General features: G+C 40.5%; 2 protein-coding genes across 6 annotated transcripts; both read right to left on the reverse strand.

Moving 5' to 3' along the window:
• Positions 1-8,721: 8,721 nt before the first annotated feature.
• Positions 8,722-81,520, reverse strand: FAM53A (family with sequence similarity 53 member A). Of its 5 annotated transcripts, none has more exons than XM_074865560.1 (5): positions 81,476-81,520; positions 59,360-59,606; positions 51,882-51,936; positions 48,796-49,595; positions 8,722-9,907 (listed from the first exon to the last, which is right to left on the reverse strand). In XM_074865560.1, exons 2-5 carry the CDS (start codon positions 59,435-59,437, stop codon positions 9,584-9,586), a joined length of 1,257 nt encoding a protein of 418 aa, XP_074721661.1. In that variant the 5' UTR covers positions 59,438-59,606; positions 81,476-81,520; the 3' UTR covers positions 8,722-9,583. The 5 variants fall into 5 exon arrangements, with proteins under 5 accessions (XP_074721661.1, XP_074721657.1, XP_074721658.1 ...); XM_074865556.1 differs by having other exon boundaries at positions 48,796-49,598; XM_074865557.1 differs by having other exon boundaries at positions 48,796-49,598; positions 81,368-81,491.
• Positions 81,521-120,066: 38,546 nt separating this feature from the next.
• LOC141942068 (histone RNA hairpin-binding protein-like) lies at positions 120,067-128,331 on the reverse strand. The gene is made up of 8 exons (XM_074865022.1): positions 128,199-128,331; positions 127,487-127,615; positions 124,903-125,007; positions 124,312-124,371; positions 123,931-124,062; positions 123,188-123,337; positions 121,772-121,856; positions 120,067-121,026 (listed from the first exon to the last, which is right to left on the reverse strand). The coding sequence occupies exons 1-8, from the start codon at positions 128,240-128,242 to the stop codon at positions 120,910-120,912; spliced, it is 822 nt and encodes a 273-aa protein (XP_074721123.1). The 5' UTR covers positions 128,243-128,331; the 3' UTR covers positions 120,067-120,909.
• Positions 128,332-131,437: the final 3,106 nt, after the last annotated feature.

Consider the following 131,437-nt stretch of genomic DNA (forward strand, 5'->3'; position numbering starts at 1 on the left):
ATCCAAGACTACCTTCCTCCCCCAACAAACATCTCACCATGACAAGCAGCTTCCCCCCAGTCCCCCATGAACCCCCATTACCTGTTGGTCCCTCCTGACTTCCCTGCCTCCAAACAATGCAGTTAAATGTTCAGGAGCCCAATAATTTACATGACTAATTGCAGCTCAGAGTTTGCAGGAGTGGATTTCCACACTGCCTGAAGTCCCAGCCCCTGAAACAGTGCTCAGCCTTCAGCCAGATGAGTCATATTTTTCCAGCCCCACTCCCACCTCTGCCCAAAAGAAGGATGCAGGAAATTCACGTGACCGATGCCCTGGCTGCACAGAGGACAGAGCATCCTCACCTCCCACCCTTGGGCCTCCCATAGCACCACATATTGGGGTTTTGATGGCCACAGAGATGCATGGCATGCTTTCCAGGAATGGCTTTTACAGGAACCATGTGTTTCACAACCACGCAGGTGCGATGGCGAGGTGAGAGGTGCTGGTTCAGTCCATCCACCCGCAGTGTGCAGCTCTGGGGAGCTTTTGCCATTGGCTTTAAAGGGGGGAGTTCCTGGGCACCAATGTGTGTTTGGCAAAGGATGAGAAACTCAACCAACATCTCTGCAATGACTGATGGGGATCCAGCAAGCCCACAGCAGATGGGTTTAAAGGGACCCTGTGATCCTCCCTGCCCCCTCATTTCATAGGGGTCACTCCTGATGCCCTCCTGCCTCTCAGCCCTGCGTGACTGAGAAAGCTCTGGGAACAGGTAGGAAGGAGGGAAGGGGCAGATGTCCTTTGTAAAAGGTCTGTGGGACATCCTGGCCCTGTTTCAGCCCAGTCCAGGGACATCAGTCCCTGCCTCAGTGATGCTGTAGGATGCCAGACTGCAGCTCTGCCACAGCTCTCCCCACCATGGGCACCGCAGAGCCAGGACAGACATGCAGGCTGATGTCCCACCCCATCCCCACACAGGTGCCTGATGCCCGGGGCTGCCTTACTCCCTGGAGGCACCCAGCCCTTGCTCCCCAACATGCATCTCCAAACCTGAGACCCCATTTCATAGCCCAGCAGTGGGATTCAGCTGCCCCATGCTGGAAACCCCTATATTCCCCGTGGGAGCTGGGCTGAAGCCAGCCAGCATCAGCTGCATCGCGACCCACACAGTTGTCTCCCAAACGAGGTGCAAATCTGGGGCTTTCTACCCCATTGCAGAATAAATCTGACACCAGGGCACTAAGGACAGGTGGGTACACCACCCCATGAACCCCAGAACATTGTCAGAGGGATTAAAATGGGGCAATGACACAGGGCCAGCCAGCCCACTGTGGCAGAGCCTGGATGCTTCTTGAAACCACATTTTTTTTATACCTCCATGCTCATTTTCAGGCAAAACCTTCCTCACTGCACTGAAGAGATAAGGGTGGGAGGGAGAAGGAGAAGAGCCGTGGGCTGGAGGAGTTACCCAGACTGCTTTACAAAGGCCATTTGCACTGACCTTGGGGATCCAGCATCCCCCCCTGCCTTAAACAACTCGAAGCTTTTGTGCATGCCTCACCGTGGGGCCGAAAGTAAAGTTTTGGCTGGCAAATGGCAAGTCCCATCCCAAAGCATCGCAGCTACACTCAATGGCCCAGCTAATGAGCAAGCCCACATTACAAAACCCAGCTTACTGCTTCTGCCGGTGGCCCAGCTGCCTTCCTGTGCCCCCCCTCCATTTGCATAACTATCCATGGGGGGAGCGGGGCAGCCCCGCAGCCGAACAGCTGGCCATTGGCAAAATGGATTATATCACCCTTTTGTCCCCACGTCTGGCTGGCTCCACTTGCATATTCAAGCTTTTCCCCCACACGGGCATCTCCTGTGCTCCCAGCTCGAGGTGGTCCTGGCTCAGCCCCTCTCCAGCAATTCAGTTTGTTCAGGTGAAGAAAATGAAATCAGATCAATTGGGGTAGAGCCCTTAGCGTGAGGGAAGTTGAAAGGAGGGTGTGGAAATGAGGTTGGATGTTACCATTTGCAATTGGATTTAGGAACAGGTGAAACTCTGCCTAGCAGGGTGCGTGAAAACACAGCATTAGACAAATTAACTAGCAAAAAAAATCCCAACATTTAGGAGTCACTCTTTTCCTGCCTGAGAGCCTCTAGTGTCACTGCTACCATTCTGAACAGCTCTTACAATGCAAGAAACACACGTCTTCAGGAGTTCAAGGTCTAGATAGCTTTGTTTATGCACAAACAAGACTTACAGCCCCCATCCTTTCCTGCTTACGGGCTAAAATCACATTCTTTTCCTGAAGAGCAATAGTTTTAGGAAACTTTCCTTGGCGAGAACTCAAAAAGACTGGTGCCTAAGGACTATCCCAGCCGTTCCCACTAGCCCTAACTAAGGTAGACTGATCGAAATGCCTCCCTTTAGAAGGAATATGTGCCTCAGATAAAAAAAAAAAAAAATACAGGGTAGGAATACTTGTATTTGCTACAGTTCTGACATTGTGCCACAAGCCTTTTGGTTTAAAAAATTATCTCCCATACTAAATTTTTTTTCTATTCAAATTTTTCAATTTCTGTTGATTTCCAGGTTTTTTCACTCTTTGTTTCTGTCACCATTTACTCATTTGCCCCAGATAGACTCCAATATAATGACATTGGAAAGCAGAACATTTACATTAGACAAACAAGTCAGACACACTCACTCTGCCCTAAATGATGGAGCAGAGCTCCAAGATCAGGTCACCCAACATTTTCCATTACAAGATCCTGATTTTAGACTTGCTTCCAATGAGTTAAAGGTGTTCACAGACTGAAGTTCTTCCATGTCAGGTATTTGCTTTAGGTTGATTCCTTCCATTTGTTAAAAAAGAAGCTAAATTGGTTCAACATTCTTTGCACAAAGATAAGAAAAAACCCCACTATGCTTAGCTCAATAAAAAAAACCCACCACAAAACAAACCACCAGTCATCTAGCCAAGAAGCCTTAGCATCTATAGGGACTTTGTCAGGGTTACTGTGATCATCACAAAGCTAGCGTTACAAATCAGCATTTGTGATTCCTGTAAAATTTCATCCAATTTTGACCTTGCTTTAACGGCTAGAAAAACACACCAGTTTGTAAACTCTTAAATTTGAGATTTGAGACTTCAGCATCTCAACTCTAAACGTTTCCTATGCACAGAGCCTGTGCCTGCCATCCCAGCTCCCTGCTGCTGCCTGCATAGCCCACACATCACCCAAACCCTTCTGACAAACCACCTCTGGACATGAGTTTCCAAACTGAGAGAGGGTGATGGATGTAACGGAGCAGCACGGGGGACAGAACAGCCTGATGGGGATGGGGAGACATTAGGGATGCTAATGAGTCAGAGGGGAAAAAGAACTAGATCATCTTGCAATAGCCAGACTTAAAAATCCCAGAGTAAAACCTATGCTCCCTAGGCACGGACATTGCTTTCTTGGTAAATAAAAACCTATGAAGACATCTGCAAAACATGCATCTTATTTCCCCTCTGGTGGATCCATGTTATCAGACACTAAACAAAGCAGTAGGCTGTTATCTCGCATAATGAATGACTTTGTTGTGGGCCTTAAGATCATGACAGTGCCAATGACCAAATCTGGAGAATTAGTATATTTTTATATCTTTTTTCAGTGGAGGAGTTGCATCACAATGTTTTTAAATCCACGTGTTAGAGGGAAATGAAAATTACTAAGTCACTCAGAAATAGCAAATAGCAGATGCAAGGCTGCCTACAGACTCATAACTTGCTCTCATGCACCTTTCTGTATTAGGCAAGATTCTTCATTCATGTAACGATGTGCTCTGTATTCCATGGGAACACGTCTCATTCAGTGCATGGAAAGAGCCATTGGGAGGATGAAGCAGGGTCACGCAGCAAAATCAGGTCATCGTATGTTGGACTGAAGCCTCATTAGCGGCAAAAAAGTAAAAGCTGCAGACAGTACAGGGCCATCCTCTGACTCTCTTTTCCAAGATCTCCCTCTTCTTCTGCCTGAGAATCATACGAGAATGGATTTTGAGGAATATCTGCTTCCCTGAGATGTGAGCAGCCCTGTATTTTGATGAGCAATCCCATTGCTACTGCATATATCACAAGGGCTACAAGAACTGAGCTTTCCCTTGCTGTAGCTACCTAGCCATGAGCTCTGACACTTCCAGAAACTCGTTCAGACAGTGTCTCAAACTCTCACCTGATGTAGAGTAGCTGTAAAATGAAGCAAGGAAGAGCAAAGAAAAAAAAAGAGAAGGCAGCTGGGGCAGTTGAACATCACCCCAGTCCATAGTTGAGTACTCTGGGAACACGTTCTCACTCCACACTGTTGCAGGGAGGAGTTCAGCCAAGTCTGTTTTGGAAAGTGGGACACGAGTTTTGAGTACTCAACAGAATAGCCCTCACTTTAAATTCACATCATCACTCACATCAGAAGAGCTTACCTGAATCAGGGCACCACAGCTCTTTGTCCAAACTGAGACATCATAAAACATTTAATCTTATGGTTTAAAGAGTTTAAGAAGTGAAATGCTGCTCTAAGAAAGTTTTAAACTTGTCTACATAGAGTTTGTGCACTACTTCCTTGGCTCAAATCACTCACATCATAGATCTCTAAGTCACTTTACAATAGCAAAAAATAGCATAAAAGCAGTACTGCCGGATGAGTCTGAGAAGTTGCAGATAGTGAAAGCACTGTTTTCCCCTAGTAAATACCAGCCTTCAGCATACCAATGACTGTAGTGCTGACCAGATGGTGGTGGGAGCAGTAACTTAGATGATGTTAATTACACAAAAACTCCAAAACAACTGATGTCAAAACTCACTTTGAAAACACACCAAAATGGGCTCCTAAGCATATGGCAGCAATGCTCCTCTAAAACTGTATTTTGTGTGTGTTAAACAACTAACAAGCTCCGCCAAGGGGTCTGAGGATAAGCAGCCATAGCAGCAGGGTCCTAGATACCGACTATTTGATGCTTGTCCCTTTAAAATGCTGAGGAAAAGGTACAGAGATGTGGTAGAAGTGGCAGCCATGAGCTCCTGGACCAGGTCCTTTGCAGGGTCAGCACACACAACATGTGCCACCAACACGTTCTTAAAAGAGGGGAGCTGGCTAAGACCTTGAAGGAAACATCCCAGGTGATCTGCTGAGCAGCACTGGATGATTTCTAATGAGAGGACGAGCCCTGCTGTGAAAACCCACCATGCAAGCACACAGACCTGTACTCCAGTACTTTTTAAAATGAACACTGTGCAGTTTGCAAAATAAACACAGTGAGCAGATTGAGAAAAATTAGTCTGGCATCTGCCAACCACCGACGAGGACTTCCCCAAAAGCCTGTGTGTTTTCAGAGGTTCTGCAAAGGCCAGCTTTACACCAGCAGATATCAGCATCTTTACCTGCAATTTGGAAGTAAACTCACTAGGCACCACCCCACCAGAATGGACTTGGATACAGACAAACACATATTATTTAGAAAGATGATTTAGCCCAAGCTTACAACTTAGGGGCCTATATTCTAGCAAATGTCAACTCTGAATAGGATCTGTAGATTACAGTTGAACCATTCACTGGGAACTCCCACCTCTGCTCCCGTGTGCTTTCCTTGATACGTTATTCTCAACTTCTCTTCCTCCAGCAGTTATTTACTGTGTAACTTTTAGCCTTGCTTGGAGATGCAAAATCCCAAGGAAAATGGGATGGGAAAGGACCATGGGAAGTCAGCCAGCCTTTTCCCCTGCCCCAAAGCAAGCTGAAATGTAGCTGTTGCTCCTGACAGCTGCTTGCTCTTAATATATCTCCATTTGTGGAAGAGCTACTACCACCTCCCCACACATCTGTTCAATGATTCCCTATCCTTTGGCCTTAGAAGAAACTACCACTCATCCTAGCTACAATTTAAGCCCAGCCTACAACATGATTTCAAGCCCAGTTCTTTCAGTGCGTCCTCACGAGTGCATTTTCCCACAATTTCAAGATATCAGTCACATCACTCTCCCCTGCACCCTCTAGTCTGAAGTGCAGCATCTCAAGCTGCATACCTACAGGTGCTCCTGTGAAGCACAGGACTACCTTGAGTCTCACCAAATATATCACTGTTTGTGAACCTTAGCCTGAAGCTTGCTTTTCCGCCACCAGCAGGACAAACTGCCAGATCACTTTAATTAGTTGGCCCAATACTGAACTTGTGTGGTTTAACCCTATCTAAATTTATTGTCTTGCTGAAAAGGATCTTGTCTTTCCCCACCATCTATCTCCTCCTTGTTGAAATCAAGTTGCCAAGACTATTTTGAATTCTAATGCTATCTTATCTTTCACATCTGTTCAGCTTCCTGTTGACTGCAAATTTAAAGTGCATACTACTTTGTTATCCAGGTTGCTAATAAAAATGAAAGATAAGTGACCTACAGCAACTCCCACAGCCCCATGCAATACGGTCTTCCGTTCTGGTTCTGACACTGGGTGCAAGACGGAAGGAAACCACTCCCAGAGCAGAGCTGCTTACAGCCTAGCTCAGCCCACTTCCAAATACAATTCAATCTCTGAAACCACGCTTTCCCTTTTTGCAAACCACCTTCTGTACTTGCCCAACAGTCACTATAGATTTTTATCCTATAATCAAGTGCAACAAAGGTGCCAAATTAATCATCTGTGAATTTGTTTTGGAAGAGGACTTCAGAGCTTGTGGGGGATGCAAAGCCAAATAAGTTTTAACCAGTAATTCCTTTTACTCTTGGCTCTCAGGGGGATTACATTAGCATCTGCAGACAAAGTGCACAGATTCCTCTCAGCAGATTTCTTCATTTGCCAGTGTTACTGCACAGCTGTTCAACTACTTATTTTCCTGTCACCCACTAATAAGAGCCTAAACTAGGTAATTACTACTTCCTACTTTCATGAAACTTGTTCAGTATCTAAGCCCACTGCTTTCTGTTTATTTCCACAAAAGGGCTATTTAGAGTTTTAACAGCTGGCTTACCAGGAGACTGAGGCTTTGTAGCCGTAAATAAACTTATCTGTACCTTCACTTGGGAAACCCCTTCCTACCCTAACCGTGTGGGCAGGAATACGGCTTTGTGTTGACTGAAAACAGTGCACCTACAGAAGGGAACTGGAGAACCTTGCCTTCGCAGCCAGAGAAGTCAATTCACCGAGATTACAGTCAGACCATGTTTCAGAGCAAGAATAAATATTATCTGGTCTTCTACTCTTGTCTTTGCTCTGTTACCATCTCTTACTAATAGTTTCAGTTCTTGGTTTGTTTTTTTTTTTCTTGGCAAAGTACATCTTACCTTTTATTCACACCCTCTGAGGTATTTTCTTCTTTTGCTTCTTCCAGGAGCTTGTCTTCCTTGGGGGAGGAAGAGCCAAATGGATTGTCACATTAGCTTTCTCATTCCATGCCATCACACTTAACTAGAGTGCTTTCAAATAGGTAAATTAACTTTTAAGTGATCCCAGTTGTACTATTGGCCTTTACTACAATCCTACATTAAAGCTGATTCAATTTTACTTACTTCTACTGCTCAATTAAGAAGAATACACAAAGAGAAGTGTAGTTCTGCAACTAGTAATTGCAGTCCAGCAGGGAGCTGCATTGTTCCGTCACCCACAATGACTGATCACCGCAATATAGCGCATTTCCCATCTCCCCATGAGAGGAACTGGCTGTACCTCACTTGCTGCCACGTGAAGTAGCTATTTGAGGAAGGAGCAAGAATAGTGATCCTCAGTTGCATAAGATTATTTCATATAGCTTTGTGCATGTGTATGCCATCATCTGTATGGTCGGTGCTACACCGGAGCAAATATCTGTGGGGCGAGATGTGAAGTTAACAGGAGCTTCTGAAGGAACTGGAGTCTTTGCTCCAACAGCAACTCCTTTATTTACTCATCTAGAAAAAGAATGATTTTTGTCAACAGTGATCAGTGTCACTTTCTCACATACAATATATATTAACATATCAAGAGCCCAACAGTGTTCTTGCACCTTATTACACATATTACCAGTATCAATACCACAAATCATTGCCCCTCATAGTTGTAAAAGAAAAGAATTTAGAGCTTCTTAATGGCTACCCAAACTTTTAAAATTTCGTATAGATATTGAAGTATGTAAGCTAGTTCAGTAATTAAAGGCCAATTCTCTTTATCAATTTCTCTTTATCAGATCAAAGGCTGACCCTAATCACAAGGCTGGAGCCTCTGTCATACCTTGCTCCAGCCTTTGTCATATGCCTCAAGGTATTTTTTTTTTTTAAATCGCATTCCATTAGCTGACTTGAAATACATTGCTGTATTTTGGTTTTATGGCACAAGTTACAGTAGGAGTTGGCTCATTTAAGCTCACTAACATGATGCACTGAAATGCCATAATCTGAGCTTCCTCATTTCTATCCAATTTAAAACCATTTCAAGATTAATTTCCCCCTTGTTCAGGAAAATCCTTATTGTAGCTGAACTAACAAAATAAGTATGTGTTGCAATAGTCTGCAATGAATACAGTATTACATTTGAGATGATTAGAGTATGTAATCACTGAGACACACTTTTGGTATCTGGCATCTGTTACTCCCCAGCTCCCCAGACTAACTTGATGTCACTTTCTTCTCAGATGACCAGAAATCTGCCCTCCTCCTCCACCCAATTCTACACATAAGTAGCACATTACAGTATCTGCCACAGACTACACATTTTCCACTAGTCAAAGTCACAAGCAGACACAAGTGCAAAGCAAAATGTCATTTTATTTAATTCAAGGACTATTTTCCTTCTAGTATTGCTGAAGGGATCACCTCCTGGGGAATTGATCATTACAAAGTCCCTGTCTAAAAGTTCAAGTGCTCTTGTTGTACATTCTTTTGAACCACAGAAAACATAATGACCAAGTAGGTGGGCAGCTACTTGCAGGTTTATCCCACCTAAATTAGCATTGCTTCAGGCTAGAAAACAATTCAAGTAGTAAAATAATGGAAAATGTTAACCTTTAAGGTCACTACCATATTTTGATCAAAAAGTCCTGAATGTATGAAAAGAACATTTGTACATGTTATGAAGGTTTTTTTTAACCAGACACTGTCAAAGATGGCAGTTAACTATTTTGGACCAGTTGCCAACCAGATATTTAAGAGTTCTATCTGAAGGTTTATTATCAATTTCATTATGCAATTCACTTTTCACATTAAGCTCTTTAACAAAAGCAACAATACCCGCACCAGAATCACTGTAGACAGATTTAGTTTTATAGAATGCCCTTCTGAAAATTCATTTCAAAATAGAGATGCTTTTTCTCCAGAACTGTAAAAGCCATAAAAATGCAAAATATCTGTTAGGAAATTTTTAATCAAAATTATTCCTTAATGTTCAAAATAACATTTAACCTCCTACTTTTTTGTTGTCATCCACATATTGATCAATAGACTAAACAGGTAACAATGGTTCACATTTTTCCCCCACCTGAAACATTTCTTCTAACACAGGCCCAAGATAGGCAATACAGAGAGTCAGGGACATGGATTATGCATGGCAAAGGTAATCCTCTATCATTTTAATTTAGAACAACTCTGATTCTAGCACACAACTTTGAGTCTCAGTTGTTTTCAATCTGCTCTAGGTCCAAGTCCCCACAGTCTAGAGGAAAGATGCCTTCTTCGGTGCTCTCACAATCACTTGTGTCCTCATCACTTTCACATACTGCAGCTGCTTTCTTATAATCCCTGGTTTTGAAGCTACCTTGGCATGACCCATGATGCCTTACTTCATCCAGCTGTTCTTTCATCGGACTGGAACCAGGGGTGATGATGTTCATAAGATCATTTGAGTCACATGGAGATGACACAATTGTCTTCATTTGTGTGTCATCATCATCATCTTCATAGTCAAGGGAGCAAAGACTTTTGGAATTTTTTAAAGTCTGCAATTAAAAAAAAATCATGAATACATTAAACATGACTGTACAGGAGGAGAGGAATAAATTTCTTAAGTTCTTGAACGTATGCAACATCAGAGTTCCACATGTTTAAAGTGTTTGAATTTACTTACTAGGCAATCTGGTTTTGCACAGATATTTTGCCCTTGCAGATTCCCATTAATGAGAAAAACTACCAATCTCCTTTTTAATGCAGAAAGATCCAAAATCCTAGCTTTAGACAACTAAATGAGGAACTATAGGCGCCCAGTTTGATGTATTAGCTTTGTGGCAATCCAGAATATAACATTTAGGTCAGCCACACTGTAGCCTAGTCAACAATTAATTTCCCCAAGTTCCCAAGCCTGAAGACAACATGCCCTTAGGCATCACCTCACAAGAGTCTGCAAGATAACTGGCACATATGGGTAACCTCAAAACAGGAGAAAACCAAGCTTCTACTGGAAGCATCTTGCTCTAGAGTCATCTTAGTTTCTCTTACATTTGGGTACCATTTGAACAAGACCTCAGGAATTTGAATTATTCCGTTTAAATGAAAAGTATATTAAAACCAGAGGGGCACTCACCTTTATTTAGACAAAGGGAAAAAAAAAACTTCAGTACATGTGCTACCTCTGTCCCTCAGATAAGGAAATAAAATGCCTAAATTCCTCATGTAAGGAATCCTTGACTAGAATCCAGAAGCAGCATTTCAAGAAAAACAGAACTACACAGACACCAGAACTTAAGATTTTAGTAAGTGAAAAACTTCTAAATTTCATCTCATACAAGCACACAGTGAGAGGAGGGTGAAATAAGTCAGGTCTCCTCTCAGAGGTGTTAAGAGCCAGCAGAATAAAGTTGTGCTACCTTTCAATATCTTACTGGTTAAGTGACTCCAGTCTCTCATGCACAGGGCAATTGCTTTATTACAAGTAGATCCATGGGGAACAAGACCAACTTTCACACCCATTTTCAGCTTCCTCCTCCAATTTGTCATTTCTTAGGTATTTTATACTTGCTGATATATTCAGATGAAATAGGAACATTAGGAACATTGCAACATTCCCAGTGTGCTTTATTCCAGATGCTCTTCCAGAGCACTGGATAATCTTTTCACTTCAGCAATGCACGTCAGCAGCCACAGGAGCTGTTTATGAGTATCTTTGGGTGTTTTTTAAACAAAACTTCACAAATTCAGAAGAAATCTGAGTTAGTCAGCCTTGCCTGTATACAGGAGGAGAGAAGAGTAAGGAAACCTCACTGAGATGAAGTGATTTGCCTGATCCCTTAGGGTCAATGTTACATGTGGAACATCTTGCAGACAAGTCCACTGCCACTCTACAAGTTCATACAGTTCCTTGGACATCCCTACATCAAACCTACAGAGAAAGTTCATTTGAGGGAAAGCTTGGGTAAAGGTAAAAAGCAAAACACTTGAGTTCTGGAGTTCAGTCATAGCACAGCTAGCCTGAGGAGTGAACAGCAGTACCGGTATGGGATGGTGGTTCACCATTGTTGGTATTTCTCCATAAGACAGACACTGCAGCAGTATTCCCAAGGCTGCACCACGTGAAAACACTTCAGTCCAACACTCTTCACTACTGATCAGGTTTGTTATGCCTGTATTGCACACAGTTGTTTTTGCTCAAACAACTTTCATACCTTATAATATATATTAGATGACTGGTTAACAAGTCATAGGTTTCAGGGCAGAAAGAACTATAAGGGATAAGTTTGCTTGGACAGACACAAACAAGACTTCATTCAGGAGCCAATTTACACAACTCCAAGACCTGCATCCAAAAATCAATTTTCAGAAAAAAAAAATGACTTGACCATAGTTCTGTCACTAGGAATTCACCACAGTCTTTGTTAGCTACAGTTAAAACCCACGTCCAATTTTGCATGTGACTAACATTAACAAAATTGATAACCTTGCCTGAGCAAAAAGCTTTCTATTTCCAAATTTCAATCCCTTAGGAAAACAGTTTTGGTATAAAATACATTGTGTTTTCAAAACATTTCTATATAGCTCACTTACAGCTAATTCAAGTACACACATTTAAGCTCCTTTTCATGACTAAGAGGTGTGAATTTCTCTCATATTTACTTAAAAGCAAAACAGTATATTTTTGAAGCAGAAATTGTGAAAGGATATTTTAATCCTAATTCTATCTCATTGCTTTGAAAAAGAACACATTTCCTGTTGTGTATCTCCATATAGGGGACAATATTTTCAGTTCTTTAAATCTTACAGTAGGCACTGGGAAGGAAAGGGATCAAATAAAGGAAAGCTTTGAAAGTTCTGCTTTCAATGTTTTAGAAAGGAATTCCCGAGTCCCCCTTCAAAATATCTTTTATTCAATTTACTGCTAGAAATTAATCCAACCACACAGCTGTCTTTCTAGAAGGTTTGTGTACATAAATGGAAAATTGCCTGCTAGCTGTACTGTGCTGAAACCACTTGAATGGGAACTTTTAGCCGGTTTCAACACAACAGCAAGTGCATTCAACTGGTTCTTTGTTCACCCACTTGTCACAACCTCACCGAACTAAAAATAGGTGGATTTATTATCTCACAGCACAATCCCACTTTCACAAAGCAAAAGGTAGAAATTGCAATGCATTCAAGCCCTCTGAACTGCAGCTTTACATGTTACACTGGTACAGTACCACACCTTTCAAGCACAATTGTGCTCAGTGGGGAGCCTGCGAGTACTTGCTCAATGGTCCTCATTTTATAAAGGATGCTGGACTAACAAGACAAAAGAGTCCACAGTTGGCAATGGATAGAACTCAATCAGCTAAAAGTATTCTTTTGTGTGATAGAAAAAAAAAGAAAAAAGAAACTCAGAGTTTTAAAAGAAGTGAGGCGATAAAATGTCTGAATATTAAGAAAAAAACTTTGTACCGAAAACAATGGCGGGGAAGGAAATAAAAGAAATCTCTCTAGACCCTTGCCATACAAAGCAAACAAGAAGGGCCCAGAGCAGCTTGAAAGGAAGCTAATGTCTGTACTCTTTACTAAACCTCCAGTTCAGAAACCCATAATACATCACTTTCCAAATATAAAAAGCAATAAAAAGGTTGTTTTTGTTTTACTAACAAAACTAGAGCATTTGCTACAGTAGTCAAGGGAAAAATAAGACATTTATGTGCATGAAAACCCAGTGTATAATGGGAGCAGCAGTTCTCATGCTTCTTCCCCATGCCCCCATCATACACCAAGTCCACCCATTTCCCCCTCAGTTTTGAATGGGGGTGGAAGATACAGCTGCTCTGAAGAGGTGCAGCTGCAGCAGCTGGCACAAAGCAAAGAGCAGAGGAAGCCTGAAACTACCAGAAGCCCTAAGCCCATCTGACTGCTTCTCAGCACTAGTCATCGCAAGAGGATGGGCTGCTCCCTAAAGCCATAGGCTTAGGAAGAGAGGAAATTCAGACTAATTAGACTAGTTATCTGGTTTGCTTTCTGTCCCATCCTGAGACTTTTGCCTATGATTGCAAACCAAGAGATACTGCTTTAAAAGATATGGGCACACAGGGTTTCTTGACTGTCAAGGTCTCTACCAGGGATATGAAAGATGTGGGTGATGCAGCGGTCCTCACAATTAGGAGATCCTGGAATATCAGCAACCAATCCAAGCATAAAACACTGAAGAGGCAGCCTGAGCATGGAGCAACACATGGCTTTTTCTGTTACTACCCTGTACCTAGCCAGTGGATGGAGATGGAACAAGTCAATGGAGTAAGTTAGATGGGCTACATTTCTCCCTTTGAGGGCTTCACAAGTCCTTATTTCACTTCCTGGACTTATGTTTCCTATAGATCAGCCAGAATGGCTCAAGACCAAACGCCTTTACTGTTGGTAACTCACGTCACAGTTACATTTTAGATCAGAAGCACCACGTACAGCATGATGTGTTCCTATCTCAGACACTACCCTATACCCGAAGAGGTTACAGTTTGGCCTCCACAATAATGAAGTCCAACCATGGTACAAGATACTACCCTGAAGAGACTTCATTTAATGAAGCTAAGAGGGTGACTTAAGGACTTTAAATTATAAAAAACTGTCATGAAAGATTGCTCCTAAGCAGCTCGCTGAATCATGTTGAAAATGGCCTTCTGAACACACCATCACCTGACATCACATCCTACCACAAATAGATGTCAGTGTCCCTCCCTGTAAACTGAATTTTCACTTCATGCACCTAGTTACTTGCATTAATATCATTACCTGTGACAATTCAAGTTGGAGACAGGTACAGTGTTTATTGTAAATCATTAGAAATGTCAGCTGGTTGTACAGATTAAAAAATATACCACCACAGTCCTAATCCTTGCATCTTCTACTAGGCATAAAGTGAAAAATAATAAGAAAAATGCTATGTTTATGTAACAAACTTAACCTTTCTGTGGAGTAAAGCTCCTGATGTTTGACTGTCTTTTCTGTCTTGAAGAGCTCTGAGCATTTTGTGAACACTTCAGCGTTCACAGATAACCTTAGCTTTAAGAAGCGTGAGTTGAGAAGCAATACTGCTTCAACAGTACGAAGTAGTGCTGACAGGAGGAAAAGAATATATTATTCTTCATAATGTCTATATGCTTGAGGCTTGCTAATACACTCTAAAAGTTAAAAAGCAAAGTTAACTCGGAAGGAATTTCTCTCTGCTCCCACGAGAAATCAAAGGTACATGATTACTTTAAGTTTTTAAACTGAAATGTCTAAAAAATACTTCAGGTCAAAAACCATTGCATATGTTTAAACTGTGCATTTGAAATAAACCAAAAAAGAAGTCTTTTTTCTTGCATTGAGCTACAAACCAAGTAGTTAAAAACATTTCTATTATTTTATTTTGTGGAAACAGAATCAAATCCCTAGAAAATTCCTGACATCCTCATGAGCAAAATCTAGTCTCTGATCAAATTCACTTTGGGAACCAAACATGCTGTTCACTTTTTGTAGCTCTGCAGTTATCCCCCTCATTTTCCTGGAAATTTGACATGTATTTTTATATTCAAAAATGCAATGCTTATTTCATCATCTATAACTAGGACGCAAAAAGCCATGGAATACTGGACAGGAAGAGAAAGAGCAACCTCCACCATTGTGTCATGTAATTAGACACTTAACTATAATAACCATTCCTTACATCAGAGATAAAGTTACTCCTGCAAAAGATAGTCAAATAAGGTAAATCCTACTTGAAAAGCCAAAGACCTAGTTAAAAATCAATACAAGCTGACATGCAGCAATATGGCTACAACTAGAAACAAAAGTTGTTCAGTACTTTGTCTCTGCTGTATCTTCAAAGGTTATTTTAATTTTTTAGATGTAGGTGCCCAGGAAGACAAGTAAAGTAACATCAACTCATTTGACATCAGATGCTAAACAGCATCATGAAGTAACAGGCTTTCATCTTCCACTAGCCAGACTGTTCTAGATTTAAGCATGCAGTTTTCTGGTGTAGTCTACCATGAAAGTTGATCTATTTATTGGCCTAGATTTTTATGCTTATATTTTGAATTGTGCCACAGTATCCTTATAAGTTTTGTTTATGAGCTGTAAGAACTTGTGATTTGACTTGGTTTTTTATTTAGTGCTAGTAGTTGAAAAAATACTATGGCTTAATGAAATAGAAATATTTAAGTGAAATGCTGAATTTGTCTATACCCACATATGCAGGAATACAAGGCTGTTCATCATGTGAGATAACTGACAGAAACCACTGGAATAGTTAAAGGTCTACAAATGAGAAAAACAAAATGCACAAAGACTGGAGAGGACTGGGGGTCCAGTTCTCTGCCTGAGCACCACTGCAGTCCACACATATTGGTCACTCATACCAGTGGGGAGATTCCAGGAACAGACTCATGCACTGCCATCTCCAGACCCATACAGCAGCCTACTTGTTTAGCTAGGAAACTTTGTAAGACCCAATTCAAATCATTGCTACCACACCAAATTCCAGATAGCCACATGTGACATCACAGGCATGGCAGATCCCATGGCAGGGATTACAACTACCACAGATTAAGTTCAACCTGAACACCTGCTTCGCCCTTGCCCCCAAGTTTGACATATAAGTTATTCATGATAGGCACTCCACATATGAAATCAAATTTCACATTCAAACTAAATATCCTCTCCGCATCTTTTCACTGTAGTGGTTTGCAAAGATCATCTAAACAACTGAGGAGGCCTGTGGATTTTTCAGTTGTTTAGGTGATCTTTGTAAATTAAAGAAAAGAGTTTGTCAGTCTAAAGGTGTTTCTCTAAACTGAATTTAAGCAGACAACACACTACTGCTGTTTTTTATTTACTCCTTTCTAAACTAAATTTTGGTCCGATAGGGACAGTTTAGTACAGAGCTAACATACGCTTACAGGAAACTCAGGTGCTGGGATTTCACAGTTTCTACCAGTCCAGGACCATTCATCACAGGGGTTAACTTTTTTGTTCGTTTTTATAGACAAATTGGAAGCTAAGTGAGTTAATGCAGTAGTTAATGTAATACAGTCAAGAATATGATTCCACAGCAATACTACTATGAAGGAAGTGAACAAATACGACAATTTTCCCCTTATATAAAACCCAGGCCAACATTAAACTGCATTTTAAAAAGTTTACAGTATGGAATTTTAAGATGTTAGTGTCTTACATTTTCTGATTCAGTGAATTTGCAAACTGCAACCTTTTACCTTTCCTGATTGAGTACATATAAATCAGGCAATATTTTATTATAAGAATGTAGAATTACATTCCACAAACATCAGGCCTACATATTTTACTTGCATGTAATTAGGTAGAAAAAGTTTCAACTATTCTTAGTAACAGTCCAGCAAGCATAAATACCTACACATGCTATGAATTATTCCATTAACAGAAGAGGCTCAGAGTATATTTAACTGTTCTGAATTGGCTGATAATCAATATAGTGTCAAACAAAGTGGAACATAATGACATTTGCTTTGTTCAGCTGAATAATACAGTACAAGACTTTGGCCAGGGAAAAAGAAGATTAAACCAAACAAGACGACTACTAGCAGCAGTGTTCATTCAAAATGCACTGATGCATTAGAACAGAGGCTTCCTCAAAGGGAAAGCAGCACCACAAAAAAATACTCAAAAGAGCACTGAAATAGCAGGAAGAACGGCCTGGAAGATGGGTTCTAGCTCTGTTCTTGCTTAGGTAGCAGTTGCAGTCTGGGGTCTCTTGCAGGACCAAAGCAATTGCTCTGCCTTAAGGGAAACAACTGTGTTTGCATACCTTCATCTAGTTATTTTCCTACTCCCTGCTTGACCCTAAGCACATCTCTAATATGGATAATGGATTGATCCACCTTATGGATAAACTGAAGAGCTGGACAACGTGGAACTGGGCCTCTACTGTGCTTGAGCTGGACAAGCTTGAGAGGCTTCAGTCTGGCAAAATCACATTAGCCAACTGCATTAATGAGTGATGGTGTGATGAACAAACAGCTGCACCATTTGTGGTCATACAGAGATGAACACATCTGTTTTGTAGTAGAAGGGCACAGAAGGAAACAATGTAAGCACGTGCTCTCTCCCAACAGAAATAATTCATGTTTTGCCAGAGTAGTTCCATCTTTTCCCATTCAAGAAGTTTAACCTTTCCTTTCAGAAAAGAAACAAGAAACAACATAGTGCATATTATGATCTTCATTAATAGTATGAAGAAATTATTTTTGTAGTTTGTTTAATGTCTAATTCATACAGATTTTAGAAAGATGCATCTAGATTTTTGCATTTTAGCCTGGGAAATAAGGAAGCACACTCACATCATTAACACGAGCTACACACACATCCTTTCACATAGACATAGACTAACATACTTCACAGTTGCTCAAAATGAGCAGTATAAGAAAACTGCCTAACAAGATCACGACTGCAGTAACATCTCTCAGTATTCAGCACTCAGGACCCAAACCCAAAGACCACCCTGGGTTGCTAAAGCCTTCTAATGTATTAATCCTAACAGGCAAATTAACAGACTTGCATACTACAATCAGCTCTAAAATGTAAAGAAAGTTACCTCCAAACGCAGGAGTTTTACTAGGTTTCTAGATTTCTAATTAAATGCATTCAAACAAGAAGAGAAGTTGTAGCTGTGCTTCCACAAAACTCCTAATAGTCACATTTTAGTTTTAGTCACATTTTTTAAGTACACTTTACCAAGCCAACTCTATTCTCAAGTAACAGGGTTTAAGTTGACTGATTATGCACCAGAGTAACACAGGACAGGATTTGACCCTTGTGGCTTCAAAACATGACCATACTGGCTTCATTTCCTGCCATTTATGTGTCATCTATTTTTATAGAGAACTTCTATTCCTGAGCAGTTTAGCCAAGGACTTATTCCTTCATGACTTTGCTATGAGCTGCAAACAATTACTTTCACAACTGAATCACATATGCACTGATTTTTGCAGAGTACACCCATATACCAACTTCTTAAAGTTCCAGCATGTTCTTTTTTTTATCCTCAGGTCAAATATTAAATTGATACGATGGGTCAAATTTCTCAGAAATTAGAGAAGTAAACTCCAAATCCTGATTCTAAGGCTGCCCTCATTAGTTACTGACAGATGTCAGCCTCACCTATATTATTGGGTTATGCTGGCACTCCATCATAACTAGCATTTTAAGGGATTCTATAATTGGGCCATAAAGTTCACTTCTGCCAGGGATGGGGGATGGGAGCGAAAGGGAAACACGACCTCAGCTTGGGAACAGTTCCCCCTTCTTTGGACCAATTTTCCACTACAGAAATACTTGTCCAAAACAAAGCCTTAAGATCTTGTTATACAAGTGCACACAGGCACGCATGGGTATATACACATGCAGACAAAGTACAAGTGCTGTTATGAATCTTTTGCTCAACTCAATGCAAAAACCACAACAATAAATTCTTGTAGGAGCATTAATTCAAACTGTAGGTGGACTCTCGCCACTAATTATTTCCAGAGACAAGTTGAACACAACACATTTGTTTAGAAAGAACAGAATTAGCACTGTTCACCTTCAATCTCTGACACATATACTGCTTTTCCAGCTTAGTATCTGATTTTGGACCATTTTGAATATTTCTGAAACTATGTTGGTCAGGAAGTGTTCTTGACATCAAGTGGCAACCCTGCTATATATTTTTAATACTAAGTCAAGTTGTGCTAAAATTTGTTTGATAAATACAATTTGGACAAGTTTGTTTATTGGTTCAAATACCAAAGCTGACAACACTTCAGCAGTTGATACTCAATATGTTTTTTTAAAAAGGTTGAGTCAGGAAATCACATATGTGGTCCTTTATCCTTGAGCTACACTGAAAAACAACGATATGTTTTAAAATACATCATACCAAGTCAGAAGAGAAGCAGAGCACAAGCAACTTCTGCGTAAGACAGTCAGCATTCAAAACCCTAAAACATTGTGATAACACTAAAATGGAGCTCGGCTTTTCATTGTATGGCCAACTTCAGTTTTCCTCTGTTTTGTAACAAAAAAATCAGAGTTTGCATGAAAAAAGCTATATATTCAAGTATTACACACGCTTTGTTTTAAAGACTGAAATTTGTTTATATTACCAAATTTGCAAGCTTCCTAGCATACCATAAAAGCCTTTGAAGTTTTAGTCACATGGTTACTACTATAACGTAAACTGAAATCGGGAAACTTGTCAGAAGTCTCATTTATTTAAAATTCAGTTTCTGGTAATACTTAAGTTTTATTACAGAAGCACATGTCATCATTAGCACAGCTATTTGATTATTGCAGCCATCACCTCCCAGATCACTTACGCAGAAGACATCTGCTTATAACTGTACTCTATTAAAAGCTGCATCTAACAGCATCTTAAAAGAACCACCACAAACTTCTCTTCAGTTTGTATACACCTGAAAATGAGCATGTAAACAAGTGTGTACTTCCCATCCTAATGGAAGAACAAATTCACATCACTAATGGATCTACATAAATTCAAATCAGTTCATTTTCACATGCCTGAGATGTTTCGCTTTTTCTCACAGCTACAGTATATACATGCAGCAGCAACTGATCTATGCAATGCAAGACTAACAAAAGACAAAGGGACAGTTAAACTTAAGACTTCTCAAAGTGATTTTAATAAATATCTCTGTGGAAAAAACCTCAGGTGAACCAATTTGATTTAGGTCTCTTTCAGAAGATGATGCATCAAGTCAGAAACTGACTGTCAAAAAACAAGGGAAGTTTCACAGCAGATAATATTCAGAGTATGGAAGACCAAAGCCTAGTTTCAGAATGAAAAGTTTTTCCAATCCAGTACTATAAAGATGCACTAATCTATTGGCTTGATTGCCATGTTATTACAAGAATGCTGAATACTAAGAGAACCCCCCCTCTTAAAATTACCCGAGAGGTATAACTCATTTGCTAATAAATTTTTAAGAATTTAATTAGGATTTCATTTTTCGCCAAGAGATCTGAAAAGAAGTTCCCACATCGGTGATTAAACACTATTCAAATCCTCTGCTGCCACCATCTCTTGCCATTTAGAACAAGGAAAAAAAAAAACTATTCCCCTGCCACCTGCCAAAACCCAGATGGTAAAACCTGAGAAAAGTGTTCTCACCTCTCTTTAAACCCTCTGGTGCAGCTTAGGCACATTAACTATAAGTACCCTATATATAACACTGAACCATAGCTCTTAACTCAATATTGTATTGTATTCCAAACAACATCACCAATAATTTCAGCATAATCCAGTTTTATGACAGGCTAAGTAATAATTAAAAAAGAAAATATCCACAGCTGGCTGAAACCTGGCTTGAGAGTTAATAGATGGCCCCTTTTCTCATAATGTCAAATGCAGCTGGTCTGGTACTCATTAGCTCTTTCAACAACCAATACTTACTTGTACATACAGGAACTTGCCAGAAAGGAAAAGCAAATCTGCAGCAGATATTAAGCTGCCTCCTCCTCTTATTAGCACATTGCTTACAGAAAAGTACCATAAACATATAAAACTAGTTTCAGGTATGACAAAGCAACACAGTGCTAAACAGCTCTGAGAAGCTCCGGCTATTTGCAAAGACATTCGTAACAGGGTGCCATTTACAGAGGAGGGGGGAAAAAACCTCTATCCTTAATGAGATTTCCTTTCCTTCACTATCCTCAGGACTTATACTCCCTCACTGTCAGAGCACAGGGAACCTCCAGCACAAGGGCTCACTTCATTACATGCCATTTCAGGCCTAGTTTCACATTGTGACCCACTCCGCTGATGTAAAGAAAGCAAAACGCCAGATGCTCTCTGCGCCTACTACCTCAGTAGCGTTTCATTCACTAGTCCAAAAAACTTCCAGGCATCCATTCAAAACCAAGTACCCCCAGCCTAGTCTGTCCTGTCACAGGACAAAGTGCTGGCTTGTCTTCAGCTCACTTTTGATGCTTGCCTATCATCTCCCAGCCCAGCCTACTCCTATCTCCTTTCCTTCTTCCCAAGCCTGCTGGAATTTGAACTTTAAATGGACGCCCTCTGTGGCAACAATAGATAAAAAAGGAGCCTTTGATTGTTCATGCATTGCAGAAAAGAAAGGAGGAGATTCATCCTGGCTGCGACCTAGCAGGAACTCATCAAGCACGGCTCCCCTTCCATTGCAATGGGATGCCTTAGCCTATAGCTACTCATTCAATCTCCCTGCATCTATGTTTCCATTCAAAGAGGATGAATTCTTCATGTTTCCCCTGTTAAGGAATTAAATGTTGATCCTATGAATGAAGGGCAACACCAAGTTTGGAAAGCTGCCAAAAGGTTCTGTAACACTCAGCAGTTTGGATTTAATTCAATACTTATTGATATCTAGCAGGATTTATAGCTGCATTATTTATAAGTGAAAAAAAATCAGAGCCATATTTAGACCTTGGTAATAAACTATTTTTAGCACCATCTGTTTTCCTAGTTTGTTCCCTTGCTTAGGCAAGAGCATTCTTTCACCCAGTTCCCTCTTCCTTGCCCATTTAAAAGAATCCAGAGCCTAAACCAAAGCACAAGTAAGGATCACACTGAATACTTACTGTGCAGCAGCCCTCCTAATCATGTTTTAGAAATCAAAATTGCTGACTAAGGACAATCTTGGGCTGATGCAACAGTACATGTTGTCTTCAGTTACAAAAAGTGAGCAGATTTTTTTAATGCAAGGGGCAATGTGCTTCACAAAAAGAAGGATACTATCTAGAAAGAAACAATTGATCATTAACTGCATTAGCCATCTGAAAAGCGTTCACACTTCTGGCAGTGCATTTCTGGGCAACACATGCCAAGTTTCACCCTCATTAAACCCACAGATATTTTGTCTCAAGTACATTCTGCCAGGCCAGGCTGCTGTTAGGGGGGAAGACACAAATCATAAGCAGCTGCTGCAGGCACCTTGCCTCTCTGCAAGATGAGGTGTTTGAAGCCGCAGCTGCCACCCAGTCAAAAGCTCCCCTAAACTTCAAATTACCCTCTTCAAGCTTACATTTACACTCTGCTTTTAGTATGGGACACGACACTGGTGGCATGAGAAGAGGGATGGAGTGAAGGGGTTGCCGGTTCCCTGCAAGAGAAGCATGGCTTTGGGTACTTGCATGCTGATTAAGTTCTCAGAAACACACTTGATGGCAGCAATATATTAATCTTATCCTCCTGACTCACAAAAGTTTCCTTTTTACTCAAAACAGTAGCAGAAATATTTGAAAGCTTTACTGTTAATTGTGTCACATTAATAAATTTTACTTTAGGCAGAAAACTTATCTAAAATATGAACTCATGGAGTTCTTACTCTGCAAAGGGCAGCAGCAGTAAGGGCTGCAAGCTGGTTTATTAGGGCTTGCAGCACAAGTTAAGCATTCCTGGGAAGTGGAAGACATGCAGCAAAACACAAGAGTACGTCCCAGCACATATGTCAAAACTGAATTCTACAAATGCACAACAGACACATGCAGCCATTATAATGGATTCCAAAGAGTCTTGAGGACTTTGAAACTTTCAAGCAATCAATATTATTGATTAATATAACATTCATTTGGCACTGGCATTATGCAACAATAATTTTAGTGTGAAGGAAATATACTGTAACAGTGCTGTCCAGCTAGCAGCCCTTGGAATGCTTCCTTCCACTTCACTTTTTTCAGTGAAGAAAACAGGACACAGCACTTAACAGCAAGTACAACAAACTGACAGGTAGATGGAAGGACTACTTGGCAGTGTGATACAAAAGTGGGCCTCTCCCAGGATCAGAGCCAAGATGCTGAAGTCTGCTCCCAGTGAGAAGCACCTCCACACACCTTAGCAGCAACCGCTGTGCCCCATCTGCCAGACAAAGCTCAATGGCTGCTGCTACCAACTGATGTGCCGAGTGGTCCGTCTCTCTCAAGGGGAAAAAGCTCCAAATCTGTGCTATTCTGGCAGGACACATTTCAAAGGACAGTCTGCCTCAACTGAGAGTTCAGTAAAAATCTGTTCAATGGAGAGAATCAAGGTCTGCTCTACTTTCAGTGGCCATAATAAAGCACATGGATAAAAGCCAACACACACAGTAACTGTCACAGTAAATTTAAGAGCTATTGCCTAGTATGTTTAAGAGCAAGAAGTAAGCTTGCAACTGGTAGTTCAATTCCCTAAGGCTGTTGCATAACCTGCAAATACATTACAACATAAGAACAAATTAATACTGGTGATTAACCAGGAATGTAATCAGAGGATCTGGAAGTCTTCAAAATGCAGCTTGTTGCAAGCATTGTACCAAAGCATCTACCTTTCAAATGGGCAAGGATGCTCATTTGTTTGCACTCAGTATCAGTCTTAAATATAAGCACGCACTTCTACACAGATTTGGAACGTGTAACCTACCTTACTCCTTTTACAAAGTTCACTTCTTATTACCTAGAACATATGCATATTTAGTATGATTATGCATTAAGACAGGACTATAGGGACACATGAATTGCAGTCTTGGAAAGCAACTGAAGATGATGGCAAAAAGAACCAGGATAAGGCTTATTATCTGCCCATTCACTCTTCCCTTACACACCAGAGAGCCATGGAAAGACAACAGTTATCTGTCCTTAAAAATCAGTGATCACAAAGAAAGGACTTTGTGATTAACTCTCAAGTACATACCCATCTGAGATGGCTGGATGCCAGTGAAGAGAACTGTTGCAAGTCAGAAGAGTATGTATAAACTCCATTTATATCCTAATCCATAGTGCTCTCTCCCCTCAACGCCTATGCCTGGAAGGGGTCTAGACAATTGTGATCCACAACTCCATCACTGAAACCCTTTCTCAGCCAATGTTCTTACATAGCAAGCCTATGTTAGTGATCTACATCTGGTTCTAGCTGTATCAAATCATATATTGGCAAAAATCAGAAACCATTGGGAGATTTGCAATTTAACTTAGTTAAGTAGCTAATATTCTGTAAGTGAAGTCTGAGTTTACCTTCAACCCCTGATTTTAAAAATAATGTTCCAAAAGCATCAAGGTAGTTTTATCTAAGAATGTGACTTTAAAAGGGTCATACAATAGAAGCAGCAACCTCAATAGGCTTGTTGCTGCTACTTCGCATTTTGAACAGTATTACTTCTGTTCTCATGATGATCACCATTCAGCAACATGCTTCCATGTCTAGGCCTCCAAAAGCAGAGCAGAGGGGGAAAAGGTACAGAAGAGTCTTTTCCTTTACTTGTGTGTATATATATGCTCTTTAACCAGCCACAAACAAATCACTGCCTCCTGAAGCTAATTAGAACAAACACATCAATACTAGCCCACAAGGTCACTTATATTTTGTTCAATGCTAACTCCTAATTTGGAGTGGTACCACCCTTGATAAAATGCTTCTACTAGGAACATGACATGTACACAAACTTCCTTGATCATTTCCAGTAGTTGACCATTTCCTACAATTGCTGTATTTTCGTAAGAACACGCTGGCTTACGTCCACTACAAATGTTTGGAGGCCATTTGAAGAAGTTTGTATTCAAGCTAAAGTTGGGATTCAACGTTTTTAGTGGTTAAGAGTTAAGAAGTGGATGCATACTTCAGGTATTTTAAATATGCATTTACACAAGGATTTTTCCTACCCCCTTAAACAGTCAAGAGTATGATCTTCTTACTAGATCTAAATGTACCATAAAATTTAACAAAATTGGTTCTGAATCGGACTCTTATCACTCCAAGACACAACAAAAACATTACACTTGACATTCAGGTACCCTGCTGGCTTGAGGAGTTAATTTATTTTAAAACAACTGAAATTTCTGCTGTCTACTTTACCAAGGAGAAGATACCACCTACAGAGCTCAAGCACCACAGTGAAAAGGTAAGTTAACCTGAATTTGGAACAGGTTTTTTCACATATAAGGTAGCAGCCAAATAGTTTGGATCTCAATGAAGAATTTAATAGCTCCTCAAAAGACAGGGATCAATTAAGTTCTTTCCAGTATACTCAAGCCACTTAAGATCACTACTTAATACCTAGGGTCTATGCTTTCTGCAGTTAAAAGTAGCTTGAGCTCAGTAACAGAGAAGACAGAATTCTTACTTCTTCACACAGTTATTTGAACTCTCCAGAAGGTGTGTCCTCTCCCTAGGAGATGGGACAGCAGTTCAGTTATTTTAGAATACAAATAGCAGAAGACAGTATTTGTCAACATAGTGTATATATTCTTTAGTTATAAATTTGAGGTGACTCTAGAACTTAAGACGCACTCCACTGCGTAGTTAAATATTCCTGTATCATATTAAATCCCATTATTCCATTCCTACTCACCTGACTTCATATACAACACAAGCACAAAGCACTTGAATTTAACAAGCTTAAGAGCCATTTACGAACCCTACTGCACAGTCACATGCCCTGAAAACACATCTTCTTGTGCCAACTATATAAGCTTTACAAAATTAAAAAAAACAGGGTTTTTGCTCTGGGAGATGCAATTTTAACAAGCCTTAGAAATTCAACTTAAACTGAATTCTGTTTCTGTAGTAACACACACACAACTTACAAGGGCCACCCTATCCAAATAATATTTCTAAATGCTTAATACAATGACCATTGAGCACTTACAGCAGTATACAATCACTTTGAAATCTTGAAGTCCATATTTTGATTCAGGTAAGTGTCCTTAAAACAAGCTCAGTGAATAACATTCTCAAAAAAACATGCTTAGGCAAGCTATTACGCAAAAGTAAACTCTAATTGAAAGCTGAAAGGAGGGAAGGGAAAAAAACCACACACTAAGGTTACATTTTGAAGATCTAGAGCACATCAGGAGTCTTGGCCTCTGGATCAATTTTTTTATTGTGCACTAATGAAGAATTTCCAGAGAGGCTCTGTGTTGACAATGCTTCAAGCACAACTGACTCTTGTAAGCACACACACTGTAACAGTTACAAGTAACTTGAAACTTTACAAAATAGGACATGACAGTTAAGCCACAAGGCACCTGTCCTACGCATTTTAAGATCTTTCATACTACTCATACATCATAACACTACTTCCTATCGCTTAATTATTTTTAACCTACTATTTCAATCTAAATACCTTTATAACATATATCATTTTAAAAGGACAAGTTTTAACACACTAGCTGAAACTGAGTTTGCCTAGCATTAGCTGAAGTTTGGAAAAATTTTACTCCTGCCAAACAATTTACGCCACTGTATTCTTGTTCAAATACTGCAAAGATCACAAAGTTCTCCTGCTTCTTACTGTTAACATTCATTAGTCTAGAAGACAGCCAAAGTGCATACCGATCAGTGTAAAATACAACTGAAAGCTGTTACATTTTAACTAGAAAAAGAAGCTTCATACAGTATCCTGACAAATACCTGGAATTTGCAAAACCCTTCCCTAGAAGGACAGCACCTTTGCAGGCCTTAAACTGCTCAACCCCTGGCTTTAAAGGCTCTTTATTAACTTCTGTGTTCATAAAGTGTGTAAAGTGTATCTGGCAGCCCAAGCAACTACGTATGGAGTTTTTGAGTTCTGACAGACTAGTCTAACTCTTGCATGAGAAAAGGGGACACATAGGCTATGTACCTTCTAGTTTTAGTAGTCAGGCTAAGCTGAGGCAAGAAAGTTTCTTTAGCAGGTCAGAAGCTAGGAACAAATATTAATGAACGTGGTACTGGAGCCTCCTGCTACATACATCCTTCTTGGGTAAGAACAGGGTGGAAGAAGAGACTCATACCTATAGACCCACAGCAGGTATCAGTGACTTCAGAGAAGTGCTACAGCATACAGAAGAGGGGACACACTGAGTCAGGCCCCAGCACTGATGCAGACCTGAGTATCTACATAAGTCTTGAGATGTACCATTCCTCCCTCCTCTTACACTGACATGTATAGCATGTTCTTTGCCTACTGCATTGAATCCTGTGCAAGAAACACCATATCCTTTTGGAAATAAAATAAAAGCTAATCCTTTTTACTGATAAAGGCAGTTACATAAAGAGGCAGTTATACACAAAAAATTCTGCGTGTAAAATTTCAACTCTTTGATATTTCTGCTTAAGACAAACTATGTAATGATACCTGGAGTGCTGGGGTATTGCAAACACTGAAAGATTTTAACAATTTTCAACAGGCCTCCAAAATAACTGAACATTTTACCCCACTGCATCATGAAAACAGACCCACCTTTGTGCTAGAGATACTTCACTTTCAAACATTCTATTGATGTGAGCAAAAGGCACTTTTTTTGTATTACCGTGAGATGCTCCCTCTCCATTTTTAGAGGAAAATGGACATTACTAAGGGTTTGCACCTACACAGGAAGAACTGATGAAAACGGTCAAACAGGAAAAAGGCACTAAGAGTGTCTGCATTCAGTATTCTACAGTAGTTGCCCATCAAAACTCACACCTTTCCACATTTGATAACTGTGCTACACAGGCAAGCCTCAACTTGCCTCACTCATACATATGTTTGGCCTTGCTACAACTTGTCCACTTAAAATAATGGGTTGTCAAATTGACAGTATGATTAGGGGAAGAGACCAAGTTTCCTCTGGTGATACTGCACAATCATTCGTGTGAAAGAATGTTAGTGCTGTTTTCAAATTAAAACCAGAGGGTGTTTCCCTACTACAGAAGAAAGACGTTTGACAGTCTAAAGATATCTTTTGTCAATTTGTCCTGTATACCTTGCAATAATTAAGCACAACGCAATTAAACACAAGTTTAGTTCAGATGAGTTCACTGGCTTTCATGCAGCTGGAAGTAATGGTCCCAGGCCAGAAGATGACAAATTTGTCCAAGAAGTTACAAAAAGTTAAGTAAATTGATGCTCCCTTCTTTCCCAGTTTCTGAAGTATTTTGCATTTTTGCTTCCCCATCATCCTTCTTGATAATGCCTAGAAGAAAGGATTATGGATCAAAAAATAAAATTAACTGGCAAGAAGATTAGCTCTGAAGTGTTTTAGTTACATTAAAAAAACTATTCATTGAAATTATGTTTTAGTTTAGATCAGTTTATCAGTTTCCATACATAATTTGAGCACTTTGGTACTTTGACATTTGCCTGAAGTTTACAACCTTGCCACATTAATAATGAAGTTATTAGCACACCAGACCCCAGCGTTGGATGCTTAGTATGCAGCTGCAGCAAGCAGAAACAATTTCATCCTCAGAACTGAGGATGTGTCTGCTGTTTTCTCAAAGTTATGTAAAGGCAGTTAAAAAACTAGAAGTACTATTAAGCATACATCCAGATTGATGGAACAATCATTTCAAAGTGCACCAAATGAATGAATTTCGTTATTTTTTAATTACTGCAAGTTCAAGATTCTTAGAAAAGGCTGTGAGGTGGATGAAGTGTCATAAGTCAGTACTGCAACTTAAACAGTAATGGAAAGCTACCTGGGCTTACATTTCATACAGGGTGCTGCAATTTAGACTCCAAAAACTCTTACACTAAGACAAGCTCTTCACATTTTTGCAGTTTTACTGTTAAAAACCAAAGTACTAGTTTAGCTATTACAGGTTTATCAAAGATACACTGTCAGCAAGATACATCTTTTGACCTGGCAAAATTACGCTTAATACAGAAAGACATATCTACTACTTATCCTACTGATGACTTTTACTAGAAATTGTATTTCACCTCAGACTGCCTTCTACTATACTTCAGAGTTGAGAACTCCTGCTCAGGAGATGCATTTTGTTCTCCATCACTTCATTATTACAACAGATCTAATCTCCAAGGTACCATCTTATTTGCTAGTTAATGCAAATATTTACTTAAACTATTTAATTGCATGTTTAAACTAGACAGGTGATGCTTGATCAAAGTATTTTCCTGAAAGTCAGATACACAATGTAGCAGATGGGTTCACGTGGCAAAGCAACCTCAAAAATCTATGGTGTCAACTCCAGTACTGGGAAGAGTGCAGAGAAACTATAGCCATGACAACAGCTAGTCACCTAGAAAAAAGCTGCAACACCTCCTGGTATCAAAACAACACATATGAGTCCTAACTGTGTTGCCCAAACACAAGCCGTATTTTTCAACCCAAACTGATACCTTTAATCTTGATCTCTGAAGAGCAAATTTGAAATCAGCTCCTTCTGTTACACATACATAAAAAGGAATTAGATTAGAGAATTATACAAGTAACTCATTTTTTGGTCTCTGCTTGTACAGAAAGGTGGACAACTCCCAACACCTAGGTAGGAAGCAACTAGCAAGATTTGAAAGACCTTTAGTCTCATTTATTCTTCTTTTTCTATTATACAGACTTGCCTGGAAATGACCATGTTGATTTATGCTATAAGAACTTCAACAAAAATGTAATCCTTTGCTTCAAAACGCACAGTAAGAACCTCATTTATCTGACCACTCGATTACTGGGAAATCCCCACATGGATTCCAGAAACACTGGAAAACCTAACCAATGGACTGCACACTAGCACTGGGTGTCCTTGATGCTCTCTCCCTTCCACCACACCAAAAAAAAAAACCACAACCCAAACTTTAGAGGCCTTCTTGATACTTTCTATTTCCAGATAATTCTTCTAAAATACTGAAAAGATTCCCCTTGCTTTTTGCAAACTTAAACCATTCGCATTTTAAAATGGAAATTCCCCTTCACACATACACATAAGTCTTCACCCCTGTAATTTTAGCAACAAAAACTCATTTCATATCAGGACTGCAGCTGCATTTATTGTAAGCCAATTTTATTTTTTCACCAAAAATCCACAGCAGTCATTTGTATCTGTAAGACTAAAGTTGGAAGCAAGTTACTTTCTCTAATGTGTTTATGTATCACACTGAACTCAAAAAGTCTTTCTGAACATCAAAAACCTCACAAAAAGATGAGTTTTCTGCACTCATCCAACTAAAATCTAGGACCTCCTTATCTTCTTTCTGTGTGTACTGCTCTCACAGGAAGCTTCTTGGGTGGAGACTTGAAAAAGTTCTAAAAAGCCTATGAACTGTATCTGAATTACTAGTACTAGTTCAGTTTTGTTGCACATGCCCATTTCTGCTGTACAAATAAGCAGGCCTAAACCAGAATATGGTTCCAGAGAAAAACCTCAGCCCTGGCACATCTTCAGCCCCTTAGAGCTGAAGAGATCACACACCCCACTCAGCACTGCAATTAATTGCAACTCTTCACATATTCTACTTACCCATGTTGACATAATCAAAGCAGATTAAAACACTTTTCCAGAAGCAAGATAGGCAAGGCAGCTAAACGACCAGACTTCAGTCCAAAGGGGCCCATAACAACAGCATGACACAACTAGTCTTGGAAGTTACGCCTTATCCCAAAAGGAAAAGGGTTAGTTCTTTAAAACCACGCTATGACATACCTCTTGGCATAAAAAGTCAAGATATAGTCTGCATTAAAAGCCCTAATAGCAAAAAGTTGAGCTGCCTATAAAAAATAAACTAAGCATTGAACCTCAATTGCTTACTCTACAAAACTACATAGAAAAACAAGTCCAGAGAATAATTGTTTCTTAAGCATTCTCCTCAACATCCATCCAGTGGTCATCATGATCAGATAGGTTTATAAGCATGTACAACTAGAAGAGCTGTATTTCTTAACAGCACTGTCACGTTTACCTTAAGTGTGGCACAAACCTGCTCTCAATTCTTACACTATCTACTTCAATGACCAGCTAAAACATCATACATTAGTTTTGCCAGACATAGTGCAGCAATACCAAGAACCTCATATAGAAGTGAGACCTAATCAACATAAAAAAACTGCACAATGATGGAGGTGACCACCTGTAGACAATGCACCTGAAGAGTGGTTAAAAGGGAAAAAAACACCCCAAAGAGTACATTATACTAACACTTCACGAGTTGAAGTTGAGTGGCATCAGCCACATAAGGGAAGGCTGGAATATTCAAGAACTTGATTGCAATGATATCATGGGCACATTTATAGAAAAGCACAAGGACACACTATCAAACTGCATCATGAGGAATTCATCAGTTGGAAGGGTCAGAGCAGGACAAGAAAAACAAGTGACTGCAGTCACCAACACAATACAGCCATAAAAGGACACAGAATAAAGCAAAAGCAGTCCCAAAGCAGAAAAAAATCACCATGTTTCAAGAAAGGAGTCGGAGGTAGGAAAGGTTCACAGAACGGCTACTTCAGAAGGGCCTGGTTTACTTAGCATGGGGAAGAGGACAATCAGCAATAACCATTCTCTAGATCTACATGCTGTAGAGGGATCAACTGGAAAGGAAGGGCTGAAGAACCAGCTCCAGAGTACATGCTCACATAAGGACGAGTGATATAATCAGCCATGAATAAGTTTAAGGGATCACTCTCACAACTTTATGTTAGAAAACCAGTGGGAAGAATAAGTCAACCATGTCGGGAATGAACAATAAAATCCAGTTCCAGTTAAAACCCATGTTAGGTGGTGCTTACACGCTAATCTTAGAGAAACAAAACACACCAACCTCTGCTTTATTCATTTGCCTTTTGCAGTAAATTGAAGCCTAGGAACCTGTGTAATCTCTTTCAACAACAGACATAAGCTTGGCTGTACATCTGACAGCTATTACTTTTTGGAGATTTTGATGTTTCTACAATACTTAAGCCTAACCAAGAAGGTTGCGGAAGAGAAACTAGTAGGGTGGGGAGTGTTACACAAGAACAAGCTTGTCCAATCTCAGAATATATTTTAATAGGTCACAAAAAAATATTTTGAACACAAGTTGGTCAGTGAAGGGTGAAAGCAGCCTAGTACAAAATAAAATATTTTGAGAGCTGTATCTTAAATACAATAAAATAACAAGGAACCAACATTTAAACAGCCTTTGTGACAGACTAGCACTTCTAGGCAAGATTTCTTTTTAGAAAAAAAAATGAACCTGTCCCAAGTTTTCTTCATATGTATGGAGTACAGCAAGAGGAGAAAACTAATAACTTAAATGAAGTAACTAGGAACTAGCGTGTTTAGTTGATCAACAAGCTTCCTAAAGGAAGGAAAATGTACCAGAAAACACAAGGAGAGAAAAGGCATCACTCAGTCATTCATGCATACTCAACTCTAAGAAACAGTCTGGAATATCTTACTGGTTTTCAGGCTTCCAACACCTAAAATTTAAATTGAAGTAGTGAAAAACTCAGACACTACAATCTAATTTTTTTTAAAAAAACACCACCTTTAAACAAATTAGTGATGCTCAAGCCCTTTACCTTACTTAGGGACAGAAGTATCATCTTATGCCTTACTCTATGCACACAAAGCCTTTTCAGATGGAGGGGAAAAAAAAAAAATATTGAAGTAGGTATGAATCACATTAAAGAATTTAAATACTACACGTCAATTCCAGATCAGTTGAAGGGGAAGGTGCTTTAATGCAGAGGGAGTTAACAACAGCATTCATAGTTTGCTAACAGTTCCACTGAGGTTTGTTCTTACAGATTAGAGGTTATTACAAATATGACTGTTCACTAAAAATGTGTTTCAACATCCTGCCATTCCTCTTCATTTCCTTCTCTGTAATCCTCAGTTCTACAGTTTCCAAGCATGAACTACAAGGATCAAATTATTTCTGCTGTAACTTGAAGGTAAAACTACTAATATGCATTACAAACTGTATTATCACAAAACTGGACTTGACCCCCACTCTGAATGGATATACATCAAATGATCCCCCATGGAAGGCACAATATGAAGTCTGTTTCATAATAAGGGAAGGACTTTACCACAACAGGAGGAAAAAAAAAACAAACCAAAAACTGAGTACAACAGCAGCTAAAGCAGCCAAGCAGGATTGTTTGCAATATTTCCTGTAAGATACCAAAGCAAAAAGAGGTCTTTTTTTTTTTTTAAATAAACAGAGAAGAAATTCAGAGTGTCCCAAACCTGTCACTCATTATGCTCTGCAGACAGTATGTTGTAGCACTCCTTTGAATCTCTTTCCTATTTAGGTCACAGTTCCTGCTACTCCTACAAGTTACTGTGGTACTCTGACTGGGACAGAAAAAACACCTCACATTGCCACTATTAGTCACAGTAAACGTGGTAACATTTTGTACATATTGATTTTGTAAATATTGATTTTTGCTCTGTATTACTGGCAACTACCACTAGTACATCACTACTCAAGAGAACAAGAGTCTGAACTGAAGTTATTTAGCAGGTGCACAAGCAACTCTTAAGGTAGAAGATCCAGCATGTAGCAGTATACTCATACCTGAAGAAGAAATACCATTTTGTGCTTAAAAAGGCATTGGAAACCAGAGTCCATCTCAAGAACGTCGGTCTTACAAATAGTGCTGCTCAAGGAAATAATAATTGGAAGAGACAGGCATTGAGAGCTATTCATAGACCTAGAGCATAAACTAAAAAGGCTGCAGAAGACAGATTCCTTCCTTCCCGCCTCAAATGCCAGCACCCCATCCTGAAGTACAAAAGTATGCTTTTTTTAACCCATAGCTTCAAGGCACTAACTGCCAGATTGTCAAACTGCTGACAGTGGTAAAGAAAAAAAGATATCCCCAAATTCTGTTTGGGAACAGAACTTTTGGGAAGTTTTCACCCTTTTGTCACCATCATCTGGTTGCTGACTGTGTCATACATCCTACTTGTGAGACTTGTATCATAGCTCCCCAGAGGTCTTCATATTTTTCAGAATATGCACTAAGACAGAAAAAGCCAGAACCATGCTAAGTGGATTACAGTTTAATATGGTAATGTTAAAGATTCAGAACCACAGTCGCTGTGGAAGTAGGTTCACTAAAAAATACAAGCCATAACGAGTGCTATTTCAATAAGTGATAATCACATTTCAATACAGATAATCACATTTGAGCCAATTTAGATACTGGAAGGATGACCCTTTTGTTACAACAGCAGTGTCTGGGAGGGAATTGTGGGTCGGGATGTTGAGGGAGTTCACGTGGCTGCACAGATGCTTGATACTCCCTGGTCTGACCCTCAAACATGCTATGGCTACACTTGAGTCATCCAGCAAATGTCAGGGTCACAAGATCCCAAGCCTAACTAGTCAGGGAACACTTCAGTAATCTGCATATGGCAGCTTCTACAGTAGCCCAAGATGACCTTAGTGTGTTTATATAGGAACCGAAGATGCCATCAGTTGGTCATGCTACCACACAAAAGATCAAGGAGAACTCAATGCTACTGGATCTTTCTGGTATAAGGTATAGAATGATTCTTACTGCCATAATGAAAGTGGAGCAGGATGTAGTGACGCTCAACACCAGGAGGCACAGCTGGTTTTCTGGACAATTATTCTCTACAAAGGAATCTAAACAAGATTTTGACACCAGACCAAAGAACTTGAAAAATCCCTAAACAGAAAGCAGCAAAGCAAGGCAGAGCAAAAATTACTCAGAGCAAAGCCAAAAGGGACTTATAGAACAGTAACATAGAAGAGGCAGAACCTGAAGAGTAGCAAGCTGTGTAAACTACTTAATTCAGCACATGCCCTGGTCTCACACAGTAATATAAGAAGAATTATTCCTGCTTCCAACATTCACTTCCTTCCTTTGAGGGAGGACAACAGAGCTTACAGCAGCAAATAATAGTCCATAACTTCCTTATAAAACATAAGCACATGCAGGCACACACAGATCCAGTAACAGGGAAAGAAGCTGGCAACACTTTGGAGGAAAAAAGTTTTTAGACCATGTGGAATTAGTCAGAAGACCTCATGCTGGCTTGCCAATTTCCAATAAACACAGACATGTATTTTGTAAGGTTGCTTAACTGTCATTTGACAAAAATGTTGATTCCCAGTAGAACAGTTCCATATTTTAAGTTTGTACCATGTAAGACTCATCCCAAAAGAAAGAGACTTACATGCCTACAGGAAGATTTGCTTTCTCAAGGTCTGTTACTGAAGGAGCTTTTTAAGTTCAAGTAGCTACATTTTTAAACTTTTTTTTTTTAGAACACAGCTGGGCAGAATAGCATCCAAATTCAACGGTAACAGAGGCAGAGACTAGAGGCTCTCCAAACCATGTGTCAAACCAGACTAACCTCTTCAGGCAACAATGTTCAAGGTAAGAAAAACAGTAATCTGTCTCAAAAATAACTAGGTCAAGAAAACTCTCTGCTGTGGTTAGAAAAAAACACAAGGCCACTTCTTAACAAACTTTATGACCTGTACAACTCTGCTTTGGAATGTAGTTATCAGTTATGTTTCAGTACAGAAAACATAAATCTGTTCTTGACAGAAAGATCATTTAAGGTACAAGATCGGAAAAAACGTTCCCCTCTAATACTGCTCAACCTCAAAAGCTATTTCTAACAAATTAAGGACTTCATTAATTAGCAATTAGAGCTATAACTAAAGGAGCTTTTTCCTCATAATGAAGGGGGGAATTACACAATATCTGGATTATCCAAGATCTGAAGCATCTGAAATGAAGCCCTAGATGGACAGCAATCCCCCCCCCCCCCCCTTTTTTTTAAAAAAAAGTTATCTAGGTAATTCATCTTGTTTGTGGCAGGAAGAGGTAAAGGCATCAAATTTAATATTTGCATTATCTCCAACAATTTGGCAAACTGTGGGCTCATCTTCAGGTATTTGTACTAACACCATAAAACAAGTCTAGTTAACTGGGCCTGTTTATTAGAACAGGACTAGAAAAATTAAGAGCAAGTTAAAATTCAAGCCTGGCAAAGGTTGAAGGTATCAGGACAGCATCTGCTGGTCCTGCCTGAAGGATGTCATTGATATCAACACTTGCTCCCGTAAGTCTGAGACTACACAACAAGCCTCAGATGTGCCCTACAGCTCTCAGGAAAAGCTCTCCTGCTCTAAGACACCTAGACACCTATTTTGAAATGCCTTCATTCTCAAAATGGCTGTTCCTTGGAAAACTTACATAAATTAACAGCTTTGGTGTCATAACTTCTTCACCAGTAACAGAAGACTATGAAGGAATTTTACTAGTTTTATACCAACCACAGAGCTATACATGAAGAACATCAGATGCACTGAAATAGCACGGATTCAGAAGACCAGTCATGTTCGGTAGAGACATTAAGTGCTATAGGCAAGACTCTCCCATTTAACAGAACATGTGAGCTCTGATGGTTAAGAATCCCAAGCTGCTCAGAAGAAGCCCAATACTGCTAACTGGAAACTTCTAGCTTGCTGAAGTAGTTATTTGTAATACTTTTAAACTAAGCTAAAGCTACATAAAAGTTAATTATCTCAAAAATAATTAGGTGACCCTAACTCTACTTCAAGTTTAAAATAATCTTTACTATATCAAGCATACTTCTACTCATCTAAAATATGAAGCTAGAGTTACATGCACACCAATACAGGCAAAATGTATCACTTGTCTCACAACTATAATAATTACTTTTTAATAGATGAATTTCTGCTGCCCTAGATTAAACTCACAAGAACTAAATGAACAAAAAACCCAACAGGTAACCCTGTGAAGAGCAATTCACATTGCTTTTGTACCATGATATAAAAAGCTGGCATTTAAAGGCTTCATATACTACATCAAATTATAACCTGAGTAGAAAAGGTTTCTCCAAACCATCCCACTAAAAGGCAAAATACCCGTCAGGTACTAAAGCTTAGCGGGAGCAGGACACTAATTATCTATTACTCATTAGTCATCCCACAAATCTGTTATTGCTTCCTCATATGGAGAGTTCTTAAGGACTGTCATATTCTGAAGCTTGGCAGTCAGAAGATGACTCACTTGCTTTGAGACAAAACATTATTACTAAAATATAATGCCTGTTTCATACAGACATTGTAGTCACCATTGTATTTGAAAGAGGAAAACAAGGAAAAGGAATTCAGCTTCCCTTCCTGAGTTCTCCTCATACAAAACTCAAACCACAGGGGTGGCAAGGGGAAGGGAGTGAGTAAGGGGAAAAACAAATACTAAGGTGGTTTCTATAACCAAAACCTCCATAATTTCAAAGCAGACTAAATGACTGCATAACACTAACACGCTACAGGACGACCACAGGAAAGCACAGCTTCAGAAAAGATAATGCATTATCACCAATGCCTTGCACACTGGGATTTGCTTAAGGATATCATCAAAATACTAACATAAGAATTGAAGTATTTGGAGAACCAAACTTAAAATTACACAAGAGTGGATGTGAAAAGAATGAAGTGTTCTACAGTTAGCGCATCTTCATCTATGTGACAAAATAAACAGAAGAAAACTAAAGTGATGAAGGAGGACCTGCAATTCAGAAAGAGGAATGACGTTTTAACACAGTTTAACTTTTTTTTTCTATAGAAAAATTTTTGGAAAAAATTAATTCAAGTTCCAAATAAGCATTTTGTTGAACAGGACAGGGAGGACTGTCAATCTCAATTACATCCCTGATTCAAAATAGAATTTGGAGGAAGTTGACAAGTCATTTCAACATCTCATTTTGTATTTGATTAAGGATGCCCTTTTACCCAGCTGTATTCAACTGTGTAACGTTCTGAACTGTAAAGTTCAAGAAACTGATACAGCAAACATTAAATGCTTCTAGATGCTTCTATTTTATGAAAAAAAAATCATTGTTTTTATAAAAGAAAAGAAGAAATACTGAAAGTCTTGAAAACCAGGCATCCTTTCCAGTTTCATTCGTTGGACTCAACATGTATCATCAAGCAAAGAAGATCCAAACTCATCAACCCAGTCAGCCACTAAAGAGTCTCCTACATCTCGCTTTTGTAGTAATTGCACTCTTAACTTAGCATTGTTCTGCCAGGAAACCCTTACATCTTACACAATCAACTATACATATTGCAAACATAAAGGTTCACACAGACTGTTCAAAAGGAAAGTTAATTCTACAGGGCAGTGTCTCTGACAATTAAATCCACAGCATTTTTTTTCCCCCATTTTGAGCCGAGTTGCATGTTACTTATATGCACTTGGATAAAGCCCAGAAGTTTTACATGAAAAGCTCAGACAAGTCAGTTAAGTAGCTACACACCATAGCACCATCTGGTATCCTAAGTCTTATGAGATCCATTGTCAAATTAAGTTATAACTTGACCTGCCTTTCTTATAGCCAAATTCTGGAAAGGTTTACACAATGTTTACCTCTCCCTGAAAGAATGGTATAATAAAGAACTAGAAACCATACTTAAGTCTCTGCACCTCCCCATCAACACTAAAAGCTCCCAACATTTGCTTTCCAACCTGCCCTTTAAAGTTAGTCATGGCACAAATGTTGTCTTTAGGTAATGCTACTACAACAGCTACTACTCAGCTCTTTGTACAAGAGTAATTCTGATTTCACCTGGCACAGTGTCTAAACTTATTCCAAGAAGTTAAAACTTAAGAGTTATTGTATTGCTTTGTTAGTTATTAAGCATAATACCCAGATTTTAATAATAATAAACAACTCAAATTTTTCATGCACTTCACATTAAAAACCATCAGGGAAGGGATGGGGGTAACTTTGCTTATAGTAAATGAACATCAGTTTTCAAACACCACAGTGTTAGTAAGAATTATGTAATTATAGATAAGCCTTTTAGTTGATGTTAACAAAGTCACTCCTGAAATAGAATAATTTAGAGACTTCCTACATTACTTTCACACAACAGATGTGCAGCTCATCTATTCAGGTTTAGGAGGATGAAAGTGTCATACAACTATGCCTGAAATGACAAAATCCAACTGATTGTCAGATAGTAACATAAAGCCCAGTGGAAAATCCAGTTTTCTAACAAGGTTAAAAAACTGCCTTTAAACTTAAGTGAACTACTTATGCCACAAATGCATACTCTACAAAAATAGTTTAATACCTCCCTGAAAATACTATTGTTATTTAAGCAAGTTCCTGCTCAAACAGACACAGCAAGGGACAAGCACTAGATGCTACACATGATTAAGAAGTTAAGAATGCTAACAAGTACAGGTATATTTAAGATACATGAACTAGGAATTTGTTCCTATATTTGAATTCGACAGACCCAACATATCACACCCCAAGCAGAAGCACAGAGCTAGCAGAGGGAATAGCTTGCACTCCTCAAGTCAGAAATCAGCATTAGCTTTTGTGTGTCAAGTTAGTGCTCCTTCCCCTTGGGGAATCTTGTTTGAGAAGGAAAACACCATTTGAGCTAGACACCTCCCCATATAACCTCCCCCTGCACTGATTTATAACAGCGAAGAATAAAGCTGTGTTGGTTTCAGGTTTTTTGTTTTTATTTTTTTTGTTTGTTTGTTTTTTTAAATGTTTGGACTTTAAGCCCACTTATTAGCTATGCATATCTTCACTGCAGATCACAGGTATACAGGCTTTTTGTTCTGATATAGTACAAGTTAAGGAATTTTTTTTTTGTTTAAGTTTTGGAAATAGCAGTTGTTTTTGACTTAAGAACTTCAACATAGGAAGTAGCATCTGTATAACAATTCACAAAGAATAAATAAACCTTAGGATGACTGAAAAGGTTCATCACTTTCTACAAGAAAGCACAGTAATTCCTAACATTTTCACAAAACAAAAAGGAATAAGTGGATACAGATTCCTAGTCTCTAGACACCATCCTTAATATCTGCTATCCCTTCTCCCACTCCTGCTGAAGTTGCTTTCAAATAGAGACTAAGGGAGCTCATACGTTTTCACTAACCAGAGGACCAGGAAGCTCAATTTAAAGTTTTATTTCCATAAAATATTATCACAGCAGTAGGAAAGAGATCCCAAAATACATGCCACTATCTTAAGTGAGTCTGAATGAGTTTTATAGCTTAAGCAAAACTGCCTCTGCTTCCCACAAAAGGCTCTTTATCTGCTAAGGAAACCACATCCCTGGAGGCATTTAAGAGGCTACAGTGGACCAAGTACTGAAAAAATATATACTGTGGGAAGTAATCATGCATCAACAGAGAATTAGACAGGATGATTTAAAACATCTTTCTCACCTATGATTTCCACAACTGGTTTTTAACAGATAGTAAGCCAAATGTAGGTAGTCACTCACACAAACTTCAACTCAAACTGCTGTACGTTATTTTTCATTTAATTTGAGGATATGGGAGGCATAACCACACTACATAGGAGATGCATATTGCTCAGCTTCAAAGAAGCCAGTTTAACCTACAATCCAAGTCAAATATACTTGCAAGTTTACTGGACATCTGTTATCCAGAGACAGGTGCAAAGAGTTCAAGAATATCTGTGCTGTTTCACCAGTGCCAGTGGTGCTGGGACTGTAACTGGCTATCTCTGAAGTTTTCTCAAAGTCTCTCCCTTTCATAGAAGTGGCATCTCAAGAAACTGTTCCAACCTTCTACATACCTGCTCCTCTCCAAAGAGAAGTTCTTCCAAATCTTAGTAATTCTCTACTTTCTAAACTAATTTGCAATGAATAAATATAATAGCTTGACCAATCTCTAGCAGATCAAAGTTGACTTGCATTTCATTATTCAAAATCCTGCAGGTATAGCAGTAGCTTATTTTCACTCTGCTGAAGCTTAGAAAACTTACAAGCATCTTGCTGTATCCGCTTCCATTCAGACATTTGTTCTCCACGTCATAAGGTTGCCCTTAAAGAAAACACACTCACACTTTGTAAATGCTGATGTCTTTGGCCTCTTGCATGTAGGGGTACATTGTATAGGCAAATAGTAGAAACATTTTCCTTGAGGTCCATTGCTGACTATTTCTTTTCAGCTATAAATTAAATTTATGTCTAGAATTACACAAAGTGGATTTAAACCACTGATTTACTTAGGAAATTTTGATATCCAGCTCCCTTCCTCTGAACAAGACCATTGACCATTGAGCTTAAATTACTTCATGCCTTTTGAAATATAGTCATGTTATCTTTCCCTTTCTTGTTTTATGATCACTTACAAAAATTACTACCATGGGAAGAAAAAAAACCCCACACCACCCCAGAACTGGTTTTCAAAGCAAAGGTAGGCCATGATTAGCTCTATTTTTCAAATGTGAAGTTAAAGGCTCCCCTAGGAATAGGCATTAAATTTTCAAACAAGAACCAATATTCTGTCCCTGGCTCAATTGCTTCATTCATAGCTGTTCTTTTTGGTCCTTATACATAAACTACTAGCAAATTAACTAGTGTCACATATTTACTTTTGCAAACATTTTATTGATCCCAATCAACCTCAGTCCAATCCTACACCACGTATAGTTCATCTGTATTGTATTTTCCACAGGCCATATTCCAAACACACAAGGGCATCAAGGGCACTCTGAAGCAGAAGATATCCCCATACAGTGCAAGGACATAGACTCATAGAATGACTTGGGTTAAAAAGGACCTTAAAGACAATCTAGTTCCAACCCCCCTGCCATGGGCAGGGACACCTTCCACTAGACCACATTGCTCAAAGTCCCGTCCAACCTGGCCTTGAACACTGCCAGGGAGGGGGCAGCCACAACCTCTCTGGGGAACCTGGTCCAGTGTTTCACCACCCTCACAGTAAAGAATTTCTTCCTTGTATCTTATCTAAAACTACCCTCTTTCAATTTAAAACCATTACCCCTCGTCCTATCCCTACACTCCCTGATCAAGAGTCCCTCCCCATCTTTCCTGTAGCCTACTTTAAGCACTGTAAGGCCGCTATAAGGTCTCCCTGGAGCCTTCTCTTCTCCAGGCTGAACAACCCCAAGTCTCTCAGCCTCTCCTCACAGGGGAGGTGCTCCAGCCCCTGATCATCTTCATGGCCTCCTCTGGACCCGCTCGAGCGGCTCCATGTCCTTCTGATGTTGGGGGCCCCAGAGCTGGACACAGTACTCCAGGTAGAGTCTCATGAGATCAGAGTAGAGGGGGAGAATCCCCTCCCTCGCCCTGCTGGCCACACTTCTCTTGATGCAGCCCAGGATACAGTTGGCTTTCTGAGCTGTGAGCTCACATTGCTGGCTCATAGTCAGTTTTTCATCCACTAATACCCCCAAGTCTTTCTCCTCAGGGCTGCTCTCAATCCACTCATCTCCCAGCCTGTATTTGTGCTTGGGATTGCCTCGACCCACGTGCAGGACCTTGCACTTGGCCTTGAACTTCTTGAGGTCTACAGCCTATTTTATCTTAGCAACAGCAGTGTACATCAATGCATCACTGAACTGCAAAGTGTCATCCACACGCAGAAAAAAAAAATCAGACCTATATTCTATTCTGAACAAGAGATGCTGCACTACATTTTCATCCAAGAGTACCACAAGAGCTTAAGTGATTAAGGCTTGCAATTGTATTAAATATCTTCCCCAAATCACACTACACAACTGTAGTGTGCTAGGCAGAGAACAGCCTTTGCTAACTTAACTTATCCACAAGCAGAAAATACATCTACCCCAAATAACCTGTTTGGTCCCATTTTGACAGGAGGCTATAAGAGACAAGCTTTACATAAGCATCTCAAACTATTTAAAGCAACATGCTTACTATACAGAGAACACAATCTGAATGAACTTCATGAGCCAGTACTTAACCTACTTTAGCCAGTCCAAGCTTGATTCACAGTTACCCTGCTAGCACCGTAAGGGATTCTTGATATCCCTTTATCTTGGACATGCTAAAACAGCAGCCTGAGAGAAAGCCTAACACAAGTGAGCAGCTACTTCACTACACTACTCATGTGTATGATACTATCTTTTCTATAACTGAGTTCTACTTATAGCAATGACTGCTTGTGCAGCTTGAGAACATTAATGCCCTTTGTTGTAGCATAATCAAAGTGAACAAATCTACTGTAACTATGCCTAACAGGGCATACACAGAAATTTTTTAGACAACAAGAATTCAAAGAATCGAGAAGAATGCTTCAGAGCTTATTTTGCTTAAACTCAGTGAGGCCACAGTATGGCTAAATCATTTACCTGACGGTATACAGACCATTATAGTGATCTCAAAGAGCAATAAAACAAAACGAATGCCTAATAGTTCTCACATAGCAACCACAAGTTTGGTTACCCTGGTTTAAATACTTAAAGAAAATAATTAGTATCACATCTCACCCTTGTATTTATTCACATTGGCTCCTGCAAACTGGTCCACACAAAGTAAAAATCAAGTAAGCAGTTGCTGAGATTCCACAAGACAAACCAGGAGTTACTAAGTCTCTGCAGGAGAAGTAACAGTCATCTGACCCAAGTTCAATCACAGCACTCCTGATGTGTTCTGCTCTTCATAAAATACTGCCTTCTTATCACACCCTTCAGGAAAATATATCCACCCCCACCATTCATCCCCACTTTATGTACATTTTAAACTGCTGTGGAAATCACTATCAACTAGGCCCTCTGCTTATCCTCATACTTAAGTGATACTAGCCTTGCTGTTTTGGCCAGGGTTGACTAGTCTTTATGATTCAGATGCTATCTTCTCTGAGAAGCCCTCCTTACTATATAGATCCAGAAAGCCACTGTGACCTGAAACATAGTCAATAATCATAAAGCAAAGGCAATTTAAACTCAATTTACTTTAAGAATCAAAGTTATCCAAGTGTTTTGCCGATTCAAGACTTGGAACTCCAAGAAAATAAATCAAGCATTCAAGCATTTGGAGAAGGTGATGAACAGAGTTTACAAAAATTAAATTGTGTGGACTATTGTGGAAGTCCAAGATGAAGGGTTAAAAACCAGATTATCAACAGAAAATAGATCTATCAGTAGTTGTCAGAGTTTGAAGCACTGATGCACACTTTGAAGCCCCCAAGTTGCACGCTGGTAGAAGCCAGGCCATCATGCTGGAGGAAGTATCACATTGCACATTCATTGTTCCTGCATGCCTCAAAGCAGCTGTTCTCTGTCAGGCAGGGTGCCAGCCTGCACAGAGCTTGGCCTGACCCAGTGTGGCACTCAGGGTCTCTCTCTGTACCAAGAAAATCCACTAGTATAAAATCCAGATGACTTTAAAGTATTTCTAAGAAGGCAGAAGAACCCTGTGCTAGGAAATCACAACTTCAGTCCCTGAGTTCCTTCACTGTTTAGAGACCCTTAAAACTTTTCACTGTGTTGTCTGATCTAGTCTAACGTTAACGTATGAGACACCATAGGACTGAATAACTGAAACTACTCCTTACTTGCATAAAGACAGCTATTTCGTATTAATTAAACAGACCAAAGACTTTCAGAAAACATGTTAAAGAAGTTTTGAGTTTTTTAAGCATGATACCAAGATTTTCCCTTTTTTTTTTCCTGCAACTCCACACCACAGCATTGGGGGAGGAGTAGCACAAGAATGTTAAACACCAGAAGGACTTCAACTACAGTGTTGTTTGATCTGAAACAGAATTAAAACTCACTGTCACGATAAAACTTGCTTACACACTGAAAAACATGTGCAACCTCTTGGCTGTTCTTTACTTGTCACACCTCAGGATTGGCTGACATAATTCATGAGGCAGAACATTTGAAAAAGCTCAGCAGTTTCCTCCTCTTTTCAGTGAAGAAACATTTCTATCCTACTACCTCAGTTACCAGTCTAAATGCCACTTTTAATTGTTTTGTGGCAGTCTGTGATAGAACTTATTAGCTGCAGAAGAGCGCAAGTCCAAAGAGGCTCTTTGCCACGCACAGTCATCTTGAAATGCCAGGGGGATCAGAAGCCTGCTGCAGTGAAGGAAGACCAACACCCCTCATGGGCAACAGCGAACAAATACTAAGCAGGCATAGATACTGTATTCTGCTGTTCTACAACTCAGAGCTATCCTTGCATACATAACTGAACAGAAGAAAGTAATTTTGAGTCCTTAGGGGCTGAAAACAGCTATCATATTTTGTTATCTTTTCCTACAGTCTTTTCCACTTGTTTTTACAGCTGTCTTCATGTTCTAGAAGGTCTGAAGTTTCACAAGTTTGTATTTCAGCTTCAAGTCCAGAAAAAGATCCTTCCAGAATTTAGCACTATGTGACAGCTAAACGGTGTACAGCAGTCCGCCTGATCATTTCAATCTACTTCTACAGATGTGAATTACTCATTTTACTGAACATTAATGTAGTGTTTTCCACATATATATATAATGTAGTATAACATAGAGAATTGAAGATATGACATTCTTTTCCAAGAGGGCATAAAATCCAAAACAGAGGGGGAGTAGTAAAGTGTGAAGGTCTGTGGAAGAAAAAAATAAAATCAAAATATATAGAAAAAAACAGTTTATCATGTTAAGAGCTGCCCAATTTTTTTCCTTCTTTTAAATAAAGGTGCAAATTAGAATATTAAAGAGACAACAGTGGAAGGAGCAAGCCATGAATAAGTACAGAAACTAAGGATAGATTAATAATCTGAATTTACTCACCTATGAACTCTAATCTTAAAAATCAATGACAATAGGAACTTCACTTTCAGAATTAGACTTCTGATTTTCTAGCACTTAGATTTAACAAATTAGTAGGGACTGAAGCAGCAACCACCAAGTACATTTTCTAGAACTCAGCTAGCAAAAACCAGTTCACTAATGCAAAAAAACCCTCCAGACCAAAACCAGCTTTCATCCCTCCCCTTCTCCCACTAAAGCTTCACCCAACCACAGCTATTCAAGATTTTCATGCACATACAACAGCACTTGCTTCAGGTTAAAGTAAATAAATAATTTAGTTCTGATAAATATAGATTTGAGGGAATTCCTAGCTGAGAAACCTTGAGCCACTCTGGCAGGTGTTTCAATGCTGACCTCTCAGGACTCGAGAGCACTGGCTGCAGAGCCAAAGACTGCAGATCCAAAGCTGAAGACCTGGAACTCCCCTCTTCATGCAGTTGTGGCTCCAATATACCACAGCAGTATAAAGCAAGAACTCTCCCTTCGCAGCACCTTCAGATCTACCATAACAAGGCTCAACTATAACTTAAGTTCTCCACAAGCAACATCTAATTTCTGACCTGGTTTTGAGCAACTATTTGAGTTTAGCTTTTTAGGAAGATTTGAGGACATCAAAATATTTGCAGTAAAGCTTGGATCAAAAATCCTTAAAAGTACTTGTTTTCAACATAGGTCTTTCTTAAACTTAGAAGTGAATTTGAAATCACAGAAAAAAGTATTTTTGGAAACAATAAGCAGCCATCAAGATACATGAAAAAGAGGTCTTACTGAGCTTCCCCTTATTGTAGTCCTGATCTTCACTGAGCTATATGCAAATATAGGACACATCCACATCTCCTTGTATGATACTTCAAAACAAGTCTTCTGTAGTATTAGCTTATAATATTTTGCACAGCAGCAATTTTGTTTAAGTTCAGAGAGAAATGTTTAAGACCACAATATAAGTTTCAAAGCATATACATGTGCCAGGATTTGAGGCATGGGGAGGAGGTAGGCTAGGAAGAAATATAAGACTTCTGACAATGTAATGGGTAAGCAATCTGTCATTCTAAAAAACCCAACATTTCTTGAAAACTTAATTCAATTTTTACTTCAAATGATTTCAGTACTTGCCTAGTTTTTAAACAGATGTTTTCATTAAAGTTTAGCATGTTTGAGAACTGATGTATTTCCAAACTATACTTTGTGCCTTCGATTAAATACGCAGTCGTATCTTTAATAGGAAGATTCTACTGAAAGAGCTGGGAAAAAGCCATCAGGCCTTGACACTTTAGAATGAACTTTGTTGCATAAACTACTCAGCTTATCGCAAAAACATCATTTCAAAATAGGTCTCACAGGAAAAAAGTTATCAAGACTGGTTGAGTATTAGTTTCATGTACTCTTCAATTCAGCAGCAAACCTGAAGAGCCAAAAAACCTTCTATAGACATGAGCTATATCAGGTTTTCTCCATACACGCTATTATATGGATTATTTAGAAGGTCTAACACTTGAGCAATTGAAACTATTCTGCCAGTCTGAAATACTGCATCTCGCCTCTAGAGCTTGAAGAATGCAAGCAGCAAGTCTAGCCAAGAAAGGAACAGGTTTTTAATTTTACATTCCATTTAAACAAAGAAACCTGCATTAGACCACATGGGCAGTTGAAAGGCAAAGCCACTAATATTTCTGGAATAGATTAGCAAACTAATCTCAGCAGTGATTAACACCAAGAAACAGGTAAAGTCTGATTAGGCAACTAGTAAACTTGCATCTTAACCAAAATTCAGAACAGTATCTAGTCCTATCTAGAACAGAACTGGTTACCAACCTTGTCAGTAAGCACACAGATCATTCTGTATGGTTTGCCAACCAATTAGCTACCCCACAGCTTCATGAAAAAAGCTTTTCAAGAAGAAAATCCTTTAAACTATAAGTTGTCTCACAAAGGTATGAGAAGGACAGATGCCATCATATAGCTTTTTAGCTAAGCAAAGTAGACAAACTAGTTAACTTAGTGAATATCCCAGGTAGAAACAGTTCAGTTCCAATAGCTTCCTAGTACTTCTCACACATTTCTGTGTAAAGCCTACTAATACCAAGGTACCAGTCTGGACATTTTAGCCACCATTCCATTCCGCTTTTCTTTTGCACAGTGTATCACATGCAGCGACACTGGTGCAGAACTATTTCCTTTTCTTACATTCTTATCGCTACTTCTGCAAACTGCCTCCTCCCCACTACTCTTAACAGATCTACTCACACAAACCTCCCAAGTCTGGTATCTACCAAAAGCAGTAGGTTTAAGTTCTCTCAAGCATAAAGCATTCTCTGACCCTACCATAAAACTCAATTTTACATCTACAGAAACTAAGTAAGCATCTTCAGTTTTAAACTGTAGCAGTTGCTTCTGTGGACACAGAAACTTTGAAAAATGAGCTGTGCATTTGTATTACATGCAAAGTGTAGGTATGAAATGAAGTTTACTAGCTTTTAAATCAGCACCTTTATTCTCACATGAGGAGGGAAGTAGCATTCTGAATAACTGAAGTAAAACACCTCTCCATTGAGCTGGAGCATCCGCACTTGCCATATTAGAACATTATTTCTATTTCTGACTGGTTATTAGCAGTTTCTTTAGTTAAGTCATTTATATAGGGGTTTGCTTACTCTTATTTAAGCTTTATGGAATTACTCAAACTGTAAGGGGAACCTTAACCAAGCAGATATGCACCAAGATGACTTAGAAATCATTGCACGCTGTTCTCTGAGAACACAGTGGCATAACTTTTCTGCTACCCTGTCTACCACCCCATCCCCATGGCTTCCTTGCATTTTAAAAACAAGCTATTTTTCTTAGGCCTCTGCTTCAAGAATCTTTTCATAGCTCTTTGTACGCTGTATCAAGTAGATTGGACTTCAAGAACTGGGCTTTGGGAGCAAAAGGTAAATAAGCTGCTATAGGGTATAGCACTGGCAAGTAGAAGCAGCCTGCTATACTGCTGAAGGTGACATATCAGTACAAGAACACAAGCAAATCTAACAACTACAAATTAGTTCAGTTTATCTAGAAATAGCCTTTCTGCAAGAGTTCCCTTCACACACTGAGGAAAGTAAAATCTCACCCGTGTCATTTTAAAAAAGTCTAACGATGGTCTGTTCCATCGTACATCCTCCTCCCGTCTGCGCTTTAGCCGGCTTTTCTTTTCATTCAGAACACAAGGCTGAGAGCGGCATCTCAACAAGCCCTGACGCCGACTGAGCTCGGGTGTGGAGGTGGGAGTGCTGTTGGCTGAAGGCAAGAGATTTCCCGTCTCTGTGATGTGCTCCTGGGAGAGGGAGAGGCGGCGCCTTGGGTTAAAGTCACAAGGGCCTCCAGAATTCCAGCGGGTACTCGAGCTTGTGCTGCCCTCGCTACTGTCCACAAACCCACTGCTGGCAGAGGAAGGTCTGGGTACTGGTGACGTGTTGAAGCTGGTGATAGTGAAGACATTATTTAGCGACAGTATGTTTTGTGGCAGACTGATACTTGTGCTTCTCTGTAAGGTTGCACTTCCATGACTGTTGCAGCGTTGCAAAGTAGCGCTACCACCACTATTACACCGTCTCTTTGACACGGGAGTCCAAACCTTTGAATTGCCAGGCTTCCACGGTGACCGACAGCGAGCCAGCTCATCTGGCTCAGAGAGGGACCTACAATGGCGTTTCGTTGGTGGTGCCAAGGGTTGACCCGAGTTTTCATTAAGGTTTAATTCACTTATCCATCCCGACACCATAGATGTACTGGAAGATTCCTGCTGCCACTGCAGACTACCATTACTGGCAGCACCGGTGCTGAATGGGCACACTGGGAAAGGGTAAGCTGAATTCCTTGTTGTGTCAGTTTGGATTGGGCAACCCCCATTTAAAGCTTTCCAAGGACTCTCTTCTGAAAGTAAAAGAAGGGTAGAGGTGAAAGATGCAAAGGAAAAAGACAATTTGTTTTAAACCTTGTTTAATGTGAAATCATGAATCAAACTCAAGCTTAGAAGGATAAGCCACAACTACCTAGCTCTCAAGCAAAATTTTACACTATAGTTACACATTCATTTTTTTAAAAAAAAGTAGAAAATTCCAAAACCATGAAGACCAAAGTATTTCAGGAGCCAATCCAGGCATTCCAGTATGTGTGCAGCTTGTTAATGCTTCTTCCTGTATACTGAAAGATTACAGCACTGTGTTTCTTAGCGAGCAACACAGACAGCTTCCTTACCTGCTTCCTAATGCATAGCATATACCACAATTAAAACCTGTAACAGCAAGCAACCTAAGGTACAACCAAAATGGATTAACAAATAATGTGAGAACCCACCAGGGATCTTTTTTTAATAAAAGAACAGGATAATCTCTTCAGACTGCTGTCCTTCATTTGACTGTTATGCTTTTCTATTAAGAATACCTTACTAAAGAAAAGTTTCAAAGAGATGGGCGTTCACATTCTGTAGTGTGAAAAGCTTTAAATTAGAAATAGTATAAAGTTAAATCAGACTGCAGATTGTTTCCTTTTTTTTTGCTCATAAAGTGTAGGGCGAAAAAAAAAATCCTAATTCAATGCATAAAGTGAGTATCCCTCAAGAACCTCCTGCGAGCTTTACTGTGAATACAGACATAACCCATAGCGCACAACTTCTCATCTGAAGTGGCAGTGCTGGGTTAAAAGCAGTCTGCCTGCGAAGCCTCTCACTCTTTTGTAAAGCGTTTCTTTGAGAACATTCTGCACATTTTACAGCTGTTCCTCCACATTATACAATGAAGTGTAAGAAGTAGTACAGCAGACTTTGGATTTGCAAGTTGAAAAGCAGCAAAACTGTTGGCCAGTTAACAGTGCTTCATGCTTGGTTAGAAAATTTGCTAATTTAAACCAATTAGCCAAGTAAGTTTCACTTATCACAGCTTTAAAGAAAGAGTATTTGAAATACCAGGTTTTTTCTCCTACACCTATTTAAGAACCTAGATATAGCCTAAACATTAAATACTCGTATATTCTTATAGTTGGCTGTCTAAACTAAGATTTAGAGTAATCATCAGATAAAAGATTTGCTGAGTAGCTTTAAAAGTTGCAAACCCAAATAGTTGTACATGTTCCATGCCCAAAGTATGTCATGGATTTTCCTGTTTATTTGGATCTTATTTAAAGAACACCCTATTGTCTCAAAATCATTTAACTGTGCAGACAGCTGGCCTATTCAAACAACATGTTTTATTAGAATTCCTCTGTCCTTCCTCCTCCATTCTTTCAGATGGGTACAACCACATACTGTGCTTTGCCTTAAGCATGTAAGCTCTTCAAGGCAGGGACCATCCATAATTCAATGCAAGTAAAATAGCCAACACAATGGGATCCAGATAATGTTTGAAACTCCTAGCATCTACTGTAGGACAATTTGCTAGCTTAGACTGGCCTGATTTTTAAAAATCCTTAGGAAACTTTCTCCCAGGCTGGGAGGTTGGTTTAAAGGTTACTGTAAAAAGAAAAAAAATATCAAGAGTTGCACATGTATTTTAATTGTTTACATGATAATGGTATTTAAGATAAAATATTTAAGATAAAATACCATTTCCCTTTGGAACCTCACACAAACCAAGATTCACATTTTACAGGGAATCCCACTGAGCAAATAAAAATCCTCCATGCTTAAAGACACGACAGAACATGCAAAATTTCAAGTCCGTCCCTTAACAAAGCAGTAAAGAGTTTACGTATCAATAAGTGGCATTTTAACTTTTGCTAGATACAGCTTTACTCCGCTAATAGGACCAGGGGGGGAAAAGCAAGTATCACATGTATGAAGGCAACAGACTTCACCTTATGGTTTGCATTATGCTGGATATTCTATGTGGCAAAGCATGTAAGGAGGTGTGTAAAGATGTGAGAGCTTTCTGCTAGCTGAGGAACCTGAAGAGATGTTTAGCATGAAAAACAGCATTGCTGCGCTTCTGTACACCATAGCAGATATTGAACCAAAAAGTGTTACAAGGGCTTTTACTATGCAAAGCAGATCACAAGTACAAAACTAACAACCAGCTATTCCCAGTATTGTTCAAAGACCAGCTTAAACCAGCAGGCTCTACAACAGCATGCTCCATCCCCCTCACCTTATTTACAAAAGAAAGGCTGCTTGCTATACCAATTACCTCAGTAAAACACAGCTAAATTTTCTGAAGAACTTACCGTTGATTTCGAAAGGAAACAAGCTGCCACTTTTGTTCAGCTTCTCAGATGAGTACTGAAATTAATCAGAAAAAAAATTTTTTACTGTGTGAAAGAGCATACACCTCAAAGAAACGGCATGCAGTTTTCAGTTTCCCTATATGCCCGTTTAACAATGTCTTTAAAAGGACAGGGTTTTGCTGCGTATCTTGAAGAAATTCCTGAACAGCTGATCTTTCTAAACAAAACCTCTGTCATCTATTTGTAATGTTTTCTGATATATTGCTAAGTGGGAAACTGTTTCAAGAGTTGCAACATTACCCCATGTGAATGAACTGCAAAATTAAGAGTGATAATTCACCCTTAATGAAAAAGCTTTGATCCAATTCTCATTTCAGTGGAAAGGAAATTACAGTCTGACAATTGGGTTTCCATTTTCAATCTTAAGGGTAAAAAAGCAAAACAATTCATCTTAAGAGACAGGAATAGCTTTATCTAAATTAAATATACAAACTCTTAAGGGTCCCCAGAACAAGCATTGCTCAAATCAGGCTTTACTAGTATTTTAGACTTTCTTAAGAATCAGTGTAGCAAAATATTTTCTTATTTCTTAAAGTACAAAAGTCATTAAAAAAAATCTTTGCTAACGAAAAGTCACCTTCTGCAGACTGACAATATTTGAAATCACAGTTTACTGGTGATGGTTCACTACTCTGAAACCATGTAAAAGCCATGCTTAAAACAACATTTGCGTGTAAAGGGCTTCAGAATTTATGATTAAGCTTTGTCAATGGCATCTGCACAGTAAGACAAGTTTGAATGCAGAATGTCTTCCATTTTCTTAAGTAATTCTACCTAGAAAATATTACTAAAGGCATTCTTAAATAGTCCACATTTTTCCAGACAAAAAACAGAGCTTGCTACCCAGCCTCCTAAAGAGGAGTTATAAATGGCTTAAGGCTCCATCAGAGCCCAAGGGCCATTATTTACTCCCTCCTCACCACACCTCAGGATGGAGAGGAAGATTGCTTTAAAAGAGAGCAACACACTTTATGTGAACATTGTGTTTTGTGTATAGCCAAAGAAGATAGCATTGTACATATACTTCCTTCCCAGATACAAAGTCAATTTTTAAACAAACATCCTTGGCGTACAAAGCTTTTGTTTCTTGCTGTACAGCAACACACAGAGTGCTAGTGACAACTTTATATCCTTGAGGTGACGTATAAGATACAAATAGTAAGCTAAAGTAATACTCCCTTGGTGGTATTGTTTTAGGGGTAGGAAAGAATGGAACTTATAAAAGGATAAGACAGCAATCAGATTTTTAAATTTTTTTAATCAATATCTGCATATGAGACAAGTCATTTGATTTTTATTTCACATTCGCATCCATAGATGCATTTATAACTTCCTTTTAAAGAAGGCTACTTTAAGTAAATAGCAGAACCCCAAATTTGAATCTCCATCCAAGTTGCAGTTAATTAGCCCTATTCATCTAAAGTCTGCAACTTGACAGCAGGAGCAGCAGTCACTTTTACTAGTTTGCTTTTCATAACTGCAGTTGCCAGTTATATAGTACACACATTAAAAAAGCTAGTATCAATCATTTAAATAGCTACTAAGGTATCATACAGAACACAAAAGCACATTAAGGTAACAGTAACAGTTACATTTCAGCTGTCCCTGAAGGAGAAACAAACAAATTAAAGAGACTTAAAGATAAGGTTTTTCAGCAAATTCCTCACTCTCCAGTTTTCCCCAAATGAAAGGCAATACCAACCTATTCAACTATCAGATAGTAGCTAAGGAAAATATGTTTTTGGAACAGAATCCTATGTCAAAAAATATTAAAGCTAATATATCTTGAACCACATGGAAAAGGGCAGTAAGAATGACTTAAACACCCCTAATTATTATGTTGTGATTAAAAGACTATTCACACAGGCTAAAATCTTGGATTCTTAGAAGGACTAGAGCCTCAAGGATAATCCCATGCGGCAACTATTAGATTGATACTTAAATTTTTACAAATAGTTTTCAGCCAAGCACATCTTTAACAAGGTCCTCTTCACAAATGTCTTGAGTTAATTATCTGCACTTTAACCACCCTAAAAAGCCTTGTTCATCAGGTAGAGACTAAACTACATCTTTGACAGCTATAAAGCACTGAAGGCATTTTTCAAGAGGGGCATGGAAAAAGTGGGATCACACACACTAGATCTGTACTACAGAGAACAACTGCAATGTTCTCTAACACAGACAGCAATCCCATCCTTAGAGCTATTTCTGATCAGCTTCTAGTGAAGTCAGTGCTTGGTTCTATGACAAAGCAGATACATTACAACTACAATTTGTTCTCTCAAGTGATGATTTATACAGAATCCTGTTAAGTTACAAAAAAGTGCTAATTCTTTGGAGATTCAGACCAAAACCCCTCACTAAGAACATCACACATGACATCATATGCAGAAAAGGGACAGTTGCAGTATCTCCAGTAAGAGCTCAAGGCACTGAAATAAGGGGTGACTAAGGGGAGAATAAAGAATCTCCTTTATGACATATGCTTGGCTTTCTGCAACTGAAACTAAAAATACTTGAGAACACTATCTGGTATTGTATTTTAATAGTGTCTGGAAGTCAAAACTTGAGTAGACTCTATCAGGCTGTAAATTGTTTATAGGAGGGAGGATCTTTTTATCTATACAGCACATGGCAGAAGTCCCACTAGATATTACTGTAATAGGGCACTGAACCAGTTTATCAGCTCTCCTGAGATGGCTATGCTCTACCCTCTCCCATTCATTCCTTTTGTGCTATGATCTACCTTAAGCTTCCTGAATGAAGAGCTCTTATGATTATACTCAAGAAGAGATTGCAATTGTTAAGAACCTTGACAGGGAAGTCTGCTACCTTCTGAGTGAAGGTAATCTGCCTTAGAATAAGGCCAAATTATTTAACAAGGTCATTTTCCTGAAAAGGAAACTCAAGGGGTCATGCACGTCCATCTTCCAACTACTGCTTTTTGAATAGATGTTAAAAAAACAAGATCTGATGCCTCTTCAGAGCATTCCAGGGAAAAAACCCACCATATTTTAAGATAGACACGCACAAAACAATAAAGCTGCAAGTTTCAGCTAAGGTTGGAATAGTTTGCTTCATGCAAGAAAGTATCTTTGTTAAAATGCTTGTTCAAAAGCAGAACCTCTTTTGTGCATTTGGAGAGACTATGCTCAAAAGGAAAGGAATTGCGTGGTATGACATTTAGGACAGCACTGAAAGTTTCAATTGGTTTACTGAGTCTTAGCAGCTGTTCTTTCGCTAAAATATTCACTTAAAGAAACACCTAGTCTTGAATTGAGTCAATGAAAGAGGCACACAAGTGAGACTGACAATGAATTATAATTTACATCACTAATTTAAAAAGTGTTCTTTTCTAGCAAAAACCCAACTGTAAAAAATAATTGCGGCTATTCTTCTACACACACTCTAATCTACTAAATTAAGAACTTAACAGACTGTGCTATCCTCCTCATTATTCTCAGAATGACTTCTTGATCTTCATAATTTTAAAATTAATTTCTTTAATTTCAAGGCATTTTCTCCAGTTTCCAAGTATACAGGAGTTCCTCCAATTTATCAGCATTCTTCCCAAACCACAGGAAAGCCAGCATTTATTATTCAAGTACTAATTTAACCACCACCATACAGATGCGAATTTCATTGTTTGAGGCGGCCACACCAGACCTCCATCTCTTCCAAATATGACTCCATAGGAAGTAGAGTGAGGAGAAGCAGTTGACCTTTTCTCAGAATGTTAAGAAGTGATTAAGTCACATCTTAGACTCAGCCCTCAAGACTTTCAGCTAGTGGTTCTCCATCCAAGGAAGTCAGCCCAATTCCAAGTCTTTCAACACAAGTCAGCTTCTAAAAATTAAAAATAATGAAAACCAACATGCACTGAAGGGGATTATAGTAGGGGTTCTTCCTTCCACAAACACTTGTCTGGAGATGCTCACATTTGCTTCTTAATACCACACCTCGACGTTTTGCATCTCCCACACTGTTACTTCACACACCAATACTAGCTACTACATGAATACTAAAAAAGTAGAAGTTTAGACAAAACATATAGAAAAGCCTTCAAGACTCTTAAGATTCAAGAGATCTATGTTCAAGGAAATAGAGACCAACTTTTTAATAATGCTGTCAACTTATGAAAGCCACAACATGCTCACAGAACATCTCACTGTTGTAAGGTAGAGTCAACCAACCAGGGATACTATTCTACCTTGAGAGCCACAGTGCCCACTCGAGATAAAAGCTTGGGACAACCTTCCTGCTTCTACAGCAGGAAACCCAAGCATTTGGGTTTTTTCTGAAGGCAGATGCAGCACAAGACTGTACAACAACACTTATCACGCACTAGCTGAATAAATTACACTAGCTTGGAAAATTAGCATGTTGCTTAACAGAGCAGTAAAAGAAGCTACAGCCAGTATTTTACAACATACTCAAGCAACAGGTAAAGAAAGGTACTTGGTCATCATACAGCTTACACAAATGAAAAAGTATACTATGTCCTACACATAGTCTCTACACCCAGCTTGGCTAGCAGGAAGGTAAACAGTTTTGAAAGAGCTATTCTTTCTTTCTTTTATAACCCTCATTTACGAGCTGTATTACAGAATAGCTTTCTCCCAGCTATTTTATCTACTTGTGCCAAGACGAGCACTTGTGCAGATGCACTGTGAAAAGTATCATGAAACTGATAAAGGTTAACATTAACCCAGGCAAGAAAGGTTAGTCTTAATCCTCAATCAACTCACAAAATGATTCACCACATGGTCCCACAGAACTTTGTGCCAGCACAAGTAATGAAAGGTGCAGGCAAGACCATTTCAGAATTGCTCTAAATTGCTGTTAGAAGAAACTAGAGCATTAACCTGAACTTCTTGCCAACAAGTCTAAATGTGCTAGAGCCGATTCAAGACCCCCACTAGCAGTCTTTTTCCCTTATTAAAGTTTAGCAGTTGTCTTTACTAGTGGAAAAACTTTTTATTATCTTAGGTTCACATTTTAATCAAGAAGCCATCATGTGCTCCCATGAATCCTTTTTAGCAGGCAGCAACCTAGTTAGTTGTACACTTTTATTCACACTTGCTTTTCCACTTCCACACCTCACTTCATGATTTCCACACTTTTTCAAGCTGCCATTTTGTATAAACAGAACCTGTTCCTGTCCCCAGAACCCTTTTTCTGCGAGAAGTATTTACAACACCAGTTACTTGATAGATTAAAGGAGGAGAGAAGCAGGAGAAGGGTGAGGACAAAACCGCTTATGAGACATCATCTGCCATTTTTCACTGCACTCATTCTTTTTCATGCTTTATTGTAAGTACAGATAAGGACAGGAATAAAGAATAACCAACCTACAATACATCACAGCATGCCAACACACTCCTGTATAGACTCCACACAGTATAAAAGCAGTAATACATCCTTCTCTGCTCTTACAAGTCTAGTCCAAAACCTACAGTGACTATCAGTAAAAGGACAGCTCAGTTACCAAATTTATGCAAACTTTAGTGCCTAAAAAAAATAGAAATAAAAGATACCATTACAAGTTGAGGCAAGCACTGCCACTGGTTACAGACCATTGGCTCACACCTAGGCCCAGAGTTTAGTTACAAGTGATAAGTTTGCCAGTTCAAGAATACAGCAGATTCTCCTACAAACTGCATATCCCAAGTGCTTCATCAAGCTAGCTGAAATAAATGCAAGCTGAGTAAGCACTTCGTTTCTACGAGAGTTATCATACCAAGACCTCGTATCTGCTTTTCAAGAATAGCACATATTTAAGGTGAAGACAGTAAAAACAAGTTATTAGAAGAACTCTAAATGGATCTGTTACAGTTTTAAAATTAAAACCATTTGATTAATGTCTACTATTAGACATCCTTACTGGACAAAAGGTCAAGTATTTCACATATGAGAACTGCAGGTGCTTGTGCACAAACTCCACCACATTCAGGATATGCTTCACCTGGTGTGGGCCTGTGGAGTAAATAACCAAGTAGTTCAGCTACTTAAGTACAAGCTACAATAGAGGCAGAAACTTACTGCTAAAGTAACTGAACATGCTTCATGTTCAATGCTTGCATCATTTACTATTTAAAAAAATACAGAACTAGAGTTGAACATTTAGTTCATCTTGACACTCAAGTTAATTTTTTTTGGTGTTCCACTGGTACCCTAAAATTTGATCTGCAGAAAGGGGCCATTGCAATTAAAGTCAGTGAAACAAGGCTAGTGCATTACATGAAGAATATGGTCCCAGGGTTCTTAGGTGGGCATGCAAAATTGACAGGAGACTATTTTGCATTACTCTGGAGTAGATAATAGGTCTTTTAGCAAGTGAGATGTGGAAAGAATAGATTCTTTAGTGTCCAAATAGCATGCTTGAACCACACCATGGACCCACATATTAAACCAACAGAAAATATTACTAATTTTTTCAGAGCGCTAGGCATCTGACACACTGATAAAACAAGGATCTACAAGCATCAAAAACAGTCTGGTAGTTAGTAACCTGACTTTCCTTTCAACTGTATTTACCTGACGACCTGTTCTCCTTCTGCCCGATGCTGATAGTTACATATATGGTGGTCACTGCTTTTTCTAAGTAAATACTGTTGTCAGATATAAAGCACTTGGCTATATGAAGTGAATAAAATTTCACCACACAGCAGTACTTGTGCTTTTTGTTAGGGAACAAGGAATCCTGAGAAGTTTTCATAATTCTTTTCAGTCATTAGAACACTTTACTTTGTGAAGAGAACAGGCTTTTTGCTTCTTATTTAAAATGAAGCTGTAAGGTTAGAAAGATCACTGAAATAAGAAAGCATCCCTTCAAGAAGGACCATACACTGAAGTTTCACTTTTTCCCCCTTACAACTCTCATCCACCTTACAAACCAGTCTTAACTTAAATGGCTGAACTTTGGCTGATCTACATTCACAGAATCATCTAGGTTGGAAAGGACCTTGAAGATCATCTAGTCCAACCGTTAACCTAGCACTGACAGTTCCCAACTACACCATATCCCTCAGCACTATGTAGATCCTACTCTTAAACACCTCCAGGGATGGGGACTCCACCACCTCCCTGGGCAGCCAGCCCATTCCAACACCCAACAACTCGTTCTGGAAAGAAATGCTTCCTAATATCCAGTCTAAACCTTCCCTGGTGCAACTTGAGGCCATTACCTCTTGCCCTATCACTTGCTACTTCGTTAAAGAGACTCATCCTCAGCTCTCTGCAACCTCCTTTCAGGTAGTTGTAGAGGGCGATGAGGTCTCCCCTCAGCCTCCTCTTCTCCAGACTAAACCCCCCCAGTTCCCTCAGCCGCTCCTTGTACGACATCTTTTATGTAGTTTTAAATTACTTTTAATCTACTTCACATTTCACATTTACATGTTATTTTAGTAGATCCTTACCAGATTAATATTGTATGTTTTACACCTCAGATCATCCAAGCTCTGGTTCTGCAGCTTTTCTGTTATTAGTGTTACCATGGTAGTTGTTCCTTTTCCACTGCTCACACAGAAGTGTTGGAGGCTCTTCAGTCTCTTGTTTCAATACTCATGAGCCATTTCTGTTTTGGTTTAAAGTCTTGATATTTATGCTTCCATCTTATTGCCAAAGTTTATTTCCAAATGCTGTCAGTGTATCATGTCTGGTTTTCTGTAAAATTGGGGCAGAAAAAAGAAAAGTCAGAAAAATTCTTGTGTACATCATAATTAGAATTGTAATAACAGGACTTGTTTGGACCATTCATTCGTGCCAAGTATACCACTCTGACCAATGCTACTGCCTGGCATTTCAGATTACATGTCTATTCATGAAAGAATACTCCACTTGAGATTTCATTGATTACAACTTCAGAAGGGAAATGAGACTCATACATAGCAAAGATCGGGATATCATTTGGCCATTTCCTACCACTAAACCAATTCTACCTAGGATTTTTATCCAAGGCAGAAGGAAAGACTTAAGATTTCCCTCATTTGAGCTACTACTGAAGTCTCAACCAGGCATACTGGAACAGCATCTGAAACAGAGATACCCGCCACACTGTTCTGTATGTTTAACACTATTTGCCATTTTAAGACATTCTACCATATTGTTTCATCTCTAAACCCTTCTTAAAAGAAGAGTGGAGCAGTGGGTAGCTCAAATGTTCTATACACTTTCCAAACCCTCAGCTACTCTTAAATCCTGTGTTTCTTCTGGTTTAAAGGTTATGTAATTTCTACCTGTCAGCAAACACCAGATCTTAAACTTGTAAGCAGGACAGATTACCATACACGTAAAAGCATTAGTGACAAAAGCTTACTTATCTTTGTTCTGTGAGCAGTCATCTAAACCAAAAGCACTAGGGCCACCAGCTGCCTCTTTCTATCCTAAACATCCTCTACATAATTTCTTCCCTTCTCTCTCTTCCCTCAGCATCAGTAACCCTTAATTGCTGCAATATATAATTCCTCACTGTCTTTCAAGTCTTTATTAGTTGGTTATTTTTACCACAGCAAATGGATCTTTCTACTTTCCTTAACTTCACATCATTCTTCCAGTTCTCAAGAACTAGAACAAAACCACAGGACTTCAGCTTCTTCATTTTCCTTCTATCAAGTCTTTCAGGCTCACCAGTTCTGAAATTCACTTCCAGTTTCCAAACCCAAGTCTACATTAATATTAATTACAATTTCTTCACACTACCTTCAATGACCTTCTCTTCCCATCACTTTGCCTTACTGTGTTAACAAAAACATCCTTTCTCAACTCATGCTGATGATCCATTACTGATATGCATTAATCATTCTTGCTTATAATTTAAGTTGGACAAGCATCTTCAGTGACTGCTTATGGAATGAAAAAAAGGGAAGAGATCCACACACAGGCATTTCTAAATTTAAGCAAAGCAACATGAGCCTTAGGGAAGGAGCACAGCGGCTGCTAGAACCAGAAGTTTACTTTCATTTGCTAGGTTTTGAAGTCTACAGTAAAAAAATAGCAGAAAATAATAATTGTAAATTAATGTTTCCATAAAATATTGCCTCTTTTCCACACTGCTATTTATCAGCTGTTTAAGTAACTGGTAGTAGCAAGAAAAAAAGCTGCATAAGTCCATGACCCAAGTTAAACCCATCTGAAATTAAGATATTAATAGTATTAACAGTAATGTTAGATTATCTTTTAAACCTGTTGCCTTTGAGTACATCCTCAAATATGCTTTTCATATGTTAACCATACACTATTTCACCTTCACATAAGTCTGCTACATAACAGCTTCCCTTAGCCTTAGAGCTGTCCCACAATCATAATTTCCGCCCATCTTTAGGGCTCCTCCTCACATCTACTTTTATTTGCTATACATTATGATGCTTACAAGTACTCCTCAACCATTAATAATGCTACCCAGGTATCTGTAAATTCCACTGGTCTGTTCTTACTGAATGTGTCCTGTCTTTCAGGAAAGCACCCAACAACTTGGAAGTACTTACTTCATCTTGTTCTGAAATTACACCAAGTCAAATATCAAACGCACTCAAATTCATACACTCACTGGTAAAAGTTGAAAAGGGTTATGTGCAATGTAAGCATCTGTCAAAGCAAAGTGTGGTTCAGTAAATGCTACGCAAGTTTCAGGGCAAGTGTGTGAACAGAACAGTATTTAGAGTAGCATGATCAAACATTGTTATGTCCCTTTTAAAACTGATTAAGTTAAACTAGATCTTTGGACTGTGCTGGTCCAAAGCAAGGCACCAGGCTAGGCATACGCTGTGGACATCAGTACTGTTTTACACTGTCTGTTCCTACTAGGCAGTCCTTCTTGCTAATAATGACACAATGAATAAGTGGAAAAAAAATGTTACCATCATCACGCTCCTACCAGTGAAAGCCATTCTAGGCTGGGGTTTGATGTACCTCCGCTGCCATCACAACTGCCAACGCATTTTCTTCTCGGCTATTTGTTGCCCACAGCAGTACGCCAGCGCAAGTGTTTTTGCTACTACACAAGAGAACTAGATCAAGGAATTTTTATAGTTGGATAAAAACAAAACACTTCCTTTTGTTTCTGGGAAAGGTTGTTGCCCAGTCTGGTTTGCTGTGAACTGAACACAAATGCTTGTGTGAGCACACTGTGGGATGCTGACGCTGCTTATCGAGGCACCTGTCCAACTACGGCATCAGAAAAAAAGAAAAAAGAAAAGAGCCACAGAAGAAAGCCAGTTCACATTAGCATTTCCTACAGAGCCAGGCAGATTCTCCTGTTATTAGGAATTACATGTCCCCTTCCAAAGCATGGTTTGAACATGTTTTGCTCCTAATTTTTCTTTTCCAATTCATACTCCTTTGACTAGTTAAACTTACCAGCTCAGAGTGATCTGAAATCACCCCTGCAGCCTCAGCACCTTAACCCAAAGTGACCAAAGCCCTGGTTCACTCTAGTTAGCTATTTATACTCTACCAGAAATTGCTTCCCTCATCTTTGCTAATTAATATTGGCTGTTAGGAGACAAGAGATTCTTAAGAGTTACCCTAAGTTTCACTATGTTGCTATCATTTTAAAAATTCATCAATATATATTTTCAAGCCTTACAAGACTTTGGCCCTCAGTACCTCCTATAAGGAAGTTCCTTTCACTACAGAAAACTCCTCATGGTATTTTGAGGTTTTGGGTCTTTTTTGTTTGTTTCAAAATCCTCTGTTGTGGTATGCATGTAATGTACCCACAGAGATAGTAAGCTGTTTATTTTATGTACTTTTTCTACCATGCTCTCTTTCCAGAGCTGGTTAAAGGCAGCTAACTTCCTTTTCAGACTCTCCTTATCATGCCCTTCACGCTTATCAGGCTGAATCCCTCTCAAACTGCTCAGCACTTCAAACTAATTGGATTTTCAGTAATAGGAACCATTTGACCATCCTTGTTATAGCAACATGGATCCTGCTGAATTTGCATTTCTTCAGCTGCCTCACAGCATAGCACAATCAAGTCCTGCCTACCATTGCGCATACATACCCTGCTTTCTATACAACCTGTAAGCGTACCCCAAAGATACACACCTCTGCTGTCACCAAGTCTCTACAGGTAGCAGCTGAGCCAGGCATGCAAGTTCAAACACCAAGATCCTCCAAGCCTTGAGGTAATAATAACAGCCCTTAGAGCTCCAAGTTGGATGAAGTCCTACCAGATTATGGCCATCTTTCCTTTAGCACACCATCCTTTACGAAGCCTGATTAGGTAGAAGAGCAAGAAAGCTGAGCCATCCAAGATAAACACATGTAACAGAAGATGTTAGTCAGACTCTGTCCTGGGAGAGACTTAATTTTACTAGGATCTCCTTAAGCTGGGAGGTAAAGGTGAGAGGTGGGGGGAAGAAAAGCTATTTTTATTGCTGAAAGGTAGACTAATGAAAAGGAATAAAAAAATGGAACATAAAAAAAAAATCAAACTCCAAATGCAAGCCAAAGCTAACATTCCTCACAGCTGGAGAATGAGCTGTGATGGAATCAGTATCACCATTATCTCCGATTTAAAGTTCTGTTCTATGACACATTCTGAAGTCTGAGAAAAGTAAAGATTTATTATTCTATCTCTATAGTACTACTAAAGAGAGGTTTTATTTCTTTAAAAGTTTAGCCACAAGTAGTAATGACTTGTAAAATCTCTGCCAAAATTAAGGATGGAGATAGAAGAAAAGAAGTGCTCGTGTCACGAATTCTGTATCTTCTCAGTGACGTCACTAGAGTCTTTTTTGGGAAGACTACTAAAAATATGGATTACCCAACCCCTCAGCCAATTAAAGGATGTCAGAGGCTCATCCAATTTGACAACCTACTTTCAAAGAGATGAAGAGTCCTGATGAAGAACATAAAGCCAATTCAAAAAATCTCTTCTTGGCTCTAAGAAAGTAAGGCAGCCAGACTCATTTCCAACCCACTCCTCCTCCTCTGCATCCTGCAGGACAAAATGTTCCAGCAACAGCTCATCTCGCTGGGAAAATTTACATTTGTTTGAAACACTTCTAACAATTTCTCTTCTGTCTCTGGAAGTTCCATCTTGGATGGAGAAGAAAAGATCCAAGATTTTAGATGACTTCCCCATAACAAAAATGTAGGTGTTTCTTGATGATCACAATTCCATTTTTTTCTACCTATGGGACTAAAATTACCCAGTGACACAGAAGGTCATTCCCTCTTTTCTGTTCCTTCACATTTTTTCCTATTCTCCACTCAGAGAGCTACATGGAACCCTTATTACCAACAATCCCGTAAAGATGTACTTAGCCAGCTCCCAGCAGAAGAAAAGGATTAGCTGGAGTCAAAATTCCAATTCGGATAAGTAGGTCCTTTAAAATATTATCTCTGCTTCAGCAAGCCAAAGCAGCTAATCACCCCAGCAGTACTAACTCCAGATCTAGATGATTTTGCTACTAGACTGTAGGTGAAAGATGATTTTTTGCCTCTTGGCACTTTCTGCAGTGTCCAAGAAGCATTTCAGAATTGAAGCATCACACAAAACTGATCGAGTTTTAACAGTGCATTGTCTGTCCCATCCTAGTTATGCTTGAAGCAAGACTAAGTTGGAAGACAAGCTTTTTAGAAACTGGTAAACTAACACTTTATGCCATCTGAAAAAAGCTCCATAATGTCTAGTTTCTTGCAATGCAAAATTCCAGCTTCCAAATGGAAAGAACATTCTACTCCTAAAACTACACATTATTTACCGCAGCGCTAAGAAGTTCACAGGGAGGCTAAGCATTCCTTGTAACATAAGTCTATTAATAATAACTTTTAGCCCAGAAAGGTTCTCGATAGCAGGCATTTAAAGAGAATTATTTGGACTCTATCCTTTTGAGCACTAATCTGCAGAATGGTTATTCTGCAACCTTCCAAAGTTCTACATCAAGTCTAAAAAAAAATAAAAATCCATTTTAATTACAAAGTTTCCTGCAGCTACAGATTATCCATCAATGTTTCAGGGGATAGGTGCTGGAGGAGGACACCTCAGTTTGCAGCATGTTATACTTTAGGGATTGCCTCTTAATGCACAATTAACTAGCACCCCTTTATTTTCTGAGGTTCTCTATAAATAAAGTTTAAAAACAGGGTATGAGAACAACCGTTTCTGACCAAAAGGGACAAAGAAAGAGTAGAGTTTATAACCCTAGTTTGTAGTCTGCAGAAACTGTTTCAACAACCATCTAGCAAATCCTGTTTAAATAGTAGTTCTTCTCCCTGAAGAGTTCAGATGTGACAAAATCAGGTAAGGCTCAACAACTCCACACATGCTAGAACTCAAAATGAAGCCAAAGTAGTTAGTTCCAACATTTGCAATTCTGAGTTTCTTTTAAAGACTAAATAGATATTTCTTGAGCTACAGAACTTCTTTGCTTTCTCCATGCAGTGCTTTCATAAGCCAGTTTTTATTAGAAGGAAGCCTCAATATTATGAGGTGTTCAAGCCTGGATTAAGGTTGCCACAACTCCAGCACAAAACTGCAAAAAGGGACAAGAAAAATATGCTAGAAGGCATCCTTTCTATTAACTTATGGCCACTGGAGTCAAGTTTCTCAGATATGCCACAGGCTCCGGAAGCAGATGCAATATCAAGAGCTCAAAACTGTCTGAAGAAGAACATACCTCACTTAATGTGCAAGACAGGACTCTATTTCACTATTCTAAGGTTGAAAAACTAGGATTTGGGTTGTTATTGCCTCCAGAGATAGACAAGAATAAATATTAGGTCCACTTACCTCAAATGCAGAAAATAACTACGGAGCCCGAAATTTTACTATTTTGACCCTAAAGCCTCATCATTCTAACACCAACTGGTCACTGAGACAGCTGTAACAAAATGCAAACTGTTAGTAAAATAATGCTGCATTCTACACACTCATTTCTACTCCCATCTCCCACACTTCAGATGTGAGAGCTCCCATGAGAAGGAAGCAAAGCCTCAACCATCACATACAGCTTTTGGGCTCTGTTTTACTTAAAATGCAACATTTTGGCAAATCCCTTGAACTCAAAGGGAACAAGTAGTACTTGGAGTTTTCTGATTGAAAAAGCAGACCTTGGTCAAAGCCTCCCACCACGTAAGGGGAAAGCAACCTGCAAGCAGAAGCACCAGAAATAAACTAAAGACGATATCCTGGTTTAAGATGATGGTTTGCAGTTTTTTGCAAAATTCACAGCCAGATGATGTGCTGAAAAGAGGTTAAAGGTAATAAAGGTGTACAGATTTCTCATTCTTCAGATGCAGAATTCATCCAGCTTGGCTGAGAAACATATACAAAATAAATACCAAAAATTATTTAATAAAATTTGAATTAGAAATGGAAGATTTTACTCTTATATGATGCACTATTGTCTGTAATAAATATACTACCCTTTTTCTCTCAACTATCAGGTGGTTTAGGTTTGTTTTTAAACCAAGAGGAAAGGCTTCTTCGAGAAAGGCAAAGGCAGGGTGGGGATAGGAGATGTTAAGCCTTTGTCACAGTTTATAAAGTATATTTCTCAAAGCAAGAGAAATGGTGGAGAAATAAGCTCAAGAGACTTTTTCCAGGTCATGCCTAATTAAAGCAGTGAATGTATCATCACAGCAAACTAGGACTAAGAACTCAACCCAGACAGAGGTTAAAGCATTTATTATTGCTAACTCATATCAGTAAGAAGTCTGTCTCACAGGTTTAAGCCTGTCTTTCAGACTTGAGGAAGACCTAACATTCATATCACAGACAAGTCATCTTGCATCTTTTAAAGTATCTTTGTCAGACAGGACAACCGATGAGCTGTGCCTTGTGTCTGATCCTGTACAAAGACACTTTTCCAAGATGCTTTTGTTACTTACATCTTTCCTAAAATAATCTACTGCTATTTAAACAACAGGCAAGGATTTCATTAATTTTGCTGAAGGATATTTACATCTAGCTATCAGCATTGTCCCATGACCAGTCATCTCCTTGCAACATGCAATTTGGGCTCTTTTTCCTCCTTCCCAGCACTACTGCAGAAAGCACAAGACTATGATGTACAGCATTGAGGAACAGGAAGTCTGGTCTACTGAGGCTTTTACACATGAACGCCAAGACCTTTGCTTTTGCCATAATTATGAACTAAATGTGTAAGAGTCATTATTTCAAGAATATGCTAGCTCAAACTAAGAATTATTGCCTAAGTAGTTCAGAACAAAACCTAGTGGGCAATCACCACTTAAAGAGTATGACTGTAACTTTCAGTCTATCATATTACTGGAAGTTTGAAGCTAAGGTCCTACACAAATTATTTCCACCTCCACATACTGTTTATAAATATTCTATTTAAAACCAATGGAAGTATTTATTTAGTATACAAAGCATCCAGTGAGATACAAAATTCAGACTCATATATAATAATTTATACAGAAAATATTAGTCTTTGAAGAAATATACATACTACCAGCCTAAATCTACCACACTCTCACTAAAGCCGGCTGAACATGAGCCAGCAGTGGCCAAGGCGGCCAATGGCATCCTGGCTTGCATCAGAAATAGCGTGGCCAGCAGGGACAGGGAAGTGATCTTGCCCCTGTACTCGGCCCTGGTGAGGTCACATCTCGATTACTGGGTTCAGTTTTGGGCCCCTCACTACAAAAAGGACATTGAATTACTCGAGCGTGTCCAGAGAAGGGCAACGAAGCTGGTGCAGGGTCTGGAGCACATGTTGTACGAGGAGCGGCTGAGGGAACTGGGGTTGTTTAGTCTGGAGAAGAGGAGGCTGAGGGGAGACCTCATCGCCCTCTACAACTCCCTGAAAGGAGGTTGCAGAGAACTGGGGATGAGTCTCTTTAACCAAGTAACAAGCAATAGGGCAAGAGGTAATGGCCTCAAGTTGCACCAGGGAAGGTTTAGACTGGATATTAGGAAGCATTTCTTTACAGAACGGGTTGCCAGGCGTTGGAATGGGCTGCCCAGGGAGGTGATGGAGTCCCCATCCCTGGAGGTGTTTAAGAGTAGGGTCGACATAGCGCTGAGGGGTATGTAGTTGGGAACTGTCGATGTTATGTTAATAGTTGGACTGGATGATCTTCAAGGTCTTTTCCAACCTAGACGACTCTGTGAAGCAAGTGATCCAGATTATACAAGGCTCAAGACTTATTTTACTCTAAGGCTTGAGGAAAAAAACCAAAACCACCAACACGTAGATGAAGACCAACTGGCCCTACTACTGAGACATCTGCTTCACCCTATCAGCTAGAGAAGAAAAGCCAGGGGATAAAAATAAAGATAAGCAGTAGCATCACCTACTTTCTCATAGTGTTTGCCTTTAAAAATGAGAAAAAGAGTCAAGTAGGCACATATACATGCTTAAAAAATACTCAGGCCTGAAAAACATGTAGCACTGACCCTTAACTTGTATTGCAGTGACAATGACGACTACTCCATGCACATCCTGTTCCCCCACGATAGACTGAAATATCAGTACTGAAGTACTGTTCTGTTACCAAACCCTATGGGCTTGGAGCTGAGGGATTATATAAATCTCTTCCATACATCCTGCTCCCAACACACACACAGATAATAAACCTCCTCCTATTTGCCTTCAGGTTCATTCTGAAGAGTTTCAGACATCTGGTTGGCTCGTTTAAAATAAAAAGCCCAACTAGTAGGTTTCTTTTTATGATCCCAAATGTGAAATGTTCTTGCTGGAGGCCTCAGGCCAGGTGGAAAACACTTGTGTTAAGATGCTACTTCATGGTATTTCAGGGATCTAATGAGCTATATAATCTGCACACAGGGAAGTCTCCCTAACATTAGCTTGTGTACGACTATGGAAATTAAAAACAAGGAACCTATGGTAGTCCAAGTATTTTTCAGTAATTAGTACAGCTGGTGAACTGCAGATACTGCTAAATTTAGAACTCAAGTGCTTATCAGTATTCTGTAATGATCCATACATCTCAATGCTTACAGTAACATGAAATACACTCCTCCAAGCCTTACTGTCCTAATTCTTCATACTACGACTAATACTTCCCTCTCATGACAAAATACTACGCCCAATTCAGGGGCATAAGAATTTCAGTCTTTGCTCAAAATTATAACTCTCCAGAAGATCATTGTGCAACTGTAGTGAATGAGCACATGTATGTGTGTATCCTTATTTTAGCAGTCTATGACAAATACACAGTTTACGTATTTTCATATAAAACCCAAGAGTCTAAAAAAGAAAGCAAATTACAGGAAAAGCTATGCAAGAGTAAAGTCTATGCAGGCTTGCATGCAGTAGTTAAAAGCTTTCTGCTATATTATCTATCTTGAAAGAGCATGGAAATGCATTGAACAGATATGAGATATGGTGCATAACAGACAACCAAGTTGCCTCCCATGGCCCAAACTTGTTCTCAATCATGGCTGACCATCTGTAATTTGTTACTCAAGAAACTTGAACTCATCTGGCAGAAGACACCACCTCAAGAGGCAGCACACTGAAAGACCTCAAGTTTTACAACACCCATCTAGTTACATGATCCGTTAGAATCCAGAAAAAAGCATAAACACCACACAGCTTTCATGTAGTAAGAATTTTCTTTAACATAAAGATGTCTAAGATATCACACTACAAATACCAAAACTGGATGCTAGTTTGAAGAATTTGCTGTTGCTGCTCCTTACTTTGCTTAACTACAGTTCATATCAACTTATTCACTGGTTTCCAACTTATATTTTGCACATCCCATGAGTTTTGAATGGCAAAGTCTCCAAAAAGATCTGCGCTACATATATACTGCTCCACTACACATGAACCCTCAGTAACAGTCCACAAATGCTCCAAGTATGAACAGACCACAAAGTGAAGTCCATTAAAACAATGGAATGAAAGACAAAAGGAGTACATATGTCAATACTGTGTGTGCTTTCAGCATTGGATTCGGGTATTACTTCAAATGTAACCAGACTTAAGTGTTTGCCAGACTTAAGGTACTTCAATAAAAATTAGTTCAGTTGAGCTATGCAGCTCTTACTAGTTCACTAGACCATTCCAAAAGCAAGATAACTACTTTCTCTGTCTATGTATTCAGCCTCCAACAGCACACGGAACAGCTGGATTCAGGAAGCACTGTGTTAGAGGTCAAGACCCAAACCAAGGGGTATGCAGTTGCAGTAGGCATTTAAAAAAAGCATTTGTAACAATTAAATGAACTGAAGGAAATCTCATGGGACAAAGTTACACCATGTAAGAGAAGACGGCTGTGTTAAGTCAGGAAAAAAACAGTGAACTATTTTAGCTACATCAGTGTGATTTTTTTTTTTCTTTAAATACTGAGAGGCGACCTTCTGCTTGATGGAAAAGATTTTCACTATGTACTACCTCAACACTATCAGATGTTTAATGAATGAGTCATTAATTCTACAAGCAAGTTCTGTGGAAATATTAATTTGCCAAAGTGGATTCATAGAAGTCACTAGGACTCCAAATGATGAAGTTTACTCACACAATACAGGCTATGAAGCCCTAATGCAAAACCATGCTCCTGTACTGGAAGCAAACGGGTACAAGGTGCCAATCAGTACACAAGTATTATGGACCACACTGTGATTAGTATAGGGCAGAATACCTCAGTTTTATTTGAGCACAAAAATGATAAGTAAAAAATGAAGTCTGAGAAAGGGAAGAACCTTTAGTTTTAATCTTCACTGATTGGGACAGAAATTTAGCAGCTTTAAATGGCAGCAGATAGGTGACTCGACTAGCAAGTCAAGCATGTAACATCTGCAGGTAACAGCAACAGAAAAGAAAACAGGACCATGAGTATTTGGAAGGGAAATCTGTGTCCTCCCATCTGGGTAGTCATCTTTACAGATGACTGCATTCTGACAAGATCAGCTTCTGGTAACCAAGTTGAAGGACAAAACAGTAAAGATTTATCTGATAAAGTCAACATTAAGAAAGATGCAAGCGTATACTTTCAGGTCTTCACCAGAAAACCCTCAATCTTTCAAATGATCTTTCAATACTGATAAAAACTGTGCTTTACCTAAACACACTTTAAAATAAGCCTCTGAAATTACATCTGGGTTTCTGGCATCTTCACACATGTAAAGGTTAAGCATACTATAGTCTGCATGAAGCAGTAATATCTTTTCTGCCGAAGATCAGAAACATCAAACCACTGCATTGGGGGAAGTCACTGGCTGAGCACCTGGACCCAAGAAGTACTGAAGTGATAAACAAGCTTTTGACAGCTGCAGCCTTTTCTGCAGGTGCAAGAGGCATTTACTTCATTTCAGTTTGGCTCAGTTTAACAATTAGTTCAGTAACTACTTCAGAATTTAGAAACGGGTTTGGTTTTATTTGATCCTCTCAGATCTTGTGCTCAACTGAGAAAAGGGTGAGAGGAAGGGAAGGTCCCCCTGAACCAGTTCCAAAGTTTATAGTCCTGTATATAGAGTGTTAAAGTTTAGTTTCAAGGATACATGGTATTTTGCAACTGATTACTAAAATTTGAGCATCACACTTAACACAGAAAAATCTCCCACAACCAAGTATTAACCCACCTTGCAAGAGCCTTTCTGAACACAGTTCCCCCTGTACCACCCTCAGTTGCAGCATCCACAGTCAAACTAGCGGCACCACTGACAGCAGGATGCATCTAACTAAAGCCTGAAAAAAAAGCGTCCTAACAACAAAATCTCTGTTTCTGTTGATTATGAGCTTGGAACAGTTAATTCAGCTGAAGGTGTTAGAAGCTAAGCAAGTAAATCCCACCCTGAATATCTAACCTGAGGGCAGGAACTAGGATATGCCTTGCTGTACAACTGAGTGCACAAACGCTACACACAAGCACAGCATTAATCCCCACTTTACCCATACCCCCAAGCCATGCCAGACACCACTTCAAGGATATTATGGGGGATACTTCTCAATCATACTATTCTACAGCAAAAATGGGAGTTTGGGGATAACAGCATAAAGCTACTTATATCTTAACCATTTGAAGAGGAAATTTGGTGATTTTAAGATTAGGTGTTATGCAAACATAAGTTAAAAAGCCCTTTTACTTTTTCATAACATTAAAATAAACAACTTTATTTCATCTTGTATATCAAAATATAAACAAGTATTAACATCCTAAAGTACACTCAATACACATTTCACCATCTACATTGCCTTTAACTTCTCAATACCAGGAGATGCTGCCTTACTTTTTTGGCAACATATTGTGGGGTAAAAGTGATCACTGAAGTAATCTCAGCTAGCAAACATTCAACATCTTTAGAGAAGGATTATCAGACTTTCTAAATCTCTGCTCAATTTAAGCCTGCAGCATGATTTCAAAGGATAGATGTCCATCTCCTTAGAGAACACAGTGGAAAGAATGTTTAGAAGATTAATTATTCCAGCTTGCAGCCAACCACATCAAAACTTTAACTACACTCGAATATATCTGGGTGATGAGAATAAACTACTGCATATACAGGGACTATAAACAGAACAATGATTAGAGCAAGACTAAGGAAATTACTGGAAGGTGGAAATGCAGAATAGTTTGAAGTTTACAGGGAGAGATGCTAGAGAAGCACCAATGAAAAGAATTTACAGAACTGCATCAAACAATCCCAACAGAGACAGTGCTCAGAGAAACCCATTTCTGTAAAGCACAAGATTCATTATGTGAATCAAGTTCAGCAGGGGAGATACCATGAGAACTAAGATTTCAAAGAAAGAAAGTTGCACCCATAGAGATGTCAACAAATACTTCCAAATACAAATCCAAGAAAAAGTACCCTAAAGAAAAGTTAGCTCCAAGTAGAGGGACTTATTCTTCAATGCCTAGCTTGCAATGTAAGAGAAATTTCACCTCAAGAATGGAGAGCTTGCAAACAACCCTAACTGTAGAGGACTTCAGAGTCACTCTACAACACCTGGAATTATTTGCAAGGTACCAGATTTAGGCTGTTATGTGATATATTTGAGTACAGACAGGAACAGGCCACGCTTTTTTAAAAAAAGTTTTGGACATCGGTTTCTGAAGCTAGGCCTGCCTTCATTCCACATCTGTCTTCAGAAAGAGGCCAAAATCCCTGTGACTGGTCTCCAATTCCCCACATTCCAGCAGAATCCCAGGGGAAGTGGGGAACCTTCTGTAAATGCCAAAAGGCAACAAGGAGGTGAGCAGCACCCACAGGGTTCACTTTGACATCAGAGTAATGGGGTTTAAGGACAGGAGAGAACTTACTGAGGTCATAGATCTAAGTTCAAATACTTCTGCTGTTGGAAGGTAAGAAAGGACTGTATAGTGAATGCAATACTTGGTGGATAACCATACCCAGAGAGCAGTTATCAGTGGTGCATGGGAGAACACACCAAACAGGAACCCAGCTCAGTTCACCAATTTCTTTGTTTTCCATCATCTGTTGCCAGCATAGTCATCTTGTTACAAGTAGGAGAAAGGCAGGAAGAACTGCAAGACAGTATTAAACTTCTGTGTAATTCTGACAAACTGGAAAACTGTTCTGCAAGAAACAGGATACAATTCAGTTCTGAAAGGTATGTTCAGGCAGGACAAACTGAGCAAACAGGAAGGCGAGTCAGAAGAAAGCTGTGGGCTAGGTTGGATCAACAAGCTCGCCTTGAAACAAGTGTTAAGCTGTTGTAAGAAAGTCAAATGTATGGGGATGCATAAACAGGAATATCAGCTCCAGGGCACATGAAACAGTCTTTTCACTCCACTCAGCACAGGAAAGCCTTAGCTGTAGTACAAAGTTGGGCTTTAACAACCACACTTGAAGACTAATGTGAACTAACTTGAGAAGACCAAGAATGATTAGAGCTGAAAAAAACATGACCTCTTGGGAAGAACTGAATACACTAGCTTTATTTAGGCCAAAAGTATCACAAGGCTGCAGGGTGGAGGGCAAGACACCAGGAAACAGGAACATGACAAAGAACAGTTCAAATATTTTTAAAAGATTACTTACTACAGCGCAAAGAATAGCTGTCCCTCACGCCCAGGGAATTAAGCAATAAGCTTGACCCGCAGTAAGGAAGATGTCTAGTTCCATATTCAGAACAAGTTTTAATGCTGAGGACAGCAAAGCACTGGACTGAGAAGAAAGTAGAGCTGCTCAGGCTTCTTTTATGAATTGCATTAGATGTGCAATACTACTATAGGGCAGGGGACTCACAGCCAGCCTACAGCTTCTTCAGCCCTACTTTTTGGGTTTTTTAAATGACTACCTCAATTTCAAGCCACTGTAATGTCTTTGCTTGTCCTCCTACAGTGTATGTCTAGTTCCAATGAGCTTGAAATTACTTTTCTGATTTTTCAGATTAAAACTTCAGGATTTTCATGTTCAGATTATTTTACTATACCAGAAATCTATACCACTATCACACATAAACAAATCAACTCCAATCATTCCCCACAGCAGTATGCAAATTTCAGCAATATTGCAGTATCCTGTTGTATCTTTCTCTCATGACCAACAGAAAACAGAAGCCGATTACTTCAGAAAGACATGCGTGCTTAGCCTTCCAACAACCTAGAACAGTGATGTAATAGCTTTCATTGATGTGGTGTCGCAAAGGACTGTCACAGACATATGCACGTACCTTTTACTACAACTATATAGCCTTAGGCTTAGTACTTCTTGAGGGTGGAAAGTGCTGCACACACACCAAATATTCCAAAATAAAAACTAAGATACACAGGATTTTACAGATGGGGAATTGAAGCAGACAGCATTAGTTACAGCCAGCCAGAGGGAGTCTGTGCCTGAGATGTTCACATTTAAACTGCAAAATCTAAAGTCACTAAACAGGGGAAGAATTAAGTCAGAGCTCAAGCACAAATAGGACACCTAAGAATCATACAAAGACAAAATACTATCCTTTTTCATCCTCTGTAACAGTTTTGGTACTACAAGTATTTATCCAGGTACTTGTCTGCTTTGTTTAAATGCCATCCTTCCGATTTGTGAAACATGAAAATAAGAGAGCAGCAACAGTCCATCTTACCCTCCAGGAGTTCAGCAATTTCTTATCCAAATATTGAATTGGACAGGTCTGGTCAAGATGGAGTGCTAAAGGAAGATGAGGTAAGCAAGCACACATGTAGCCAAGCTCAACTGGACTACCATACGTACTGAGAAGTGAACAAGCTAAGCTTTACACATTTCAGTGCCAGCAGCATCTTCTAAGCAGCAACACTGCTATTGTATCTTAACCGTCGGTAGCCCCTACAGCAGGCAACAGCACTTCAGTTTAGCTTCCAAGTTACTCATGCTTCTCAAATCCATCAAGATTCAACTTTGTTGTTCTATTTCATCACTTCTAAAAAATAAAAAGATGAGGTCCCAGGTACCCACTCCTTTCCCACTAGAAGAAATACATACCATGTTTTAGCCAATTCAAGTAAGTAGTTACTGAATGCTGTTTTCATTACTCCTCTCTCCTCCTCACTTACTAAATACTGCGTGAAATTATGCTCTGGGGCACAGCAGTAGTCTTGAGGCATGCTTACACACCACTATACTCCATTCCAAATAGGACATAATGAATAATTATTTGCCACTACTATTAGACTGGGATAATTGAGTAAAAAGGTTCCTTTTTTTTTAAACTAAGATTGTAATTCTGTCAGCTCATAAAAAAACTATACAGCCATACAAATAGATCCTAGGTATCTAAATAGAGACCATCTCTTAAAAAAAAAATCACACCCTCAAACAGTCCATAGGAGAGAAGTCTCCTCTGTTATGAAAACAAAGTTGGTTCATACCATGATGCAAAACCTACCTGCAGCCTCAGTGGCCATCTACATGTTAAGAAATGCTGAGCAGCTAGAGACAGAACCCAGCAGATCCAGAGCCATCCAGCCTCAAGCATGTTTCCACAACTCTCTGGTGATCCATAATCTATATCACACCTGAGGCTCCAAACTTTAATTTTTTTTCATATTCTGCATGCTACTTTTGTACTGTGGAAGTTGATAAAGCAACATGGTTTGACAGATCCAAATGACATACAGCTTTTGTCACTTGCATGCTTCCTTAAATATGATAAATTTTCATCCCTCTAAAACCAAAAGCAGTCAAATCAACAGAAACCTTGAAGGAAGACAGAAAAGTGCATTTTTCTTTGGGAAAGCAGAGGGAATTAAAGGAAGTAGTACCATTAAAACAAGAATTTTCTCTATAAACAAGCTTTGGAGGGTAGAATAAAGAACACAACACACAGTATCCAGCAGTAACTGTATGAAATGGAGGAATACTTTACTACAACAAAATCTAAAGCCACAATTAAAGAGGTGAAACATAATACATGTGCACAGCACTGAAGGAATGATTTAGTGCCACTGACATCAACATGAACTGCACAGAGCAAAAATTAAACATGCTGCAATAATAATTTGAACTGCCCAATTAGGTTAAAAAACACATTTACCCTACAAATTAAAAAACCTCCCAAACCCCTCAAAGGCATTAATGCTGTTCACAATGTTATTTGAAATGCAAATTAGAGACCTAAAGTTAATATAACACCAACAGAAGTTCCTATTATTCCCATTCATGGCTCAAGGGGAGGCGACAGTAGAAGAGAAGCCACAGCCTTGTTGTATGAGGTCTTATTAGGACAGTAAAGGCTTTTCTTCATTTTTGAAGTTAACCCACCTTAACTTCAGTGTAGAAATTGATGAATTATAAATGTGATCTTCCATAAACCCAGAAAACTTAAGTATATTAACAAATAAACAACAAGCCAGCTGCTCAGACTGGATGGATTGGGGGGGGGGGCGGGGGGGGGGCAGTGGGTGATAAGGAGAAACAAGTACTCTTCAGAAAAAGAAGAATTCAGATCCTGTCTTCTAGCATCACAGATCTCAGTCTAAAACATAAAAGTAAAGGTATAGACAGTGGTGCTGCAGTTACTGCTTCAACTATTTCCTGTACCAGCTGGGTTCCAATTTTAAAGCTCAGCAAATGCAGAAACAGCCTTCTTCCATCTCAAATGCCTTTCCCACAATGACATCTAGGTCTTAGTATACCAAGTCAGTTCTGCAAGTGACACTTCTAATGACAAGTCTAGGCAAAATATTGTTTTATTTCACACTCTTAGCTCTATCTGTACAGACTTACACGCATTGAAGAGCGACTGCCACCACTGGCACTGTATGTCCAAAGCTCTAGGCCTGCAATTTGATATACCATTGACAATATTCATCCCATTTTTACAGAAACATATCAATGTTGTCATACCAAATTCAGAGCAGAGCAATGATGCTAACATTAGATAATCAGAACCCTTGATCTTACTGTTAACACCCAACAAGCAAAACATAAGTGATGGCCTGCGTTTCACTAAAATATAACCAAGTTCAAATAATGGAAAGTCAATTATATTAGTTTTGCTTTTATAACTCAGTAAGTTTCCTAACTGAAACATTTTGTATTTTTTAAAGCATCATATTCAACTGCTTGCTTAAAAAAAGTGCTGTCAGTAAACTGAGAGCCATAACCCAGATAATGTATTTAGTAACAGCCCTGCCTACTTCCTTCCCTCAACCTCAAAATTAGCAGAGATAATGGCCTTCAGAAGTTATTTGTGTCCACTACAAAACATTAGAAGTTATTTGATGAGTTCTTTGCCAGCTTGTTAATGGCATTATTTCCCAAACTGACCAAACAGAAAAGCCGAAGAGCACAAATGTAGAAATGGCAATATTAAAGACTTGACAGTTACCTTGATTTCAGGTTTTTCCTATATAAAACAGTACTGCAATATCCAGTTGGGTCATCACAGAAAAAATTTGTAAAACAGCCTAGAAAGGAGTTAAAAATATGCCATTTTTCTTTTTTACAGACTTCCTTTTGAAGGGAAAAGAAAACCCGTAAAGAAAACCATTTTCTGAAAATATGACTGTCTCAATCCCCCTAGCAGAGTGTCTACAGTTAAGAGAAACCAACAAAGCACAGATTTATTTATTTATTTTTTTTATATAGACTCTCTTTCATCACTGGATTGCAGTAATTCACTGTTGGCTAAGATCTTGTTAACCACACAAACTCCATGACATACCAAAAAACACCCTGTCAACATAAACAGCTACCTCTCAGGTATACACAGTCAACAGATTAGAACAACTTACCTACCAAGAAAGTATCAGCCACTACACTGAGTTCAAGTGGCTGTTTTCCTAGCCATGAATTTCTTCCCTAGAATTAATGAACAGGGCTGCCTTCTGCTCATTAACCCTTCCTTCAAGAGTGCTCATAAAGCCTTTCACAGGTTTCTGTGTGTAGTTTCACCCCCCCAGTAAGCTTATGTTACTTGCTGTATCTAGAATAAAAGTTATAGCTGCTTCCACAATCGACAGGAATCCCTTACATGTTCTACCATAATATGTCTCAAAATTTAAGTTTATATGTAGATTGTGCAAGACTAAAGAGAAGGTCCTATGAACATTTACCTGCAAGATCATTCTTACATGAATATCAGATCTCAAGAATGTAATAATCTAAAAATAATCAAGGAAGTTTATTTTATAATAAAAATAAAAATTGAAGTTTAAAGCAAGCAAACTTTCTGAAAAGCACAAAACTTGTGAGCTTGCATGGGAGAGGGAAATTTACTGTGGCCAAAAGGCAAAATTTCTGTTTATATTATGACCATCAAAATACATAAAAAGGAGTTTAAACAGTAATATAAATACTAATATTTTCCACAAAAGGTTTAACAAGACTTCTTACTAGTATTTAAGAAAACTCAAAGATGAACGAGAAAGGACAAATTCTTAGAGTAAAACTCAAAACCAGCATCAAAAAAAAGTGTAGGAGCAAGGAAAGAATTGTGTTTGGAAAGTTTTAAGTACACCATGTTTCTAAAGGGAATAATCTATCAAACCACAGGAGGTGACTAGAACTGCCATCATCACTGCTAACACAAAGGAATGTAGATTGGGGGGAGGCAACAGAGGAAGGGGGAGAAAGAACAGGGAAGGGAAAAGCAGAAGGAACTAAAAAAGGGAGCTACAGTAATGGCTACCAGACTCTCAAGGAATTCCTATGGGAAAGAATAAATCCTTCGTGTTTTTTTTTTTTTTTTAATAAAGCAATCCATGCACTAAATTGCAGTCATCGCAGGAACATTAAGCTTTCAGTTTATCTACCCACCACATTTTCATAAATATAGTTTTATGCTTATACTAAACTTCCAAAGCTTAACACAATGGTTGCAAATACAAATATTTATTCTTCCAGCCTCCTCATTCTTCTGAATCATATACCCTGCAGAAAAACAGCTTTTCAAGAGGAAGTACGAAAGCTTAACTACACCAAATTTTAAATATCCCTTTATAATTATTTAATCAACTTTAATTCTCAAGTTAAAGACACAATAACTATGGATTACACACTGGCAGGTAAAGGCCGCTAGAGGACAGCCAGATTACCACAGCATGGAAGATCCTGAAAGGATATCATTAGGGGGGATGATCCTGCAGATCAGTATTTTAAGTTTATGTCTAACAGGCACCATGTACTTCCATATGATGAAGAGTGGCATCTTGTTATTGATAAAAACTAGGGATGATTTACAATAACAGACATATTAAAATGAATAGTATTTCCCAGAAATTTAAAATGAGTAGTAAACCCATTTTCTAGTTAGGAGTTCCAACAGCTTATGCAGAACTACATGAAATGTGTGTTTTAGCACCTTACACATACTGATGTCCTACCTCTGAGTCCAATTCTTCCAGGCATTTTGAGAAGCACAGCAATTGTAAAGATACAAGCTCTTCAGGCTTCATCACATACACTGCATCTCCAATAAAACCAGATCAAGTCACATGCTTCATTAGGAAAGTTTTTGCTATTCGGCAAACACTGTACTCCAGATTTCATAAGCCCAACTCGAAGCAAACAGACTATTCACAATTAAAACACATCCAGAAACATTTCAGCTTGCCACATAATACACAAACTTACTGGTTCTTGCCAAAAATGGCTTTGACAAAAATATTTTCTAGCAGTCAGGCATATGAATGGGAGGTAGTGTAACAGTAAAGGCTGTAATAACTGTTCTCAGGAGCTAATTTTAATGTAAGCACAGTGAACCAGAAAATAGATTTGACCAGCTGGCTCAACTCATCCCGAGGCCTAGAACTCGGCATGCACATTAAAAACCAGTGTCTTATCTGGTCTGACTCACCAAGCCTCTCTCAACCCTGCAACCTGAAAGTTACAGTGCTACTACAAAGCACTATTTCTGCAACGGCTGTTTTGTGGACAGTTATGATGGACATACCATTTACCTAAAGAGAAAACGCCTTAACTTTCAGATCTCTGCCAGAAGAGTTCAAATAACTGACACAACGCTAAACCATCACCTACAACAACCAGCCTCTGTCTCACGAGACCTAAAGCGACCTCCTTTAAATAGCATCCAAAATTTCAAGAACACATTTCTATTTAGCCTCCGTGCAGGCAAGGAGACATTTAATAAGCCAAATAATCAGAACAAAGCCACGTTACTGCCCTTAGAAAAGCCGGAATAACACAAAGAGCCTATTGACTCGCCGATCTCGGACTTTTGAACCCAACTGGTCGTTACACTTAGGAGCCATAAATTAGAAATCAGCTTTCCTATTGCCGAGGGAGAGGAATGAAGAAAATAATTGCCGTTTTCACCCAGGAATCACTGTGGAAGGCAGCTATTGTGGAAAATCATGCACCTACTCTGACGTAACTCTATCCTTGAGCAACAGAGGGGAGAATCGCCTCAAAAACCCCCGGGGTACGTGCCCGCAGAGAGGCGTCCCGCGGGGCAGCGGCACAAAGGCATGCCCGCGCCCAGGCCAGCCCCGCGGGGGCCGGGGACCCCCCGCACCGCACCGCCCAGGCAGGCCGGGGCCCTCGCCTGGAGCAGCCCCGCCGCGCAGGCAACCCCGAGTGGCAATTATTAACGCTAATAAGTTGGGGTTTTTTTAGATTTGGGGGTTTCTTCCTTCTGCCTGGGCTGCGGGCAGCCACCGTTTCGCTTCCACACAAAGTCTTCAGCTATAATGGCAGGGCAAAAGGCAACTAACCTTTACCTCCAGCTGTGATGAAGGAGCGCGGCCCCCAGTCTAAACACCAATACCAATCATAAAAAAATATGAAGTCTGTACCTGTTTATCTATCTATATAATTACAGAGATTATCAGACCGCAGCTCTGCGGCAGCGGGAGGCTGCTGCCGCGGGGTAGGGCAGTTTCGGGGTGACACCCCCACCCCGCAGGGTGTCCCGTCCCCCCCCTCCCAAGGCGGCGGCCCAGGCACCGCTCGCTCCCCCACCCGGTGAAAGCTGTCCGGTCCCCACAGCCGCCCGGGCTCTGTGCAGGGGTCCGGGCCTGGCCACCTCCCCTCCGCCCGGCGCTGCCTGTGAGTCGCCGGCTGCCTGAAGGGCTGTTACCTGCCGGCTGCGCTCACCCTCCGCCGGCGAGCGCTGTCCCCGCGGCCTCGCTCGCTCGCCCGCCCCCCCCCCCCCCCCTCACTGCAGCGCGGCGCCGGCCACCGGTACCTGCGCCCGCCCGGGCCGCCTCCCCTCCGCGTATGGACCGGGCTCTTCAATGGCAATTGAACAAAACACAGCCGGCTCCGCCCCCTCCCGGCACCTGCCCGCTCCCATTGGCTGGGCCGCCCGCCCGCCGCCCTTTGACCCGCTTTGCCATAGGACAGCAGGGCCAGCCGGCCCAGCCCACAAGCGCCGGGGGGTGGGACTGTTCCCCGCAGAAACGCACGGCTGAGGTGCCGGGTGGGGCGGGGAGGACGGGCCGGACTACAGCTCCCAGGAGGTCTTGCGGCGGCGCAGCTCCCTCCTCCCATTGGCTAACCAGGGAGCATGCGGAGGGGCGCGGGGAGGGGGTAGTGGTTACGTCATCGCGTCCCCGGATAGAGCCGCAAGGGGGACGTGGGTGCGCGTGCGGCGCGGCCCTGCTGGCCAGACTGCGCATGTGCAGCGGCCAACGACGGGGGTCGCCTCAGGAGGCGGGAATAGGAGGAGGAGGAGGCGGCAGTGATGGTGGTGGTTGTCGTCCTCCTCCTCATCATCATCATCATCTTCCGGGCGGTGGGGCTGGGGCCTGGCTGGGTGGGGAGGGCACGGGGGCTGCTTTTCGCCTGGAGCGGCCAGTCAAAGCTGCCCTGCTGGCCATGGGCCTTGTCAGGCTGTGGGTGAGCTCCACTGAGGCCTGGCCTGGCCCAGCTGGTTGCACCCAGCCTCGCAACACCGGCAGAGCCTCTCCCCAGAAGGGCTGAGGTGCGGGCATCCGGGCCTGTGGTAGTGCTGGAGGGGGCGGGAATGGCACCCGGGGCTTCCCCCTGAAGCCATCGCCGTGGCGTGCCGTAACCAGCTCCCACTGCTTACGTTACTTTCCCCATAGCTGGTTCTCCCGAGCTCCCGCCGCGGTGTGGTGCTCCGCGCTGTGTAACGGTGTGCTTACACTGCCCTCTGCTTGCCTGCTCCGTGCTTCCCTCAGCTGGCAGCTCCCAGACCGACCTGCTGGACATACCTCAGCTTCATCTCCCACAGGGATCCGGCATGGACCCGACCCTACTGCACATCTTCTCTTGTCTCTCAAAATGGAAGCCAAAAAAACCCCAACGTGTGCTTCTTACTCTGTAAGAAATATTCCTATGGGAGTTTTTCAAAAGCGGTTATGAGTCAGCCATAGTGAGGAAGTGGGATGTGTTTGGACAATTACATTGTACACTTGTCAGGGCAGAAACTGCTTTATGTGGATGCATAATCCTTAACATCATGAGAAACCAAACCCTGATTTACTGTTGCCTACAGGCCTAATATTACTGAGGTGCAGGTACTTTTTAGTAATGGTAACTATTAGCAAGCTCTTCTCATCCCTTTAACAAGCATCTGTTATTTCAACCTTCTGCAACCTGTTCTTCAGTGTTAGCACATGGAGTTGTATTTCACTCCCTCACCTTTCCTTTGACCCAGAAGTTTTTCAGCTGACTTTACCTTATTATCCTGTAAGATTTTGCTGAATTACAAGACAATGCTGCTATAGATACCCAAGTTAATGTTGCAATGCAGAGTCCAAACCAAAATTGTGTTCCTGAGAAATCCTTGTTTTGGCTTGATTACTTTCTAGGCTTTCAAATTTTAACCTTAAGAGACTGATAACTTAAAACCAATTTTACTTCAAACAGCATTACCAGGTTTTGCTGCTTGTGCTTCTTCACTGTCCTCTCATCCTTCTCACTCTGTACAACCCTACGGTACCCAGTTTCTTGAAAAAGTTTGTATGTTTATTTTATTTTGATAAACCTTAGCCTGAAATTTTTTCAAATAGTTTTCTAAGATACCTTTCCCAAATTATACAATGAATATTTAAATTAGTGTACTTGTTCTCTGTAAGATCAACACCTACCTCTCTTTAGAAAGATCTTGCAAGTGATTAAAGGTACACAGAGAAAAGTACACAGCTTTCTCCATATCTCAGTCCTGGCTCTTGAATTAGTTTCTGGTTGTGCTCATTTTGCTCCTGGCTTTATTGTGAATTCTAGTGCATGGGAAACTGTAGTTCTTCTGCTTTCATGCTTCTACCCATATCTTTGGCAGGGATTTGGCTCCATCCTGTAATCAGTTCTGTACACAGAATTCCCCGTTGGAAACAAGTTATCCCTGAAGCATTTCATTGCTAAATGCTTATCCAAACTTAGAATTAACAATTTAGTTTTTTTAAAAATGAAGTAATAATATAATTTTATCTTTCACAACCATTATATCGAAGTATTCCACAGGAGCTGATCAGCTGAGGCGTGAGATTTTGATGCAAAGCTGGTTTTCCCTCACCTACAAGTTCAACCATTTTCATAATTTTGAAACGTTAATGTTTCTCTCAGTTAAGTCCCAACACTTTCCTCCAGCCTCCTGCAGTATTTCTGCTGCAAATAAAGGTAAAACCAGAGGGAACTTTGTGTTTCTGAAACTGAACTGTTTCTTGATCGCCATGGCTGCAGCGATGGGGAAGGCATGTGAAAGGAGCTACAGCTGCACTCCCCCAGCAGTCAGTGCTTCTGCTGTCAACTTCCACAGGCTGGATATGTCCAACTGGGGTAAAAACCTTGCAGATTCAATTATCTTATGGATTAGATAACTCTTCTGTAATGCTTCCCTGAAATTTCTCCCCTGATTTATTTTATCACTTTGCATTCTTCTTTCCAACTTTATCAGCTTTTTTCCCATTGCAACAATGGCTGATACTCTTCTTTTGGGGGGCTTTTACCTTTCTGTAGTCCAAAACCAGGTGGGAAGCTGAGCCCTAAACTAGTGATGTTACAGGGGTGGTACCTCCTATGATCAGCTGGTTGCATCCCAAAACTTATCACATGGGCAAATCACATACAAGGGTCAACAAAAACTAAGGGACTAGGGTGGGAGATAGGTAGGAGTGAGTGATCACATCTGAGGCGGGGCAGGTGGTAGTTCTAATCAATGTCATTCAGTATTCAACCATAGTCTTATTTTATACTCAAGAGTAAAGCCCTGACAGGGATTCGGTTTGTAATTCAGATCTTGGTAAACACAGACCTAAATTTCCCTCATGACAAAGTTCAATAATAATTGTCTAGCACTTTAAGTATCTAATTACAAACATTCTACCACATGTTAAAGTGGTTGGTGTCTGTTCACTCAACTGTGTGTCTCCAGGAAGGGCCATCTGTTTCCAACAAAACAGCGAGACATGAACGTAGACAGGTTTCTAAATTTAAAAAAAAAAAAAAAAAGGAGAAGAAAATAACCTAAAGAGACACTAACCTAAAGAGACACACAAAGCTGTCTTTACAATAAAGCACAGACTGATAAAGGTGTAATCAGAATGAACCACAGGAGAAGGTTTTCGCATAGGGGAACTGATGCATGGCATGACTGCTCTAAGATACCCTTCTGGGTGTTATTTTATGCACCTAAACTACTGGGGTAAGCATATATAAGTCTTCTCTACATAGACAGATGATATGTACAGTTTGGTCCATCTTGACCCCTATTTTCTGTAAAGGAATAGCAGTTCCTCTTACATCCCATCTCGACACCTAGGTCCTAGATCCAGTTATTCAAGAAAGGGAGTGTTTTCCCCTCTTAGGCAGAACATGGGTGACCCACTGGCTTTGCCTCTCATGCAAAAACAACAGGGAGACCTTAACTCTGTGTGTGTGTCACTACTAAACTGCTGCCAATCTAGGCAAATTACCACCTAAGATCAAGAAGGGAGAGAGAGGAGACTATGCAACTCAGTTCTTTTTTTTGTTATTATTTTCATAATGTTCATAGATAAGAAGCCCAGCAGCTAATTGATGTAGTTAAAGAAATAAAGTGCAAAAATAGTTCAGACACTATGTAATGTGCACAGCTGCTCATAAAGTTCAGATGAGCATTCCCAACACTATTTCAAATTGGTTGAAAGGTATTTTGCTGTGCACACTGATCATTTTTTACTTAGCGTAGCATTAGTAAGCCAAAAGTTAACATATTTACTACATACTGTGGTCATCGTATAATGAGTTATATAAGCGAGTTGGGATATTGATAGCAAGTCTTAGGTAAATTTACCCCAAATCATGGTATTTCTCTTCTTGTAGCAATCACTGTTAGTCATTCATCTGTTTCCCCATAAAATATATATAATGGAAAAGTGGCCTCTGTTTTAAAAGACAAATTTATGAAGGCCTGTCAGAAAGATTCCAGAACCAATAAAATCCTTCAGTGATCCTGTTTCCCTCAGGGTCACTTTGCAGTCACCCTCAAGAGCAAGGGGGCAGTGTGGATTCCATCTCCTGGCCCAGGGAGTCCCCACGCAAGGGGGTGAAGAAAGAAACTGGACTGATTGTGGAGTCCAACACGGAGCAGGTACAGGAGACACTGCTTAGGTATTGAGGGGTCCTGTGATATCCTGAGTGTTTTGAGGGGATGTCTGAGCATGGCTGAGCCTCATCAAAGATGCTTTTTACACTTCTCCATTCTCTCTGTTTAGCAGTTTCACAGCTGAGCATACAAGTTTTGGGCACAAGAGGAAGTTCTGCCACTAATTACATGTATCAGTTGGTTTTAATGTAAACCTTGCTCAGGCTGCTCAAACAGACGAGTTTTCTGTATAATGTACTTTACTTACGTTCAAGGGCTTATTATAAATGAGATAAAGCAATAAGAATGCTAAATAAATAAGCTGGAATTGAGAAGCAAAGCAGTGTTCAGCATCAAAATCTGAAACAAGTAGAAGGCTGACATCCTGGGATATTAGAGCCAGGGGTCTCTCATATACCACTACAAGTTGGCTAGACATTATGTTCTTTGTAAAGTCTTAAAAGGATTTTGAAAATGTTGAGTTAATCATGACCAGATCAGGTTTTATTGGATTTCATGGAAGGGTGACTCCATCCCGTGCCCCCTGTACACAGCTGACTTTTTCTACACCCAGCCTTTCACCTCCATTACCTGCTATTCCAGCTACACAGTTGCCTGCTTCTTCTTAAATTGAGCCATCTGGCCAGGATATACTTTGTTTTTCAGGGTAAAAATTAGCCACAGGATTCCAAAAAGGGCAAATCAAGCTCCCAAGTGCTGAGCCAATATAGCATTGTTCAGCTTTCCACTGCAGTCCTCTAGGAACAGTCCCACTCATGAGAACTCTAAATTGCGAAGAGTTCAGCCAAAGCATCTTCTGCCTACTCAAGTTTCTAGTCCTTCCTACATACATTTCCAAGTGCCTTGTTCTTTTTGCAGTATACAGCGCTTCCTTCCTAGACCTTCTCCACACTTGCCTGCTTTACCAAATGGCTATTCACCTCCTGAGTGAGCCTTTTCTCAGCCCAGAATTTTTCCCCATCTTGTCTCTCCTTTAAAAAAGCCAGGGACAGTGAAGGTGCATCAGTTACCTGCATCCTGGGTGCAGTCAGGAGAGCTGCTTGAGTTTTCAGGTTTGCATTTTTTCTGCCAGGGCAGGGCTTTTAGAGCTCTTGCAAACTCCTCTAGTGATTTCCAATACAAGGCATAGGGAAGACAGATCACTAACAAATAAATTTGATTAATAAGTGCTGTTATTTAAAGCATTCTCTGCCCAACATATCACATTTGTTATGTTTCACCATCCTTAATATAGAATTTCTGTATGAGCCATTTCATCTGCTTTTCATTTTTTATGAGGTGGGGGGTTTTTTTGGTTTTGTTTTTGGTTGGTTTTGTTTCATTTTGGTTTGGTTTTTTGTTTTGAGGTAGTAGTTAGCACTGTTCTGGTACTTTTCTTTTATTACTTACCCAGAAATCTCAGGGAGCAAGAAACAAATTCATTATCCTGTGGAAACACACTTGTTAAGTACTTTCTTAGTGTAAGAATTGTTTCTGCATAGATTTTTTTTTTTATTCTACCTCAAAATCTGCTGAAAATTGGTGGAAGGTGTGCAGTGGGCAGTGGCATTGTGTCAGGCCTTATTATCTTTTACCAGTTTCCAGGAAACAAAGATCTTTCAAACATGAAACTTTATTGGAAAACAAAGTGGTTGCAAACCAGTAATATCTGTATTTCACTTAATCTCGTTCCTAAGTTGACTATGGTTAGATAAAGAAGGAACTATTTTAATCATTAAATCAAAACAGGAATTTAAGATGAATTTTCATTTGCATTTCAGCTGAGCAGAGTGATACATACCCAAGATTTTAAACACGAATTCTTCACATAGATTTGTGCATATTAATCATTGGTTATATTCAAGTATTGAAGGGTTTTCTTTTGCATCTTACATTTCTAGATAATTTCCCCTGCATAAGGCAATTCAAATGCCATGTTTCTACTCATGCTCCCAGACCTGCCTCCTCTGCTTGAACTAAAATTACAGCCTGTCTTTCAGAAATCCCGTCCCAGATACGTAACTGACAGATCAAGCCCGTTGTGACTCAAATAGAACTTTTAATTTTCTCTCACTTTTCTCCTGTGCTAATACAATCTCATCTCATTCATTCAAACTGCTGCTGCAATAGTTGTCTAGCCATGTCCTTTAGCCACACCAGCCTTCTCCTTCTAACTCTGCACTAGCTTTATTTTTGCTGTATCAACCATATGCTCCCTGTCTTTTCATTCAAAGCCCTTCATAGCCTATTTTACCTCTATCTACCTTTCACTAAAGCAAAGGCAGCTTCTGCCTCTTGAGCCCCCCAGACACCTGAACTGAAGATCACCTAGTGTGACCTCTGCTTACCTTAGGCCTTCACATTTAGCAAATATATTCATATATTAAACCCAAAGGTTTCAATGAAATTAAAGCATTTTAATTCTCAGGAGACTAACCGGTGTTTCACAAGAAGAAAACAAGAGTAATCACTGTTGCCTGAGGCTTTTACGATGGCCCGAATGATTCAGGAGGTAAACCAGGCCGTTGGCTGTAGAGGAATGGGATAGAAAAAGACAAATGATCCTTCATGTCCCTGTTCCTCTGACTGGGAGAAAAATGTCTTCCTGACCCCTGATCAACCCTGTGCAAGGGAGCAAGAGACATCCATCAGTTCTGTAGAAAGAGGGGTTTCCTCATCACTTCAAAGCACCCACTTAAACTGTTCTGTGTTTTCAGCTATGAGATATCTACAGTGTCTCTGAAGAAGGGAGGAGATAATATTGGAGCTAATAAATTTTAAAAATCTGTTTCAATGCAACCTGGTGTCTTTTGGATGTGTTTCAAGGCTGACTGACTAAGATGCAAGTACTGAGTGAATCTTTTTCTGCAGTTGGGGTAGGTGAAAGCCTCACAAGTTTGGTTTTTCTTCTCTGTTCTCTGTTGTCTAAGACTGCAGAAGCAGATTAAGTGGCTTTGTCTTCAGTGGGAACACTTGTAGGGTGCCTTCTATTCAGTTGGCTACTTCCACAAATTGTGTGCAACCTCCAAAAGGCCTCTAAACCTTTATCAAATTCAGTTGAAGTTGTCCAACTGGTTTTAAATGTATTATATCATATACAGATATGTGCAGATGGGCACAGATGACATCCACTGGTGGTTATGTGTTGGGAAAAGGAAAGTGGGGGAGCAATAATTTCTCCCTCATCTCTGATACTACTGACTGAAGACAGGAGATTTGGATTATAGCCATTATTTTAATACTAAACTGGGATTGTTACAAGATGTCGAAGGCTGTGCACAAAGCCTCACTCCCAGAAAGAAAAAACTGAACGGAAGACTATGATACAGGTAGTGGGTTCAGGAAGAACCAGTGAGACCCGCCAGCCCCAAACCTAGCACCCACAGAGGCTCCATGGTTTCTTCTCAAAGCTAATGAAGGATCTCATGATTTAGTTTAAACCAATGGCAAGCGCAGTGCATTGCTAAGTAAGCAGCAATGCATATTTACAATCACAATTTTTAAAAAGTATGTGATTTCAAACTGCAATATATCTAACACAGTGAGGGCCACCAGAATCTGTAATAAAGATCAGCCATGGACCCTCTTCTCACTAAACTACTAGTAGACACCTCTTAGCTTTCTCCTGTGCCAGTCTTCAGGCTTTGGAGAAACTCCCTCTAGGTATCTGCAAGGTTATATCGTTATCTCTTCTCATATTCCCTCGCAAGCTCTGACTTTGCGCTGAGATCTACAGAAGCCTGTCAAAGCCTGCCAGTGGTGTACTGAAGATGCTGCTAACCAGCCTGATCACCACACACATACTCTTTTCCCTTAACTTGGGTGGCTGCCTGCTTCTCTCCTCTTGCCTCATCCTTCCTTTGGCAGTTCTTCAGGCCAGGACTGGGTACTCATTCTGTGTTGGTGCAGTTCCCAGCATAACAGGGACCTAGACCATTGCTAGAGTCCCTAGGTACTTTGGGTCAGTAAATAACAAGGGTAATCTGCAAGCAAGAAATTGCTTTGAGGATTTGGGGGGGGGGGGTGCGAGGTGTTATCGGAGGTGTTTTCTCTGAACCAAAAATTGTAGCTTTCCCCCCCATATCAGTTAAAATATTCTGCATACAGATCTGCAGATCCCAAATGCAGAGAGGCCACTGTAAACAGCTGAAAGAATTTCCCTCCCCCCTGCCCTGAGAGCTATCATCAAATATGTTTTTTGAGGAAGAAGTGCAGTCTTTGAGTGTATGTTTCCTGTTTCGGTTCATTTTTAATGTTCTAAAGCCAGCGGGTACTTCATTTATAACAAGCATCTCTAACTTTGTCAACAAGATAGCTGTTCTAGTTTTTTTATGAGTGGTGCATTTTTAAACCCATTATATATATGTATGTCTGTATGCTAGGCCCTTATGTGAAAAAAATGAAAAGCAAACTTCACAACAGCAATGTAAGGCTCTGCCTGTCTTTTTCCTGGTTACCAACCTTGTACAAATTAAAAGCACATTAGCCACTTTGAAAATAAATCTGACTGCAGTTCAACCTCTTCTCTTTGGAGTTTTAGTTTGAAGATAGCAGTGGCATTCTGCTGGCTAAGCCACTTGAGTGAATTTCCTGATTTTGCTTGGTTGCTTAATTTCCTGTTGGGCTCACATTTTGCCTAATTCAAGACAAAAAGACCCCTATAAATGGGATGAATGATTGAAATTACAGAGCTGGACATAGTAATTTGATTGTAGTTCAGCATGTGCCTCTCTGAACAGAGGTAGAATTTCTGAGACATGCATATAAGTAACTCTAAAAATGTTTTTAATTCAGCATTTTCTCCCCTTATTAAGTTACCAATCTATGTATCCAAATATCTGTTCTCAAAGGTCTTCTCCTTGTGTTCAGGTTTTAATGTGTGTCCATGACAAGTTTCCCCCTGTTATGACATCACTCTTAAGTCTCTAAAACAGGACAAAAATAAAACAATAGGAAGTGCTACGGTCTGTTACTCATAAAAGCTCTCTACCAGTACTTAGGAGTACATTTGAAGCAGATCTCTTTCTCTGCATCGTTTTTCCAGTGATAGGCTTTACATTCAACTTTTAAATACTCAGGATTGTGAATGGGACTAAATAATGCCTTAGCAAAAGCCTATAAATAATAGATACATAACAGATACAACTTAAGTCTCTAACCTGATTATTCCACCATCTTTCCTTTATATATTGCCTATCATGCTGTACAAAATTAGTAGGCTATAAAAGCTTAAAGTAAAACTGTTGGCTCTTTTCTGATATTCCTTCCTCAGTGAAGAATACTACCTATGTGGGTTTATTTATCGGTTGGATCAGCAGAAGACTTTATGATTAAAAGATGCACTCTGCAGTTTTATCTGAATACCTTCAGCCTGGGCTCAGCCTGATCTTTTCTGGGAAGGATTTCCAGGACGGCTCTGACTGAGAATGCACTAGCCATGCTCCAGGAGCTACCCAGTGTATCACCTGTATGGGGCTGGAAGCTTTAATAGATAGACCTGCATAGATCGAGGCTAAACTAAAATTATGATGACACCCTGTTAAAAGGTCAATTTCTGTAATATCTGTTGTTTAAGTACCTTTTCTGTTAAGAACTTGATGGTGGAATGGGTACCAAATTATTAATGTAGGTGAACTGAACACCTATATTAAACTAAAACGTTAGCTTGTCTTTGGATGCTTGGGCCTGATGATTCTGAAAGGGCTGTTGTGAACCACATTTCCAGCAGCGTGGTTTGCTTCAGACATGACAGACAGATCCTGCAGGAAATGAAAATGCTGCGTCTTCTTTCCTGAAAAATATTATTATTATTCTTAAGCATTACTCTTGTATGTGTCTTTTTTTCAGATGGTCTGTTAGTGGCAGGGATCTTGCTATGTTGTACATCTGGTTAATGGCCTAGAACATCATCAATGTTTACAGTTATTTCTAACAGGAACTGAGATCAAAGATCAAGTTAATGGAAGAAAGAACAATGAAAGATGAGAGCCAGTCCTCTGTTAGGAGGGACTATGTTCTGCCCTTGCAGAGCTTTATCTGATAAGTATTTTTCCATCTCTGACGACTATAAGCCAGATCCTGTGATCTTTGTATTGACCAGCTTTGTATTTAAAACTACATCAATAACACCACATTTAATTTGGGCACATTTTTAACCCACTGCCCTTTCACTTCTTGAAAAATCCATTTTACCTAGCTGTATAATACTGCCTCTAAAAATACTGTGCCTAGGCATTTTTACGGCCATGAACCAAGCGTACTAGCTTTTTCATGATTATGGACTTGATATGAAGCTTGCATCATCTTCTGGGTTCTTGCAAATAGAATAATATAGGTTGAGACAGGGAAAATAAATTTTTTTTAGAGAGCCAGGTATACACGGATCCAGCAGCTCCTTGAAACTTTACGCAGTAGGTAGCTCTGACAGGGGGCTTCAGATTTCCATCTGTACAGCAGCACATTTTAAAATGTGTATGTAACATAAACATGGCCAAGATACTATGACTGATTTGGGTGGTTCTATTTTTATGTTATTTTATTTTTAAGCTAGCTAGGAGCAGCCATGGTTTAAATTAAACCCATCACTTCCACATAATTGAAGAGGGATTTACAGAAGATGCAGACGCTTTTCATGCCAAATGTTGTGCATGTACAGAATGAGAACCAACAATTACAATTAATTTGTGAGCCCATATTCCATATCCAGGAAGCAGCAATGTGCCTCATCACCATGAATGCATGGGGGAAGGGGTTTTACCGGGTTTTCATGCATTTTTTTCAACGCTGTCAGAACCTGGAAGTTGTGAAATGCCTTGGATATTTTTCGCATGCATTTGTCCAGGCTGGCAAGAAGGTGCTCTATCTGTAGCACGTCTACAGGCTGGGACAGCAAAGGGTCCAGCAGCATTTGAGAGCTTTAACTAAAAGTTACGGCAGACAAAATCAGTGACTGTTACATTCCACCTGTTATCTCTGGGAGTCAGCAGCACTGCCTTCCCCCTCCAGCTTCCCTGCAAGTCCTGGCAGCACTGAGATAACATTTCATTCAAGATCTGCTCACGCTAGGTTATCGATAAAGTTAGGAAAATGAATACCTTGAGGGAACAAGACTAGATTTTCAGTTTGCTTAATTTATGGGCCAAGTCTAGCCTGGTACAATGGAAGTCCAGCTGTCAGTGTTCTTTGTCACCCAGCTTTTAGAGGATGTCATTTTGCTACGGCAGGACATGAAAGGGTGTTTGAAGAACACTTTGCAGTGATGGTGGCTGACTATTGCATTTCTTGTTACAATTAACAGCACATTCTCACCAACTCTCTCCGATTCTGCTTGTTCACAGGCCCGGGGCAACTGGAATATCTTTATTTTGTCCTACACTCCTTCATCACCATAGCAACAAATGGGCAAATATTATAAATAATTTTTTTTTTTTTTGCAAGTAGACTGGTAAGTTTTCAAGACCACACACACACGCAGAGTACAGGTAGTTCAAACTCAGGGATTAGCACGTTAAAACTATGTGTTTAACCAGTAACTTGGGCTGTGGCCCAGCTCCATGCCAATGCCCACTGGAGAACATTCTCACAAAGTCACATAGCGCATTGGTGACTACACAAGTGTGCGGGCAGTGCCCAATGCCAGCCTGTGGCTGTTGTCACCAGCACTTAAAGGGAGGTTGAGGTCCCCTCCAGGACCACCCTGAGCTCATCCTAATTGTGCTGTGGTGGAAACGAAGGTCAGCTCTTATGCAGGGGTTTAAAAGTTGTACTTGCACTCCCAAGAGGACACTGTAGCCCAGAGCCCTTAGGGACACCGCAGTCACTAATCACTGTGGCCTGGGAAGCATAGTTACCATCCGCTTTAATAAACACTGTCCCCAAATGCAGGGGCGAAAGGAGCAACATCAGTAACTCATCGTACACCGGGAACTGAGGGAAGGGATTCACCTCTGCCTTTGTGCAAGTGGAAACCCTTGCATCACTGAGAAACCCACCAGACAATACTCTGCCACGCAGCAGCAATTACAGCACTGGGGCTATAGACAAAAATGGACATCTAATTTCTGGTTTGGAGTCTGGGAAGAGATCCTTGCCAGCTGCAGCTGCTGGAAGGTACAGTGCCTTGACGTGGCCATTAGACCGATGGATCATCTGCTGTCAGATCCGAGGAAGCCTGAAGGCTCTCATCTGCAGTCTCTGGATCCAGAAGCTAGCCAGAAGGTCTTGAGTCTTTCCCTAACCTGCAGTTCGTTAAGCACCCTGCAACATCTGTATCACTAGGGTATTTCATGGGAAAGTTTTCTTTTTGTTGGTTACGTGTTCCTGCTTGCACATGTTTTCTTCCCCTGTATCTAGACCATCTATTCTTTTCAAGTGACAGATACTAAAAGTAGTAAGCTGTAAAAACATGTACCACCAGAGTTATAAAGAAAATCTCTTGGGAGACGGTAAAACAAACCCAGTCCCAAACACCCTCCCCTTGCCCACGTTGCCAAACCACCTCCTTTTCTACTGCCCTGCCAACAACTCAATTCTTCCACAATACCTACAGGGAGGGAGGTGGTAGCAGATTAAAAAGCCAGGTTCCTCCCTCCCCGAGGTTTCCCAGCACGTATTGACGGCCTGGGGAATATGGGGGAAGGGGAGAGGAAAGGCTGGCTCTGCCCTGCATAGGGCCAGGCAAGTTTTCAGCTGTATAAAATATATTAAATTCCAATCTTGCTGGAGCCGGTGTTGAAGGATTTCAGCAAGGCCAACACTTGACCTTTAGCAGACAATAGCCCCGGCCCTAATTGGCAACTGCTCATTGTGCGTTTTCATGTGTTTTGAACAGGCGGTTTTCATGCTCATTCCCCTGTAGGCTCAGGTCTAGGGCTGCGAGCGGGAAGCGGCGAAGGTTTGGTGATTTCTGATTGTTCTATAATGCCACCTGCTGACTCGAGGGCGACAGTAGCCAGTGTATCAAAAGTCCTTTCACGGAGCCCTGCTTTTAACTTTAGTGCTATTTATATTAATGGGATCATTCAATGCATTTCACTCATGTTCTGATTTAGAGTCCAAGGACAGACCCGAGTTACAAATCCTAAGTGAACACCGTAAGATATATTGGACACTAACTATACCGGCTTATTGTGTTTTAGTTGGGTTGCAACTAAAAAATATAATAAGAAGCTGACTGAGAAGGTTTTGATACTGAAAATACTAAAATGTTTTGTTTATAACGCACTATGCTTTTCTATGACTGATGCAAGCTGCAAGCGTTTGTGTGCCAGCACTACAATGTGTCTTCACTAAATGGCCAAGATGATGGGGGGGGGGGGGGGGAACATAACTGGCTACTTTACTTCCAAGGGAGGCCCAGATCTTGCTCCCTCTACAAGGATGATTTTATCAGCCATAGCAATTCATGCAAAGATGCATAGAATAGTAAAGAGGCCCCCATCCAGAAAAAGGTTCCAAATCATCTACTTTGCAAAGCCTGGGAAAGTTCAAACTCGGATCTGGAGTGAATGCCACACCGCTAATCTAATCTTTTAACAAACTGAAAAATCATGACCCTTTTATCTAACAAAATTCTCACTTCCCAGACTCATCCCATTACACTAGTTGGTCCTTGCTCTTCACCACTTCCCTGTCTTGACTGAAATCCTGTTTTCACCCCCCAACTCTATCTGAACCCTTTTATCGAAGTACCTCCCTTGCAGGGCTGATGTGCTTGCAGCACACCTCAGCTATTCCAGCTGCTCTGCCCACGCTCCGCTGGGCCCCTTACATCCTCTGAGCTTCTCTTCCCCTTAGCTCTGGTCCTGCTTTGCTCCCAGCACTGACCTTATTCATCAGCTCCTTAAATAACTATTGTTTCAGGTCTCTACCAGCACCCCCAGCAAATCTTTGTGTCTTGCTTATGAGTGCCAAGCTGATGCTCAGGGTACATTTTTCAGATGGCTTATGACATGGGCAGCTTGACATTCTCCAGTGCAGTGGAGACAGGCACGGCAAAGCCTTTGCACCACTCTCCTCCTTCTGGCACCTTAATGGGGTCTAATTTTTGTGCTGGCCTCCCACGCACTTAATAAAAGACGCACATTCAAGCAGGCTTTGTGCCCAGAACACAATTAAACATCCAACTGTCCGATCTGTGTGGCCAAATCCTCGGCGTTCCCGGGGGTTCTCAGGTGCAGGTTCACACTGGTTCATCAGGTTTCCATAGGGGGGAGGAAATGTAATTTAGCTCTTTCAGTCTTAGTCATTGAAAATAAAAGGGGAATAAGTGAAGCTTGTCTTTGGCTGTAGGAATGGCAAACAAACCAGGCATGATTCTTTATCTTAAAGTGAAATTTGCAAGTGAACAAGGCATTATAATTGATGCAGATTTAAAGATATAAGGTGAGGCTATTCTGTGTTTAGGTTTAAATGACAAACCTTATCTCACTTTTCCCATCCCCTCCCTTTTTCTTGCCTTGCACAGCAGAATGTTTAACAACAGTTTCTTCAGACCCAATCCTCAGAACTGCTATTCCCCACAACTCCAGCAATTTTTAGAGCAGCTGGAGATACTTAGCAACCCTGAAAAAATCTCCCCCCATCAAACCTTTCTTTCAACACAAGTTGACCACAGAAATGTCATAATACCTGAGATGAGCAGTTTTGCTACATGCTCTGGGTCATTGTGTGCCATTAACAAAAATACTGCATGAGATGAAAACAACCCAAAGCCACAACACAGAAAATAACTGGTGCATCAGCCCACATGAACATGTGGAGGGACACAAAGTCTGCCTGACTGATGCAAACATATATGTATACTGAAGATATATCAGGTGTGTTTCATTCCAGAGCTAAATCACACTCAAGCTCTGGTCTATTAATTGTGCACCATGCTAAATTGTCAATGCCTTTCGTCATATAGCTGTGACCTGTGCCCATAAGTGCCCTCCCAGGTAATGCCTGGCATGGCTTGGGGGATATCAGGCATTCCTAAAAGGCAGTATGGACAGTCCAGAGCCATCTCTGGCTCCCTTCATGGTCCTCCAGCATTATCTCAAGCAGGTTTTGCTTCCTCAAGAATGTCTGCCCCCTCCTCATGCTGCACACCAGGGCTCACCAAACATACACACCCTCAGTTTCATATTATGAAAACACCATCTTGATGGGATACAGCACAGCCATTGCATTGCTTTGGACACTTTGAACCTCAGAGTATGATGTCTTAGGCCTTCAAGGCCAAGACATGGGCCCAGAGAAGACCCCAGCACCATAGACATACTATATGTAGCCAGACTGCACCACTTTTCTTTGGGCCAAAGAACAACATCTGCTTCTGTTTTATTTAGCAACATAGATGTCACCAAGGAAAGGAACATTTCCTAGGATTTACCAGGGGGCAAAGTCTTATACTATAAACTGTGTTATGAGTTTAACCCTGACTCTGAAACATTGACAAACACAGTGGAAGGCTTGGTCTCTTCTGTTTGCTGAGGCAGTGAGAACAGGGAGGTTAGAGGACAACTGGGAATGGCTGATGCCAGAAAAATAGTCTAGAACAAATGGAAAAGTAAAGAAAAAATATTGTATAATGTTGTTACTAAATGACAGAGAGCAATTAGTATACTAATGCGTTGCATACTTACTACATGAGGGAGGATCTTCATACATCCAGAGATGGATCCATCTAGAGATGGATTGTAACCTTCATCTATCTCTAGTCACACCACCTTCCTTTGCATGTAGTTGAGCATTGCATTGATTTTACCCCTTAGCTGTAACTAAGTAAGGAAAGATACAAAGAAATAAAAGCTGCAAAACCACTCAGACTTCAATGCAAAGCAAGATACCACAGGAGCTATAGGTCCTCACATTTTGATTTGCATTTTCCAACTATTGCAGAGGACCTTGAAAAGTAGTTATCATCTGACTGAAGACAACACTGTTCACTGAAATATTTGACTGCACAGAGAGGCAGATGACCCTTTGATGTATTAGCTGAGTTTTGAAGGAGGTGCACAAGGAGGGAAACAACACATTGGAGAACGAATGGAAGCTAAGCACACCTTGGCATCCTGAGCTCTAGGGTTGGGTTTTTTTTGCTTATAACTAGGAGTTATTGAAATTACTGCAGAATTGTTGAAATTGCTCTGAAATTGTTCTGTTGTATATAATAAAAAAGGACTACCTCAATAACTGAGTGGGTCAACCTTACATACTCTAAGAACAAGAAGACCCCAAGGTTGGGATAACAAGATTTAAAACAAGGTATCTAAGACAAGTGCTTATTTTTGGTCAGTGCCTTCCGTGAAAACCAGTTCCTATTGCATAAAAGCAGGAGGACGTAGGAGTGAAAGGCAGTCAAACAATGAGGAAAGTGTTTCAGTATTGCACGAAAGTGTTCATTAGATTAGCATTTCTCTGCAGCCACCTCTGGCTCCATCCTTAATATTGTGAGGTTCATGCAGGAAAAAAAGGCCTCAGAAGCTGAGCTGCAGGAATTGGGATGAGAGGGGAGCAGTGAGGATGTTGAGCAGGAGTTTTGCCCGAGCAGGTCTGATAGTGACAGAGGGAAGGGATATTTGGAAGGCACTGTGTGCTACTGAGGTATGATGGTGTGGCTGTCCTCTGCTGGAGTCACCAGGCTGGACAGCAGTGAGAAGGTGGGTTCCTTGGTCTTCTCCTGAATATTTATAAATCACAATTCTCTTTCCAGAGAAGATTGTTCGGTAAAAGGCGGACTGCCACCATTTTTGCCATTTTTTAAAAGGCTGGTAGCCTCTGCAAGGATGCCCAGGAGCTGCACCCAGCACCACACTGTTTCTCCAGCTTGCAGTTTTCCAAATGACTGTCACCTTCCTCCTTGCCCTGCTCTCCATGGTTGTTGGAGGCCCATGCAGTCTCATTTCTCTACCCTCACAAATATCCCTGCTGCCTTGCCCTTTCATTGTACCCAGAAATATCATTAACAGATCATTTCTCCACTCCTCTATGTCCTTAATACTGCCAAATAAACCAAATAAACCAACTGCAGCATCCTCACTGATGGAAGCTAAACACCAAGCTTGGGAGTCTGAAGTGTTATAGGACAGTTACCCCACATTAGAGTAGAGCAGATATCCCATGCAGTCGTAAGTTGTTATAGCAGTAGGAATCTAACTTGGTTTCCATCTTCTCATGCCCCTTCCCAAGGCAGCCAGCCTTAGGGTCGAACTAGCACTAAGTAGGTGGGCTTTTTGTCCACTGCACTTTGCCTCCTCACCAACCAGACTGAAATCACTAAGCTTTATTGGAAGCAGGCAAAAATGTCAGGTCCCAGCTCTGTGAGGTGACCTGTGATCCCTGCTGCAAATAATGAGAGGTGAGGGTATTTGATATGTTAAAGTGGCCGTTAGGACTTCAATCATCTGGGCTAGACTTAACCGAGAGACTCATAGGTGAAATGTTGAACCCTCACTCAATGTTCCTCTTAATCTATTGGTCTAGCAGAGATTTATTCTGTGTATAACCCTGCAAGAAGTAAGAAAGTAAGTAACAGACTGTAAAGATATTAAGTAATTCATAAGTAAAAACATTTTTAAACTCTGGTACACTTCTGTGTAGCTGTTTAGTATTGCCAAGCTGTGCAATACATACTATGAAGGTATATTTGCTTTAGTGGGTAGATCTCATCTGAGCAAACCAAAAGGTTGTACATTTAATAAGAAGTTAGTGTTTAGTTATGTTTTTTATTTTATTAGCTATATATTATGTTTTCAATGCTTGAAATGAGAGTGAGAGAGAACATGACAAAGACTTCTTCTGAGTGTTTTCTCTGAAGAACCAGAAATCTGGAAACACACTTTGAACTAACAATTGCAGAAGTTCTGCCCAATCTTTTTGTTGCTAAGATTATTGGTGCAAATTAAAGCAATGCTGATATTTTCATTCCAGTTTGGAAATAAAGGCTGGAGGAGGAATCACATTAGAGACCAAAACTAGCTACCTACTATTTGCAGCAAGCACTAGATGGGATATTTTTCAGAGAAAAAGGGAAGCACGAGTCTGGTTTAGAACAATCTTAAGCTTTTGCACATTGGTAATCTTCCCAACCCAACTCCGGATGTTAAGTCTGGCTGGATGGAGGGAGGAAGGGAAGATATGCAGAAGAAAATGCACCAGATATCCAAGTTTAGAAGCTATGCAGTCTCAGGCATTCATCAAAGATGGGAGCTCGCCAGCTTTTCCACATATGGGATGGAGGTTTGAAGGTGGAAAACAGCTGCTGTTGTCCCAGGCCATGGAGGTTATACCACTGGCCCACCACAGCTGGAGATGAAGGAGGATCCTCAACAAGGAAAGCAAGCTAGCTGGTGGAGTGAGAGGTAACATAGGACAATCTCATCATCTCATCCAGGAGAAACATCACTGACTACCAGACTACAGATGACCTGTGATAATGACTGCTGCTCCTATTACATCCACATCCTTCTCCTGGAGCAAAGAGCAAGTGATGTAGTTAGAAACTTTGGGAAGCAGCCTTGAAAACACAGTCAGCAGTGATGGATGAGGCATCACTGTGACTTACACTGGGGAGAGCACACCAGACTCGCCCAAGAGATTGAAAGGAGTGCAGCTCATAAGGCTGGAGAAGGTAAGTGTGTGAGATAGGATCTCCTGTCTGTGGACCCACCAGATAGTCAGATCAGTTGCTACAGACATTGGCATGCCTTGCCATGGATGTCGACTCGCAGATTGAAGAGCGATGCTGAATTTGTCTCGTGGATCATCCCCTAATAGCTGCAAGCATTAGGTGCTTCAGAACAAGCAGAGAGAAACCAAGGAGGATCAGTGTAACACAACCACAGGAGATGTTTGTTCATTTGCAAACATGAGATTTATATCTCCTTTAAATTAAGGATACGAGCCACTGAGAGCATCAAAACGAGACAGTATTAACCTCCTCAGAGTGTTCATAACCAGCCTTGCTTAATTTCCTTTTTTTAAGAAGAGTTTCAATTGTAGTACTGGCTAGAGCTCAAGAGAGCTCTAAAAAAAGCCCCTTATATCCTGATTTTATTTAACAGGGCTATGGACAACTGATGCTTCATTTTCAGTTTCTTCAGCTATCTTTAAAAGAAATGTTATCTGAATGCTTCCCAGATGATTGGATTCATGAAGACAGATGTGTGAGGAAGAGCCCCACTGCAACATGAACAGCAAGGAAAAAAAACAGTGCTCCAGCCATCCCAGAACCATGTTGTTTACACCTGGCAGAGAAAAAAACCCTTGGTCTGTGGTGCAAGTTAAAATTCTTTTGTATTTATACCATGGTATTAAAAAGAAGCATCTGTATTAGTTAGATATTTACTGCCTAAAGCAGAAGGTCATTTTTGTCTGATAGATAAAGAACAAGGCAGAAGTGCAACAAAGGAAGCAAAGCAGTCCCTGCCATGCCTCTAACCTCCTGTGTGACATTGGGCAAGTTGTTTTTCTTCTGTGCTTCAGCTTCCTAATCTGTAATTGGGGCTGATGTTAACCACCTTCTTGGGGAAGCACTGGTATGTAAAGCCCATGTATGACTGTGATGTGCATTTTCCCTGTACAGTAAGTTTCCTGAATCACTGTATGACTGATTAGATTTTATGTTTCCCCAAACGTCTTCAAAAGGAACATGACCCTTTGTCCATATCCCAGCTCCCTGCAGTCCCATATCCCAGCTCATTTCACAGGCAGCTCAGGCTGTTACTGTCTGCTACCCTGGGATGCTGAAATCTTGCACCGCACGCAGCACTTTGATGTGGCATTGGCACAAGGAGGATGCTCCCCTCCAGCAACGCACAGAGTGAAACCATGCAGTGAGATGTCCAGGCAAGGTCAGGATGGATTCCATGGCTCTTGTGCTGCCGCCGCTGCCTCCTCTTCGCTTTTCCCTTCCTGTAGCAATTATTGCTCATCAGCACAGATTAACAATTGCACAAGCAAACCCTCAGAACAAATGAATTCAGGGCCAAGGGCCAACCTTAGTCAGTAGAGCTTTGCCACTGACTTTAAATGGGATTGGGATTTAGCCCTGCAGCCTTCCCCTGTATTTCCTCTTTTCACCCATTCATGTGCTACACATGCGTAGCTTGCTGGCAGCTCCCACGGCTTTGGGATGAGGCACTCCCAGGTACAACCTCCAAAAGCTGCGCCCGTAACCTCCTAGCGTTCTTCTCCACCCACTCACTGGCCCTGTCTTTCTGCTAAGAGTTCTTCCAGCCATTTTATGGTTTCTTTTAAAAGGTAGGAGAATAAAGACAAAAATAGATCTCCATTCATTCATACAGGTTTCTGTTGGGCTGTGAAGAATTTAAAGGTCCTCTCACCTCATCTCTTGTTTATCTAGTAGCCTCAGGCCTCATCTACATGAAAGAGTTGCACTCGTTCAACTAGATGTTAATTTAAACCAATTCATTAAACTAATACAAACCCTGGAGCAAGCAGATGGACGTTCCTGTACCATATTAAAACCAGACATCTATCGGTTTGCTTTAATCTGGTGAGAAACTAAACCAAAGTAAGGAGCGCCCATGGACAGGTTTGCTCTGGTTTTACGGAACATATGGAAAAGAGCAATGCAAATCACGCCAGGGAGTTCTCACTCAGCAGAGCTCTGCTGCTCATTCGCCTGAAGGGACCAAGTCATGACTTGAAATGAATGCCTTCCACTCCAACCCAGCTGTCTCTGGTGCAAGACTTTCCTTTCTTGCAGAAGAGCAGCAATCTGTCTCCATCTTAATGCTTTAGAGAGGATCCTTCAAGGCATTCGAATAAACTGACTTCAGCAGACAAGCTCCAGCAGATCCAGATGCGCTGCTGAAAGTGCTGCTGCTCCCCGCTGCCCACTCCAGCTGCTCCGGGCAGGCAGCACAGCTGCCGGAGAGTGGGCAGGGGGAAACACACGTCCTGGGCTGCTCGGGTCACAGCCCTGTACCTTCGCGCAAACTGCCAAGGACAAGGTGGGAACGGAGGCAGCGGGTTTTTCAGGTTGGTTGGAAAGTCAGCACACAACTCTCGCTGGATGTGCCATGACCTTCTGCACAACGGGAAGCAGACAAGCAGGGAGCAGAAGCTTCTTGTCCCACCCCAGCAAAATTCACCAGAGCTGATCTGTCTGTGCCCTCGATCCTTGCCTCAAGCTCAGCCATTTGACAGAGATCTTGAACCACTGAGAAAATGGCCAGGAGCCTTCAACATACACCCAACACCATAAGCCTCTCTCTTGCACTGGAGTGCATTGTGGAGGTCTCACACCTCTTACCCAACCCAGGGGCTCTTGTTTCAGGTCTTTACTTCATGGACAGTGTCTCTGCAGGTGGTAATAAAGTCATAGCGGTATTTCCAGACCATGATAATGGGGGCTAAATAAGAAGCCAGGTTGAGTGTAACTCAACTGAAAAATATGTGACATCAGTGGGAGCCAAAATAAAGGAACGAATTGCAAGGAACACCACCCCAAAGTCCCAGGCAAAGTCACTATTCAATGAAAACAATCCCAAAAAGGAAAGAGGGGAGGGATGGGATTGGAGCATTTCTGCTTCACAGCTCTGCCCTCTTTTCAGTGATTGGAAAGGACTAAATCACCTGTTGTCAGTATCTTATGAGGATTATGGAGAACATGAAGCCAGACTCTTCTCACAGGTGTCTAGTGAGAGGATGAGAGGCAATAGATCCAAGCTGCATCAATGAAACTCCAATGGATATTAAGAAAAAATACTTCATGGTGAGAGTGGTTAAACATGGGGCCAGAGAGATGATGGTATCTCCATCTGTGGAGATACTCAAAACTAAACCGACAAGACCCTGAGCAACCTAATCTAATGTTTAAGATATCTGTCTTTTGAGTGGGAAGGAGGTTTGACCTGATGGTTTTCTTAAGTCCCTGCCAACCTAAATTATTCTGGTTTATTCAAGGAAAATAAGGCAGAAATTTCTTATCTGAAGTCAGCTTCCCCCACATTCTGCAGACCAGGGCTGTCACACAGCTAGGAAATTCACCTGGCTATTATCCAGGTGTTCACTCTTCCTGAAGAGAGAAAACAAGAAGAAAATTAAGAGACCCAGGTGTCTGCAAAATGGTGCCAATTGCTGCACTACAATTCCATAGAGTAACACAGAAGATTTTCCACCAGGAAGGTGCAAGTGGGAAAGTGGAAGCCTACAGTGAAAGCTCCTCAGCAGCCACCTACCCACTGAGCAGGCCACACTGAGATGTCTTGGCTGCAGGGGCTCCATCTAGGCTAGGGAAGTTGCTAAAATGTTTTCTGATGTTGATAATATCAGTTGGCTTTCCCCTGCCTTGGTAAGCACTGGGAGTCTGGGTGTAGGTGGCTGCCAGCTGGTTCTGGCACTTCAAAGCTACATCAGTGAGACATGCTCGGAGCAGCACTACACCATGGTGTGTAGACCTCCAGCAGCAGCCACGACTCCTAAATTTCCATTATTGTGAGTACTCAAGGGAGGAAGAGAAAGAGAGTCCCTGTTAATATGGGCAAAACCCCTTAGGCTGTGTAGGGGCAGCATAAATGTAATGAGATTCTCATTATTTAAGGGGAAGCAGAGAAAAATAGAGGAATGGTTTTGCAAAAGGTATATAGATTTTTACTAATTTTTGGGGTTGTTTTGATTTTTTTATATATATATAATCCAGGAAAAACATTTGAAACTTTGTTTACATGAATTTTTCATCATACTGGAGAAATCCGGGTGTTATCTGCTAGATCTGTTTTTATATTACTATGGTACTTTTTCATCCAAGTATCTCAAATTTTCATGCCAAAGTTTTCATGGATTCAAAGACATGATTAAATAAATTTTCAGGAGGAAGGCATGCCAAGGGCCATGAAACACAAAAGCATGATCTCTAACTCAGGAAGTCTTTAAGTTGCAGATAGCTGGAAGCTAGGAGAGCGTACCAGAGAAATCTCCAAAGGTACTTCTGTCCTTACCTTCTTTTCTAGCATCCAACAGGCAGGATACTGGCTACATGCTACCTTCATGTTCTTAACCAGCTCCTTACACCTTTAGTCAGAGGAGGGTGATGATGGATACTTCCTCAATTTCACACATCCATTCATCCTAGGCATAGAATCTTGTGGCCTGTCCATACTGCAGCACCTTCAACTCTCGAAGGCTGAGGGCACAACCTCCCCCTTTCTCTCCACCTCTCCCTCATATTGACCCTTTGCTACATTGATTCAGATCCCTTTGAGATGCCAACTCTTTTAATTCCCTGTGTGGTTTTCTGCCTGCTTAATGAGGTGACTCAACGTGTGCCAGAGCTGGCCCAAGGGAGAGGAAGGGAAAGCACAGCTGGAAGCAGAAGGAAGAAGAGCAAGATTTTCCCTCACCATGACAAGCTGTTAAATTTGCTTTTGCCATACTAGAACTTCTGCCTTCGGGCACAGCTCCACCCAACCTGAAGATCTTCGGTGCATCTCCGGTGCACTCTCTCAGCCTCCTGGTCCTCCATTTTTGCACTGGCTCTTTTTGTGACCTTCACTGAACTAAATCAACTGGCTGATCTACCAGTTATTTGGCTTACAAAGGGGTCTGACAACTACAAGAGATGGTACAAAATAAGTAGCAGGACCATATGGTTGGCTGGAGATAAAAGGAGAGGGGGAAGAGCAGGAAAAAACAAGGTCCTCCCTTTCAGCAGCTGTGAATTGTTAAACTGCTCATACATAACTTCATCTCCATTTGTCTTTTGAGTATTTTCCCCTTTACAAGGTCCAGGATCTTAGCACGACAGCCCCCAAATCATTTGCCATTAACAGAGCAGCACCAATCTTCATGCAAAATTGCATCAGATCTTTTAGGCTTGAAAATTTCTCACAGAAGCTGGAGAACAGAGACCACATGTCACAAGGCTGGTTTGAGTACCATTTAACACTTTCTCATTTGGTCAGGAGGAGGGAAGCTGTCCCATAAATGAGATGAGATGCACCAGGGAGGGACTGGTACACCACAAACGGACATTAAATCATAGCAGCACTGCCAGCCTTAATACTCTTGAACTTGCAAGAACCTAACCCATGGCTCTGACAAGAAAAGAAGAAAAACATTTCCTTGCATTTACTGCACAGAGATTCCAAGGGCCAAAGCACCAGAAGTAGGTTCACAAATAGGCTGCACACTTAACATGCAAATTTGTCTGTTTGCTGCATCTGTTAGACGAGTTGGTGGTCTTGGTACAACTCCCACGTGATAAGGTCTTACAGTGTTTTCCAGTGTTCCATGCCCATGGTGGATTGAAGGAGAAGTAACTGGTTTAAAGTACCACAAGAAAGAAGAGCATCTTTAGGAAAAGTTTTCTTAATAGTAAAGATACTGAAGCACTGGAAATGATTCCTTGGAGAGGTTTCAGAACCTCGTTGATGCATGTGGGGTTAGGAAGAGGTCTGGCAATGTGATGGGTGAAGATGATCCCACCTTGGGCAAAGACACTGTCTTGAGCTCTCTTCCAGTCTTAAATGATGTTGGGCATTACCTGGACCTTGTTTCAGCTGTTGAATTTGACTAACCTTTTCCACACCACTCCACAGAACAGATATAGTTGCAAATTATAGCCACATTAGAAGGATCAGTAAAGAGTGTAAGAATGCAAGAGCAACAAACAGATTTTAAATTCTGTTGGGTTGTGACTTATGTAAACAATTTTCAAGTGGCTGTGACCTTCAGCACAACACAGTCCTTAGTGGTTGTGCAACATGAACAGAAAATGAGTCTGCTCTGCTGCATTTCTTTGACAATATGATAAAACTGCAAAGGATGGAGGAGCAAGTTCCCAGAGATCTCACAGAGCTTTCCAAAAGTCTTTTGATAATTGCCATGAGATACCTCACAGACACCCTCATCTTGCCCCTAGCTGTTCGTGGAAGATTCTAAAGACGATCAAATTACAATTGTAGATGCAAGAATTCAAATCTGACCACCCAGATGGGCCAGCTGGGTGCCTGGTGAAGGCCCTATGTTCTGAAACCATATTCAGCAAGCCCACAAGAAAAGAGGCCTGGCACAATTAACACACTGGTGTAACCTAGAATGAGAAACCAGACAGAGGCAGAAAACCTGATACAATACAACTTGAATTACTTCTCTAAAATAGGCAGTGTTTGTGGCTTTCCTAAACACCTGATCTGGGAGCCATTTGAAGTCAGTGGGAGGTTTTCATTTACTGCAGTAGATCTTATATCAGACAAGTTATCTATAAAGCATTTAGATATGAGTACCTTTCAGTCCTCAGAGTCTACTGAACTAGCTACCTGGTCAAATTTGTGCTAGTGCTGAAGTTATTTTCTAGTATAAGAAGGTGTTTAGAGAAGGAATCTTAATGAAATAATTTTAAAAAGTATAAAAGTATTGTCCTATTGCCAGGGAAACTTCATGATTTTTCATACTCCATTGGTGTGAAGGCCAGTTTCTATTTGCTGAGAAAGTGTCACAGAAAGTTGACAGAGGCTTCAAGAAATTATACTGAAACGGGTAGTGTAGTTGTCACTGGGCTTGCCTTTTGTTTGGCTAAAGAGATTAGAACCCAGGCTGTGGTAAGCTTTTGATGGTCAAGAGAGACTTTTCTTCAGATTTCTACACACAAGAGACCTCTCAGTATTGTACTTCTGCTCCGTTAAATATACCCACCCCAATACAAGAGATTAAATCCTTGGACACAGAAGATAAAATATATTTCAATTGTATTTAACATATGGTGCAGTTATTGCATACTCACAGCTGTAAATAAAGAAAATAAGTGAGAATATAACCAGTTTCTTCCAGTCAGCCTACACATGCTGACAGAAGAAACAAGAACCTGTATCTCATCTTGTTTGGACAGCATGGGAAAGATGAGGGGGGGGACAGCCAGAGCAGCTGCAAATAACTATGTCTGTTTCAAATTCAGAACAAATCATCTTCTTGCTGTAATTCCTGACAAAAAATTTTCTTGTCCAACAATTTTTAGGTTGATCCTGTAGGATTGCAGGGATAATCATCCTGATACTGCAGATAACAGGATTGTGATCATAAATCTTAAGATTCAAGTACATTCACCATGGTTGAGTGACCACCAGCATTTTAAGAGAATGAGAATATTTTTCCCCTGAAAAGACGACAGCACGAAGGGCACATGTGCAGAAAGTGAAGCCTCTGAATTATAGAACAATGCATCATTTTTATTTTCAATTTGCCATGCGCTCCTTATCATTTCACCCACATTCTGCCCACTAATCAAGGGAAGAAGGCTTGTCTGGTGCAACTGGTTCTGGATAGATCTATTTGTGGCTGTTGCTATTGCAGCAACAGCAAAAACGCCTTTTTTTATAGAAGAATCTAGGCTCTGTCCCAGAATATAAGTGACTTATTCTGAGAACAATTATTTTTATCTACAGAGTGAAAGAACCTTTACTCCAGACTAGTCTTGCATGGAGCTATTCCAGCCTTGTACGTGTAAATGATGAAAGGAAGCACGCCTGTTTGCATTATTTGGCCCTGGTTGGTACAATTCTGCCTCTTCTCCATGGAAGAGGAGAAATCAGGTATTTAAGCAATATTAATATTACAGAACTACGGAGCTGTTATTTTCTTTAGGCACAGTGAATTTTGCCTTTTGAAGTTGGTTTGTCTTCTGCAAGCAAAGTGAGAAAAAATACAAATAGCACGGAATTGTTTATCAATATAAAACAGCTGAAGAGATGCACTAATCCACAGCCAAACCCTGATAATGGCCCAGCTGACTCATATATAAACCACCACCTCACTCCACAGGTTTTATATGTGAATGCACTCAAATCCTTAACAATACCTACAATTTGAGCCAATTCTGCAGTTAACCACAGTCCTACATATCCATGGCGATCAAAAAAATGATCACCTTCCAAAATGCGAGGAATTTGACATTAATAAAGGCATGCTACTCCCTGCTAGGCAATATACTAACCTAGCAGACATGCCACATTATATCACTTGCAAACTAGCAGCAACATTAACTGAGCAAGCACATTAACTGAGATACTGCTGTGCAAAGGAGAAGGGGTTGTAAGTCTGGATTTACTTTCTTCCCCAAGGACCTCTCCAACAACCAGCATCTTCTCCTTAAATAGTTGTCACATATTGCACATAATTCTCTTTTACTAGAAATACCTAGTAGGTCTTCTAATATCTGTCCTAATGTTGCAAAGTGCTCCCCCCTTCTACACTCTGCATTCTCACATCACTGATTGCCAGGCCACACAAAATACCCTCTTTAAAAGAATACAAACAGCAGTGGAGCTAAAAACTAGAAGAGGTGGAAGTAAATGACTCCACAAAAAATAGAACATGGATATATGCTGTACTGCAATCTTAGCCAACAGGGTCCAACAGGGAGTCCCCTTTGCTTCCATTTTCCCTGCGCTGCAGACAGCCTGGTAAAGCAAACAGACCTCTACAAACAAAGCACGGCTGCTTCACAGGATGCCCAAGCCTTTCTGGAAAAAGTTGGTTAAGTCAATGAGTAAACAGTTTTGTTCAGATTGCAACAAAAGTGACTTGGAGTACAGTGAAAGCATCTTACCTTCTTTCTTTGCAATTGCAAAACTCACGTGACAGGACCCTTATACTCTTGCTGTGTAGTTTATATATTCCGTGTGCGTGGGAGTGAGTGCTTGGGGATTTGGGAAGGGAGGGGGAAGGGGGAAGAGTCCAAACAAAACATTTAAATGTAATTCCTTTGATGGTGCAGCTGTGAGAGGGTAACTGAGACTGTTTTGCTATGATATTTCAGAAGCTGCATGGTTTTACTGTCCTTTATTAAATATGCTTCAGAAGCAGCATAGAAATCACATTTCCACGGCCAGCCTCTCCTCAAGTCATCTCTCCTGTCTGCAGAGCAGACCTCTGTTCTACATTCATACACAACACCAACCGATGCTTCATTTTCCCCCTTTCTTGTGACTCCACCTGTTTCCCACCTTCTCTCCCAAACTTTGCATACAAGAGGTATTTCCTAACCAGCGCGAACAAAAAGGTAAGAATGAGCCCTATCTGCTTTGTGAGAAAACTGCACAATAGCCCCCAAATGAGAAAGATGAGTCTGTGCATTATGCCTGGGAATTGGGCAACCCGCTTCCTGGTTCATTCCCAAATCCTTTACGTGCCTTGTACGCTCCTTTACACTGCGCCTGGCAGGTGCACCACTTAATCCTGGTCTCCACAGCGCAAGGAGCACAGAGCAGAGACGCCCCAGCTAAGGGCGATCCAGCAGCATCAGGAATTGTGCCGTACTGCTTCAGATCCAAGCAGTTCTGTGCACAGTGCTGTGCTGAACGACTTGCCCAAGAGCGCAGATCACTGCCAGCTGCAGTGTGCCTACATCACACTTCTGCTCAGAGTAGGTATCTCCCTACCTGCCCTATCAAATAGGGTAGAAATACCTGCCCTGTCAGATAGGAACGATGGCAGCGAGTGACTTTACAGGGGATTTTTTCAGAACAAAACACACTGAGGTAGTTCTCTGCGCTTCAGTGTTCACTTCTGCAAACCTGCAACCCTTAGCTCACAAACTATTCAACCCTTTCCCTCTAACGTTGGTTAAATCTGTAGCTAAGGTGACAAATGCAAAAATGCTACAGCGCCAGGCTGGTGTCAGTGAGCTGCAGTTTCTCAGATAAATGACCACGGGCGAGGCAAGGAATCAGCTACCTGCAGTGTTACACTGGTTTATTGCAATGGAAACGGAGAGGGGGAGGCAGGGGAGGAATTGCAGTTGTCTTTTCAGTTTTACCCTCCATATTCAGTAACATACATGAAGGTTTTTCAAACTGACATGCAGAAACCACTCTTCTAGAATAAATACAATAGTTGAGTCTTTCCTGGTAGGGCTAAACCATACAGAAACATAGCAAAGAAACACGAGACAGCGCAAAAGTGTCTCTTCAACTGCTAGCACCTCTTACAAGCAGTGGTGTGACGTGCCTGACATGATTACAGAGTAAAATTTAAATGCCCTCCCTCCCAAACCATTCATTCTCATCATCATAGCCTAGCACCTGGCTCCCTGGCTAAGCTCCCCACTGCCTCTGCATACTTGATAGTTGCATCATTACTATCAGGTTTGCGAAAACAAGAAACTTCTGTCACACTCTAAACCATCTAATAACATCTAGACAGGGGGAGGCGTGGGGAGGGAAAAGTGTTACCTAGGAGCTTCAGGATTTTCTCCGATAGACTTGGTTCATTTTCTCTGAAGCTTCTGTGTTTTCTTTTTTCCCCTTTCGCCCCACTTCTCTCAATGGTCTGGTGCCCTCAGAGAGTCCAGGAGCAGACACCAGCTGGCCCTAGCAAAGGCCACATCCCCCACTGCCTGTGTTGTTCTCTCCAGCTCAGCTATATGGATCCCTTAATTGCATGCATGTCTTTCAGGCTATTCTCCATGCATGAGCTGTCAGCAAAACCTTGCTGGAAACACTGGAATTTCACATTTTTCATGGAGATTTTCCATATCAAATGGGCAGTTTTACATTTTCCATGAAATTCCTACTGACTACAAAAAAAAAATAAATACAGCCCAGCGTTTGGAAGGACTTGCTCAGCTTGCCTTCAAGGCACCCTTTGAGTGTTAAATGCATGTGTGTGAATTTACTTAGCATATCATTTCAGGGATAGGATTGGAATATTTTTTTTGTTGCAGATGACAGGAGAGAAGCATGCATTCATCCATTCATTCATAAACTCAACTTGTGGCACGGCACACTGGGGAAGGGATCTTTCGCATCATTTTTAAAACAGGGAGAGTGCAAAGCCCTGTCAACTGACAATATCCATCCAAGCTGTCATTGCCAATCACTTGAATGGACTGCAGCAGAGAGTATTTTCCACAATGAGATACCAATGGGGGTGACCATTAGGTCAGGAATCTTATTTTCTCAGCTCACCAACCCCTGCAAATAAATTCTCACCAAAAGGAGAGAAAAGCCTCATTGATTTGACAAGCGATCAGACACTGCAGTTGTCATTTTCCCAGCAGTTGCTAGCATATTTTTTGCCTGGTGTGAGAGATATGAATTTCCCGACTTAACCTATCAAGCTCTTAAAGGGATCATCCCTTTTTCATCTGCAACCTTGTGAAAAGTAGAACTCACAGCAGTAAGACTCTGAGAGCAAAATATTGTTCTCGGCTGTAATGTATTATTAGCTGATTTACAACAAAGTTCACACAGGGGACCTACTTTGTTGTTAATAGTCAGACATACTTATTCAACCCGCAAGAATGTATTTTTTCCCCCCATCAACACCCATTTTAATTCGTAAAACACACCTCTGCAAAGTCCTTATTTTTGCTTTATGAATTCATCAAAACCAAAGAGAAGCTATGAAAGCAAGAAAAACTGCATTCTTTGATGAAAGAACTCATATTTTCAGGTCTCTGTGTTCCTAGACACATCCACTGAATTTTTGTAACTTTTAAAAATACTGCACTGATGTAAAAAAGATAAAATCTTTATGCTGAATTCCTGCTAAGGGCCTAAATGTTAGTTGTGGTTCTAGTGAAACAGATTGGTGCTGGAAGATAAAGTATACCTTACTCCATGCTACCCAAATCCACTTCACCTCTAAGAATTATAGCTTGAAAATTCAAGTTAGATTTGCTTAGGAGTTTTTTTGGAGGGAACATCTTAGCATCATCCAAAATTATTTACCGATGTAAAAAACATAGGACTTTGTGACATTTTTACCAGAAGGTTCTTCTGGAATATTTTCTGACCACAAGGAGAGCCTGGTCCCCAGCTGAAGAACAGTTAAGAGCCTGCAGGGATGTAAGCCCCTGGTTTAACTGCCTTCTCCACAGCAGGTGCAGCAAGGCTCTGAATTCGAGTTCCCCAGAGCAACAGCTTCACTTTTTTCATTAAAATCAAAAGTTTGGTATATAGAAATTTTTCACATCATCAGAAGCTTGTCCCCGCCCAGTTCTAGACACTTTCTGAAGAGCTCGCCACCTGCTGGAACACAACTTCTTCAACCAGCCCAGATTATGATTTGCAAAACCTGTAATTCCATCCAGCCATCCTTTTTTTAGTTCCCAATAATAAAACTGCATCAGGTCTTGCTTAATCTATGGCACGATTATTATTCTGAGAAATACTGGTATCCACTACTATTGAAAGCACTTATGTCAACATTTCAGTAGATTTAAAAAATATTATATATATATAAAATTTTCATACCAATAATTAATGTATCTATATTTACTATTGGGAGGAGAAACTGACCAAGTCAGAATGCTTCTTTATACATATTCTAAAGAATGACCAGAATGCCATTAAAAATAAATTAAGAATCAGGTAAAGCCTCACCTCTGTGCTTTATACTTCATGCTATACTTGGTCTAGCATAAAGATTGTTGCTGCCAATTTAGTTTGTCCAGTAAGAATGAGGGGAAGGAGTTTTATGGTCAAATGTCAGAAAAATTGTAATTGATTATTTTGGTAAATTGACAGTTTGCTAGACCTAGTATCAAATTCTTTGGTCCTCAGACCACTCTTTTGTCACTACTGTGTATTTTTTTTAGTAGTCTTATCTTTGGATACATTGTTCCAGAAATTCTAGCAGCATATTGAGGCATAAGTCTGCTTCCAGATAAGCCTGGCTGGCTTAAAATGTCTTCTTTTTTCATTCCAGGTAAGTGCTCAAATGCAGGGGACAACCAGAATGTCATTTCATTCCTTATACATCTATTAATTCTAGCTTTGCCATGTCCTTGCATACAATGTTCAGCTACTCAGGCTGTGAGCAGTCTTTAGAGCGGCCGGACTCTCTCTTGATTACTTTTTCTAACATTCTTTCCTCTGTGCACCATACGTGATAACCTTACCGACATACTCTTTTCAGTTGCTGCTAATTCCCTGCTTTAATTTCACATCCAACACTCCAACTACAGTGTGTAATTTTAATTCAGACAGCAATGTTTTTAGGGCACCGACAACTTAGTAGGTATGAGACACACACATTCTAACAAATGTCCAGGAATATTCTGAAAACTGGGGATAAAACCCAGAAATTAATTTCCCCTGGGAAACCTCAAACCCTCAGGAAAAAAAAAAAATGTTTTGTCTATTCTTTGCAAAAGTAAAAAAAAGTGTCATCAAGCAATTTAAATAAGCGTTTTCAGCTATTTCCACTGTATAGCACTAAGGATTTTAAATGCAAGCAGGCTAGTGCTATCTGTCAAGGAGGACTTTTTCCCCCTCGAAGTCCATTTTTTCTCTGCTGTTAAGTTACTATTATCTTCCATTCCCTGTAATAATGGGCTTAAGATCAAGTGAAACTGGAAATGGAAAGAACAGTGAAAGATGACAGACTTGAAGGGGTTTTATTGGAACTATGGGTTGCTCCTAAGGTCAGAATCAGTAAGTATAATTAGATTCCTGGCATTTACAACAAATGTAAAGCAACTCTGAGTTCTCTTTTGTGTGCATGTAATTAAACATGCACTTTTACTGCCCTCTGCAGTATAGCAAAGTTACTTTGATTCTAGCACATGAAAGCTGATTGAAAGAGCAGACACAAATCTTCATCTCTATATTGCACTCATATTTCTGAAAACAAAGCATTTTTCAGAAGAAATGGAATTGCCCCTTTCTAAAGAAACACAAAAGGGAACCTTGTTTTTGCTAATAATTAGAGCCATTCCAGTACCTCCCAGGAACTTTCTCAATAGAAACTTGAATAGATAGAAAGCTCCCAGCATAGACAGCTGAACCCCGGTTTAACCCACAAAGTAAGTTCCAACTTTCCACTTAAAACTAAGTTGTTTCCCAAGTGCATGAATCAGCACTTTTTGGATAAATTCGTTTGCTCTTGTGCTTAAACACAATCCAAGAAAGATAAGTGGCTAACTCAAAGAATGAATAGCACTGGTAATCCAAAAATACAGTGGGGGCCAGAAGTGACAGATGCTAGATCTTGATTCCTTGCCTGTTTTGTAATCAGGTACTACCCAGATGCCACAAAATTAAATACTACATGTATAGCATAAATTCTGCTCAGCAGTACTGTACACTCTCCTAGCCAGTTTAAGTATATACACTACATCCTAACGACAAAGTTTTCTTTGAAAATAAAATGCGTTTTTGGCACTTCCCAAAGTAACTTCAAGCTCTTAACTAGATCTATGCTATTTTGCCAAAATTATCCCTATTTGTCAGGAAGCACTCAAAAAAGTTAAAACAGTTAGTAACCACAATCTTCTCACATTTTGAGAAACCATATAGAAAGAAACACAGAAGAATAAGAACTTACTGGAAGTTCAAAATTCTTTCAGAAGGGCTCTTTTACCAGTCCAGTTTTGGTAAATTAATGCCTGATCCCCCCAGCAGACTTCCACACAGATCCATACTCAAGCATACATAGTTGGTGTAGCTATGCCTTGCCTCTATACCAGGGGTTTTATCTGCATTAGCAACATGACAAAGCAGATAAGCCTGAAAATAACTTTAGTAAATACACACATGAACAAAATGTTGTTTGAATGGCATTTTTGACTTAGGAACAAAGATGGCTTTAGCTTGGCTTCCTTAAAGAAGCTTAAATCGTTGTACTGTCAAGTCTTTTTGAAAACATCTGTCCTGCTCTAATTTTTGAACTAGTTTTCCAGGTATTTAACAAAAAGGTACATATGTTCCTTTAGGTTTATGTGACAACAGCTAAGTAATGAAGGAAGACCCCAATTAATGCCCAAGTGAAGGAAACGTTGGGACAGCGTAGCTCTTAAACATTCTGCTTGCCACCCTATCAGCACATGCATACCAACTACCCAGTCAAAACAGATGGAGCTTTAAATTAGCCATAGCTAAGACTACTGTCAGTTAGCCAGGCATGGCATGAAGGATGCTGAAAGAGGACAAGACTTGGTGTGAAGGGAGTAAGAGAAACATAAAACAGAAGGCACAGATCTATAAAAAGCAGGGTTGACAGGTTCTGCTGCCTACATAACAACCTGTTCATTTTTATTTTTAAAGGAATTTAACCTAATAAGGCTGAAGTTTGACAGCAGTACTTGCCAGTTCTCCATCAGAAGCAAACTCCACTGTATGCACCTATGCACAACTGAACATATGGATGTTATTTTTCCATAAGATTAGTCTATTACCAGACATTAACCTAAATGGATGAGGTTATCCCACATTTAACCACGAGAAGGCTTTATTCTAGTGCAAAATAAGTTGTTTTCCAATTCAGTGTTCAGCACCTTTGAAAAAAACATCCAAACTCGGACAACGTAAGCACTCTCTTTAAATGCAATCCATAAAAATTAAGTTCTCTAAGTAGCTGAAGCAAGGGGGAATAATTCATGGGACTAAAGACACTACTATAGATGCCCAGCTGCTTCAGGATAAATTAAAAAATCTGAGCCTGTTTCACAGTTACTGAACATGGACGAGCTACATTTCTACGCTGAAATGTTTTACCAGCACATACCTAGTTCCTGGGTAAGGATGCATGACAAACAGCACCTAAGGTTTGCTTTTAAGAAAGCCAGCAGAATTAAGTTATCTGTAAGTTAGATGGAGCACATTAGAGGAAAAGAAAGCAAGGGATGAATTAGCACAGAAAAAGGAACAGTAACGCAGGACCTTACGCTCTGAAGCAGAAGTGACACAGCACAGCTCTGAAAGGTGCAAGGACAGAACATGGATGGAGCTGAGAGCAGCACAGCGAGAAGCACCGCTCGTCACAGCGGGGCAGCTGTGCGTGCAAGCACAATGCTTAGAGGGCAGGCTGGGTGCAACGCCAAGAGCACGATGAGCATACCCCAAGGCCTGTGCTCAACATCTTGGCTGAGTAGTAGCAGGTTAGTTGGATTTGTCTCAAATTATATATAAGTTTATGGACTCACCACTTAGAAGTGACTCTGCAGAAATTTAAAAGCATCTCAAGACATTTGCCAAAGCTGAAGTATTTGTTGTATGTTCCATTATAACAGAAAAATACTAGTCTCAGTTGTTTGCCTAGTATCTTTCTACACTGCATTGGTATTAGGGTTCTTCACAATGTTTTCCCCACATACCCCCATACCTGAATCTTTTAGTGAGAGAAAGACTCCTACATTTCCTCCTCCAATACAGATTCCAAACAACACACATCACAAAATCATAAGGACTGTCACAGAGAAATTACTCAAAAAGATCAGGGCTGTTTTAGGGTTTTTTTGGGGGAGTGGGGAGTGTTAGGTTTTTAGATTTGTTTTAATAGTATTTGTTTATGTATTATCTTGTCACTAAGAACCACATTAACAGTCTTAGATACTACACCTAGATACTTTCTGGAATTAATACTTTCTGTGAAGTTACAAAAAAGCTTAATAAAAATTGATTTTCAGAGACATGGACATTTTTCAGACTAGTATAATAACAAACTTTTGTTCAGTAAGCTCTGAAATACATGCATGTCCTCTAGCTATCTCAGTGGATAATTACTGGGTTCAATATAGAATCACAGGTTGGTTTGGGTTGGAAGGGACCTTAAAGATGATCTAGTTCCATCCCCCCGCCATGGGCAGGGACACCTTCCACTAGACCAGGTTGCTCAAAGCCCCGTCCAACCTGGCCTTGAACACTGCCAGGGAGGGGGCAGCCACAACCTCTGGGGAACCTGGTCCAGTGTCTCACCACCCGCACAGTGAAGAATTTCTTCCTTACATCTAGTCTAAATCTGCCCTCTCTCAGTTTAAAACCATTACCCCTCATCCTATCACTCTCCCCACCTCTCCTGTAGCCCCTTTAAGTACTGGAAGGCCACTATAAGGTCTCCCCGGAGCCTTCTCTTCTCCAGGCTGAACAACCCCAACTCTCTCAGCCTGTCCTCACAGGGGAGGTGCTCCAGCCCCTGATCATCTTTGTGGCCTCCTCTGGACCCGCTCAAGCAGCTCCATGTCCTTCTGATGTTGAGGGCTCCAGAGCTGGACACAGCACTACAGGTAGAATCTCATGAGAGCAGAGGGGGAGAATCCCCTCCCTTGACCTGCTGGCCACACTTCTCTTGATGCAGCCCAGGATACAGTTGGCTTTCTGGGCTGCTAGCATACACTGCTGGCTCATAGTCAGTTTTTAATTCACTAACACTCCTAAGTCCTTCTCCTTAGGGCTGCTCTCAATCCACTCCTCACCCAGCCTGTATTTGTACTTGGGATTGCCCTGACCCATGTGCATTATTGCTTAGAAACCAGGTGTAAGTAACTTTACCCTTTGGAAGCCTCTAAACAATCTTTTGAATATTCCACTGATCCAACCTGTTTGGCAAGCTACAGTGGTGTAGAAGAACTTTACAAACAAAATCATTCTACTGGCTGTTCTGATACTCAGGTACAGATTAACATGCCACCACCCCCTGCATCCCCTTAAAATCTCATCTAATTTATTCTCTTCTAGCATAGAGACTCCAATACTGCCTAATTCTGGTTCTCTGCATAAAGGATTAAAGTTATTGATTTACTCCAGGATTATGTAAGGCGGTATTTTATGGCCCATGTTACTCAGGAGAATAGATTACATATATCTGTTAGTACCTCAGAATTTAGTTAATTTAAGATATCCTGAACACCCTGGGTGTACCCTTGAGAAGTTCTGCCACTTAATTTGACCAAAATTTAGATGTAGCCTGAGGTTAAGAACAGCATGACTAGAAGCCAATTCACTGATCACCTAATTCACTGCATAGCCATTCCAGTATAACACCACCAAACTAGACAGCTTGAGTATTACTACTCACTGCAGCAAGTGTATAAGCAGCATGAGCACCTCATGTCTCCTGATAACATGCAAACTGTGACTCATCTAAGTGTCAACTACTAACCGTTCTTCAAGTTTATGAAAACAGAATCACGTTGATGCAAAATGCTACTTTCCAGGTATGCAATATGTAGTCTGCTACCAAAATCTTGCCCTACTCATTCCACACTGGGTAAAAACACATCTTCTAACATTAATACTTTATTCTAGACTGATGCTCAACCACATAAACTATTCGTAGCTTATTTAAAAAATGAATAGTTTTGTTCTTGGCTTCACATTACTCATTGCTACCCTTTAAAACACCCAGGAGTAACACACATTCTAAAAAAAACCTCTTACAAAAATAGTTTAATACCATCAGTTACTAACTGTCAAGTGGCACAGAGACAAACCTGCATTAAGCTTTAATTGCCTCACTCAAATTAGATGCATTAACCATTAATAAAACCTAATATTAACTAGCCATGACATGAAATAGTGTTCCCAAGCAGCTTCACACACAATTATCTGTCAGGCCTATTGTCAAAGTTAAAAACCGAGACACTCAGAACGGTTACTGTGCTACCTGGAAAGTCTAGTTTAAACCCCTTTTAGCCATTATGTAGAAGCCTTAAGTAAAGGCATCAAATGATTCTCTAGTTACACATGGAAGAGTTTGGCTTGACCTTCAGACCACTTTTATTGAAGGGGATATAGAAAAAAGTTCTAAAGCAAATTGCAGTTCAAGCTACAATTAGGTACTACACAACAAAACCACTTAAGAACAACCAGGGACAGTGTGGCCAGAAAATGCGCTGTAAGAAAAGCAATCCAAAGAGGGCAGAGAGGGCTTACTCCAGGTAGTAAGCAAGACAAACTATCACTTTGCTGCCTTCTCTGGAAAAAATACATGCTAGGAAGGCTGTCTCCTGAACACCAGAGCATAGCTCCAACTTATCCCAAAACCACTGCTTCCTCCTGGAAGTTTCCCCATCAGATCAAGCTCCCAGATTTTAAGAGTGCCTAACAAATTAGATAGCTAGTAATATTGCTTACAGCTAGGATACTCAATTGAGTTGAAAAGTTTAAGTGTCTCCATTGAGCCTGTGTTGTAACACCAACACCCAGAAATTCCATTTTAGAGATAAAACCAGGTGAGGTGACTTTAACAAAAGGTCCTGTATAGTAAACAAGATTGAAGTGTCCACCTAGCTCTTCTAGCAGTTTTGGTAACCAACTAATGGACATCTACTAAACTGCTTCTACGGAGCCTGCAGGTGGTCAACAACAGGCTTACCCATTATAACTAAGTCTTAAATTCACTCCAGTGTCTGCACACAAATAAATAGTTTTTAAGGTCTCCCTCAAAGTCAGAGGATGGTGCTAACACACATATCCTAGCCTAGCATCAGTCTCAGATACATGGCTTTCAGTATTTTCCTTGCATTTTGTTATCCACGGAACATCACTAGTAGGAAAAAAAGTTGAAGAGTCATTAAGTAAACGCAGTTCTGTTTATTTTCCAGCAACATCCCATACAAAAGCAACAGAAACATTAACTGCTTTCAGCAGAAAATCTGTACAGTGTTATCATTTACAACAGTTTTACATTTAAAAATCAGCAAATTAAAAAGAATCAAGCACTTTCCCTAGACACTGTTGTCTTGACTGTATTAATAAAGGACTCATGACTATGTACAAATTTAAAATTCAGGCTACTGCTTCTTCAAGCATTATTGCCTAGGCTTTACCATATTGACCACCAATTGCTTAAGAGTATTTAATTTCCAACTGTTTCTGAAACGTTTTTGCAAATAATCTTTTTTTTAAAAAAGGCAGTTAATATGACAGTAAATAACTGCAGTAGATGAGTTTACTAGTACTAACCAGCGATATGGTTCAGCTACCACTTGTATTACTTCAAGTCAGATCTTTGTAGAAGACCCAAATGGAAAAGCAAGGTAACAGATGCTCAAAAATACCTCCCTACTTTGCTCTTGATCTGCAGGTGGACAACTGAAATTATGGACACAATGCAGGGTGGGAAATCAGTAAGATCTTGCTGTACGGTTTATAATTACTTGAGGATAGCACTGCCTTTGGCTAGTTTTTCTATTGAAAGGTTTTACAAAAAAAATCTGATATACATAAATTAAAAGTTAAAAAGAAGTCACACAACTGAATAGTATTTTTACATCGGTTTGGTCCAGAGAATACGTAGACCAACCACAACTTAGAGAACAGTCTTCAACTTTAAGCTTTCTTACTATTAACAGTTCATAAATCAAGCTCACCCCTCAAATTTAAAAGAAACTTCCTCTAAAACAGTTTGCATGCAACTATTTAACTCACAGTATCGAAATCTTTAAGTGGTTCACCCAAACACACTTCCAAGTCAAATTCACCTTCTGCTTGATAGTCAACATGTCTAACTTTGGTGGGAGTGCCAGAACAGGTATCCTGGAATACAAAGTCAGTTAGTAATCAGCAGTTAAATACAGGTTTAGTTACATAGTAATTCATTTCACTTCTGTAACTCATTTAGACCACCCTATAACAGAGGCTTACAAACACTTTAAAGGCCATACAAAAACTCAAGGCTAGTCTTATGATTAAAGAGCTTTAAATGAAGGCTTCTGCCCTTTCAAGGACATCCTAAGATTTCTTGCAAATGTTTTAAGGATCTATATATGCATACATTAAAACATTATACAGATTCAATATTCATCAGAGAAACAAAGCCAGTAAGAAAAACATTTCTAGATCTTCATTGAAGATTACCACTCAGCTGTACTAAATGCTTTCTGGATACAGAAAGAGCCTACTTCAAAAAGTCTGACTGCCAAGAAAGTTACATCCTATTTTAAAATCATATATTGCAATCTAAAAAGTAGTATTTCCACTGTATGTTACAGTTCATAACTGACATGCTCTGAACAGATAAATTTTCTTTTGCAGGCTATGAAAAATGAGGTATCTGTCATTTGAGACAGTCACTTAAGTTCTAACTCTCTAAATTCAGACTATGGAGAGATGTTGGCTATAGCTGGGGAAATGCCTGAAATTAACGATTGCTCAGCTTTATAAACAGTCCCTAAACACAGCAAGTTACGGAATTTCTCATGTATTCAGGCTACTCTGGATATAATTCTAAATAATGGACCAATTATTAACAAATATTTTTGCAAATGATTGATATGCTTACATCATTATCTTGACAGCTTGTTTGAGATTCAGTAGAATTGCTTCCAACAGATTCTGTCTCCATCTCACCAAGGTCAACAGGACTACTGTAAAATAATTTAAAAGAATACAGCTTAAAACAAATTCAATTTTTTAGTAGTAAGTTGCACTTTGTAGGTGCAGTTCTGAAAACTATAGCCAAACAAGAGCTAAGAGACCTACAGAGATTATAAGGACAGTGGTGGCAAACTGTGGAGACCAAACAGAATAGCAGGTCAACTCAATACAGCCAAAATGGCCAAGGACTAAATTAAAGTCTTGAGATTGAATACGGCAACTTGTCAAAGACAAATACCCAGCATTCAAACAATGCTTCAACACAAGTGACAAATGTTACGGAAGAGCAAGTAATTTGGTTTTTCTTCCAGACAAGGTTTTCATCAATTTGTTTTGCAACAGAAGATTTAATAGCCACTATACACAGAACTAGACCCCGGCATCAGAAGACAACACCAACATATACAGTAGGCTTCAGGCTGAAACACCAACTCCCTTCACATCGACTACAAGTAGAAGGATGCTAAAAGCAAGCCTTTGCTTTTAGATCCCATTACTCCATATTGGTTTTAAAATCAGCACCACTGTTAGGGAAAAACAGGAGTTTATTGCCACAAAACTGTTTCCTGATGAACTAGCTACATCTGTGTCCCCTTCATTCTGTAGTCCCACAGTTTTATTTTGGATGTTGCCTTACCAGCTTTATTGCTCTCTATAGAGGAAAATAACTAGTGGCATTATTCTGTATCTTCTAGAGCAGGATACCACAGTAGCTTGGAGTGTGAACACTTGTGGCCATGCTTTTACCTTAATGGTACCTTGAGGTGATTTTACAAGTACTTTCCTTCCTCTCTGCTCAAGAACCAACAATTTATACCATTGTTCTTGAACTAGCAAGTGAGAAGGTTATGAGACAGGTTCTCATACATTGTACTGGTCCAAGCTCAATATTCATGAGATCTGTCAATTAGCGAGACCTCTCCAGCACTGCTTCTACCACCAATTAATCTGCAGACTGCTCTGAAAGAATCAGCTTGCCTCCATGGTGTGGTATTTTCTTTTATAGAGCACTGCAGAATGAGCTCTGATTTCACCCAGTGAACATACATTAAAGAAGGGAGGGATATATATGTATGCCCTTGTAAGGACACTGTGTAAGTCTAGTCCCACCAACTAGGTTCAGAAAGCTGTTAGTTGTTTTGACCAAGAAGGAACTGAAGAGCACTAAGCTTGGACAAGTTACTAGTGAAAACATTCAGCAATCACTGACTTGTCTCAAAAAGGGCCATGCTGTTTGTTTTTTGGGGTTTTTGTTTATTTGGGGGGCTTTTTATTTTGTATATGAATTGTTATAAAGCTATCTTGCACGCTGTATACATACATTTCTTGCAGATCACATCCTTCTTCAGTAGGTGGATCCCAGGAATGCAGGGCAACTTTCCATAGTTTAATCTGCTGATCCCATGACCTACGGCTGTACTTCTTAAATTTGTTTGGAGTTCTGGGATGAACTCCTGGTATACGATGGGATCTATTCAGATATCAGACATGAAAGATTCATTAGTGTTTTTCACATATAACATGCAGTTTTAAATGTTAAGACTGATTGCCTGCTACACAGGTTCATTACAATGGAGCAAATTCTAAGTTAATATATTATTTATGGGAAAAGACTACTGTGCAATTCCAGCACTCAAGTGAAAATTTGTCAGCTCTATATGAACCTTTTAGTTTTTCTGAGTCAAATGAAAAAAGAAAGGATTATCAATCATAGGTCTGAAAACCTCATTCCAAACTGAAAAGCAACTGTAGTCCATTTAGTCTTTTAGTTTACTAATGAGAAAACTGACTGCAAAAAGTAGTTTCATTTCCTCTAGTTGACAAGCACAACCAAAAGAACTTTCACTTCCATTTCTGCAGCATGAGAAAGTCTGAAGAGATATTCCTCATCTACTGACTAGTGAAGAAAATCTGCATCTCATTCCACTGCAGTTAAAAAATGTCTTAGTTTAATTTGTAGACGCCTTCTATTTGAATGTATCTCAGATACCAAGTTTAGTATGTTAATGAACAGGTATGACTTATAATCAAACATCTAGTTTTCCAGAAACTCAAGCAGCTTACCTAGGAACTTCTTTAATGTATCTATCATATGCAATTGTGTTTTTTCCGTAGTTTATCTGTTTTTGTCTTCTCATCAAAACCACTTCATCTGTCTCAAGTTCTACTGTCACAGTGGACTCCTTTGAATCAGAACTAAAGAAAAAAACATTGTAGATTTGGGACTACTAGAAAACAAGCAACACTCAAACCCATGTGTAGAAGATTATAAAAAAACATGTTAAAACTTTTCAAATGAATGCTTAGAATGTTATGAACTACAATGTTGGAGCAGACTTAAAATTAATTATTTCAAACCGAGCATTTTAAGAAGCAACATGGTACCTGTGAAAATTCAGACCTATTGTCAGTATTTTCCTCAGGTAAGCTAGAAATTTAACCTACCTTCCAGAGGAGGACTTCCTTTCTCTTGAAAATTCATTTATCAGGAGTTTTCTTCTGTATCTGCAAGAGTTCAAATCAGTATTAAGAATATACGTACACAAAGAGAACTTGTAAGGCTGAATTGTTACAGCTAATAGTTGATTTGACTTCTCAGCTAAGCAGCAGTCTTGAAGAAGTCAACCCAGACACTGTAAGTGTCTTTCCACTATGGAATGGATGTTTCAGTTTTCCCCTAAAAAAAAAATTGAGGACTTTCTTTTCCTAACTCTTTCCCCTAAAAATCTTTTTATAGCAATGATATGAAAAAACAGTAATTAGTAAAAGGACATTCAAAGTAATTCAGTCTAAAAGATTCAGGAAAGGCTTCTTCCAAAAGGAAGATATTTAGTGATACACTCAACTCTCCAGAGAGTATGTTATGTCATTCCTGCAGGACTTAAGCCAAAGCTGACCTGAAAGCAGCAGACAAGAAGTAAGGTTGGTCTGATTTTACTACAATGGTGAATTTAAAAAATAAGAGTCAATCCAGATTCTGCAAGACAACTACCATTTCCCTCCTTTCCCCACTTCATCTTAAATACCCATGGGTACCTTGCCATTTCTTTGTTAACACTGGTCCTCATTTCATCTTCTTCCACTGCAGTTCCCCAATCTGAACACCGGGAAACGGGTCCTGGGCCTTCTGGTGTTGTAAAACTAGAAAGGATAAAAAAAGTCTCTACCTTAAAATTTTATTTTCTTGTATTTCCCATCCCACCCCCAGCATCTCCCCCATTCACAGCTGGATAGTATTTAACATACTCATTTTTAGTACTCACAAGGGCTGTGAACATCTTGTATTGTTCTATTACAATGTCATCATTGTAAAATTAAGCATCAGTTGAGAGTTCCACCTCGAGGTTGTGTGGTTTGGAGTTTATGTTGTTGGGTTGGTTGTTTTCTTAAAAAGTTTATGTAGGTATCTATAGAAACATATCACTAACATATAACCTAGCCTACACTTTCAATAACTTTAAGCTGGTGTCCTTCAGAAAATGGTATGTGAAATACCAACTTAACTCATTTACTTATTTTCACTCCACTAAATGAGTTAATATTTATGCTTTCATGACTGCAGACTCATTAGCTATACGAGACAGAAGTTAGAACACAGAATTAAATTGGACAGCTAATTAAAATTACACCATAGCACTAGGAGTTTCTCCATATGAAAATATACCTAGTAGAGAAGACAAAGGCACAAAAAAAGCAGTCAATTTTCAGCTAGTAAACTGAGATTTGCTATGACTTTACAAACCAGTATTTAACAACTTTACTGTAGTCTATTAGCATCATGAGCAGATTCAGACTATTGCAGGGGAATAAGCTTACATCCCTTCCCAGCCAACAACAGTTGTCTATATTCAGATTATTAAATATGTTTTCCAGTTTCTGCCCTCCTGATGACCAATTTTCCTAAAATACAAACTCAAAACTGTATCTACAGAAACGCTCTGGCAACTTAGCAGGATTCTGTGCAAAGAAGTCCCTTGAAGTGAGGGAATTAGATCCATCTACGCTAAAACCAGTTCCAACTCCCCCCCTACTACCAGCTCAAAAACTGGCTTGCACTACTTTGAAAGTTTTTAAGTTCAAACTAAAAGTTCTTTTCAGATGAAACCCAGTTATCTACTCAGAAAAAATAAAAATTCATAGAAAACAGTACTGGTCTCTCTGCCAACACCTATTTAACCTCCAAGGATTTTTAGCATTTGCTTATATTTGTTTTTAACTGCAGAAAACAGAGGCCACATTCAGTTATTGCTCTCCCATAGTAGAGAAAAGCGCAGTCCCACAAGTACCCAGTTAGTCTCACCATCTGAGCTTTTTCCTTAACGCTTGTGTCATACCTTTTTATACTTGTTTGATTCTGTAACTGCGCTGTGTATACAGAGAATGAAGGAGAACAGGGGAGGGGCTACAGCTTTTTCTCTTGATTATTTGTCTGGTGCCAGACATACTGAGCTTGGCCATCTTTCTCAAAACTCTCCCCCACGTGTCATTTCACACTTGCTGAGCAGCTCTGGTGCTGTGCTAGGACTCCAAGTGGTGCTCAAACTCTGCCAGAGGAGCAGAAACACAAGGCTATAACCTCCCCACTAACCACCTGAATCGGTTCTATGACCCAGCCTCCATCCTGATCCTCTTCATATCTCAAATTTTATTTTGACAATGTTGAATTGGCAGAAACAAGTAGTTTTAGTGCAGGAATAGAACAACGTCGATCAGAGCTGAATCCACTAAATCAGAAAGTACTCCTGCTCAATTCAGTACTGGAAGACACACAAAAATATTGCTTACTTAGGTTCAAACTGATGAAGCAATCTATAAAGTTTCATCCTTGTACTCCTACTCAAACATGCTTCCTGAAATTAATCGCATTTACCCTGGATATCATAATCTGAGCTACTGAGCAATGTCTTCCCCACTTACCAGCAAAGAAAGATTGGTAGTTACAGGGTACAACCCATTTCATTTTAGATTAGAAATCTAGATTCAATTAACTGGGCTGCAGGCCACAACTCCTATCCACTGAGAAACAGCGCTAAAAGGACCATGGCATGGATAGCTCAGATGTAGCCAGTGATATAAGATACTTTCACTAAACTGACGTTTACCCATGCTGGGAAATGGTAAGGAAGGCAGCGAGCAGCAGTAGAGAGTGAATGACCTCAAAAGTGGACCCCACCACACATGTGCTGACAGACACAACTTCTCAAGATGGTCTGTACTGCCTTCAGAAATATGAAGGCAAATGACTTAAAACTTGAATTTTTAATTTGTCATCTTGTTTAATTTTACCACGACAGTATGTACAGCCTATATCCACAAACAAACATAATTGGCTTGTGCAGTTATTGCTTCATGATAAACGGCAGTAAGCAAGCATGAAATAGGACAGAAAATTATGGAGAATATAATTCAAGACAAAACTGAAAAACATTTGTTCTTAATAAGTGACTCCAAGGTAAGAACACTGCATTAGATGTTTTTCCCCTCCTTTAAAACCAGCTATTTATGGTCGACGAGTGATTTATAAATAGGCAGGGCTTGAAAAGCCGAGTACAATTGTCTATTCAACAGCTCCTGATGAACAAAAGAGCAGAGAGTTGTTTCTATTGCAAGCACTGCCTACCTGTCCAGCCTGTTGTCAGAAGGTCTGTACTTGTTTTCATCAAAAACAGATGAATCGGATTCAGTCTTTCTCCGCTTTCCATCCGCGCCACGTTTCCTTCCCTGGGACCAGCGAGGTGGAGGCTGTGGGCTGGCAGCAGACAAGACAACGTGAGCCCGCTAGGCGGTTTTACTTTATTAACCTCTTTGAAACATCACCGCATGCAGACAACGTGGTTTATTTACTAATTTTACTTCAACAAATCAAGCCGAGCGACACCAACAGTCGTGGGCCCCGAGAGCGCCTCAGCGGGAGGCGCCCCCACGTAGGGCAACGCCGCTATTAGTGGCCCCGCAGCCGGCCGCCCCCGCGGACAGCGGCGGGCACAGGAGCCCTGGGCACTATCACCCCTTCCTTCCCCCCGCCGCGGGAGCCTCAGCCCGCTGCCCCCAGCGGCCCAGCCCGCTTCGCTTTCCCTGCGGTTCGCGCACCTCCGCGATGGGCTGCCGGCTGCCCCGCCGCCCAACATGGCGGACCCGGCCGCGGGCGGGGAGGACACGCGCAGGTGCGCGCGGGCCGCCGTTCCCCACCACCGCCCCCCAGCGCGGGGCCCACCTGAGGGACGGGGAGCGAGGGCGGCTCGCCGCCGCCCCGCCACCGGAGAGCGGGGGGAAGGAGGGGAGGGGGGAGCACCGGTACCGCCGCCCACCGCCTCACCCCGCGGCGGCCTTACCTGCTCTTCATGCCGCCGTGCGGGCTCCTCTGGCGGAAGGACATGGCGCAGGGGGTCCTCGGACAGGCTGGAGGGGAGCAGGCTGCCTTCCCGCTCAGCCCCTTCGCATCTCCCGCCAGCGCTGACTGACACCGCCCGCCCCGCCTCCCCGCGGGACGCCTGCGCCGACCCCCCCATCGCCACAGGTACGCGGGGGGGGATGGGGGGGGAAGAAGGGGGAAAGCGCAGCCGCCAGCCCGCGTCCCGCCCAGCCAAGCCCGCCGATGGGCGCGAAGAAAACCAACACACTCCCCGCCGCGGCGGCGGCCCCGGCACACGCGGCCCCGGAGACACTCCCCCCCCCCCATCGCCCGTGTAATGGTTTAGCCCGCACCCGCCGGCCCCGCCCGGCCCCGGCCCCGCCCCGGGGCGTGTTGGCGGGAGAATCAAGCGCGGCGGCGCGCGGTTTTGGCGCGCGCTGGCGGGGGGGCGGGGTCTGCAAATGCGGCGCAGCTGCGGCCCAGGGCGCGGAGGCGGAGCGCTGCGCAACACCCCAGAATAGCCGAAACTAAAGGAAAAATACAGATTCCCGTGATTTGAAGATGAAGGATTGCAGCCAGCAGCGCGGCCCTTTAACCCGTGAAGAGCACATGGTATTTCAACGGCCAGTTCAACCCCTACGGCAGACTGTTACGCCATAAGTTTATGTTTCATAAAATGACATGGCATTAAATAACATTTCATATCAACATTGATTAAGGTTGGGTCATGCCATGAGGTGGCTACGCTTCAGTAAGTGGAGTTTTCAGGTGGTTTTCATCGCACGTGCATGGTGTTTTCACAGCCGTGGTACGATCCCATTTGTCTGTGAGTCCTGGTACACACCGACATTTTACAAAAGTAATTTAGAAACAACCTGGAGAACTCCTACAGCAGAACACAAGCACAGCTTTAAATAAAAATACCTTTGCAGCCTTTGTGGACTGAAGGCTGGGGGGACACTTTACAGAGAGATGCATACAGACTGGGCAGTGGTTTTTTCTTCTGGCCTTAGAATCACAGAATCATGTTGGAAAAGACCTTTAGATTGAGTCCAGCTGTAAACCTAACACTGTCAAGTCCACCACTAAACCGTATCTGTAAGTGCCACATCTACACAACTTTTAAATACCTCTGGGGATGGTGACTCGAGCACTTCCCTGAGCAGCCTGTTCCAGTGCTTGACAACCCTTTCGGTGAAGCAATTTCTCCTGCTATCCAATCTAAACCTCCCGCCATGCAACTTGAGGCCATTTGCTTTCATCCGATCGCTTGTTACTTGGGAAAAGAGACTGATACAGACCTCACAGAACAGAAATCTCTCTTGACTGCTCTCAGACTTGTTGTTGCAACTTCATCGCTGCCTGTATGAAAAATCAATAATGGGTAGTAATCTGAGGGCTGTACCAGGGTAGGAAGCTTTCTCTTCACGACTTTAACCTGGGCCCCAGGGAGGTAGCAGGCTTCCCTAAGAAGTGGGTCTGGTCGGCATATTGGCCCTTCTGTTCCCCTCAGGAGAGAGTCTCCTATGACAATGACCCATCTTTTTTTTTTTTCTTTATGGAAGCGGTTTTGACACAGGGCATAGGCTGACTTAACCTCGGTGACACCTCCAAGCTAGATGAGCCATCGTCCCCGTTACTGTTCAGTTCCACTTGCAGAGCCTCGTACCTATGACACAGGGCAGCTGGGGAGGTAAGGCAGTGACCAAGGAGCTGCTCCCATTGCCCCCCTGTCCCTTAAGTCACTGTGTTCAGCCAGGCAGAGGGAGGACAGGGAACCCTCCAGGCCGTGCGTCCTGCCTGCTGTTGGGTCTGTCCCAGGAAAGGTAGGGCACTCTTCTCAGACACTGGACGTAGCTATCACAATAACAATGGCAAAGGTGGTGAAGTTACATCTAGGTAAAGTGATTTTATCTCCACAAGCAGCAAGTATTCATATTTAAAAAGGCATTAGATTATATTTGGAATGTAATGTAACCTTCAGATTTCTGCAGGTTTGGTATTCAACGTGTGATATGGTAGGAATGAGAATGGGATGTTTCTCTCATTGTAGAACCAGGTTAGTTTTCTTCCTTTTTTCAAGAGGCATTTTTCTTGCTTTTCAGACCAGCAAACATGTCAACTGTTGTCAGATTAAGCTTAAAACAATCAGCAAAAAGATATAATATTCTTAATTTAATAAAATGTATTGAATGTAGTAAAATATAAAGCAAAGGAAATAACACTGTTCTCAAAGTAAGCAAGCTGTTTTGTTGTTTGGGGTTTTCTTTTGTTGTTGTTGTTCTAGAATTCAGTTTCTAAGATATGCAGTTACCCCGGAGAGTGTTTAATTATATATTATATTTCTGCTTGTTCAGATGCAGTCTGCGTGTTCTGATGCAGCTCTACAGGAAACAGTCTGTTTTCAGCATACTACAATCCCTATCATGACGTCTCAACTGAAACCTTAAAAATTACAAAAAAGTGCCTCCTGCTTCAGTTCACAGGAGCAACATGCAAGAGGAGAAAGCTCACAGTCAGGATAGTCATCCTTTTCTTCTCTAATAAAAGCCCCAGCTGATTTAATTAAATCCATTTCTTCCCAGCACACTTAGGTAATACTCATTCATCCTATACTTTCTGGTCATAAATTTTCTGCTGTAAAAACGTAAGTTCTCAAGAATTACAGGCTTTACAAGAGCTATTGTCACCTATGGCCATAGCAGCTCTCGCTTGCCATAGAAGCTGTCACAATTTAGCATTAATTCTAATAATGCAGTTTCTTCTAACCACATCTCACCTGTGTGTCATGAACTGAAATAACCTGTTGCACTGGCCCATCTGGCCTCCTAATTTCTGCTACTTCCTTACTGCCTGCAGCACACAATTAACTTCTTTTCACTATCCATATGTTCATTGCCTCTTCTTAAAAAAAATTACCACTGTACAATAGCTATGATAACAAAAGTTCAGAAAACCAGAGCAGAATTATGGTATCAGGATACAGAAAATAGAATTTTAAACTTAAACTTCTTCTGGATCAGCCTCATCCTTCTCTCACAGGTAGCAGAAAGCCAGCAAACCTTAGCTCTGGTTACTTGACAGAAATGCAGTTATTCTTTCATACCAAATCTATCTCATACAAGGCAAATGCACAGTCAGTGTAAATACATTACTGAGCTCTGAAAACAGTACCAAAAATTCTGCAGGTTTCACCAGTAAATCTAGTGCAGATGTGGC

Source organism: Strix uralensis, chromosome 4 (assembly GCF_047716275.1).
Source record: "Strix uralensis isolate ZFMK-TIS-50842 chromosome 4, bStrUra1, whole genome shotgun sequence".
Lineage (NCBI taxonomy): Eukaryota > Metazoa > Chordata > Aves > Strigiformes > Strigidae > Strix > Strix uralensis.

Coding starts and splice junctions, on each gene's coding strand:
- FAM53A (XM_074865556.1), bottom strand. CDS start 59,437: ATGGTAACACTAATAACAGAAAAGCTGCAGAACCAGAGCTTGGATGAT. Junction 49,599..51,881: donor GTTTCCTTTCGAAATCAACG/GTAAGTTCTTCA, acceptor TTTTACTTTCAG/AAGAGAGTCCTTGGAAAGCT. Junction 9,908..48,795: donor ACTTTTTTAAAATGACACGG/GTGAGATTTTAC, acceptor TTTTAATTGCAG/ACTTTAAAAAATTCCAAAAG.
- LOC141942068 (XM_074865022.1), bottom strand. CDS start 128,242: ATGTCCTTCCGCCAGAGGAGCCCGCACGGCGGCATGAAGAGCAG. Junction 123,338..123,930: donor TACATTAAAGAAGTTCCTAG/GTAAGCTGCTTG, acceptor ATATCTGAATAG/ATCCCATCGTATACCAGGAG. Junction 121,857..123,187: donor GGATGTGATCTGCAAGAAAT/GTATGTATACAG, acceptor ATTATTTTACAG/TAGTCCTGTTGACCTTGGTG.